Source organism: Natrix helvetica, assembly GCF_964273705.1.
Source record: "Natrix helvetica genome assembly, chromosome: 6".
Lineage (NCBI taxonomy): Eukaryota > Metazoa > Chordata > Lepidosauria > Squamata > Natricidae > Natrix > Natrix helvetica.
The window spans coordinates 18,252,543-18,396,721 of NC_138553.1; the positions used below are offsets into that span (position 1 = coordinate 18,252,543).

Consider the following 144,179-nt stretch of genomic DNA (forward strand, 5'->3'; position numbering starts at 1 on the left):
AGTTAGTTAGAGGATTCTTCATTTCTCTCTTGGTAGTAATTGCTATAATGCAGACCATACAAGCTATAACAAACAGTTACCCTCCTTTCACCATTAAAGTTCAAGAAGTCATGTCCAAGATACTCTAATTCAAGAAAAATAGTCAACTTTATCCACTTGTAATCCTAGAAAGAATGTAGATTTTCCTTTGTAAGTTGAAAGGAATCTTTGAAACATCTCTTTCATCAGACCAAAATATTGCTCAGTGTGCCTCTTTTTAGCAAGAGTTTACCATGTACTTTGGAAAGATTTTTTGCTAATGGAACTCCCTCTCTCCTTCCCCATTGCCAATCCTTTGCAGAATATGTGTTTTAAATTAGAAGTTACCAAATACGGTGAGAGGGAGGGGAGGGGGAAAGCCATCAACATTTAAAAGACTATCATTTAGCGTGTATAATGTGTTCAATGATACTTGCCGTGACATTAATATTAGTGTCACGTTAGTGAATTGCTGACTTCACCAAATAGTTTTGTCTTAACATAATGAAGAGGCTTTTTTTAAAAAAGAAAGAAACAACCAAGAAGATAAAATGTCACCCTGAGATTGCAGGATTGCATTTGGTCTCTACATTAAAAAGAACTACCAAATCACTTCACAGTCTGTGGTTGAAATGAAGTTTTAGTTTGGGGATCTTCTACGCGCTCTGATCTGCTGTAGAGCTTAAGTTCAAAACTGCATAGATGAAAGCAGTTCAGTTGTATTTCTTAGCCTAATGAAACTCCTGCACAGTAAACAGAGTGGTTCACTTACTAGTCAGTTTAGTTATAAAGCTCTATACCAGTGTTTCTCAACCTTGGCAAGTTGAAGATGTCTGGACTTCAACTCGCAGAATTCCCCAGCCAGCGAATGCTGGCTGGGGAATTCTGGGAGTTGAAGTCCAGACATCTTCAACTTGCCAAGGTTGAGAAACACTGCCCTATACCCATGATGGTGAACCTATGGCATTCATGACACAGGTGGCACACAGAGCCCTCTCTGCAGGCACACGAGCCATCTCCCCAGGTCAGCTCCAACGCACATGCGCCCGGACATCTCCTGCCAGCCAGCTGATTTGGGGCTCTGCTGTGCATGCACGGGGGACAGGTTGCATGTGGGGGCGAGTGGGGGGAGCACGGGGGTGCATCCCCCATGGCCCGTTTTTGGTCCCAGGAGGCTGCAGGGAGCCCTACTAGGCCCAAAGTGGGATGTGGGGAGGTCGCGCGCACATGAGGGGGATGGGGAAGCATGGGGGTCACACGTGCATGCTCGGGGCGCGGTGAACACACAGGGATCATGCATGCATGCGCAGAGGGGAAGGGCATGGTGTGTGTGTGTGCGTGTGTGTGTGTGTGTGCGTGTGACACGCACATTGCATTATGCATTATATCCTTGATGGGCTCTTATTCCTTCTCAGAATTTTTCCCCTATGTAATTTTTTGTGCAGTTAACAGGGTTGGGCAGGGAAGTTTTATAACCACCTATCACCCTTTCTGCTCCACTGGTAACAGGGGATCAGACTGTAATGTTTCTTTCTCGTTGTAAGCCTAGCTGAACTGAGTTGAGCTAATTTTTCATGATCTGAATTTAGGCAAGATTGCCTGGTATGTTCATTTATTAACTAGTGATTCAGTGCTGAAATGTCCATATCAGATATGTCGACTATGTCATTTACAAAAAAAAATTCCTTTTCATTTCTTCTTTTACCATTTCCTCTATTTCCTTGCCTCCGAATTATAACAATGACATAAAAATAAACAACTGTGTCTAGAAACCCTCCGAAGACTATAAACCTCATGTAGTAAGTTTTTGGTCTGGGTTGATTTGCTGCTGAAAATTCATAGCAGTTCTTTATTTAGTGTTATTCTCCTAGGAATTTTGTGTCTGTCTCCTAAAGCAATTGTTCTTGTTCTCACTTGTTTTCCAATTCCTCTTGGCTTTCTATTTCCCACAATGCTTACAAATAACCCTCAACTTACAAGCATTTGTTCAGTGACCATTAAAGGTTCCGATGGCATTGAAAGAAGTTACATATGACTGGTCCTTACAGCTACAACCAACACAGCATTCCCATGTTCATGTGATCAAAATTCAAGTACTTGGCAACCAGCATGTATTTCTGACAGTTGCAACATCTTGGGGGGGGGGGGGGTCATATGATTGCCAATTGTGACATTATCTGGCTTATGACAAGTAGGGTCAATGGGAGAAGCCAGGTTCTCTTAACAACTCTGTGATTCACTTAATAACAGTAGTATTTGATTAACAACAACCATGACAAAAAAAGTCATACAATCAGGAACCTCCCTCCCTCCCCCCTTCTCTCAAGATTTTGTTGATTTTCTATTGTTTACATTTTGTTAGTGCTTAATAAACATCATGTTGTCTGGGTTATTCAATTTGCCTAACAATACAGGTTACATTTTTAATCTCCATCTCTTTTTTCCAACCACTGGAACAGCTCTCTTTATTACTGAACAGTTTCTAATGTTGGATTTTCCCCTTTATCAGAGGGAGCCCCCTTGTGGAGTACTGTGAAGTTATTACCATGGCAACTCCACAGCACTGTACAGTAGAAGCCATTTTAAGGCAGTACCGTAGAATCCGTTTAAGGGACAACAGGCTGTATCTTAACAGAATAGACGCAGAGAAGGGTGCTAGGGGTTTCTCCCCCCCCCCCAGTGTTTTTTTCCAGAGAGTAAGTAATCTGTGTACCAGGTTTGGTTGAAATTGCTTGAGGTGTTCCAGAGTTATGCTGGAAAACACACACACACAGAGCCATAGATAGATATATAGCTATAGCTATAGCTATAGCTATAGCTATAGCTATAGAGATAGATAGATAGATAGATAGATAGATAGATAGATAGATAGATAGATAGATAGATAGATAGATAGATAGATAAATAGATGATAGATAGATAGATAGATAGATAGATAGATAGATAGATAGATAGATGATAGATAGATAGATAATAGATAGATAGATAGATAGATAGATAGATAGATAGATAGATAGATAGATAGAGTAGATAGATTGCTTGATTCACAATGGATGGAAAGAGGGGAGGTAAAAAGTAAGATGTTATTTTATTTTTGTACTATTTGATGTTTCTTCTTTTACTGTACATGGCCCCCAATCAATAAAAGTGTGGCAGGTTACAAATATTTAAAATAAATAAATTGTGTTAACCTTTAAAAAATAGTAGACTAAACAATTGGATATGATTTAGAGAAATAACAGCAGCAGGCAGAAATGATAAATCTAAATCTGCTACTGTCATTAAAAAGGAGGAGATGGGTAGACTATCAAACAGGACTTGGTCACTCAGAGAAGTTTTCGAAACCAATTCAGCTAAAGGCGCATTACAACTAAAGAACTTTATAGTTGGAAAGTGTTGGCTTCAAAGCATCATAAGCTGTTCAATGCCTTTGTGATTGACAAATAGAATGAAGGAACCTGTTGGCAGTAATTCTGCAATAGCTGGCAATACTATAAATTTATGTTCCTAGGTATGATGGCTACTCAAATAGGCATTTCAGGAGCACACAATTAATATTTTTAACTGAAGAACCAAGTGATACTTGCAGGTCAGTCTAATCTCATAGGAGAGGGATGCAATGATGAGGGTTTTCTTTTCTGTCTAATTAACCTTTCGACTAAGGTGGAATGACTTACAATTCTGGTTCACTTCTTTTCATTATATAAAGTATCAGTGGTGGGATCCAAATTTTTTACTACCAGTTCTTTGGGCAAGACTTGGTGGGTGTGGCAGCGAAAGGATACTGCAAAATCCCCATTCCCTCCCCACTCCAGGGAAAGGATTCTGTGAAATTTCCATTTGCACACCATTCCAGGGAAAGGACTCTGTAAAATTTCCATTTCTACCCCATTCCAGGGAAAGGATTCTGTGAAATTTCAATTTGCACACCATTCCAGGGGAAGGATACTATAAAATTTCCATTTCCACCCCACTCCAGGGCGGAATCCTCATTCCTTCCCCACCCCACTAACCTGCTTTCCAGCTCTGTTCTCCTGAGTAGAGCAATAGAAGAAGACCCAGCCAATGAGCTGGGACTCCAATCAGCTGGTACTCGGGAGGCAGGGAATAGATGGGGGTGGGGCCAGCCAGAGGTGGTATTTGCCAGTTCTCCAAACTACTCAAAATTTCCGCTACCAGTTCGCAAGAACTGGCTGAATACCACCTCTGTAAAGTATGTATATTAGCTGAAGAAAGATTTTATTATATAAATAATGCTCTGGTTTTCTCTCATATGCATCCCAATATGCTTCTTTTTATCCTAAGATATCATAGGAGAAATAAATGTGTTTATTTTTTAAAAATAAATACACTATAATGTGCTAGTTGGACTGGCATAGTATACTCATACAAATCGCTGTTGAAGAACAGATTTAACATACGATGATGGAATCACATGTAAGAAACTGAAGTGTAGTGGCAACTGGTCAGTCAGTTGAAGAACCTCCAATGCTTGTCCCAAATTTTATTTCTAAACAAGGATTCCCATTCTACCAGGGGTGGGATTCAGCTGGTTCGGACCGGTTTGGGTGAACGGGTAGTTCTGGTGAGCATTTGGCCCCGCCCCCTGCCCCTGTGCTTTCCTGTCCTATATTTCCCTGGTTTTTAACTCACCTGATTCACGCAGCATAGTGGATTGCTGCATGTCAGCTGTTTTACTCACAGGCGTGATCATAGAAGGTAAGTTTTGAAGCTTAAAAAGGTTGGGTTTTTTAATGCTGCAGTTGCGTTGCACGTGCAAAGTACATGCATGCGCAAAGCGTGCACTCACCAAACCGGTTGTTAAACCAGTTGCATCCTATCACTCCTTTCTACATTAGGCACGTTTACACATTTATATGTCTCATTTTCCCTTCTATATTAGTCATAATTCCATCAAAGAATACTGAAAATTGGATCCTGAAAACTATGAGATAGTATGTACAGTAGTCCTCAACTTACAATTATTCATTTAGTGACCATTCAGAGTTTCAACCGTGCTGAAACAGTGATTTACAACCTCACATTTACGACTCTCATTGTTTCCCAATGATCACGTGATCAAAATTCGGGAACTTGGCAACTGGCATGTTTTTATGATGATAGCAGCATCCTGGGATCATGTGATCACCATTTTCAACCTTCCCAGCAAGTTGCTAACAGCAGGAAATTTTATATTAAAGAGAAACTGGAAAGTATTAACAACTGGCTACTTCTCATTTGAAAAAAAAGAGGAACTTTTACATTTGAAAAAAAGATGTATTAGAGAAATTTAAAAGCATGCATAGCAGAGAAAGTCCCAATTAAGAACCAAAAGTAGATTTTTAAACGCCATTAACTTCCTCCTCAAAGCTACATTTTATTCCTACTTTTAAAAAAAGAATCAGAATAATGCATTATATACGTAGAGTTTTGAAAATTCTGAGAAATACGTTCTCAAGACAAAAATACCAACTGACTGCTTGTTAATGTGTTCAGAAGCACTAAACTATTACTCTTTAAAATGCTAGTGAACATTTTTTGACATTTTAAAATAATCAACCAAATAATATTTATTTAATGTACTAACTTGCCTCAATCTCAGAGATTCTAGACCGCATACAAGAGCCATGCAGGGACAGCCAATGCAATCTTCAAATAAATGCAATAAAGTCAAAAAGATAACCTTATATAATAATGATAAAAATATTTCCACGGTTTGGAAGATAATCAGAATGTCCATGGTTATGAAGTTAATTTTATCAGCCTTAACATTTCTATTTCTTCATTTCATTATAATTTTAGCCTTTTGGGGCAAGCATGGATTTCTTTCCCAACTTCTTCAGAAGATTGTTCTATGAATAAATTATAGGAATAAATTCAGATCTTTCTGAGAAAACGTATTTATAGCTAGCTTCAGTTCCTTCCAGGAAATAAACCAAATGTACAGAAGTGCAATAATAGGTACATTTGCTCTTGTTTACGCAGCTCGAAGGCAATATATACAAAAGATCCATAGTTCAGGGTTCATGAATTGATTTTATGAAGCTCTTCTTGCTTCGTTTTTTTCAGGCTGAGTTGAACTGCTTATTGTATATTTTTAAGATTGTGTAGAATATGCAGAACATTTTCTTCCAAAAAATTCAGATTGTTAGATTCAGGCAATACTGATTTATTGTTCTAAATTTCCTGACAGTTAGAACATACAGGAAATCAGTGTAACTTGGTTTGTTTTCAGACGTTGTGGATATTCCATCACTGGAGTTTTGGTCACCACATTATAAAAAAGTTAAGTTTAAGTTTAAGTTTATTTGATTTATAGACCGCCTCTCCCCGAAGGGACTCGGGGCGGTGTACAGGAACCACATTAAAAAACCATATACATAATAAATACCCTTAAAACCAGATTAAACCTAAAGCCCTGTACAAATTGTTAAAAATTAAAACACGCCTAAAACCAACCCATCGAATTAAAAATACAGGCCTGGGGTGGGAAGCTGGAATTAGGCCAGGCCAGCTAAATTGAACAGGTGTGTTTTTAGCTTCGTTTGGAAGGAGCGGAGATCTGTAGTTGTTCTGATATCAGGGGGAAGGTCATTCCAGAGGGTCAGGCCCATCACAGAGAAGGCCCTTCCCCTGGGCGTCGCCCGTTGGCATTGCTTGGTGGACGGCGCTCGGAGAAGTCCCTCTCTGTGTGAGTGGATCGGCCGAAGGGATGTATGAGGCAGGATGCGATCCCGCAAATACCTAGGTCCTGTGCCATGGAGCGCTTTAAAGATGATAATCAACACCTTGAAAAGCACCCTAAAAGCCACAGGTAGCCAGTGCAGCCCGCGCAGGAGAGGTGTTATATGGGAGTACCTAGCGGCTCCCAAAACTGCCCGCGCGGCCGCATTCTGGACCAACTGGAGCCTTCGAGTGCATCTCAAGGGGAGCCCCATGTAGAGAGCGTTACAGTAGTCTAGCCGGGACGTCACAAGCGCATGGGTGACTGTGCGAAGGGCAGCCCGGTCCAGTAGGGGACGCAGTTGGCGCACCAGGCGAACCCCCTAGCCACGGCTGTCACATGGTCGTCCATTGACAGCCTGGCATCTAGGAGGACGCCCAAATTGCGCACCCGATCCACGGAGGCCAGATGTTCGCCCCCAATGGCCAGTGATGGAATCAACTGGATGAACCAGGGTGCCGGTAGCCACAGCCACTCCGTCTTGGACGGGTTGAGCTTGAGTCTGTTCCTTCCCATCCAGATCCGTACGGCTTCCAGACACTGGGACATCACTTCGACGGCATCGTTGGAGTGGTTCTGGGTAGAGATGTACAGCTGGGTGTCATCCGCGTACAGATGGTAATCTACCCCGAACCCACGAATGATCTCGCCCAGTGGCTTCATGTATGTGTTGAACAGGAGAGGCGAGAAGACCGACCCCTGCGGCACCCCACAAGTGAGCGGCCTCAAGGTCGACCTCTGCCCCCCTGCCAACACAAATTGCGCTCGGCCAGAGAGGTAGGAGGAGAACCACCGCAGGACGGTGCCCCTCACCCCCAGCCCCTCCAGTCGATGCAACAGGATACCATGGTCGATGGTATCAAAAGCCGCCGAGAGGTCTAATAGGACCAAGATGGAGGAACAACCCCCATCTCTGGCCCTCCAGAGATCATCTACCAACGTGACCAAAGCCGTCTCCGTGCTATGGCCCGGCCGGAAACCGGACTGGCACGGGTCCAGATAATCAATCTCCTCCAAGTGGTGTGGGAACTGTTGTGCCACCACACTCTCCACAACCTTCACCAGAAAGCAAAGATTGGAGACAGGACGATAGTTTGCTAACATAGCTGGGTCCAGGGAAGGCTTCTTGAGTAGGGGCCTCACCACCGCCTCTTTCAGGGCAGTCGGCAAGAGCCCCTCTCTCAAGGAAGCGTTGGCTAACTCCTGGAGCCAGCCTCGTGTGACCTCCCAGGATGCCAGTATAAGCCAGGAGGGACACGGGTCCAATAAACATGTGGTGTCTCGCAGTCGCCCGTGCAACCTGTCCATATCATCGGAAGTAACAGAGTCAAACTCCTCCCAGAATGGAACCTCAAGACCCACCTCTGATGTCTCTTCTAGACCACTGGAGGAGACCCACTCGCTGCGAATCTGAGCGATTTTGTCCTGCAGATACTCCCCAAATTCCTCTGCTCTACCCTGCAGAGGGGCATCCCGCGGCCTCTGTTGAAGGAGGGAGTGGGTAACCCTAAACAGGGCGGCAGGGCGGTTATCTGCGGACGCAATAAGAGTGGCACAATACTGACGCTTGGCCACTCTTGAGGCCACAAGGTAAGTCCGCAAATAGGCTGTCACCTGTGTTCGGTCAGATTCAGAGCGTGACGATCTCCACCTGCTCTCTAGGCGTCTCTTGTGGCTCTTCATCACCCTCAGCTCCTCAGTGAACCAGGGGGCCTGGGTGGATCGCTGCCGCAAGAGAGGCCGCAAGAGCGCAACCCGGTCCAAGGCCCCGGTGGCCGCATTGTTCCATGCAGCCACTAGGTCCTCCATCCGGGTGCGGGTCAGGGCTACAGGAAATGGCCCAAGCTCCGTCTGGAACCTATCAGGGGCGGAACCATCTAAGGCATTCCGGTTCCGCCTCCCCACGATGGGGAGTAGCGGCTGGGAAGTCGAGCCGGAGAAGTGAGTGGTCTGACCATGACAGGGGTGTAATGACTAAATCCCCTATTCCTAGATCACTCCTCCACTGCCCAGAGACAAAGATAAGATCCAGTGTGTGACCACCCTCGTGTGTGGGGCCCTGAATTACTTGGGTCAGGTCCATGGCTGTCATGGAAGCCATGAACTCCCGGGCTACCTCGGATGTTTCCCCTACCGATGGCAAGTTAAAGTCCCCCATGACCAACATCCTGGGGGTCTCAACTGCCATCTCGGCGATCACCTCGAGGAGCTCGGGCAGGGCTGCTGATGCATAGCGAGGAGCCAAGTGTACAATCAGCAAGCCCAACTGTCTCCCTGGGCCCCACTTCACGCATAGGGACTCACAACCGGTTATCTGTGGTAAAAAGATGTTGAGACTCTAGAAAAAGTGTAGAGAAGAGCAACTAGGATGATTAGGAGACTGCAGACTAAAACATGAAGAACAGTTACAGGAACTTGCCATGGCTAGTCTAGTGAAGAGAAGGACCAGGGGAGACATGATAGCATGTTCCAATATTTAAGGGGCTGCCACAGAGAGGAGGGGCTCAAGCTATTTTCCAAAGCACCCGAACGACAGACAAGGAAAAATGGATAGAAACTGAACAAGGAGAGATTCAACCTGGAAATAAGGAGAAATTTTCTGACAGTGAGAACAATCAACCAATGGAACAGCTGGCCTTCAGAAGTTGTGGGAGCTTCATCACTGGAGGCTTTCAAAAAGAGATTGGACTGCCATTTGTCAGAAATGGTGTAGGGACTCCTGCTTGGGTGGGGATGGGGGTTGGACTAGATAACCTACAAAGTCCCTTGTTAATCTGAATCTGGAGATTTTAAAGAAGACATCGGACAGTCACTTTTCAGAAATGAAATAGGGTCCCCTGCTTGAGCAGTGGGTTGGACTAAAAGACCTCCAAGAACCTTTCCAACTCAGTTATTTTATTATTCTCTTAGGTGGTCTTAAAGGTTCTTTGAAAATATTCTTAGTGATACCATTTTGCACTGTTATTCAAAGCTTTCCATATCCCTGTTTCACAGCTTTATTTAACAACCTCCCGAACAATTTTCTACTTTTCTAAGTGAGCATGTTACCTTAATTTGAAAATCAAGACCATGCTGACCATGAGAAAATTTCAAGTTCACACCATGATTAAGCTACAGTGTAGAAAAAAGTAGAACTTAGACAAGATCTCCAAATCAGACATTGTAAAGCACAAGCAATGGTGCAAGGGGAAAAACCAGACTAATTTGAAAGTTATGAGAGGCTGAACTTGATAGGTGTTGGAGGAGAGATGATGTAAAACATAAAATTGTAAAAATCTGGAGAAATGGGTCATAAAAGACCAGTAATTCTTTTCCATCCACTTATTTCACAAAAAATAGCTGAGAATGTTTCCTGCCTTCATTCTAAGTGGACCACCATGACGCCAGACCATTTTATATTGTAAAATCAAAAGAAATGTAGGCCCATATTTGTTCACTGGTCTTGCTTATAGAAGTTAGTAAAAGTAAGCAGGAATAATGATAGCTTTGGTGAAAAGCTCCCTCTCCTTTGGCACAGCATTAATCATCCACAAATATTAGGTTTATAGAACTTTATTTCTTTGGAGACACACAGCTCTTGAATCTCTATGCTTTGTTGTCTACCCTGGGTAAAATCATCCCTTTAAATTACTTTCTTTTGATGTGATAAACAATAACCAGAGAAGGTTGCAACAGGATGTAGCAAAGTGAACTGGTTCTGGTTCTTTGGAGAGATTAAGCAGTAGCGAAAGATGTTTTTAAAGCACAATCATGCAATGGTTGGCACAAGTCAAACAAATCAGAAGACAGATAATCCTGAAATCTATTTTAAAGAAAAGCTTCATGCTTTGAGAAGATTCAAGTATTGTTACATAGGACAATCACCACCACTTTTCAGTAATTGAAGCCATTCGTGATATGAAATTTTGGGAATTACAGTCCCAAAACTTTTGGTGGACATTTCTTTGACTCTAGGAAAGTCAAAGAAAGATGAACAGCTTACTTCTGGCTAGTACTGAAATGTGATCGAAGTCATGTTTTGAGTTAATTTGGAATCTTTCATTTGGATTAAATATTAGGAATGTAATCGTGGCGATCTCAGAAGATAAAAAGAAACCAGCCCTAAAGAATGATGTCAGTGAAACAACCAGACTGATTTTTTCACCATGCTTTAATTTTAAAACAGATCTGCAGTGAGCAAAGATTGTGACTAAATATTGCAGCAGTTTTTGTCAGACACTGTATATGATTATTTTCGCTTATTCTTAAAAAACATTAGCAAATAGATTTTTTTTTGCTGTAAAGGTTTCTGACAAATTGAAGGATTACACAATATCTTGAATGTGATTCAATACCAATTTATTGAGTGCAGCCTCAAGCTTCTGTATGTCTTGAGAATGAGATTTGAGACAGCAAATGATTGTAAGAGATGAGTGTTTACATCTGAAACCTGAAATTGTTTTCAGAGTAGGCAAGGGGTCAGTTATTCATATATCAGATGTTCATATCTTCTGAGCTACTTTTCTTCATCCCCCATCTGCAAAGAAACATCGGTAATCAGGTATTATTCGATCAAATTCATATTGTCTAATGCCATCATTTAATATAATCTTTTTTACTCTGTCTTTTATATTTTTTTAAAGTAGTGATTTCCCTTTGCAAGAAATGAGTTGGCCTTGTTGTCCAGCATACACCCTCCAACCTCTGCTTTATCTGAAAGTAAGCAGAGTATTTTGAGAGAAAGCTTTGCTGTCCTCTCAGCATCTGCTCCATAACGATAAGTAGGAAATTATACCTCTCACGAGTTGAGGCTTAATAGATTGAACAGGAACATGGGAGGCTGAAGAGAAGAACAGAACTTTCTGTTTCTACTTTAGAAGAGCAGTACTTTGACTAATAATGATAATGATTGTTTTCTGAAAAAAAAATTTATGGAAAGATTTTAAAAAAGTTTACTGTACTTTACGGATGTAAGACACACTCCTCCCCCCAAAAAAGTGGGTGGAAATGTCTGTGTCTTATAGAGCGAATGTTGCTGAAGCTCCACCCACTTGCAAGCCCCCACCCTTTGTCCTCTGCCTCCCGGCAATTTGCCTCCTTGCAGCAAACAGCAAACAGCAAGGTCAGCTTCAGCACAGCCTAATTTAGCACGAACAGCTGATTGGCGGTTGGATCTGCCTCCCGGAATACCACTGATCAGCTGTTCCAGGCTGCAGGGATTGGTATCACCTATCGGCGCCGGCTCTGCCCATTGCCACTGCGACCTATTGCTGCCTCTGCACACCCCATTTTCAGCTTCCGCGCATCCCGTTTTCAGCCTCCACGTGCCCCATTTTTGGCCCGTTCTGCCGCTGCCTATCCCCACTGCCTGGAACGGGCCAAAAATGGGACATGCCCATTTGTCCAGCCCCCTGCTAAAAACACATAAGAAGAATTGAGTTCTTCTGGAACTGATAATGATGCCTTTTATCACAAACTCCAAGAGTGGCAAATATTTAATAAACATTTGGATCATACAGTCACTAGAGAATATAATGTAGTATTTTTATTTTACTAATCAGAGTTCCGAGAAATTCATTTTCGGAGTTAACATTCTGTTATTCTTGCCATGCTGCATTGAGCATCTGAACAATTTCTCTCAATTCAAACCGAATAAACTACTTAAGCCACGTAAATTTCTAGCCACATATTATCTAGTTAACACATACTATCTAGTTACATAGAGCAGCAGGCTATACTAGCCTCATAAAGGAAGACTTAAAAGAGATAGCCATAGCCATAGCACTTAGACATATATCACTTCATGGTGCTTTACAGCTCTCTCTAAGTCAGCAGATTGCCCCCAACAATCTGGGTCCTCATTTTACTGACCTTGGAAAGATGGAAGGCTGAGTCAACCTTGAGTCTTGAACGTAACAAAAGTGGTGGTCAGGAGTGGTTTCTGGCTGCTGCTACTTCTGGTTCACTCGGGACGTGCTTGATGCGTGCTACATGCGCATGCACAGTACTAAAACAATGCTTCTGTGCATGTGCAGAAGCAAAAAACAAGACGGGGGTGCCCACCGCACTACCAAGAGAACTGGCTCAGGGGCGTGGCAGGCCTAGTTACTACCTACTCAGTTGAACTGGTCTGAACCGGTAGGAACCCACCTCTGGTGGTGGTCACATCTTTAACTAGGGTTTCTGCTGGCATTACTTCCAGTTCGTTGTGTGTGCTCCAGCGTGTGCACAGTTGCCTATAAATAGGTCTGCGCATGCGCAGAACATTTAGAAAGGTCAAAAAAGGATGTCACGGCGATGGGGGGAACCCGTTCGGGGGCATGCCGAGCAGGCCATCCCTACCGATTCAGACACCCAGTTATCATTTCCACTACCAGTTCCACTAAGCCGGTGCGAACCAGTAGGAACCCACCTCTGTCTTTAACCGTAATTGCTTACTTTAAATTATACATGCTGGCAGGGAAGAAACCAAGTTCTTTAAATGTGGTCTCCAGAGTCCTTATTGGATATCATTTTTTAAAAATCCAATATTGATTTTCCTGATTCTGTTGGTTCCTCTTCTTATATTTCAGAATCCAAACTATTTCTCCTGATTGGAATCCTAGAAAATCTAAGGAACCACCAAGAGACGGCCAGCTCTGCAAATGTTCCTTCCCATTTCCTCTAATATTTATCTAGGAATCCTGATTTGAGATCCATTATTCACTTCCCTGATGAGCCAGCCTCACTTTCATCTGCACTATCAGATTAATTGTAGCAGCATATCCAACTTTACTTGCCATGTCATTGCTTTATCAAGGGTCATGTTGTCCAGAAAGTCAGAATAATTGGCCTCTCTCCCTCCATCACAAGAAAAGCTGATTGCTTCCTTTGTTTACAGAAAATTGAGGGTGGCAGAAACAATGATTCACAGCCAAGAAATCCACTTGGGCAGCAAATGATAGCTATCCAGCTCAATCAAACCTACTGCAGGAGTATCGGTCGCTGGGAAAGATGTTTGAGGGGAAAAAATCCATACAGAGACTTCATCTCATATCAGACCATTTTGGTTTTACCTTCTGGAAATAATTTCTTTTGATGTAACCTAGAGCAGCAGCTGTGACAGTTAAACCCTTCAATTTTTCTAACTGGGATGCTTAAACGTTAAATGAAAACGGTTACTTCCCCATCTCCTCCCAGCCATGACAAACGTCCAACTGAAGAACTTTTATAGTTCAACTTCAAATCTCAACCAACAAAAGCTCTGTCTTACACATCGCCCCCCCCCCAAAAAAATCAAAACACAAAATATAAGGTGGCCAGATACGACCTCCTAGATGACTCCCAGTCTGTCAAGGACTTCGGAGGACTCATCTCTAATGATCTAAGCCCCAGAGCCCACTGTAACAACATTGCCAAAAAGGCACTAAGAGTTGTTAACCTAATCCTGCACAGCTTCTTCTCTGGTAACACTGAACTACTAACCAGAGCATACAAAACATTTGCTAGACCAGTTCTCGAATACAGCTCATCCAGTGGTGGGTTCCTCCCTGATCGCACCGGATCGCGCGCGCTCCCTTTCAGCGCTCCACCTGGCTTGCGCGCTCCCTTTCAGCGCTCCACCTGGCTTGCGTGCTCCCTTTCAGCGCTCCACCTGGCTTGCGCGCTCCCTTTCAGCGCTCCACCTGGCTCTCGCGCTCCCTTCCGGCGCTGAAACCGGAAGTACAGTTTTGCCCGGCCCTTGCGAAGCAACGACGCCTGTCTGCGCTCCACCAGCTCGGCTGGGAACGGAGATGTTTCCTCAGCGGAGCGGAGCGCCTGAAAAGTCTTTTCAGGCGCTCCGCTCCGCTGAGGAAACATCTCCGTTCCCAGCCGAGCTGGTGGAGCGCAGGCAGGTATCGTTGCTTCGCCAGGGGCGGGGCAAGACTGTACTTCCGGTTTCAGCGCCGGAAGGGAGCGCGAGAGCCAAGTGGAGCGCTGAAAGGGAGCGCGCAAGCCAGGTGGAGCGCTGAAAGGGAGCGCGCAAGCCAGGTGGAGCGCTGAAAGGGAGCGCGCGCGATCCGGTGCGATCCAGCAGGAACCCACCACTGAGCTCATCTGTCTGGAACCCACACTGCATATCAGACATTAATACAATTGGGCAAGTCCAGAGATATTTCACGAGAAGAGCCCTCCAATCCTCTTCTCGCAACAAAATCCCTTATGCTACTAGGCTTGACATTTTGGGCTTAGACAACTTAGAACTACGCCGCCTTCGGTCTGACCTAAGCATAGTACATAAAATTATCTACTGCAATGTTCTACCTGCCAATGACTACTTCAGCTTCAACCACAACAATACACGAGTACACAATAGATGCAAACTTAAGGTAAACCGCTCCAAACTCCATTGCAGAAAATACGACTTCAGCAACAGAGTGGTCAATGCCTGGAATGCCCTACCTGACTCAGTGGTTTCTTCCCCAAACCCCCAAAACTTTAACCTTATGCTGTCTACTGTTGAACTCACCCCATTCCTAAGTGGTCCATAAAGGGGGCGTGCATAAGCGCAGCAACATGCCTACCGTCCCTGTCTTAACAACCGCATTTATTTGTATCTATTTTATGTATTCATAATCTTGTATGTATTTATATCTGTGCTCTTATACACACATGACAACAACATGACCCCAGGATGCTTCAACTGGCATAAATATGAAGCAGTTGCCAAGTGTCAAATTTTGATCACATGCCCATGGGGATGCTGCAACAGTCATAAGTGTTAAAAACACTTTTTTTCTGTGCCATGTTAACTTTGAAAGATCACTAAACAAATTACAATTACAATTACAATTTATTTGTGCTTCTAGACCGCCCCCTCTCCCAGAAGGGACTCGGGGCGGTGTACAGTCCATAGAGAATATCACAAAAATACAATAAAAAATTAAATATGTACAGTTTGGAGGAGGTTAAAATGCAATTAAAAGAACTGTACAAAGCTGATAAATATAATTTTTTTAAAATCCCTAAAACAGACACAACAGATTAAAAAACCCTAAAATAACCAGATAATAATACATTTGCCAGGAGGGACAGTTGTAATTATGCCAGGCCTGCTAATCGGAACAGGTGAGTCTTCAATTTTTGCCGGAAGGAGCGGAGGTCAGAAGTGGTTCTAATGTCGGGGGGGAGGTCATTCCAGAGGGTTGGGCCCATCACAGAGAAGGCCCTACTCCTTGGTGTCGCCCGTTGGCATTGCCTAGTGGACGGCACCAGGAGAAGTCCCTCCCTGTGTGAGCGAATTGGCTGCAGGGATGTATGTGGGAGGATGCGATCCCGAATGGTCGTAACTGAAGGACTGTCTGTCATCCACATTTTTATTCTTTGCATGAATGCTCCCTTTTAACACCTGGACCTCTAAATAGGATTTTGGACCATAATACTGTATGGGTTTATTTGAAGCATCTTCTATTATTAACGAAATGGAGGAAAATAACCTGCTCATATTTATGATAGGGATTTTTCTGAATAAAAATTACAGCAAATGCAATTTGTTAGGTGTAAATACAATGCACTGAATCCAAATTCTACTCCAAATTCTCTAACTTCATACAGTTAAATCTTAATTCAGTTCTTACCTGGATTGGCAAAAAGGTCCCAGATATGACTTGGTTGATTAGAATCTTTACTGCAGACAACTGTAGCCTCAAAAACCACTGCAGTCTAGAAAAATCAGAGATTTTATAGATCGGCCACGTGTTCCAGAGCTTCAGTTGGAAGTTTCTTTTTCCTGATACTCTATTTAACATTAATGGATATTTGATGGAATCAGAGTTGGTATTCAGCAGGTTCTGACCAGTTCTGGAGAACCAGTAGCAGAAAAATTTGAGTAGTTTGGAGAACCGGTAGATAGCACCTCTGATTGGCACTGCCCCCATATATTCTCTGCCTCCCCAGGGCCAGCTGATCGGGAGGAATGGGGATTTTGCAGTAACCTTCCCCTGCCATGCCCTCAAATCCATGCTCACAGAACCGATAGTAAAAAATTTTGAATCCCACTACTGGATGAAATGATTGGTAACTCTGAGATGGCTATTTTCTCATCCCCCAGAGGTTTAAACGCACCAGAAACTACTCTCTTATGTGTCCACAAAAGAGGAACTTCTTGTCCCGAGTTGTTGGCCTTTAGCAGAGACAATTTCAGTTCACCATTTCTTCCCTGAAAGTTTAGAGGACATACAATTTTTTAATAATAATAATAACAGCACTGGAGGGAGAAACTGCAGATAGGGATAAACATTGAAATCTGTAGGTGTGTTCCTTTTTTTAAAAAAAATGTGTAAATCACAGATGGGTTTAGATAGAAATTTCAAACACAGGTTTACATTGGGATTCTGTGACACTCTGAAATAGGATTGCATTTGTCATTTTTGCTTTAATAACTTTCAGAATGCAGGTGATATACTGAAATCTCACCAGTTAGAAGGTTAGAGTATTCTAACATTCTTAACTGCTGAGAAACTTCTTTCAGCAATGTCTAATATATTGTTATCTACATGACTATTTTTTAAAAATGAAAGCGAGTGAAATTGCTGTCAAAAGAGCAGGCCATGCAAATGTAATAAACATTTTGCTCAAGTATTTTTTGAAAAGGGGATCTTAATTCTTGGCAAGTGCTTCTATTTTCTTCATTACAGACAAAAGCATTTTCTCGGTAACTATGTGCTAGTTGACTGATTATACTTATCCTTTTAAGCTCTGAAAAAGTTGATGTGCTTTACCTAGCCTTCCCTTGATATTTCTATTAAAACTCCATTATGTAAATATTAATAAATAAAACCGATGAGTGCTCTTATAGGGGATCATTTGTCATGGATTCAGTGTTTTCAAAGATTTGTCTCAGTGCAGGAATTAATATCAAGCAAGTTCTCAAACGAAATACAGATTTGGATCTTTCTTATGATTCTTCGATGGCTTGGCTTCTGCTGGTATTATGGTCTAAATCAAGATAAATTCTTCTAAAGTGGAAGCAGAGGGGGAGGAGAGCTGACGTTGCAATGGCACGACGTGCAAATTCCCCTCCCCTTTCGCTTCTCTTTATTCCTTATGGGAGGAACCATTCACTGACCATCTGTGCCTTTACTCCCGAGTCGGCCCTTTTTCCTTAACTGCTCCCTTCTCATGCGCAGGCTCCAGCTGTTCGTCTGCCTCACTGATCTCTAACTCCGAAGGTAGCTGATAACTGTCATATGGCCCTGGCCCCATCTGTGCCTCTGATGCAGAGCGCTCATCAGAGTTTTTCCAGGACTGGCCCATGTTCCGCCCCAACCTCCTCACTGGCAGGCCACAACAATCCCCTTCCTCCATTAATAACCCTGGATGATGATTTGGATTGGCCTGAAGACTCCAAGCTACGTTCTGTGGCTGACGCTGAACTTCAACCCAAGTCTTGCTTGGGTCAAGCCAACCTCTTAAGCACTACAATGTACTGGCTGTCTAAATTCCCATTAATCTCAGTGAGCTTCTGTAGGGCAGATAAATGAGTTTCTATAGGGCAGAAAAATGTAGGGCAGGTATTTCTGGTGAGAAAGTAGTAGTAGTTCAATGAGTACCGATGTTACTAGGGTGTAGTTGGCCAACCTTGGAAGCCAAATTCAGGCAGTTACATTAGTAGGGTGTTAGGAAGTCTAAGTGGGCAAACATAGCATTCTCGGAAGTATTCTATAACTCTGTGCAGAATCGTCTAGACAAGCAGAACTAAGGCATAGATGAGATATTGGTGCCCAAAGGAATGTTTAGATTGATAGACACTAGGGATTTTTTTGGGATAAACTGAACCTACAGTATAGAAAGGGACAACAGTAACAGAGCCAAGATGCCTGTGTGTCAGCGTTCCAAATATCATGCAGAATTAAATCATTGTCCAAGGCAAAGTTATCCTTAAAACTCCAATTTAATAAGACAGACATTTTGGCATTATGCTGTGAAATTTCAACTCTAACGTACATCCTGTGAGTTCACCCAGTTAAAAATTCATCATCTAACCCCACACCCCATAATTCATCATATGGTCCAATCTTCATCTTCCACGCTGGCATGTACACCCCTCTTCTTCCGGCCAGGTGTCGAGGTGCAGAGACAAAAGACGACCTTGAGCTTCTAAGAAAATCCATAACAATACATTCCACAATCCTACTCCTTTCTATTCCCCCCTCCCAACTACTAGACTAATGAAACAGCATAGAAAATTATAAGAAAGTGTGGCAGGCCAAAGATCCTAAAAAGAATATAACTACAGGCCTGACACTGTGTGGTAACATTTAAAAAGTAGCAGGACAATTTTTGAAATTGATCCTTGGGGCAGTGCCAGCAGGCGCTGGGTTTGATGGACTGTAGACATTTCCGAAAATGATATAAGAGATAAGGCTAATGTTCAAAGCAGGTTAATGGAGGAATGTGGCAGAATGAAAGGCTATGGAAAAAGTTCGTGCCAAAGGAACTTGATATTTCCACGACAATATCTATGGAGATTCTTGGTCATCCAGCTCATGCTTGTCCCAAAGGTACTGACAATGCTAACCACTGAGCAAAAGTGGAAGGAATTGCAGTGACTGATTATTGCAACGAAGATACAATCAAGAGAACAAAACTGTGAAGGACAGAAAACCTCAGTGAAACCCATCATTTCTGGATATAGGCCAGTGAGGGTGAACCTTTTCGGCACCGAGTGCCCAAACCAGAACGCACATGCATGTCTGTGCATGTGTGTGCCCCGGCACTGGAAACTCGAAGACCAGCTGGCCGGAGTGTGCATGCCTGGTTTTTTGGGGCATTTTTCAAGCTGTTTTCAGACTGTTTTTCAGGCTGTTTTTCAATGCCATTTCAGGCTGTTTTTAGGCCCTTTCCAGGCCCTTTTTGGTGCCATTTTTCAGGCCCTTTTCAGGCTGTTTTCTGGTGCTTCAGTGCCCGCAAAGACCAGCTGCCAGTGCCATGCACACAATGGAAGGGCAGCTGGCAATGGTGCACGTGTCCACAGAGAGGGCTCTGCATGCCTCTCACATGGATGCCATAGGATCACCATCCCAGGTCTAGACTCTTCTTAAAAATCTCCAGTGATGGAGTGCCAATAGATTGACTTCCCCTTCTTTGTGACAGACCCTTAGATATTGGAATACTGCTATCATGTTACCCCCAGTCCTTCTTTTCATTAAACTACCATGTTTCCCCGAAAATAAGACGGGGTCTTATTTTCTTTTGACCCACGAAATAAGCACTTGGCCTTATTTTCACGGAGGTCTTATTATTTTTGAGGTGCAGGAGGCGGCGAGCATGGTCACTTCATAGCTGCTGCTGTGTTGCAATATTATTGGGGAGGGCTTATTTTCGGGGAAAGGATTATTTTAGCACATGCACTCAAAAGCCCGGTTGGGCTTATTATCCGGGGAGGGCTTATTTTCAGGGAAACAGGGTAGACATACCCAATTCCAGCAACTGTTCTTTACATGTTTTAGCCTCCAGTCCCCTAATCATCTTTGTTGTTCTTTTCTGCATTCTTCGTGATGGACAAGTCTGATTTGAAAATAAAAACAATGTGGTAGGATTAAGGATCCAAATATGATGGAGAGAAATAAGATCTCCAGGGTTTTGTATATGGTTTTAATTCCACCTGGACATGTTCCTGGAACAGTCACAATATTTGAACAGTATTTCTGCTGAGCACCAACAAAAACCTGGGGGAATAAGGATCAAGATGATTAAAATCACACTCTTTCCCTTCCCAACCCTTGTGGGAAATTAATAACTTTGGAAGTAAGCATTGCATTGCATATTTCTGAACGGATCAATCAAATACATGTCCTTTCCACATCCATCTTTTGACGCTGCATTAAAATGTTAAGGTAGTCTTTTGTTAATTTAAAACTGTGAGTACTGGTTGACTTCCTGCCACTATTGTAGATTCAAGTGACCTCAGGTAAGGAGACAAGTGGAATCATGGTACAAGAGAAAGAATTAATTCCTGTACTACAGAGGCAGAGAACGGTGGCCCTTTTATGATTCATGGACTTTAACTCCCAGAATTGAATTGAAAATTGGGAGTTGAAGTCCACAAGTCATAAAGGGCCCATCGATCCCCACCTCCACTACACCAGATCCTTTAATTGTAAGATTTAATTTGCAATAGCAATAGCACTTTGACTTATATACCGCCTCACAGTGCTTTTTACAGCCCTTTCTAAGCAGTTTACAGAGTCAGCCTATTGCCCCCAACAATCTAGCTTTTCATTTTACCTACCTTGGAAGGATGGAAGGCTGAGTCCACATTGAGCCTGTGGGAATTGAACTGCCGAACTGCTGGCAATCAGCAGAAGTAGCCTGCAGTACTGCATTCTAACCACTCCACCACTGTGTCTCTAGAACTAGAAAGGTTTTTAAATCATCACAATAAAATCTGACCAAATTATTAATTTTGAAGGATAAATTATCCATAAAAAATAACATCAGAGGTGCATTCCTACTGATTCGGACCGGTTCAGCCAAGTAGGTAAAGTAGGTCCCCCAAACCAGTTCTATCGGCAGTGCCATAGGCACTGCCATCTTGTTTTTTGCTTCTGTGCATGCGCAGAAGCAATTTTTTTTTACTACTGCAGTGCATCCCTGAGCAAACCGGCAGTAACAGAAGGTGGAACCCACCCCTGAATAACATGATAATAAAACTCCAGTGCAGTGTTGTGTTAGGGAGCTTATCAAGTTCTATAGAGACCCTGGTTCAAGTCCACCTTCAGCCACAGAAACTCAACAGAAGTCTTTGAGACAGTCATTTTATCTCCACCCAGAGTAACTCATGGAGTTGCTATTGGGAACCTTCCATGTGATCTTACAAATTTAAACAAAAACAAAACCATTTTAGAGCTGTTGGCTATGTGAGAAACATTCAAATGTCTGTTATTCTTGGGAGGGCATTAAATTGAATCTACAACAATTATATGAAAGTCTGGAGCCTCTTTGGGTGCACACACTTCTAAAGCTGAAAAATCAGCATAGATGTAGTTCTGATGCTATGTCTTTCCTTCCCAATACTATTGGTGCATGGAAGGTTGCCAACAGAGGTGTGATGCTACTGGTTCGCACTGGGCGAACCAGTAGTGGAAATTGAGACTGGGTCACCGAACCGGTAGTGACGGCAGTCTGGTCATGCCCCCGAACTGGTTCCCCAGTTCCCCATGCCATTGCCACCATGGCTTCTAGTCGTTTTTTAATGTTATGCGCATACACAGAACAATTTACCGGCAACTGCGCATGTGCATGCAGCAAACTGGCAGCTGGTTGACAAGCTGGAGCGATGAAAGACACAAGATTCATACACGTCTCTTGGCTTACTTGTAACTTTAGACTCCACCATTAGCAATTTCTAATTCTAATTCTTCTGTACTTTGAGGGGAACAAAACCACAATAACAACAACTTTCACCCCGTTGAATAAGATAGATCCTTCCAGGGGAGGAGAGGGTTCAAGGTGAGCAAATGAAAGCAGCAGCAAAGCCATGCAGTGTAAGGGCCTCCCGTGTGATGCAAGCATTATGACATTGGACAAACATAGAAAGGAGGTAGAGTTTGCAAGGCGAATATTGCTTCTTACACAATAACCAAAATATAATAAAGAGGAATATTTTCTTAAATGCAATGCTTTTACGGGTAGTCATAATAACAGAATAACAAAGTTGGAAGGGATCTTGGTGGTCTTCTAGTCAACTCCCTGCTCAAGGAAGAGAGCTTATAGCTATCCTCAGCTCTTCTCTTCTTTTTCTTACGACTTGGACAGTGATTTCTAAACTACCCCCTAACCTAAAGGCTCTTTATTTCTTAGGACTTGAGGTTTTCGTGTAATTTTTTCCATTTAATTTTTCAAATTTTCTTTCACAAAATACAATAGAGAACAAAAAAGACTCCTGTTGCTTTGTTTATAAATGTGGTATGAGTGGATTGGCCTAATTTTGCAGCAATCCTGCTGGCTTTGTAATTACTGTTTTTAAGCATGATTATATTTTATCCCTTCTTCACTTAAAATATTAGCAGTAGTACAGGTTGTTATGTAAATGCTTTGTCTGATGGGTCTGTTCAAAGTTCATTCTCTCCTTTAGAGAGAGAGCTTCATCCTTCAGCTAGTTTATGGACTAGCTTGGCCTGACTGAAATGTCATCTTTGGATGTAAGTAAGGTAGCAAATTATGATGATAATGAAAAGCTGCAGCCTGTTGCTACGTTACCAACCACTCAGGACAGAGATGGGAGGACAAACAAGAATAAAGGGGATTCTGATTTGAGAGTTTTCTATCCTTGATCGAGCATCTCCCACTACAGAAGCTAATAAAGCAAATAAAATCCTTCTATGTGCTGATGACCTTTGATTGTTATAGATTAGAATAATCAGATCGAATAGTTCCCAAACTAATGGCTTTAAAAGAAACTTTGTGAAAGATTTCATGTTAGGGTTAACAACATCTATAGCTACATCTTAGGAACTCTTCTCATTTACTTTATGGTCTGGGCAAGATTTTCTATCTAATCCCTGGCATATATTAAACATCTTATTTGGGAGTTTTAATTTACTGAAGAGTTTCTCAGTTGAGTCAGGCAATTTATTCATTTATTTGATTTGCATTTTAATATTGTGTTAAGGTAGCAATAGCAATGGCACGTACACTTATATACCGCTTCACAGTGCTTTACATCCCTCTCTAAGCAGTTTACAGAGCCCCCAACAATCTGGGTCCTCATTTTACCCCCCTCGGAAGGATGGAAGGCTGAGTCAACCTTGAGCCTGGTGAGACTTGAACTGCCAAATTGCAGCTAGCAGTTAGTTGAAATAGTCTGCAGTACTGCACTCTAACCACTGCGTCAGCTCGGCTCATATCAGATGATGTAAGTCAAGTGGAAATAATGTTGGTCAATGCAGTTGGGAAGCTAGGCACTTGTGACTGTCTATAAGAGCTTTCTGATCCAGAGAGGTGGACAACTGGAAACTAAATCGCAGAATATAAAATAATAATAGTTGGAAGGGACTTTGGAGGTTATCTAATCCAATCAGGACACACAATGCCAATTCACTAGGCAAAGGCTTCTTTGGGCACAGCAGCTAAGCAGGAGCTGTGAGTCCAAGGACTCCCCCAGATAGATTATTCTTGAATGGGGAAGTGCAACCCTATCAAAAATAAAAGATGGAAAATTCCTGGATCTGGAGAGTCCTAACATTCCCAACCACTCAGTCTTTGCAGGATTAAGTCAAAATTGTTTTTTCACCATCCAGATCACTCCGCCTCCAGGAATTGGGACACAACATTGAAAGCATAACTTTTTTTTAAAAAAAAAAGAATGAATTTCTGGACTTCATCTCATCCTCCATCCATCCATCCATCCATCCACATTTAATTATTAGATTTATATTCATCCTTTTGTTCAAAAGTTCACATGGCATATATAGCACTCCTATTTTTTTTTACCCACAACAATTTTTTTAAGGTAAGATGGGCTGGGAGATAGTGGCTAAGATAGGACTAGAGCAGGGGTGTCCAAACTTGGCAACTTTGAGACTTGTGGACTTCAACTCCCAGAATTCCCCAGCCAGCTCTGGCTGGGGAATTCTGGGAGTTGAAGTCCACAAGTCTTAAAGTTGCCAAGTTTGGACACCCCTGGACTAGAGTCTTTCTGCTCCTAGCTTAATACTGGACATATTTTTACATATACATATGTACATATACATATTTTTATGGGAAAAAATGAATATTAAAACTGGGATTGAAATAAATGTATTGAATCTTGGTCCTATAACCGTGATGGCGAACCTATGACATGTGTGCCACAGATGGCACGCAGAGCCATTTGTTAGGGCATGCGAGGTGTTGCGCGAGCTGGCCAGCTGATTTTGGTCTTCTTTTAAGGCTGTTTTTCACTCTCTGGAGGCTTCCTTGAAGCCTCCACAGCACGAAAAACGGGCCCTATGGGCAAACCGGAAGTTTGGGAATGGACTTCCAGTTTGTCCGTAGGGCTGTTTTTTTGCTCTCCAGAGCCTTCAGGAGGCTTCCTTGAAGGCTCCGGAGGGCAAAAAACAGCCCAAATGGACAAAATGGAAGTCACCATTCCCAAACTTCCAGGTTGCCCATAGGGCTGTTTTGACCAAAAAAAGCTTTTTTTTGCCCTGCCCAGGCTCCTAGAAAGACTCTGGAGCCTGGGGAGGGTGAAGAAAGCATGCCAAAAGCAAGCCAGGGGGGTGGGTTGTCACATATACATAGCATTATGTGCGTGGGCACACCCATGCATGACCCTCCCCCCGCTCTCCGCCCGCTTTTTGGCATGCGATCCAAAAAAGGTTAGCCATCACTATCCTATAACAATGCTACCTGTCAGGTATTAAAAGGAAGCATTTTAACAGATCTGAGAATCTTAGAAATGAATTGGCTTTTTCAAAAACAGCATTGTGGCAATCAAAAGACTGTATCACGGAACTGTTTAGGCAAATGCTCTGGCAGGCAGTTTGTAAAACCACTAAAATAATTCTCTTGAGCCCTTCATATGCGTGTATGGAACATGAGGCAAAACATCAACTTTAGATGAGCTTTGTGTCAAGCGGGCATCCAAGCAAGAGATTCAGTTGCAGGAACACATGGGGAAAATATTTTTGAAATTGCAAATAAACATCTTTGGACATGAATGGAATTTATCAATACATGTTTCACCTATTCCAAAACCTGTGGCTCACATTTCCCTCATTTCCCACTTGCTTTACCAAGTTCCATTTAGGCTTCCAATTTGTTGGTACTCACCACTAGCAAATAATGAAAATTCTAGCAGTATCATTATCTGAAATAACCTGAATTGGTGTGGTTAAATCCAGCTATTTGATGTTGCTTTCAGCATCCTATTCAATGATGGGAATCAGCTAGAAGAAATTGTATCTTCAAAGTCCCTTCATGATGATCAAATACACAACTAGTTTTATTTTGATTGAAGACCTTGAAGAACTGAGCTATGGATGAAGAAGTGAGCTATGGTATTCAAAGTTAAGTGGGAGAAGCAAGAACAAATCTGAATTTTGACAAAGCACTTCAGTTCTCTGGGAAGCTCACTGCAAAAGAACCACATTTATTCTACGACCTTCCTATCATCAACTGATCTCTAAAGAAAGCTGATACGACCAAGTGACCCATTCTCCTTCCAGGTTATTGACTCCAAAGATCGAAAAACATTTTGGCGGCTGAGAAACTGCAGATGTTTTGGAAAGATCAGATAATGGGAGAACTAAATCTTCAGCTTGACACTGGATAGAAGATAGCATAGAAGGAAATGTTAAAGGTCCCTTAGGATTCAAGTAATCTTCAGAGGCTTGCTTGGATCCTGATTTTTGGCTTACAACTCTGGTTAGGCTAGAGTCTAGTTAAGAAAAAGATCAGTACTGCATTCAAAACCCATTTAAGATTATTTTATATTCTGTCCAAATGCACAAACAATTTATTTGACACATTGCACTGCTTTGCCTATCACCCGTCTCTCTTTTTCTTCTCTCTATGCCTTCAAACCAGTCTTGAGTCCTTGAGACTACCTGGACAATATATATATATATATATTTGTGTTACAACCCCTGGTATGCCCAAATATGGAAGGGAGCTCACTACTCCCCCTTTCCGTCCTTCGGCTTATTACAGAGGGCCATCCAGGCAGAAAACCATATTTTTATTTTTAATGTTGCCTTTTTATATTTGTGTTGTATTTGTGCTGATAAATAAATAAAGGGAGACTAATATAGATCTATTTCAAGCTATTTAGCTCTCCTCAGCTAGCCATACCCTTACTGGGATTTGAACCTGGCTTAGTGGCTAACAAATCTGCCTAATGTGTAACACAGCCCAGATTCAAATCCCAGTAAGGGTATGGCTAGCTGATGAGAGCTAAATAGCTTGAAATAGATCTGTACTAGTCTCCCTTTATTTATTTATCAGCACAAATACAACACACACACACACACACACACACACATAATTGACAAGCTCAGCGTCTTAGCCACTGAGCAACTGTGCCCCCCATACATAGGCTATATATCGGCTATATATGGGGGACACAGTGGCTTAGTAGCTAAGACGCTGAGCTTGTCAATCAGAAAAAATCAGCAGTTTGGCGGTTCGAATCCCTAGCGCCATGTAATGGAACGAGCTCCTGTTACTTGTCCCAGCTTCTGCCAACCTAGCAGTTTGAAAGCATGTAAAAATGCAAGTAGAAAAATAGGAACCACTTTGGTGGGAAGGTAACAGTATTCCATGCATCTTCAGCATTTAATCATGTCGGTCACATGACCAAGGAGACGTCTTCAGACAGCGCTGGCTCTTCGGCTTTGAAACAGAGATGGGTATCGCCTCCTAGAGTCAGGAATGACTAGCACATATGTGCAAGGGGAACCTTTACCCATAGCCTATATCCAATCAGATGTGCGTAGGATGTTTTTTGACCTGATTTATTATGAAAGGGCTGAGAGAATGACTTGCCCAAAATCACCCAGCTGGCTTCATGACTAAGTCAGGACTAGAACTCACTCTTTCCTAGCTTCAGACTTGGTGTCTTAAACCACTAAATCAAATTTGCTCAACAAGTTTTGTTCTGAGGTATGATCATTGCATTGCAGATTTCCTAAAAAATAAAGCATGTGGTAGCACTTCACCCATCAGGCTGCCTTAAAAACAACTAATATTTCCCAGTCAGAGAACAGATATGTATTAAAATTATGCCTGATGCTGTTTTTATTACTGGCCTAGAATCATTATTACAGATTTTGATCTCACCAGTCTTCCTTAATGACATTTTAACCACAATTTAAAGATTTCAGGGGAACAATCTCTGAAACAAGAGATTGACACAGATTTGCATGAGAAACCTATAAGGTACCATTAAGAAGTGTTGTCATTCTTGCTGATGTACTTGAAGGTTGCCTCAAACCCCTTGGATAATTTGTTATCAAGGCCATTCTTTTTTAAAAGTGAGTCCAATGATTTGACTTCCTTATTGAATGTCAGGTTTTGAGGTAACTGCATGAAGGATAGGCCTCTTTTTGTTGCTGTTCTTGTTCAAGCACCATATTTAGTCTTATCTGGTGCCTATGATGATGATGATGTTATCCAGTCAGTCATGTCCAACTCTTGATGATTCTATGGGCTAGGTCTCTCCACATCTATATGTTGTATACTGCATGATATATACTACATACTGTACGCTATACTGCATGAGTCAAAAAGAGGGAATGTGAAAATATCTTCAGAGTGCAGACCTCTCATGTCCTGGACATAAATTGTTTCAACGTCTGCCCTCAAGATGCTATAGGGCACTGCACACCAGAACAACTAGACACAAGGACAGTTCCCCCCCCCCCATGCCATCACTCTGCTAAACAACTAATCCCCACAACACTGTCAAATTATCTACTAAGACTGTATTACTATTAGTCTTCTCATCCTTCCTATTACCTATCTCCTCCCATGTATGACTATAACCTTGTTGCTTGTATCTCTATGATTTATATTGTTTTATTTGTTTCCTAGTAAGATTTTATTGCTTTTTAGTAACCTATGACTATCACTAAGTGTTGTATCTTATGATTCTCGATGAATGTATTTTTTTTCTTTTTATGTACACTGAGAGCATATGCACCAAAGACAAATTCCTTGTGTGTCCAATCACACTTGGCCAATAAAGAATTCTCTTCTCTTCTCTTCTCTTCTCTTCTCTTCTCTTCTCTTCTCTTCTCTTCTCTTCTCTTCTCTTCTATTCTATTCTATTCTATTCTATTCTATTCTATTCTATTCTAACTTTCAACTTTGCATTGCTTCTTTGAGCTTTTCTATACTCTGGCTGACGTCAGCTTTGAAGATATCCAGCCACCAAGTTTCAAGGCCTTTCCTGTGTTTCATAGGCAGGCATGCACAAAAGACTTTGGCAAAACATTTTATACTAAAGTGAAATCCTAAAGTAAAATGAAGTAAAGTTCTAAACTACTAAGACTTTCCAAAAATCCTAGTAGCAACATCTGAACTCAGAGGAAGGAAAAACATTTTGAAGTCAAGTTGTTCTCCGGATGTCAGAATAGTCTGTTTTGAGATTTGGATCTCTTCTGGTGCATTTGGAATGACACATTGGCAAATGAGTCAACATTTTGACTTAGAAATGTTTTTCACACTTATATTCAAAATGAGTAATAGAAATTTTAATGCACATACATATATGCTCAAGCAGTGCCTGCTTCAAAAAGTATTTAGAAAAAATACTTCAGAAGGCACATGTGTTCTTTACCACTAAATAATACAACCATCTATTTTTTTTCAGGTGTTTTCATGAACCTACAAAAATGATAAGGCTGCTTTAAAGAGTCATTGCATTGCACACAAACACTGCCCACAGCCTGGAGTTCGATCCTGATGGGGCTCAAGGTTGACTCAGCCTTCCATCCTTCAGTAAAATGAAAACCTAGTTTGTTGGGGCCACTATGCAAATAATACGGCTCAGAGAGGGCTGCAAAGCATTATGGGGCAGTATATAAGCCTAAAATTCCATTTTTTTTTATTTTTCACTTTAGCATTTTGGAAAAAAACGACATTTTTCCTTTAGCAGCCAATGCACAAAATAAATTTGACTATATCAATTTTGCCTTTTTTATTGTAGGGGGGGAAATATGAAATTACTGTAAGCTTGAAAGTTAGAAATGCCAGTTGCAAGCTAAGATTTATAATACAGACCTTCTAAGAGTTGTGGTTGGTGTTCAGTCTTTTACACAAAAAAATGGGGCAGGGGCAATTATGTGTATACACACAAGCAGACCGACACATATGTGTGTGTCTGCTTGTGTGTATACACATAATTGCCCGTACCCTGTGTGTGTGTGCATTCACCTAGACATGATTTTAATGTATATCCTAGCTTATTTTGAGATGCAGCCAGGATAAACAGGAAAAACAATTTGCATCTTGTTTATTTCAGTGCTTTTTAAACTATTCCTTTTCGTATAATGGCTGTTTTAATTTAGAATTCTCGGGATGTGGTGGCTCAGTGGCTAAGAAGCTGAATTTGTCAATCAGAAAGGTAAGCAGTTCGGAGGTTTGGATACCTAGCACCGCGTAACAGAGTGAGCACTCGTTACTTGTCCCAGCTTCTGGCAACCTAGCAGTTCGAAAGCACATAAAAATGCAAGTAGAAAAATAGGAACCACCTTTGGTAGGAAGGTAACAGCGTTCCGTGCATCTTCAGGGTTTAGTCATGCCAGCCACATGACCACGGAGACGTCTTCGAACAGCGCTGGCTCTTCGGTTTTGAAACGGAGATGAGCACCGCCTCCTAGAGTCTGGAACAGCTAGCACATATGTGTGAGGGGAACCTTTACCTAGTTTAGAATTCTTACACACACAATAGAAATATACGTTTGAACAAATGGATTCCATCCAAAGGTGACTTTTTACTTAAATCAGTCTCTCTCTCCCTCCCTCCCCTCCTCTCTCTCAAAGATAGAGAAAGATACATTAACATTTAAACTTGCTATCACATATCCCAGCCAGATGTTACTCTTTCACGCATGACACTAGCATTGTAAAATGATGAAAGCCTCCAAATATAACATTTTTATAAAGATTTCACACTGAGTGGGTGGATCTGTGGTAGGCAGCTGTTCTGGCTTCTGGACTGCAGCTTTTAACAGAAAACCCATATTAGTTATAGTAAGTGGTGGGTTCCGGATCTCGTTCCAACCGGTACGGAACGGGCCCGGCGTCGCCCACATGACCACATGTGGCATGCGTGTGCATGCGTTGTAGCTGCAAATGATGCTTCCGCAAGCCTCCGTGATGCTCCAGCTGCTCGGCGGAGCGTCACGCAGGTGCTGTATGCACCATGCATGTGCGCGGAAGCGCCAAAAGCTTTAAAACACGATAAGGAGCTCAAGTGGGTGTGCGGTTATCCGGTGCTCCAGGCAGGCTGCGGTACCCCTATACCGCCTGCAACCCACCACTGGTTACATTGCATATAAAGTCTCTTCAAGAAAGTCCCACTGAGTTCAGTGGGGATTATTTCCCAGGCACTCAAGGTAGGATTTCAGTTTATAATCATATTTACATATTAGGGATTATTTCTATATAACATGCAAAGAGCATGCTACTTAAGTACTGAGAAAAAAGATTTTACAATTGTGAGTTAGAAGTTTTTATTGCTGTGTGTGAGATCATGATTTGCTTTCTTTCTTTATAACTTGTGCTATATACTTTTAGCAGAAGTAAAATATTCAATAATCACCTGGCTTTCTGCAGAATACATCTAAATGAGATATTAGTCATTAAATATTACAAAACTTGTGCTATATAATTTTAGCAGAAACAAAATATTCAATAATTATCTGGCTTTCTGCAGAATGAGATATTAGTCAGCATGCTAATCCATAAATCATTAGCAAGCTGTTGAGTCATCATCATAACACAGAGAAGCAAAATATAACAAAAACATTAGGACGTATGCTGCAGTTTGGCAGTTTAATTCTCACCAGGCTCAAGGTTGACTCAGCCTTCCATCCTTCTGAGGTAGGTAAAATGAGGACCCAGATTGTTGGGGGCAATAGGCTGACTCTGTAAACCGCTTAGAGAGGGCTGTAAAGCACTGTGAAGTGGTATATAAGTCTAAGAGCTATTGCTATGATATGTTGTTGATGTCTAATACTAAATGATTAATTATTTAGGGAATTCAAATCATTCTACTAGATGAAAAGTGATTCTTCTATTGGGAATTGGTCACCTTATTATTAAGCTACTACTCTACTGCCAGGTATGAAATCATATTGAGTCCTATCAGTTGTTCCCTGACCTAAGCAGTAAACAGTAACAGAGTTGAAAGGGACCTTGGCAGTCATCTAGTACAACCCTCTGCTCATACAGGAGACCTGTACTAGAGATTCGAACTGCCGACCTTTCTGATCGACAAGCTCATTGTCTTAGCCACTGAGCCACAAGTCAATTAGTCAGTTAGCCACTGAGTGAGTTAGCACTCTGAACCACCTTTTCTAATAGCCACTTTATTGTACCCGGGGCAACTCGCCACAGCAAACTCACTGCATCCAATTCGTCACAGCTAATTCCCCACAGACTTCATACCTGGCTGTGTCCCCACAGGTATTATGCCTGCTTCCCGCCCTACCAGGTCCCACATCTTGTGCCTCCTACCCTTCCGATCATGCTGCCCTTCACTTACCTTTTTCAAAGAATACCTTCCGAAAGGAGAACTGGCTATACAGAGGCACATGGTGCTGATCAGGAATTGGGAACAGTTGCAATACTCAGATTTCTCCCCCGTTCAATGACTGCCATCCTCTGACAAGTTTCTTAAGGTTTAGACAAGTCCATAACAAAAGCAGAATCTTCTCCGAAAATTAGGCACTGAGTTATTTGAAGTTATTTAAGCCAACATTTTAAAATGAGCCCTGAAATAAATTAGTGAGCACAAAATTTTCAGGGGACAAGGTGATGTGACCCCCTTAGTCCAATATGCAGCTACACCGGAGTGTTAATGTTGTGGTTTTTGAGAAAGGAAGTAAAAAAAAAGAGAAACGAGGCAAAAAAGAATAATTAAAAGGCATGAATAACAACGGATTTTACAAGCATCACAGAATTAAATACTATAAGACTAAATGTATTATATAAAGATTATCATGTTTCATTAACTAGGCTTGTGTAGTTGAATATCTTATGTTCTTAAAAGCTGCACATTGTGCTTAAAATCCAATTTAGCAATAGCAATAGTCAATACACTATAAATAAAACATTAACAAATATGATAATTTCTCATCAATCATGTGAAACAGGTTTATATTTAACAGATTGCTTAGAATGATCTTAGAATAGGTTTTATGTTAAGAGAAACTCAAATTTTGATTGTGGTACAAACTTTTGTAAGTAGAATCAATGGGACTTACTCTCTGGACTATGTTCATAGAACCAAATCTTAATGACAGTTCTATTAGATTTAGTAATTCATATTAGAGTAGGAGGGGATGAAGGTAACCAATTATGCTAAAATTAAGACCTATTATCAATTAAGATACAAATCTATTTACAGTAACAATTGTTAGGTATTATAGCAACAATTTATATCAGTTTGGACAAAATTGGATTCATTAAATCACTGATTCAGTGCAGAAAGCTAAAATATTACACTCAAAAACGTATTTAAGGAATTATTATGACTCTTATCTTATTGGAGGCCTCCCAAGCATATGCTGAAATTGTTCCTTTATGAAATAATTAGCACATAAGCAACATAAGGAGGATACTTTTTATGTATTGCATTAATTATGCAAATATTATGTGATAAAAATCTAAGTTACTATGTGATTATGGGAGACACTGGGATTTCTGTTATGAAGAATCATGAAACAATTAAGATATCCCCATTCTCTTCCTTGCTTGGAGACAAAAAATGGTTGGGATTTTCAAAACTATAGAGAACTTAGATGGAAACCTGAAGAACTGAGCTTGAAAGAAGCGTGAGGTTTACCATCTCCTCAGCACCCTATAATTGAGGTGCAATCATCCCCAAATGCTGGAAGAAATCTATTAAATGGCGTAGACGAGATATTTGTTTCTGGAATCTTCCAATTCTGTTGCTGTCTAGCCAGAAATACTGCTCTAGGTTTGATTTGTTTTCTATGTGATTCTGAAGTCTCATTGTCTCATGTTATTATTTCCCTGTCCAAGTTAGGACATTGCTTTTATTTCACACAGTACTTCGGGCTGTTCTTGAAGATCTCACATCTTTGTAAAATCTTCCTGTAATTGGCCATATCCACTTGGAACTCTCTGTCTCATCTTATTTATGGAGCAAAACAGCACCGTTTTCTTTGATTTATGTTTTCAATGTTTTATCTTTTAAATCATCGATAAGAAGTTCATTACAACTAGGCAGCTAGGTAATCTTTTTTTCAAGCACTGAATGGGTTTTATTCAGGGGTGAGCTGCTGGGGATTAGCAGGGGTTTGGGAGAACCTCCAGTTAAGATTCTGTGCAGTTCGAAGAACTCCCAAATCCCACTCCTGGCTGGCCCTGCCCATCCCACCCCGACTCTCCCAGGAGTCTCTACGCATCCTGTTTTGGGTTCAGGTAAGTGCAAGGTGCATGTGGAGGGCGAAAAACGGAACTACCGGAAGTTTGGGAAGACAGGAAACAGGCCCGTTTCCAGCCATCATGAACTTCCGGTGGGCCTGCTTTTCACCTTCCACGCACGCCCTGCACTGCATCCAAAATGGACGTGTTTCCAACCTCCAGAGGACCTCTGGAGCACGGGGAGGCCATTTTTGCCTTCCTAGAGGCTCAAGAAAAGCCTCCGGAGCCTGGGGAGGGCAAAAATGCCCCCCCTTCCATGGTGTAGGAGGCCAACTAGGCCACAGCCACCATGGCCACACCCAACCAGCAACTGGGCAGAGAACCCCTTGCTAAAATTTTTGAAGCCCAGGTAAAGTATGTAGGTAAAGTAGGGTTCTTGTTCATCACTTTTGAGAGTCGTCTATTTCCCAAGGAGAGATAGAAGGTGTGATACCTTGCCAAGCTGTGATATAATTGACATTATTTCAGTTTCTGTTCTTTGGCTTCTAACGGCAAAGAAAGGCATCATGAGTAGTGGAGAATCCAATGTCACTTACACACTAGGGCAGTGTTTCTCAAACTTGGCGACTTTAAGTCCTGTGGACTTCAACTCCCAGAATCCCCCAGCCAGCATAGCTGGCTGGGGAATTCTGGGAGTTGAAGTCCACAGGACTTAAAGTCGCCAAGTTTGAGAAACACTGCACTAGGGTTAAGAATGAGGTGCCAGGTGAGACACTCCGTGGCAGCCAAAATTATTAACCATGTCAAAGCAGGAAGTAAGGCCAGTCTGAATCCCCACAGAGTTTTGGTGAGAAAGATGTCTAGCCTTTCATCATGTGGGCTCATTCATTTGCTATACCAGGGGTATCAAACTCACACCTGTGGGTGGATTCGGCCCATGGGGTGTATGGAACTGGCCCATAGGCCCACCCTGAAAACAGCAAAGGACTGACCCACGGCGCCTCTGCCAGAAAAATGGAGCTCGGGAGGGCAGCTCAGTTTTTGGCCACAATGGCATCCTGCAACTATCTTCCAGTGAAAACGGAGCTCGGGGAGGTTGCATGCGGCCTGCCCAGGCTTCGTTTTTGGCTGCGACAGTCTTCTGTAGCCCTCTGCAAGCGAAAATGGAGCCCAGAGTGGCCGCACATGGCCTCCCCGGGCTCTATTTTTGCTGGCAAAGAACTCCAGGAGGCCATTGGAATCGAAAAGGAAGCCTTGATGACTGCTGTCAAGCTGGCCATCCCCCACCCTGGCCATGCTCCCCTGCCTCCCCCCCCCCCCGAGGTCAAACACAACCCTGTTGCGGCCCTGAATGAAATAGAGTTTGACACCCTGGGCTACACCAATGTTTTGTTTATATAGATTCTTCATGTTTTTATTTTAAAAAATAGCAGTTTGAATTAATTCTTTTTATAATGGCCTTGGGACAAATAAACAAATTATTTAAGCCTCAAGCTGTAAGAAATAATTCAGCTACTGGAACTCTTATTCTCCTCTGCAGCTCATCTCTTCAGACCAGTGTTTCTTAACCTTAACAACTTTAACATGTGTGAACTTCAACTCCGGTTATTCTGGCTGGGGAATTCTGGGAATTGAAGTCGACACATCTTCAAATTGCCAAGTTTGAAAAATACTGCATTGGTTGAGTCATGCGGTCCTATCCAATCTATAATTTTTTCCTAAAATACATCTTTCTGTGCATTAAAATGTTCGAAGTGAAAATGGAATGGAATTACAATCCAAAAAAAATATATGTGTTTGTTATCAAGAATTTTGATGTAGTTTGCTCAGGCAATTGACAAATATTATGTGTTGGATGTATAGGTCAGTTAACAAAATCAGGTGATTCTCAGCTTTGGAATTAACTCTTTATTGGCAAAGAGAACATTAATCACACATGATTTTACGTGATTAAAGTTTAACTTTTATAACCTGTGAATGCCCAGAGTCACCTTATATGGGAGATGGGCAGCTTAAAATTTTAAACAATAAATACATTTAATAAATAAACTTTGTTAAGAATTAAGTTGTTATTACAATTTGTAAAGATCTGTAATAGTTACAGAGGCATTGTAATAATGTGAAATTATTTTTTTCCTCTTTACAACTACATTAGTTAATTTATTAGGATTGCTACATTTTATTTTATCCATGTTTTGAAAGGTATTCATATCTGTTTTCTACATTTATTTTTGTAATTGTATCATTGCACACTTATTTTCTGCAAATGTTTATTTAAGTAGTAATTTTTCCATAGAGAGTTAGTTAACTTACAATAACTTGTAAGCATGTAAAGTAAATAGTGGTTTTTTTTTTTCAAATGTTAAAGAATTATAATAAAGAAATTCTGGGCTGGAAAGTAGTTCAGAAGTTTTAGAAGAAGGATCCAGAGGAACATTTTCCGGAGGACTTTGCATAGTTTAAAATACTTTAGTGATCAAAGTAACTGTTGACTTTTTGTCCTCCTAAGTTAAAACAAAAGAGATATTCTTTCTTTCTGAGGTAAGCTGTCATAAAAAAGAAAAGGCTTTTCTTAAACTGTGACTAAATTCTTAATTGGATTATAAAGACACACAAAATTCCGAATTTAAAAGAACTACAAATGTTCTTACTGTAGTTTAGAAAAGCTGTTTAGCTAGTTTAAGAAGAAAAATAGCGCCATCTAATGTCTTTTATCCAAAATATCAGCATATAACTTGTTTTAAGAAAGTTTTGTACTTCTTGAGGAAAGTGTTGAGATGTACTTTATGTATGGTATACACTATATATTTCTAATATAGGTTAGAAATTGGCATCTTTATGCAGTGCACTGCATGAATTATGCAGTGGCTACTCCGGAACACAATGGCTTGAATTCATGCAGTACACTTTCCAAGTAGTTAATTGAGAAGCTCAGTGGATTGGACTCCAAGGACACTTTCAGAATCTATTTACAGAATTACTACAACAAAAATAAGGATAAAAACATTGGATAAAACTTGGAAACCTCAATGCCTGCTATTTGGGGAATGTTTTCTTTTATAAAAATTAACTATGATGAATGGTTTTTCCAGTTGCAATGAATGGCTGGACCATCCATTCAAATTTGGACCATAAGAAAGGCTGAGCACCAAAGAATTGAGGCCTTTGAACTATGGTGCTGGAGTTCAAGGCGATCTAACCGGTCAGTCCTAGAGGAGATCAACCCTGACTGCTCTTTAGAAGGCCAGGTCCTGAAGATGAAACTCAAATACTTTGGCTACCTAATGAGAAGGAAGAACTCCCTGGAGAAGAGCCTAATGCTGGGAAAGACTGAGGGCAAAAGAAGAAGGGGATGACAGAGAATGAGGTGGCTGGATGGAGTCACCGAAGCAGTAGGAGTGAGCTTAAATGGACTCCAGAGGATGGTAGAAAACAGGAAGGCCTGGAGGAACGTTGTCCATGGGGTCACAATGGGTTGGACATGACTTTCAACTAACAATAACAATAACAACAATGATGAATTACCCAAGAATGGAACTGGGATCAGTAATGGACTGTTTGAAAGCACTTCTTTAGTTTTCTTTTCTTTTTTAAAGTTCAATGTGTGTGTGGTTTTTTTTACAGATTTGCAGTTTTCAAACAGTTTCTCTTTATCCCTATCAACCTACTAAATAAAAGAAACTCTTGAGTGGAAAAAAAATCAAGTAATGTGGATGTGAGGTGCCATCTTGTGTTCATTTCATAGAATGCCATTTATACAGAGTATACAAAATCCATGTATTTTCTATTGCTACACTAGAATTATTTCTCATTTTCTTTGACTGGCTAGATCAATTATACATGTATAAATAGCCTGTGTAATTAAAGTGTAATTAATTATTAAACTCTTATTTTTTCTTAATGTTTACTTGAAATAAAATGCAGCCTAATATGCATTTTATTTCAAGTAAAATTAATTTTAAGATTAAGAAAGAATGTAATGATGATAAAGCGGAACAAATGACTGGACTTTTTTCTTTTCTTAACAGAATTGGCATTATTTTCCTCAACATTCAAGACTGATGTAACATATTTCGGAATCTCAATAACTTTAAATTTCTTTCATTTTATAGTCCTCGGGTTTTATTTTTGCTTATTCAGAGATATGCTTCTTGGAAGGGCTGCAATCCGCACCCTACAGGAAGCTGCAATTTCTTGATGTGTTTTATAAAATTCTTGGACTTGATACCAAGTGCCCCAATGACAATGGGTATCACTGTTTCTGACAATGGGTATCACCGTTTTTTAAAAATATATTATTTTATTATACTTTATTCATTAAACATGAAACTCAGTTAACTGAACATTAAAAAATGTATCACAAATAATATTATATTATATTATAATTATAATTATAATTATAATTGGTTAATCTTTGGTGAGATTCACAGCCTTTGGGGCTAGTTGGTAGCTCAAGAGCTCGAGTCCTAACCAAGGACCTAGGAACTGTTAAGGTAACATCAGAGGATAAAAGCTGTTCCAAGGGTGGTTTTTATCATCATCATCATCATCATCATCATCATCATTATTATTGCATCAACAGAATTGTATCACAGCGGCCAGTTGTTTCGCCGGATTTGGCATTGATTACTAGTCGGGCCCCACGTATTTTCGTAATATACGTGCAGATCCAAGCAGTGCAGCTTTTTGCATTTGACTGATGGTGATTTTGTCAAGTTTTAACTGTTTTAAATGTAATTCCAGTGCTTTTGGAATAGCATCCAGTATGCCGATTACCACTGGAATTACCACTGCTGGTTTGTGCCATAATCATTGAATTTCAATTTTTAGGTCCTGGTATTTCGCATTTTTTCATGTTCCTTCTCATCGACCCTGCTATCACCTGGTATTGTGATGTCTATGATTGTAACCTTATTTTTCTCAACCAGTGTGATGTCTGGTGTGTTATGCACCAGTATTTTTTCCGTTTGTATACGAAAATCCCATAGGTTCTTGACCATCTGATTTTCAGTGACTTTTTCAGGCTTATGTTCCCACCAGTTTGTTGTTGTTGTTTTAATATTATAATTTTTGCACAAATTCCAGTGGATCATTTGTGCTACTGAATTGTGCCACAATTTATAATCAGTCTACGTGATTTTTTTTACAGCAGCTGAGTATGTGGTCAACAGTTTCATCAACTTCTTTGCAGAGTCTGCATTTGGCATCATCAGAGGATTTTTAGATTTTGGCCTTAATGGCATTTGTTCGGATAGCTTGTTCTTGCGCAGCCAGGATTAGTGACTGTTTCTTTCTTTAATGTACCTGTTGTTAACCATAACCAAGTTTTTTCACTGTCCACTTTATCTTTTATTTTTTCCAGAAATTGAACATGCAATGCTTTATTCTGCCAACTCCCCATTCTTGATTTCATCACATCTTTTCTGTATTCTTGTTTCGTCTGTTGGGCCTTCAGGAGATTTTTGTTCTTTACTTCGATTAATAGATGTTCTTGACTTTCTTTTAAATAATCAGCCAGTGCATGTTTTTCTTCTTCAACTATTTGCTTCACTTGTAATAATCCTCTGCCACCTGATTTTCGGGGCAGGTATAGTCTATCAGTGTCACCGCGTGGATGTAAACTGTAGTGCATTGTCATTACTTTCCTGGTTTTTCAGTCCAAAATGTCCAAATCAGCTTGTGTCCAGTTAACTATACCAGCTGTGTAACTTATAACTGGTATTGCCCAGGTATTTATGGCCTTGATTGTATTTCCACCATTTAATTTAGATTTCAAAATTTTCCTTACTCTGTTGGTGTACTCTCTCCTGACAATAGTTTTTACTTCTCCATGTTTGATGTTATCCAACGTCAAATTATTATTATTATTAGGCTGGTGGACAGATCAATGTGCTTATTCTGTTATTATTCCTATATATTTGACTAATCTTCAGGATTTCAATCAAACGTATAAGCACTGCTATATTCAACAGGGCTTTCCTCTGAGTAGGAACACAGTTCCTAGCACAGTAAGCCTCCCTTTAGGTCAGTGTTTTTCAACCTTGTCAACTTGAAGATGTCTGGACTTCAACTCCCAGAATTCCCCTGCTGGGGAATTCTGGGAGTTGAAGTCCAGACATCTTCAAGTTGACAAGGTTGAGAAACACTGCTTTAGCTGTTTTATTTCCCCACTGAAATGAGGGGGAATCAAACACGCCTTGATTCCCCCTCGCCTTGAGTGACATCACGCTCTGGTTCTTCTCTATTTCCCAAAGCGATTTTCTGCTCAGTTTTTGCACCGTGAGCAATTCTCTATCAATCGCTCCGAATCAATTGCAATATAGCCCCCCCCCCCCCTTCAAAGGCAACAGCGTCTTTAGCTTGCCCTTGGAAGGGAGGGTACCTGAAGCGAGGCCAAAAAAAAAGAGGAAGGGAAGGAAATAGGGATTGGAGAAGGGAGGAGCCCATCAAGCCACTCGACCAATGCGAGAGGCGAACGCAGTAAGGAAGGCGGGTATCCGGAAGAGGGAAAAAAGTAATCCGCTGTAAATCTTCCCTTCCGCTCGGAAGGGACGGGGAGTGACAGCTGGCAACCATGTTTCAGTTTTTGGTAAGAATTTTGCAAAGGGGGGGACGGCCCGGCTGAGAGGAGCCCTGCAAAAAAAGAGAATTTTTAGATGGCGATGCCCGACCGACTTTGGGTGGTTTGGAAAGCGACGCAGGGTCGAGTCTCGTTAGCGCTTGAACGGGAATGCTGCAGGGACTGGAACTTTTATAAAAAGCACAAAAACTTTCCGGGAAAAAAAGGCTTTGTTGGGGGTTGGGGGATCTGTCCAGCAAAAAACAAAAAAAGCACCCTGGAGAGTCGGGGCAATTTATTTACATATAGCCTCCCACCTTCCAGCGTTAGATCAGAAAGATCGGCAGTTCGGAGGTTCGAATCCCTGGTGCAGGTCTCCTGCGTGAGCAGGGGGTTGGACTGGATGACCTCCAAGGTCCCTTCCAACTCTCTTACTGTTAACTACGGAGAGTTGCTCGCGTTACTAGTCCTTGTCAGATGTAATTAAGCCAACCTCCTGAAAATTGATGCACTTGAGGGATGGTGAACTTTTAAATCCTATAAGCTTTACGGTGATTCTTGAGCTTAACTTCCATGCGAATCTTAATTGTGCAGCTTCTTTCCAAGGGTAGGTTGTAAGCTTGGGTTGTAAGCATTCCTGCCCATGAAAATAATTTTTCTCCTTCCCCCCTAACCACACCTTCAATTCCTCTATAGTCCGTATGTGCTCCTACTTTTTGAAGAAAAAGGTATGTATACAAACTTTTCCCAAACTTTTCTTGGAAATCTCCAGTGATGGAGTAACCATATTTTCAGGAAGTGGCTCTTCCACTGCTTAATAGCTTGCACAATTGGGAAATTCATCCTTATTTCAAATTTGGGTCTCTTTTGTTAAGCTTCCATCCATTGGTTCTTGTCTTAGTCTTGGAGTAGAAATCCACACTTTCTATTCTGTGACGTCCCTTCAGATATTAGAAGGTTACTGTTATGTTTCTCAGCCTTCTCTTCTCTAGACTAAACTAATCATTCATTGTAGAATTTAGTCTCCAACCTCTTTACTTTGTTTGTTGCTCTTGTCTACACTCTAAAAAGTTCTTCAGCATCCTTGTATTATAGTGACCATAACTAGACATAGTGGTTTAGGTGTGGCTTGACCAGTATAACACAGAACGGTATATAGTCACTTTCTGTCATCATAACACTGTTTTTGTGGATTCAGCCCAAAACTTTGTTGACTTTTTTGGGCAGCTGCGACACATTACTGGTTCATTTTCATCTCAGATCCTTTTTGGTAGTACTAGTGCTAAACCCAGATACCACTTATTCATGCATCTGTTTTTTCCTGCTCAAGTTTAGAATAACTTAGAGGCCTGGGCAGGAAAATGGCTACTACCATTATCCTGCATAATCGTTGGTTCTGGATGTTTTATTAAAAAAAAAAAGATATTTGCAGTATTTTAAAGGCTTTTGATTCTATAGAACTACAGATTCTGAGACTACAGATTCTATGAAATTTAATATGCTAAACTAAGGTTTGTTTAAAGAACAATGAGTCTACCTGTAGTAGTAAATCATTGTAGTTGCTTATATTTTAACAATATTGATAATAATACTACATTTTCCAAAAGATCATAATCCGATCAGATTCCTGTATATATTATTGAGATCTACATATAAGGTTAATGTAAACAAGTATTGCAATAGTAATAGTAGTATTTTATTTTTAACCTGCCTTTTTAATATGAATTCTTATTTTAAGAAATGTGGAGTTAATCAGGATCGTGACTAATATTTCTTTTCTCTATTTCCCTGGGGGTGATATAATTAAGACTAGGTTTTGAAATAAATGCTAGACAATTCTGTTGGATTTATTTTTTAATAATACCTATATACGATATTAACTGGGGATAAAATCCACATCAAAATACAATTAGAATTAGAATACACAATGCCAACTGCCCTGCAATTCTCCTGGGGCAAAGTCTAGATATGTGAACTTTAGTTCCCAGAATTCCTCAGCTGGCCTGGACATGGCTGAGAATTTTTAAAATTGAATTTCATGCATCTGGAAAATATCCGTGTTGTAAAACACAGGGATGGAGCATTTTACTTTTATAATTTTTATAGAAGAAATTGAACAACTATTTGTCTGAAATCGTATAGAGTCTCCTGCTTAAACAGAAGGTTAGACTAGAAGACCTCCAAGGTCCCTCCCAACTCTGTTATTCTGTTGTCATCAGTGCCAGTAATTTTTTGCAGACTCTTGTCTATAATCAAATTTCTCAGCTAGTTTTTAGGAATTTTAGCCTTGAGAATCGTTTGTCTTTCCCATTCCCAAGAAGCCAGCCAAACTGGGACAAACTTTGAGGAGCCGAAAGAAGCTGAACTATTTTCATGATAAATTAATAGAAAGAGGGAGTGTGAAATTATATGGCAGAATAATAGAAATAAATAGGAAGTAGGAATACAGATCAGAGAGAAAGAAAATTCTTGTATCTTTGGAGTACAATGGATGTCAATTAAATAGAAGGACCTGTTGTTCTCATATGGAATTTTGAGGTCTGTCTTGCATATTTGTGTAAAAACTGATCCCATTGCAAAATTCCAGAAAGCATGTCAAAAAAATATGAGTGCATTCAAGTTTTCCATCTGCCACTTGATGGAACAATTTCAGTGTATATTTTATACTTTCAACCTGAAACAAGAGGGCCAAGTTTGCTGTAACAGGAACAAATTGGACTTATTAGAGAAGTAAAATATTTACCCCCTACAAAAGTAAATGTTTCAGTATCCATCCTGAAAACACTAGTATGGCACAAGTGATGTTGATGAATGGTCAAATGTTGAGATTCAGAGAGAAATATGAGAAATCTCAGAATCAAGCATGATTTTTCAGAATTAAAAGATGCTGTAACTGCAAATCTCTGTTTGCATGTTCTTTGCATGTCCAAAAAAGGCAGAAAAACGATTCTCATTTCATTGGTCTATAAATTATCCAGAGTGTATCCCTCCCCCCACTCCCCCCCCCCCTGCTGGAAGAAGATGGTGATGCTATCTGATTGCCTGGGATTCTGCTTGGACGTTCCCATTAATATGAATATTTCCATGAGTGAGCCTTATGCATATTGCCTTCCTCAATATGGTTGTATCAACACATGAATGGGAAGTACAGCATCATCGGAATCCGTGCTCCATGGCAGAGTTTCCTGTTAGCTTCCATAGTCAGTTTTTGGAACAAGTGATTGGGGAATAAAGTGTTCTTAAGTTTCTGGAAAACTTAAGTTTCATTAGCATAGTAAGTAATGCTTTATCAGAGAAGAGTGTGTGTGTGTGTGTATAGATATGTTATTTTATTCTTATCCTTCCTTTAAAATCCTAATAAGTAACTCAAGCCAGCAAACATGCATAATACTGCTTCCTCCTCCTTTCCCCCCACAATAATAACCCTGTGAGATAGGTTAGGCTGAGAGAGAGAGTGACGGGCCCAGTCAAGTAGCATAGCAGTCCCCAACCTTTATGGCCTAGTGGGGGGAGTGGGGGGAGAGGGGAACCGGCCAGCATAAGCAAGTCAAGCTCTGTGTGTGTGCATGCCAACCCACCACTCGTACAAGTCAAGCAGCATGCATGCATCCACGCTGGCCAGCCACTCGTACAACTTGTGCTGCATGTATATATGCTGCTGGCCTGCCAGTTGTGCAACTTGAATTGCACTCATGCGCGCTTGCACCAGCCAGCCACTTATGCGTCCCGGTTCTGAAAGTGTCATGGCTGGTAGTAGGCCGCAGCCTGGGAATTAGGAAACCCTGACCTAGCAGGCTTTTGGGCCAGGGGTAGGTTCTGGCCAGCTTTACTGCTGGTTTGCTCATGTGCGTGCTTTGCGTACTGGATGTGCGCCATGCGTGCATGTTCAGTTCAACTAAATTTGTTCTGCGCATGCGCAGAATTTAAAAGCAAGATGGTGGCGCTGACTGGAGAACCGGTTCAGGGGCATGGCAGACCAGGCTTGGGTCTCTGCTGGTTCCAGCGACCCACACCACCATACCACTACCGGTTCGGCTGAACTGGGCCGAACCGGTAGGAACCCACCTCTGTTTCGTGCCCTCTCTATCTTTCATATACTATAGCTTCTTATGTTTAGATATCTTGTTATATGCCATATAGGCATATAGTTTTCTATATTATGTGGAAGACTTGGAGCCCAGTTATTTTGCTTCATAGATTATTAATGTTCAAAGGCACTTTGAACAATTTGTGAGAAATGTTCCTTGGGGAATCATACAGATGCAAAATACAAATTGTGACAGATGTTGTAAAATTAATTTAATAAACTCAAATTAAGTGTATCTACCCTGCCCAAATTAATTCAGATATAGTGAACTTTGCTATTATTTCAAGGAGATGTCTAGATGAAAAATGTGTCCATTGCAGATCTGTCAAAATGGGATTTGTTAGATCAAGATTTTACTGTCATAGCAAGCTCACAGCTAGTCAAATTGGACCAGACTTAGGGTGCCCGGGGAGAAAATGGTGATTTTTAAATCTTTCCCATTTCCAAGAAAGTAAAGCAAACTTCAAAGCAGCTTTCCTCAACCTAGAATCAACTAGAGACATGGGAGTTGCAGTCCAGCATGTCTAGAAGGGCATATTGTTGGGGAAAGTTAAATTAAATGAAGAACAAAAATTCAGAGTTACTGCTTCTCCAGATGAGGTTATGAAAATTAATATTGAACTGTACATTATTTTAAATGGCTTTTCTTCACTTTTTTTCAGCACCACATCTACTCTATTGTACAGGAAATGAGATGCGAATGGCATACAATGGCAGACTTTTGAAAACAATCATAATTTTAAATGCTCACATTTTAAATAGCTCTTTCTATTCTTGGTTGTCAGTAAAACCTGCAGTTCATTCATGGTTGAAGCGGAGCTTCTCAAGTGCTAAAAGCAATTAACCTCCAGGCATCGGAATGTTATATTAATGTTTCATTACTCTTTCAGTGTTATGAGATTTGAAGACTTCATTACCCAGATGGAAACCATTTAAGAAGTGCACATCTAAATTAGTCCAAAACTCTTGTTTTTGGAAAATAGATGAATAAAATTGGATAAATCTGCATGCACAGGAATAAGCCACCACAAATCGACTGCAGTATGTCGTACTGGACTGCACTGTGGAGCTATGTTAAGCAAAGTTTTTTATGTGATTCAGAGTTTAGTATGGATGATCATACACCAACATTTAATCTGTTAGTTTGACTACCATTTGGTTTTCCATGGAAGCATCTTTGAAATGCCCATGAAGGTACTTAGTGGAACTCCTGCTCTGTTTCTTTGGACATAATTCTTGTGATTATTATTTTTTTCTATCTAGGGATTTAGTTATCTGTGTATTAATTTTCTGGGGTTTATATGCTGCTCCAATTAGAGTGGCCCAGTATGCATCAATATAAAAGGACATATATATACTTTGGAAGTAATTGATCTCTTTCTAATGCCCCCTTGATCATGCTATGGCATGATTTTTTTATACAGAATCATGGAATCATGGAGGTGGAAAAGACTGGAGGTCTTTTAGTCCCCCTGTGGTGACCCACTAGGACACTTAGCGCCCTCTCATACTACTGTTGAGCCAGACGACCTGCCCATTTGCAGATATTACTTTTCTTATCACTGAACTGCATCTTTTGGATAGGACCCAATGCTCAAGTCTGTCAAGATCCTTTTGACTCTTGATGCGCTCTTACAAAGTGTTAGCATCCTCCACCCCCACCCCCAGTTTGGTGTCATCTGCAAATTTGATGAGTGCCACTTCAGTCCTCTCATCTAGGTCATTTATGAAGATGTTGAAGAGCGTTGGGCCCAAGACAAAACCTCGAGGTACCCAGCTGCATGCTTCCCTCAACATAGAAGTATTTTGACAGGAGCGGGGCAAAACGAAGGTGCAAAACAGATATACTGCCTCTGCAGCGAGGGTGGGTTGCTGCCGGTTTTACCACCTGTTCGCAACCCGCACGCCCCAGACTGTGGCTGTGCGCGCATGCACTACTCAATGTAAATTGTCCTTCGCGCATGTGCAAAACAATTTACAGTGAACTGCGCACGCGCAGTCACTAAAATCCAAAATGGCGGCAGCCCAGTGGTGGCGAGGGAACAGGTTTGTGGGCGTGTCAGGCCTGAGTCGCTGCCGGTTCTGTGACCCAGGTCTGAATTCCACTACCGGTTTGGCTGAACCGGGCCGAACTGGCAGCAACCTACCTCTGCTCTGCAATATAGGGGTTTTTTTGCTCTTAAAATCTTACAGATTTTCTCCCCAGTGCCCTGCCCCCCCTCTCCCTCCCCCACGGGCCATTGACATTCCTTCTGTAGTTCTGAAAGGTCCCAGTGTCTTTTAAAGCAGGGGTCCCTAACCCACTCCTGGGCCGTGGCCTATTCAGAACTGAGCTGTGTGAGAGGCGGGCTGATGGGCATGTGCACACTCAGTTGAAACTTGTGCGAGAAGTGGTCCAGCAAGCATTCGTGTGCAGGTATGTGCATTCTCTTGCATGTCAGCCCACCGCTTGCACAAGTTCACCTGTTCACACATGTGTGTTCACCTCCCCACTGTTCGTGTGGCCATGTTCCCCTCCTTCTCCCCCAGCCGGGCCACCAAGCCTCAAAGGTTGGGGGCCGTGTTTGAAAGAAGTGTATGTTCTAGCCACAAAAAACTTACCCACTTACCAATGGTTTGTCATTTTGATATTATCAAATAGAGAAGCAGGAACAGCCATGATAAAATGCTGACAGCTAAATAAGTGGCAATTATGTCAGTGGAAAAGGAAGCTCCCCTATTGTGTTTTTCTCTCTCACACCGGCTACTAGGAATATACTATCTGAGGCAAGGGTGGGTTCCTGCCAGTTCTAACCTCTTCTATAGAAGAGGTTCCATAAATATACAGTGCCGTTTTGAACCGGTTCCAGCTCCCTCCCCCCGCCCATCCGCACATCATCAAGATGAAGAGCGAGAGGAGGAATTCTGGGAGTTGAAGTCCACAAGTCTTAAAGCTGTCACGTTTGAACACCCCTGGGGGGGGGATTTTCTAAAGGGTTGGGGTGCAAGGGTCTTGTAACTTGACCGTATTATGACTTGCACACTTCAATGCCAGAGTTCCTGGCCAACATGACTGGAGGAGGAATTCTGGGAGTTGAAGTTCACAAGTCTTAAAGCTGTCAAGTTTGAACACCCCTGGGTTTTTTTTCCTAAAGGTTTAGGGGTGCAAGGATCTTGTAACTTGACAGCTTTAAGACTTGCGTGCTTCAAATGCCAGAGTTTCTGAGCCAACATTTTGGTTGCTAAGCAAGAGCGTTGTTAAGTGAATTTCACATTTTACAAGTTGGCCATGCCCACCCGGTCACATGGCTGGCAAGCCACTCCCACCCAGTCACATGGCAGGCAAGCCACTCCCACAAAGCAGGCCACACCTACAGAAGAGGTTCTAAAATAATTGAAACCCACCACTGATCTGAGGCCTTCCAAAATCCTGGCCTCACTGTTTGCACAACCCCAATGTTTAAATTGCAAATGGTGAATAGAGGAATTATTTGTGTGTAGTTTACATGAAATTCAGCCAAATGTTGGAAACCATTTGGCAAAAACATTAGCTAAAAACATGGTAAACACTTTAATGAAAATCAGGTTTCGGCCTGAAATTGGCAAAACATTTGTTTCGAAAGATAGAATGGAAAACTAATTGTATTTCTACATTTCATGTGCGGCAAGAGAGAGAGAGAAGTAAAATCCTCAACGTTATCCTTTTTGTTCTTCCTCCAGCTCGGTTTTGCAGTTGGCAATGTAGTTGGAATGTATTTGGCCCAGAACTATGATGTAAGTATTTTTGCTGCTTTTGAAATTATGTTAAGATTTGGAATTTGTGAGCATTGTAAAGCCTGTCAAACACCAGATGATTCTGAACTCCAGTTCCCATTTTTTTCTGGAATGCAGTGATCAAAAATATCAAAGATGATGAGACTTGTTGACCTAGAACAGGGGTGTCCAAACTTGGCAACTTTAAGACTTGTGGACTTCAACTCCCAGAATTCCCCAGCCAGCTCTGCTGAACCAGTTCCGGCTCCCGCCCGTCCTCACATCATCAAGATGAAGAGTGAGAGGAGGAATTCTGGGAGTTGAAGTCCACAAGTCTTAAAGTTGCCAAGTTTGGACACCCCTGACCTAGAATATCTGAAAGGCTATTGATTTCATATTTTTCTATGTAACCACAATCCAGCAGCTTTTGATTTGTGTAATAAAGAGAGTCCAGATCAATTTTACTTTCCTTCACCCATTCGTTCATTTCATTCTGTTTCCACATTAGCCTCCTCTTATATGCACAAGCTATTTGTGATATATTTTGACACTTTTCCATTGAAACCTGCATAACAAGTTTTAGAATAAGAGCCGAGGTGGCGCAGTGGTTAGAGTGCAGTACTGCAGGCTGCGACTGCTGACTTCTGTCTGCCTGTAATTTGACAGTTCAAATTTCACCAGGCTCAATGTTGACTCAGCCTTCAATCCTTCCGAGGTGGATAAAATAAGGACCCAGATTATTTGGGACAATATGCTGACTCTGTAAACTGCTTAGAGCTGCAAAGCACTGTGAAGCAGTATATAAGTCTAAGTGCTATTGCTAGAATGCTAGTTTTTTCTGAAGTGTTTGTGCCAGAAGGCACCAAAATCCGCCTACTTTTCCACAGCTACTAATTCCAACAGCAAAGGTTCAAATACAGAAATTAAATAAATCCATTTGTGGTCAGTCTTGCAAAGACACTAGAGTATGGTGCAGACTAGAGTATGGAAAAAGATCCATCCCTGTACATATCATGGATCCAGAGATGACCTTGAATTGACTCTGTAAACTGCAGTGATTCTGATGTTCCTTTATATGTTTATAGGTTCCAAACATTGCAAAGAAGATTGAAGACATCAAGAGAGATGTTGAAGCGAAGAAGAAGCCTCCAAATGATAAATGATGCTGACTATTCAACATAGATGGTGTACTTTAACCATCCAGGTGTCAAAACTTTATTGGCTTTAATGAATGATGCCAGGCCTGACCTCAGAAGCCTTAAAAAGCATTCAGGCTTAGCGTTATTATATCCATGTGGCCTCCTTGCACTTGACTTTTTCCCAAAGAAAAAAACATCCCATATATATATATATATGCACACACAAACTGGACTTTTGTTCTTGTTGTATTGCTTCAGTAATACTTTATATTTAGTAATAACAAGAGTCAGGAACAGAATGAAGATATGCCAGTAATTATTTCAATCTTAAAAAAATCTAACTCTACAAATATTGGTATCTATTTGTAAGATACCAAACGTCTGATAAAAATCTTGTTGCTAAAATATGACCTTTCTATTTTATTTTTGGGCATTCCTGCAACATATATAGACTGCACATAGTCAGTAAATTGAACGTCAAAATGTTGAGCAGTTCATAGAGGTATGATGCCAATATGCTTCATTCATTGTTTGTAAAAATTGTAAAAAAAATAATAATTAAAATTTGAACACCTTAAATAAATTGTTGTAATGTATCAACAACAATGTACTCATCTTCCAATTCTTAGCTGGTATTTTTGTCAATAATGTTTTTAAGGGTTTACCATTCTGGTATAACTAGGAATTGATGGAGTCCTGTACTTGCATTCCGATGATGAAAACATGAACCAAACTATGCAAAGTTACTGGCTTGTATCTGTTGAAGCCCTTTGGTGAAACAAAGAAAGATGAATGTATTTAAATATGGTAACTCTCATTGGAAACATTTAAGAAGAGGCTGGACAATCATTGCAGACATTGCCAATAGCATACCTATTGCCCCCTCTAAACATTTTTGTACCCTTCTCTGACTGATCACTCTATTAAATGTTGTTAATGGAAATGCTGACAATTGGCAACAGGGTTAGTCTGATTTTAAAATAATCTACCCCAAATGCAAATCTCCTTCTCTACCGAAACCCTTCCTTACCACAAATATCAAAAGTTTTGGCTTCCTAAGGTTGAATAATGGACTAGATAATATGCTTGTGGCCAGATGAACATGGAACCTAGAATGCTAGTTTTGTATCATATGCTAAATGGATTACCTATATATTTACACGAGAATTGCTTGAATTTATTGTTTTCTTCATTTGTTAAACAGTGTTTTGGTAATCGTAGGCGTGGGGTTTTAATAATGCTCCTATACTATGTTGAGTATGGCTTTATGGATTACCATGTGCATTTAAAATGTGGGTATTATAACAAAAAATAAATAAATATTAAAATATTGTAGGAAATGTCAGCTTTTAAAAGGTGTCCAATTGACAGTGATGTCATTGAGAATCTTTTCCCCTTGACTTAACTTTTAGTTCTCTGTGTGGAATTATATTCATCATATCAAACTTGATGGGACTTTTAGGATCATAACAACAAAGGTTCTCTTTGTATCATCATTTGTGAGACCTTGACCATCAGATATAGATATAGTGTTAGGGCATCATTATCAATTGCCTTTTCTACAGAATACAAGTATTTGGGTAAAATTGCTTGATTTCCCGACCAATCTAATTTTATCAGAATTTTCTTTCTTTCTCTCTTTCAGAGTCTTGTCTATATGAGTAGAGGAAAAGTGGACTGTTGTCTCAATTAATGTAAATTTTCAGAAAGGAAGATTTTGAGAAAATGCTAATTTTACATGAAACAGCATGAAATTGTTTCTCTAGATTGCATATTTGTTACCATTAAATCAATGGAACTATTGCTTTATGTCATGGTCTGCAGAGTTCAGTTTTATAATTCTGGCCATCTTCTGAAATTTACACATGGGATTTTGAAGAATTACAAAATTCTTTCTCATGTCTGCAAAATATGAAGGTTCAAACAGTACAAAATAAAATCTGGTTATTCACTTCCACTGAGAGTTGCCAGTTTCTCTTTGAATTACATTCTTTCAATTCTACTTAGCCAACACTATTTCTAGGACAGTTTTCTTGTGCAACTTACGGAAGAGATAACAACAGATTTGAATACTAGGAGTTTTAGAATAAAAGTATGGGTTGTACATGAAATATTTTAACAAATTAGTGTGTTACCTTTTGGTATACTTCGTGAATTGTACACAGATTATATTATAAGAAAAGATGAAGTAGATCAATGTTTTTCAACCTCAGCAATCTTTAAGACATGTGGATTTCAACTTCCAGAATTCCTCACACAGCATGTGAGGTTGAGTAAATAAACAGAAGTCATTGTCTTATGCTGGGAAGTAATCATGGTGCATATTTTATATCCATCTGATGATCTACCTGTCCATCCAGGGATAAGCATATGCAAACTATGTAAATATATGTGGAGTTTGTGAAATAAAGGGATTCAACTTAGAGTAACAGTTGGTAAATGTCATACCTCTTAAACCATCATTTTTGTGTCTTTGAATTATAAATTTGACGGTAAGAATTAAGGAACAAGAATTCAGCTGTTCTGGACTATATGCAGCCTTATTGTTCATTTGATGTAAATGTCTTGAATTAGAAAACTCACAAATTTCGGGCATGTGATACAAGAAGATAAATACGTTTAGGAATGTTGAGGGAAGGGGAAGAAAGAGAAGGCAACAAATAACACAGATTGATATTAAAATTACTGCTATGTCGTTAGAAAAACAGAATTCTCACTGGACAAAAGTCAAAATGGCAATTCATGCTATCAAAGTAGTTGAACCTCAGCTGATCACATCAAAATAATTTTATATTCATAGCCCCTTAAAACAGTCAAATACCATAGCATGAATTGATAGTCCTTTTTAATAGGAAAAAAAAGTTTTTTCTTATAAAAGTTAATACGTTTGGATAGAAATATTGTCATTTGTGTATGCATCTGTTGCTAGACTTGTGTACCAAATTTTAATTTGGGAAATTTAAACTGGTAACTACCCATATAATTTTTCAATAATCAAATCAAGTGTCCTAATTATGCAGGGAAGTTTTATTTTGTTCTTTTATTTGCAAATTGTTTCCATTATGAAACTTATTTATTTCTAATCACTTATTTTAATAACCATAAAGTATTTATTTTTTTCTTCTCTATTATTTCCAAGTAATATGCAATACAGCTTTCGCTGTGTATTATGGCTGGGTTTATACAATATACTGAATTATATTCTGCTTAATTGTATTTTGTTAAATTGGCTGGGTCTATGCATCATTTATTTATTATTTCAATTTATGATGCATAATAAAGGAAATACTAACCAAGTCAATATTGAAAACATGTGTTGAAAATGACACACCACTGGTTTCCATATCACGCAGCAGGAGTGTTGTTTTGTTGCTGTTGTTTAACTATTGTTATTCTGATTAGTTCTCATTTTGGGATAAAGGACAGGCCAAATAATGTTACCAGTAATATTATTTTTCTCAGCCCTGACCCATTTTTATATATAGTCAAGGGAATTCTAAATCTCTCTATATAAAAGCCAAATACCACTCACTCATCATGAAATCCCTAGAACCGTAAAGCCTACAAACTTGAAATTTGGCACGTATGTTCCTCTTGGCTTCACTTCTTTCGAAATGACCATCAGACCATTAGTATTTCATATACAGTATTATATTCACACCCTCTGATGCTAAGGAGTTACACATTCTATTCCCCCTCCCCACCTGAAAGAAACTCTGTTCCAACTGCCAGTTGCCTCACATTCTGTTACCTCAGTTCAAACTGGCAGATGTTCCGCTTCTTCACTCAAGGAGCGGTCTGGGATTCCTTACAGTACCAAATGTTGGTACCCTACCAAAATGTCTACACCTTCCACCGATGAAACTGCTTCTGGACTCAAGGCATCAGGAGTGATATTCCCTTAGGTGTTTCAATCACTTTCCACCACTGAGCCAATGGATTGAACTGGAGTAAACCAGATTTCTCCTGCATTGCCCAATCACACAGTTTCATCGTGAAGCACGGGTATCCAGCTAGTAGGATATAAGTTTGCAGTTAAAAGACATTAGTGATATTCTTTGCCTACATTCAAGTCTTCAGTAAGATTAGCATTTTATTTCTTTTAATTTCTTATTATTAGAGAACGAACAGCCTTTTCATGTTAGAGAATGTTGTGGAAACTCTACAGCCCAACAACATACATCTACTTTAGATTAATTCCTAAATTAGATTTGATGGGAGTCGTTTGCTCATGATTTTTTCAAGTTCTTTCCTATATCAAGCAAATCAAATACATAACCAGGATGTAAGGGATGGGCAAAGTTTGACAAATTTACTTGTACCTGCTGTCATTGGAAAGATTGTAGTTGAAGAAAGAATGTGCCAGACACACAAATCCTCTCCAGAGCAGGCCTGCCATTAGTTCACACCCTGCTGATGAAAGCCCAGACACGCTGGGCAGGCCATGTTGCAAGGATGCCAGACCATCGCATCCCCAAACAGCACCTCTATGGTGAGCTGTCTCAAGGAAAGCAATCACACTGCGGGGGGGGGGGGGGATGGACAGAAGAAGAACCACAGCACAAGAGAAGCATGCACTCCGCAAAGCCAGAGCTGCAAATGCTGTAACCATGGTGCCCACACATGTCTGCCAGACATGTGGCAGAACATTCTGTGCCTGTATAGGCCTTACCAGCCACCTGCGGACACATCATGGACAGCCCACAACCCATTAGATGTCAAGGTCCTCTTTGAACACAATGAAAGAACCTCATCATCAAGTTGAAGAAAGAATGGATCCTGGATTGTATCTAGCCATGTCCTGTTATGTGTGATGCAGATTTATTACTTGCCTGTTCCTCCGTTTCCTTCAAATAGCCAAATCCTTCTAAGAAACGATCTTGAAAAGTAGGGGCTTGCACAATTCATCTAAAGAAATGCGTGGCTGATGGGGATTTGAATGTGTATCTTACCAATATTTGGCCAATATTCCAAACATTGTAGCAGATGGTCAGGTTGTTGGAGTTGCATGAGAAGCAATTACAGATACTAATGGAGCTATTGCAGAAAAGATTCAAATATATTTTCGTGAGTTGCAATGAGCCCCTCAGCTCTATACCTGGAAGATACTGGTATAAATTTAATTAATATAATAAATAATGGCTATTGTTCAGCAGAAGCCACTGAAGTCCACACTGAAGGTTCTATCAGAAAAGCACAACTGGCAATCAACTTTTTTTGTGGGAGGGAGGGACAGGATACTTTTTATAGTTGTAGATTTCACCCTTGAAGGTTGCAGGAGATTTGTATGATGACAACATCACCAGAGAGAAAGGGATGAATAATTGTCTTTTTTTTCACGGTGAGAGGAAATTTATTTTTAAGGGCAAAATGGATGTTTTAGTCCAGACAAAGCCTTCTCACATGAGTTTTGTACCTTTATAGTGCAAAATAAAAGCAGAGTATAGGGAGCTTGTCCTACTCCTGGTGGAAACACCTAGAAGTGTAAGAGGACATTTGCTTAGCTAGCCAAATTAAACCCATCAGTCAGAGGGCCAACAGCTGTTGTAACCAGATAACCCTCATATCCCTAGAGAAAAAAAAAACCTTTTGCCATTCTGATCCTAATAGGAAGAGTGGATACCTTACAAAAACAAGCAGACAAAAAAAGAGAGAGAAAAGGGAAAACGTGTTTGGACATCCCCACTACAATTTCTATGCACCACAAGAATATTAACATTTTTAGACTTTGCTTTATTACAAGCAATTTCTGCAACAGAAACATTTGCAATAGGAACAAAAGATGGTTATTACTTTTCTTCATGGAAAAACAATAACAAAGGCAATTGGGATATAATTATTGCAGGTTATGTATCATCTCTAATAGGATAAGAATACAGAAGCATTATGAAAATAATAAGTCTATTGTGAAGGCACATAGTTGCAGAATAAATCTTAGGAATTCCAGCTGTCCCGTCACAGGATCTTTCAAAGGGAACATGCCTGATTCTTCCGGAACTCAGCAAAGTCACACTGGCATATTTGTGTGAATCTTATCCATAGTCTGCAATTCCAGCAAGTAAAAACAATGCTTCCAGCAAAAACATTTCCAGGAGGCAGCCAAAAATCTGCCTTAAATCTTGTTACCCTGAAAGGTTTCTTCCTGGGGCATCATTTAGATTTAGAATGACTGAGCTGGAAGGGACCTTGGAGGTCTCCTAGTCCAGCCTCCTGCTCAACCAGAAAAACCTATGCTATTTCAAATCAGTGACTGTCTAGACTCTTCTTGAAAACATCCAGTGATGGAGTGCCCACAATTTCTGGAGGAAAGCTGTTCCACTAGTGAATAGTCCTCATTGTTAGGAAGTTTCTCCTTAATTCCAGGTTGCTTCGCTCTTTGATTAGTTTCCAACCATTGTTCCTTGTCCTGCTCTCTGGTGCTTTGGAGAAAAATTTTCCCCTGTTCTTGTGCTAAACTGTATGCAGAATTTCACGGAAAAGTAAAACTGCAGGACATCTGTGTTTATGAAGAGTTCTCTGAAAGTTATTAAAAGATTCTTAGCAGAGGCCATTGCTAACAATGCCTCCTTCTCTTCGAGGTATTTCTCAGAGCTAAATGAGGATTAAGGAGCTTACGTGCTTGTATTTACAGCTAACCATAAATGCAGATGCTTTTAAATCCTTCTTAGACTTGTCAGTGGCATATTTCAGCACAGGAAAGATTCCTATTCCCCCCTCCCCCAAATTGCATTTCAGAAGCAGGTTTATCATTGCAAAGGTCGAAACCAAGCAAATATTTTCAGTAAGAGAAAAAAAAAATCATTAAAGTGAGTTAGTCTATTTTATGAAATGTTTAATTGTGTTTGATAATAATAGTGCAATACAAAAACACATCATCAAACACAGGGGTGTCAAACTCAAGGCCCGCAGGCCGGATTCGGCCCACAGAGTGCTTAGATCTGGCCCACGGGCTGCCCTGGAAACAGTGAAGGACCGGCCTGCGGTGCCTCTGCCAGCAAAAATGGAGTTCGGGAGGGCAGGGCTCCGTTTTCGGCCATGATGGTCTCCTGCAGCCTTCTGCCAGCAAAAATGGAGCTTGGGGAACTTATGTTCAGCCTCCCGGGCCTGTTTTTGCTAGCAGAGGGCTTCAAGAGGCCATCACAGCCAAAAATGGATCCTCAATGAGTGATATCAAGATGGCTACACACACCCATCCTGGCCATGCCCCCTGGCTATGCCCAAGGGGCCCCAGCCACCCAGCCGCCCAAGGTCAAACACAACCCTGATGCGGCCCTCAATGAAATCGAATTTGACACCCTGATCAAACAGAAAGGACATCTATCCAGCAGTTTTTGTGATGTTTTCTTCAAGTAGGATGTTATGTCGAACACTTTCAAGTCAGTCTTGATTATTGGCAATTGCCTGAACAAGTTTCTTGGCCAGATTTTGGAAACAATGGTTTGGAAACAACATTGCTTGTTTCCTAAGGTTCAGCGGGAATAAATGACCTAAGGCACCCAGTTGGCTTTGCATTGTAAGGGTTAGGGTTAGGGCTAGAACTCACAGTCTCCTGGTTTCTATCCTGAGGCCTAAACCACTACACCAAACTGGCGTTCTTAATCAAAATTAGCAAAGGAAAATAAATAAGGGAGCGAGATGGGGGAGGAAACGGTGGAAAAGCAATATGAGCAAGGCAGCATTTACTGAACAGTAGAACATTCACTTTAAACATTTAAAAAGAAAAGTTTAGAGACTCAAGAGACTGTGTGTATAGGATGGCTTTATGCTATGAATATGAATAGAACCCACATTTCCACTGAGACTACCAAAAGAATGTTAAGGATGCTTTATAACCATGATAGCGAACCTATGGCACGCGTGCCAGAGGTGGCACACAGAGCCCTCTCTGTGGGCATACATGCCGGCCAGTTGGTCATCAGGTTTCCAAGGCACTCATGTGCACCGGCCAGCTGGTCATTGGGGTTCTGAGGTGTGCATGCCAGCTAGTCATCAGGATTCTGGTGCTTTGGCGCGTGCATGCGCCTTCTGGTTTGCACTCTCTGTGCCTAAAAGGTTCACCATCACTGCTTTATAAGAATCCTTATAAAGTAGCTTCTATATACAGCTTTCTGCACAAACATTTGCAAAGTTAACCCTTCAACTTTAAATTGACACTAAAGTACCGTGAGTTACATACATGAAAATGGGGGGGGGAAAAGACATGTTTCAGTATTCAGTTAACAGTAGAAAATAAAAATGCTAGATGGTAGATGTAATATTTGGGATAACTTCAATTAAGTTACATCTTATTTTATTCCTGCTCCTGGTATAATATATAGTCAAGTCTCCTTGTTTAATATATACGTACAATCATGTTTGTCCACTTTCTGGGATTTGGCAATTGTTTCCAATGTTGTCTATGATGGGGCAGTAATGTTATTACTGGCTTGGGCCCAATCAGGAAATATGTCCAGTTGGAAGAGTTTAATTCCCCAAGTATTTATGGCCAATGTAACAATCACTAGTCCAATGATATTAACACCAAAGCCAGCTTTGATCTGCAAATAAAAAGAAAAAGCACAATAATGAGTATCAATTTGAATAAGGGCTTACAGTTCAAACACACCAGGTCCAGATAGATTTTGACATTTTTTTTTCATAGACCAAATCCCGAGTGCCTTTAGATCAGCTACAGTACTTAATTGGATTAAATCATTTCCTTCTATTTCCAGATGTGTCCTCATGTTCACTTTGCCAAACTACAGCCAACAAGGCACTAACTGGGTTGAAATAACCCTAGCTCTATCTCTAATCTATCTATGTCAGCTTTTCTCAGCCTTGCCATTTTAAAGATGGATGGACACATAAACTCTGAAAGTTGTCAAGGTTGAGAAACGCTAATCTATATTTTCTGTCTGAGATTTCCTTAATTCTAACCAAGACTTTTCCTTAACTATTTTTTGCCTTTATAGCATTTTTGACACCATTCGTTGAGAGTTGGGGATGGTAGTGACAATAATAGTGGTGGTGGAAACCATAATTTCAAAGCTATCATAAATGTAATTTGTACACTTACAAATAATGTAAATCTATTATCACTGCATCACAGCATTGGTTGAACTGCTTCATTGTTTTTGAACTGTACTTGATTTAGTTGTGGGTGCTTAGTACATACCATATCTTTGATTTGACAGTGCCCATAAGTGAAGACAATGGCATTTGGAGGGTTGCCCACTGGTAGCATTACCGCAAAAGAGATGCACATAGTGACAGGGACCAGGGTATACAGTGGGTTGATTTGGAGGCTTTCGGACTATAAAGAGAACGAGGAAGACTAATTCTTTTGGTCATATGCATAATGAAACTGGAAAAACAATATTATTACATCTAGGGCCATGGCTTAGTATTAGACTAACGCACAGGTTATCTGGATTCACATTTTTCTTTCAACCATAGAGGTACAGTGCAAGTTATTGGAGAAATAAACTAACAAACAAACAATAAACAAACAAACAAACAAATAAATAACAATTAAGCTCAGAGAGCACCAAGGACCTTTCATTTCAACTCTGAACTACAAATATTCTCTATTGCAGAGGCAGGTTGCTTCCGGTTTGGCCCGGATCGGGCAAACTGGTAGTAGTGGTGGTGGGAGGCTCCGCCCACCTGCCCGGACATTTCTGTGCATGTGCAAAAATGTTGCGCATGCACGCGAGTGCGTAGGGGAGCGTGCCCAAACAGGTGGTAAAAGCATTGGCAACCCACCACTGTTCTAATGATATTACTTTCTGATGTCTATGTATCTTGTGACTAGTCCATGTAAAAAAGGAAAACTGCCCTCTCCAGCTCTAAATGTGCCCCTTATCTTAAATGAGTGCCTAACCTTGTTTTAACAAATCCTAATCTGTACTCACCATACCACATAGAATTGGGAGGAAGATTGTTATGGTTGCAGGATTGCTAACAAACTCCGTTACTACAGACACCAGGAGGCAGGCCAGGAGACTGACTGCCCAGGATGGAAGGCTACTCAGGGACAACATTTGCCTCCCAATCAATGTTGAAAGTCCAGAGGTCTGAGGAGCAAAGAAAAGGAAAAACAAACAGATTGTAGTTCTTGCAGTAGCTGTTCCAAGCATTTAACCCCCAATTCTGAAGGAATAAAAAACTGGTTTTAATGCTTCCACATATTGGCAGTTAAGTTATTCATGCGATGTGTGAATTCCCCTCAGATCTACTCTCCTTTATTGACTTCCCTTGAGATTCTGTTAAAAAGAAGTCTGGGAAAGACTTTATGAGGAAGTGAATCAAGCATGTCTCTATCTGTTTATCCCTTTTCTGAAGAGCCATAGTGGCACAGTGGTGAGTATGCAGTATTGCAGGCTAACTCTGTCCATTGCAAGGAGTTCGATCCTGACTGGCTCAAGGTTGATTCAGCCTTCCATCCTTCTGATAAAATGAGGATGGTAAAATGAGGACCACGTTTGCTGGGGGAAATATGCTGACTTTGTAAACGACTTAGAGAGTGCTATAAAGCACTATGAAGTGGTATATAAGTCTAAGTGTTAATTCGTCCCTAACACTGGCAGCATTGGAGTCCCTTCTGGGAGAGGGTGCGGTTTAGAAATCAAATAAAAAAGTTAAAAGTTGTAGGCAGTGTAGTACTTCATCACACAGAGCAGTGTTTCTTAACCCTGGCAGCTTGAAGACGTGTGGCCTTTAACCCCCAGAATTCTGGTTGGCTGGGGAATTCTGGGACTTGAAGTCCACACATCTTCAAGCTGCCAAGGTTGAGAAACACTGACATAGATATAACAATGGGTGAATATCCTGAAGTTAATTATCTTACCTTGCATCCAGCTGCTAAAGCATAACCTCCTCCAACCAAAACTACTATCTCCCATGGCATTGTTTTCTCAAAGTCCTTCCAGGTGATTATGGACTCTCCTGAGTTAACATCCATAGACTTATTAACATGGCCTACGACAAAATAAAATATACTTGCTTTGTTTCTAGACTCTTTTGCAGGTAGGAACTGCACGGTCTAAGAAGAAATATCCCAAAGGTGATTTTTTTTCCAGGAGGCAACTGGATTTTCTTGGGGTTTTTTTCTGTGAAGATGTTTTGCTTTTTATCCTATCAGAACTAAAGAAGCTTCTTGGTCTTCAAAAGAAAAAGAAGAAGAAAGTCCAGTTGCCTCCTGAAAAAGTATCCTTGGGACAACAATGACCTGGATGACTGAGAATCTCTACAGAGTTGTACAAAGAAATACTTTCTCAGCAGAATGTGGAAAGCAGTAATGTCTAAGATAAAATCTGGCGCCTATCCGACATATTAGATGAATACAAGCTGAGACTCTAGAAAGACTGCAGAGAAGAGCAACAAAGATGATTAGGGGACTGGAGGCTAAAACATATAAAGTACAGTTGGTGGAATTGGGTATGTTTAGTTTAATGAAAAGAAGAACTAGGGGAGACACGATAGCAGTGTTCCAATATCTCAGGGGCTGCCACAACAAAGAGGGAGTCAAACTATTCCCCAAAGCACCTGAGGGCAGGACAAGAAGCAATGGGTGGAAACTAATCAAGGAGAGAAGCAACTTGGAGCTAAGGAGAAATTTCCTGACAGTTAGTGCAATTAATCAGTGGAACAAGTTGCCTCCAGAAGTTGTGAATGCTCCAACACTGGAAATTTTAAAGAGATTGGACAACCATTTGTCTGAAATTGTATAGGGTTTCCTGCCTAGGCAGGGGGTTGGACTAGAAGACCTCCAAGGTTCCTTCCAACTCTGTTATTCTATTCTATTCTAAAACCAATGTAACTGGAAGGTATCAGGTTAAACAAATGTAGTCTAAAGTAATGGACAGGAAAAAAGAAGAGGTTTCTGTCAAAGAAGGCTATGATGTTTGGGGAGCTGACTGCTAATATTTATATCTGGCAATTCAATTCAATTTATTGAAGTCATAGAGCAGTAGGTCAGAATTAAAGTAGCTATCTGAAAGCTGCAGTTTCCTCATCCTTCTTTTTACCCTTGGCATTCACAAGCTAAGATTAATCAGAATATCTGTCATTCCTGGCCTGTGGCAAATTTTTAATTTGGTCTGTTGTCCCGCTAAACATCTACCCCAAGGAGACTATCTATTTGGGAAGTAACAGTATCATTGTCACCAACAATTGTGATGTGAATATGCAAAGTCAGTTTTGGATACTGACACCGACTGAAATAAAACAATGTCAAACATTGCTCCGTATATAAGCCTTCATACCTTTCGTCTTTTTCCAAAAACGTGGCTTTTTTGCTGGAATCAAAAAGAGGAGAAAACCAAGGAAAACAGAGACGGTGGCATCTGTCCGATAACCTTTCCTAGGAAAACCATGAAACAGTTTTATAACAGATGCTGGCTGTAATCAGCAGATAGATGCATTTTCTGATGCATGTCCTCTTTTCCCTTACTGGCTCCATGCACACACCATTTATTTGACGAATCATGGCTTGTTAAACAAGCCATGGCATCCTGGTTTTCACACAATTCCATGCTATAATGCCTGGATCCTCATTGTACCACAACTGAGTCAAGCTATGTTTTAGCACGGAGTGCAAAGATTTGCAAGAACATTCTGTAATACTCACGCAATTTTATCTTGCATGGTACAGAAATTGTTTAAGGAACAAGAAAGCAGATCAGATAAGTGGAGGAATTATGATATTGTTCTGTATTATTTCCTCCACAACCAATGAGAAAGTGTGGATGGTGGCTTCCAGAAGCAGACTACAGATGTTCAAAGAATATGTAGTAGTAGAGATGGTAATCAAGGGACGTGGTGGCTCAGTGGCTAAAACGCTGAGCTTGTCGATCAGGAAGGTCAGCAGTTCGGCGGTTCGAATCCCTAGCGCCACGTAACCGAGTGAGCTCCCGTTACTTGTCCCAGCTTCTGCCAACCTAGCAGTTCGAAAGCATGTAAAAATGCAAGTAGAAAAATAGGGACCTTTGGTGGGAAGGTAATAGCATTCCGTGCACCTTCGGCATTTAGTGATGCTGACCACATGACCACAGAGACGTCTTCGCACAGCACTGCCTCTTGGGCTTTGAAAGGGAAATGAGCATCGCCCCCTAGAATCAGGAACGACTAGCACATATGTGCAAGGGGAACCTTTACCTTTAGAGATTGTCATTTAATTACCCTCAAAATCTGGTGGAAGACACATTCAGCTTAGTATGATTCTTCCAGGAAATTCCTAATTTGTGCTGCTGTTGATTTTCTCATTCAAAAAGAGGAGAAATGAACAAGAAGATCCAAGGTTTATAACAGTACAGCTGGTCCTTGATGTACGACCACAATTGATCCCAACATTTTTGTTGGTAAGTGACACAATTGTTAGGTGAATTTTACCCCATTTTACGACCTTTCTTGCCACAGCTGTCAAGTTTATCACTGCAGTGTGCTAAGTTAATAACATGATTGTTAATTGAATCTGGCTTCCCCATTGACTTTGCTTGTGAGAAAGTCACAAAAGGTGATTAAATTTCTCGGGACACGGCAACCATCATAAATATGAATCAATTCCCAAATTTTAATTTACGTAACCATGGGGATGCTGCAACGGTCATAAGTGTGAAAAATGGTCATGAGTTATTTTTTTTCCAGTGGTTGTAACTGTGAATGGTCACTAAAGGTTACCTATGTTAACCTTACAGGAGAAATTCAGCTGAGAAATGGGAGCATCAGAAATATTTGGGATTATAATTACTGTTTATTTTATTGTTATGTGATCTTGTAATGGAGGAGTTCTGAATCTGAATTTAAACACGCCATCATGCACACATCCTCACGCACACCTCAGAGCAAGGATGAATAGGATTGCTCTAAGTTTATTATTCTACATGGTTCACAACTACTATGTCAGGATAAGTTAAACAAGAAAAAAGATTTCAAACCTAGAATTCCTAAAAAAACGTAGACTTAAAAATGTTTTAATAAGGAAAGAAATGAAAAACAGTAGAAGACATTATTCCAGTTACAGGGAAAAAAAACTTTGAAAATCTAAACACACAGAAGGACACGTACAGAATGTGAAAAGAAAGAGAGGTTATCAAACATCTGGAATCATCCTTTCCACGCTCTACTCTGTGATGGATGATCCTAAAAATTATTTTGCTAGCATATGAAATGATGTGATATGATATGTGAAATGATGTGAATGATAGCTTTAGTCCAACAGGACTGGAAAGATAAGGTTTTTGCTTGTCAGTAGTACACTGAAAAATATATAAATATGAGAAAGTTACTGGCTATGTGCTGTTTTGGAGAAAATACATGATAAATAAGGAGAAATTTCCTGACAGCTAGAACAACTAATCAGTGGAACAACTTGCCTCCAGAAGTTGTGAATGCTCCAACACTGGAAGTTTTTAAGAAGATGTTGGATATCCATTTGTCTGAAGTGGTGTAGGGTTTCCTGCCTGAGCAGGGGGTTGGACTAGAAGACCTCCAAGGTCCCTTCCAACTCTGTTATTCAAATTCTATTCTAAATAGGCCTCAGTTATGTCATTTCGTATAAATACAGAATTGAAGATAGTTGATGAATACAATTAAAGTTGTAGTATATGGTGGAAATGAAACATATGGTGGAAATGAAACATGAGAATAAATAGGATGATTCAGCACTGAGCAAGAAGTAAGACAAAAATGTATGGTGACCCAATGTCATTTAATCTATTTATGTATGGATGCGTAAAGATTGCTACATACATTTATGTTGGTTAGCAACATGAAGTTACCTTTATTTTTATATTTAGGTGAATTCACGTCAGCAAACATACCTAACAGTCATTTTCTCCTTTTTTTTCCCCTCAGCAATAACCTGCTAAGGTGGGGGTGTGCTGAGAGAGAGAGTGACTGGCCCGCTTTCATGCCTAAAATAGAACTAGAAATCACAGACTTCTGGTTTCCATCCTGGTGCCTTAACATATTTAATTTTTGGCTTACCATTTCATATTTATAGAGAGCCAATTTGGTTGCCATGGGTAAGACCACTTCATTTCAGCCCTAAGAAGGAGTCAATGGCAAAGCCATTTCTGGATCCACTTGACAAGAACATTACAGGCAAATGCCAGGAGTCAAGACTGATTAAAACAGACCCCCCCCCCAACACCCACCCATCCCACATCCATTCATATTCATTTGTTATGCTTTGTATAACATTGTGTACCCTGCTGTTTGGCAGTGAAGGACAAAAAAATGGGCTGCAATTATAGGATAATTAAATTGGTTATATTTAAATTGATTTAAACTGATTAAATTTTGAAAACAAAAACTCCATTATGGTAGGGACCAGTGGTGGAATTTAAATTTTTTTATTACCGGTTCTGTGGCTGTGGTTTGGTGGGCAAGGTGTGGCTTGGTGGGCATCGCTTGGTGGGTGTGGCAGGGGAAGGCTATTGTAAAACCTCCGTTCTCTCCCCACTCCATGGGAAGGTTATTGCAAAATTTGCATTTCCACCCCACTCCAGGGGAGGGATACTGTAAAATGTGCTTGTACCATTATTGCAGTGGTGGGATTCAAAAATGTTTACTATCGGTTCTGTGGACGTGACTTGGTAGGTATGGCATGGTTGGTGGGCGTGGCTTAGTAGGCATGGCAGGGGAAGGATACTGCAAAATCCCCATTCCCTCCCGATCAGCTGGGACTCGGGAGGCAGAGAATAGATGTCAGCGGGGCCAGTCAGAGGTGGTATTTACCAGTTCTCCAAACTACTCAAAATTTCCACTACCTGTTCTCCAGAACTGGTCAGAATCTGCTGAATACCACGTCTGGTAGGGACAGTCAGATACTGGTTTAATCTAGCTAAGAATCTTCTTTTAAGTCTAGCTAACGGTCCAACTAAGCCATTATATAATGAGTTCTCTGATTTACAGTTGAGTTTTGGTCAGGAAGCTTGACCTTGTGCTTCTAAGTACTGTAGATACTTACTGTCCAAAGAAGGAAGACCAGCCTGGAACAAATCCAGGCTCTCTTGTAAACCAGAGCAAAGCCATCAAGATGAAGAAGAATGCAGTCATCATCTCAGGGTAGCTAGAAAGGAAATATATATGTATATTTTAAAAGAAGCGTTTAAGATAGAATCCCACAACCCAATACTTCGTTGATTAGTTCCATTCAGAATGTAGAAGGTAGTTCCTGCATGTTGACTTCATCTATGCTGTTTCTCAGATCTTGGTCGACGGATAGATAATTTCTCAATCTGGCACTTCCAAAAGTACTGAAACAGCAGTAGATGGAACTTCCATCCATGTGTGGAAATCATAGAAGTTCTAATATGTCTGGAAAGTGACAGATTGGTTCAGTGTAATACCGTAAGTGTATTACGCTGTTCTTGTTTTATACTTGTTTTTTTACTTCATTCTCATTCCCTTTAGAATTACTGTATTGTACTTTTGATTCTGTTTGGTTTTGTTGCACACTGTCCAGAAATGGTTCAGAGTTGGGTGGTGCCTAATTTGAACACATTTAAATTAAATTAAATTAAATTAAATTAATACAGATTGCAGGAATGGTGTAGCGGGCTCAATGGCAAGATTTTAGGCAGACATATCAGCTTTACTTGCAAAGTAAACTGCTTATATTGCTGTTTAAAGGTGATCATTTGTAAGCCAATTAAACTTATAATTTACAATTACTTAATTCTACTACTGGCTATGATAATTCTCAGCTACTATCACTCAGTGCAAGAAACCTGTTACAAATAAACTTGCATGTGGACTATGAACATAAAGTGAGGTAATTATTTTCAATAGCAAGAAAGCTACTTTCCAAAGGAATAAGGTGTCAGGTTTCCAAAAGATGCCCTAATTGATTCATGAGCCTCGAGCCAAGTTTCAAAAGAAAACCAGTCATTTATTAGGAGCACCGTTTCGGCAATACCTATTGCAGTCAGATCTAAGCCTCATTTCAATTATAGTTGAACTTCATCCCTGTTCCTTCCCTCCCCTCAGTTTGTGTCATAAATCACATTCTCCAACTAGGTGCACCCCTCACAAGCCTGCTGTAGTAATCTGAGATATGACTCTAGCCAAAGGTATGCCTGGAATGCGCTTCCCTACTTTTCTCACCATGGCAACTTTATGAGTTGATGTAAGGGTTTCATAATGTCTAGAAGTGGAATGGGTACTATTTTTCTTACCTAATACCTCCCAGCTTCTCGTATTCTTCTTGGATTCTCTTCTCAGACATTTCTTCCCTCTTGGTCTTCTTCTTCTTGCTTATTGAGCAAGTTTCTCTGAAACTGAAAATAAATAGGAGATGGGAAAAGAGAATGCAGTTAGAGTATGGAACTCCAGCAAGATTTGCAGCAAATCTATATTGGCTTTGACATCCACACCCCGGGGAGAGTTGAATTAATGCCAGAAAAAAGTATTCAGTTTACCAACTGGGTTTGTTCCTCAGTACTTATAAAAAGGAACAGAAGGAGGTCCTTCTGTGTACATTTAGTTCATAAAGTACTTAAAATCGTTTGTGGATTTTTTCCTGAAATGAAATAGATTCATACCATAATTCATTTTGGAATTGGTGTTTCTAAGCACAACAACACAAGAAGAGTTTTTTTCTGAATCAGATCACAGGAGTATATAAGTCAACATATAAGCCAGCATTTGCACCCAGGGGTGCAATTCAGAAGCTTCTGACAAGTTCTGGAGAACTGGTTAATGGAAATTTTGAGTAGTTCAGAGAACCGGCAAATACCACCTCTGGCTGGCCCCAGAGTGGGGAGGGAATGGAGATGCTGCAGTATCCTTCCCCTGCCACACCCACCAAACCACACCTACAGAATTGGTAATTTAAAAAATGAATTTCACCACTGGTCTGACCCACATTACCTACCATCAGCACAAGTAAACAATGTATACATATTTTAAGTCTATTTCAATTTCACCGAAGTGTGAAGGTCAAAACGAAACTATGATTTGCATCTCAGTTTGAACTTGTATCCGATCAAGCTTTTTTGATGCAAGATTAAACATTCTGATTTAACTGAAGTGGTTTCAAAATTTTACTTTGCTTTCCAATTGTTTTTGCTTTGAGTTTGCATTTTACATCATATCAAAAGATATGAGCAATGGCACTTACAGCTCTAATGATCCAATTCTCAAAACTTCTGAAGCACGGGAAAGGAAATTCTATTGACTTGGGATACTCTCCTTTAATAAGAATTGGGTTTTTGCTTAACTTCTGTTCTTTGGGCCATCTTATCCCCTCCTTTTCAGCTTCTGGCTTCCTACTGCCATATTTTTCCCATTACTTGGAACAGACAAGATAGCTTTAGGCTTCTTTAAAACTCCAACTTTTGGATTATTGCTATGTCCCATTTTCAATATAATACATTCTTGAATACATTGCAGTAAACAGAATTACAGATTAATAAACCCCAAAATGTACATTTTGTAATTAAAAAAAAACATTTGAAGTTGGCAGTGCCAACATAATGTAACTGTTAATTGTGCAAAAATCATGTTCAGACCTGTTGCAAGAGTATATATTATTTCTGATTTACTATATCTTATTTTTATTAGGAAACAAAATGTCTCAAGAGATTGATTGGAGCCCTTCCAGATAAGGCCAATGGCAGCTTGAGGTCATTGCCAGCTTCCAGCTATTTGTGTAGTGGCATGAAAACAATTTCTTTCTTTATAATAATCCTCAGGGTTGCAAAACAGGCTCCTTTTAAAAAGATTAACTAAAACAAATGATACAAAATCTAAAACCGTTGAAAGCAAAACCTGCTATTAGAAACAGAAGAATACAAGAATCATTCAGGTTACCGGAACTGGGCTACACAAATCCCAGCCACTAAATTGTTTCTATATTCTGTGCCCTGATCTACTGGTTATCTGGATGTTTGCAGCCCAGTTCTTGTAACTGTAACTGTAAATATATTGTTTGTTACTTGCTGATGCTAGTCCTTGGCCTCCATTTCATAGCTTTGATATTCCATAGTGAACACTGGGACATTTTTGGTGTAATACCAGCATGATTTAGTGCTCTTACTCAGAGATGGGCATCACGTTCTGTAACAACCGGTTCGCTCAGAACCAAAAATGTGAGCATGCAGGCAGTGAAAAAACAACGATTATATAGGACGGGATAGCTCCAGGGCGGGTCGAAACTACCAGAGCAGCCCACTTCTGCTCTTACTATAGATTGGGAATGTCGATAGATAGGGCAGGTTTCTGTTGGACCCAAAAACCAAGAATAACGTGGTGATTCTTCCAAGCCAAATTATTTATTGTTTCCATACCTGTAGACAGAATCTTGCCAGGGTAAGCACTTTATTTTCTGCTGTTCCCATATACTCTGGGAACTATTAGGGAAGGGCTGTCTCTTTCTGCTACACATAATATCTGGACTTAGTTGTCTCTTATTCCTCTGGACTGCCCTCTCCCTCTCCTGCCTGGGAATCCAGCCTAGTATATTCCATCACAGTTTCACTTACTTGCAGCCAAGGAAAAGCCAATGCATCCAGAACCAGGTTAACACCAGCATAATGAGCGAGATAGGTAAACTGAATAAGAACCAGGTTCCAAAATTCACTACATCCGAATTTGGGTAATGGCTGTAAACAAGTCAAAAGAAATGTGTTCACAATTTATTTAAAGCTTGCTTCAGCATCACCAATTCACCACCACTCTTAGTGTGGAAGAATGTACGGTTTTAGAGTTACATTATTTTAAACTTGTTTCATCAATCCAAGGGAAGATCAAACCGGAGGGGGGGGGGGGGGAAGACAAGAAAGAAAAAGGTTGAATTCATTGAAAAGGAAAAAAAAATCTTAGCAGTCAGATTAGCAACTAAGTATGAAAACACCAGGAAATACCTTCCCTCTGATGTAATCATCCTCTTAGCTACCATGGGAGAATTTTTGATGAAGTCCTGCAGGGTTGCAAGACTGCACCTATCCAGAGTGTCTGCTACATCTTTCCAACCAAATGTGTTTGAAAGTTACCCATTCCAGATAAATCTTATTTGAATAGAATAAATATTGTGATACTGATGGAATGTTTATGAAATATAATATCTACTAGCTTTAGGAGAAGCATATCTTTCCCCTACCCCAGTGATGGCGAACCTATGGCACGCGTGCCACAGGTGGCACGCGGAGCCATTTGTCAGGGCATGCGCGCTGGCCAGCTGAGTTCACCGTTTTTAAAAGCCATTTTTTCGCCCTCCCCAGGCTCCAGAGGCTTTATAGGAGCCTGGGGAGGGCGAAAAGAGCCTCCCCCCCTGGAGGCCCTCCGGAGGCTTCAGGGACCATCCGGAGGCTTCCCTGAAGCCTTCGGAACGCTTAAAATGACCCTCCGAGCAAACCGGAAGTGACTTCCGGTTTGCTCGGAGGGTCGTTTTAAACGCTCTGAAGGCTTCAGGGAAGCCTCCGGATGGTCCCTGAAGCCTCCGGAGGGCCTCCGGGATGGTGGGGGAGGCCCTTTTCGCCCTCCCCAGGCTCCTATAAAGCCTCTGGAGCCTGGGGAGGGCAAAAAAAAATGCAAAAAATGAGGGGGGGGGTTCGTGCCTGTTGTGCGCACATGTGCATTGGGGGGTCGTGCATTGCATTATGGGTGCGGCACGCCCACACACGACCCCCCTGCGCTCCCCCCACTTCTGGCACGCGAGCCAAAAAAGGTTTGCCATCGCTGCCCTACCCCATTTTTCGGTGTAAAAGATTGAAAACCAGCCACAGACCTTACACTAGGAAGAGAACCCAAATCTTTGGTTCACAGGTTTCTTGACTCCTCAAGTGCTTTCTAATCTTCCATCAAACTCATGGTCTTTGATGTGAACTTTTCTATGTAGATGAGCTTCGTTTGGTACCTTCTCACCATTTGCAGAAAAGAATTGGAAGCGATTGTATGGAATCCAACTTTTTGCTCAATGCAAGACTCCAGATTAAAGCATTGGCAGTCAGCGACTGTCTTATCTCTCTCTGAACATATCCAGCCACATAGAGCTTGCCAATTCTCTTATCATTGGTTCCACTTCCAGGCTGTTATCTTTAGGATGTTTTCCCTATCGTTCAGATGGCATATGCCATTTTGTAACTTATAGCTATTGTTTTGTCTCCTGTACTTTAGGATAATACGCACTAAGGAAAAAAAAACCAATCACAGACATTTCTATGCAGCCTTTTTTCAAGTGTGAATGGAGTGGTGCAGTGGCCTAGAGATGGAGCTCTTGCCTCACAATCAGGAGGCTGTGAGTTCGATCCTAGGTAGAGGCAGATATTTCTCTCTCTGGGCACAATGAGAATATATCTGCTGAACAAAATTCCGCATTGGTGACAGGAAGGGCATCCAGCCATTAAAACACTCTGGCTCCATTCAGTTGCCCAGACTCCACCCTGCAAGGGGTCGTTATGGGGGCCATTAAATTATGATGATGATTCTTTCAAGTGTGAATATATGCTCTTCAATTTTCCCTTCTTGAGACTAAACAATTCTTCTTTTAGCAATAGTTTCCAGATCATTATGGGAATGAAATCTCTTTAGCCATGGTGGAAAGAACATCATGCCCGCCTGCTTCCTTAGTTTTCAGGGGTCAGGATAAACACACATGTTTTCACATCAGTTTCAGCCAGAGTTTATTAATACTTACTTGTTGAAATATTCTAGGAAGATGAGGTTGGTGGAAGTGCCGATGATGGTTGTGAGTCCACCGATAGTTGCTGCATAGGAAATGCTCAGTGAGAGGCATTTGCAGATCATATGATCATGCTTGGACGGATATTGGTGTTTGCTATCTTGGTCCAAATTTTGAGGTTGGGATGGCAAAACAAGTATTTGAGCCTGGGAGGGGGGGAAAGCACATCATTTGTGTTTGTCCATGTGTTTGCTTTAAACAAACATGGGAGTCAATCTTCATTCTTCTAGACCAACATTCTCCAACCCAGGGTCGTGAAGAAATGTTGAGAATGCACTTCTCAGAATTCCTGCTCAGCCTGGAAATGTTACTCTTGCTGTCTTAATATTCTGACAGCTGAAGCTCCTGCAAATTTGCTGAAGGCTGAGTTGGAACAAATTATCAGGAAAAACCTTCAAACTGAAATCACACAACTGCCCTCCCCAGCCCCCAGGAGCACTCTGGAAGCCTCCTAAAGGCTATGCACAGCCATTTTGGCGAAGGGGGCAGGGATTTGGGAAGCCAGAAATGCTGTATTCAGTGTATGAGACGCACCCAGATTTTCACCCTCTTTTTTGAGGGAGAAAGGTGCGTCTTGTACTCAGACTTCAGAATGGGACAACTCACTGCCATCACATCTTCTACACCATCTGACTGCAATCACCTTGTCACGGGACACCTAACCCCAGCCAACTCTCTGCAGGGGCAATTCACCACCACAAATCTGTCTTCCAGTCTGGTTTCCAAAACTGTCCCCTCTCAAGAAACCTTAGCAACTACAGTACTCATTGATTCTCTTATTGGAATCCATTTGAACATTTCTTCAAAGAAGAATGTGGAATTTGTAGCCCACTAAGTATTGGTAAACTATAAATTTAAACCAAAAGTTCATCAGAGCATGATCAATTGAGAGAGATGCTGGGAATTGTAGTTCATCAATATCTGGAAGGCCACACCGATACATACATGGATTCTACCCATGAGCAGGAAATTGAATATCCTATATAACCTGTCAATTGTCTTCACTTGTATTTACTACTTCAATGTGTCCTGTTTGAACTTTTAATGTTTATGCTCTTTCGTTGTTCAAGTTGATTTTTTAAAACTCAGTGAGTGCCGTTTCTTTCTTTGTATATTTTTGTGTTATTTATTACATATTTAAAAGAGAGACAAGCAACTTCTCTAACAGAGAGACAGAAGAGATGAATACCCTGTTTCCCCCAAAATAAGACCTCCCCGGATAATAAGCAGAATCAGGCTTTTGAGCGCATGCCCTAAAATAAGCCCTCCCTGAAAATATTGCAGCCATGAGGTGACCATGCTCACTGCCTCCTGCACCCCGAAAATAATAAGATCTCCCCCAAAATAAGGCCAAGCACTTATTTCGGGGTTCAAAAGAAAATAAGACCCTGTCTTATTTTCGAGGAAACATGATATATATATATATATATATATATATATATATATATATATATATATATATATATATATATATATATATACATACACACACACACATATATATATACACACACATATATATATACACACACACATATATATATGATTGCAGTTGTTCTGCAAAAGAAAAGGGTTGATTTTTTCCCCTTCTTTATGAAGATAATCTTTAAATACAAAGTTGAAAGCTGAAACTATATCTTGTTCTGGCCTTGCAAACTGGCTAACGGCTCATTGAATATCACTCCAATTAGAAACTTTAAAAAACGTGTTTATCTTCAGTAAGTCTATTTCTTCTTCAAGCCACTGAGTTTCTTGCTCCATTTTCTTCTTATAAAACAGTTAATCTAGAGCTACACTGCCTAGTCAACAGACAGCACAGTAGTCAACTGCAGTGAAACAAGAAATCTACTTTGCTATAAGAATTAACATCTGGAGATGATTGCCTTACCATGCATAGGAAATTATTGTGGTTAACCATGAAATTGCAGCATGGTTGAATCTGATCCTTTTCCTGGAGCAGTCCAAGTTTAATTACATTTTTAGCTAACTGGGGCCATAGTATACCAAAAATAAGCTACGGTGTGACTAGCTAATTTCTGAAACTAAATCTTATTGGGTGAAGAGTAAAGGAACCTGGACTTAATGTTTGTCTCCGCACAAAATAATGTTCTCACCTGGGGTAGATGTTGCCCATTGGTTCTGGAATTCATTGATCCAATTGTGTTGGCTATCATGTGTACCCCATTCATATTCTGAGGGAACAGAAATATTTTATTAGAAAACATCACTTTTTATCTTCTCCAATCACTCCCCCACCCCACAAAATCCTATTTCCACAAGTTGAATTGTTTGGCAACAACTGCCTAATCTACTATGAGTAAGTTTTAATCTAAAGAAGGTATTTTCCTGGAAAATCAGCAAGTGCATCATGACGGTTACCCTTTGTCACTTTATTCTGAGTAATAAAATTTAGAACGGAGATTGCATTAATAGTATCCATGAGGGGGATTCCTTTTTCCTATCGATTCCCATTTTAGTAAGAAAGATTTTGATTCCAAAAATATTTTGCAAAGAAGAAGAAATTCCCTATGAAATCAGAATAAGCCTGGTCTTGTTTATTGGGGGGGGGGGGAGGGGGGAGGTGGTTTTATAAATATCTGGGAGTCAAGCCACATGAACTGAAATTGGCAGCCAGTGCAGTGATCATATACTGGTGTTAAATCTACTGTCACTGATTAGCAGGTGACTAATCTAGACAACTGAAGCTTACAGGTGACCTTCAAAGACAGCCCCATGTAGAATGAGATGGACTTGTCTCGATGTGAAGTGATGAGAATCACTTCTATGAGGACTTCACAATTCAGGCAGGCTTGTAATTGTTACACCAGCCAAAGTTAACCACAGCTTCTATCTGTTGTTCCAGCAAAAATGATGAGTTTAGGACAGGGGTGTCAAATTTGCATCATCATGGCATTGTCACTTGATGTATCACAACTTTTCCCCCCTTGCTAAACTGGGCGTGGGCATGGTCAGCGCATGGCACATCCAGCCCACAGGCCACAGGTTTGACAGCCCTGGTCTAGGAGGCCCCTCAAAGTGAAAACATGCTCCTTTAAGGGGAGTATAAACCCCAACCCCAGAGCAAAAAGTGGAACCATGGCAGAGTTAAGTGTATCACTAACACATAGAATTTCATCAAAGGGCATTCTTCTCTGCCTTTTGGGCTGCTGCATATAACTCTCAGGTAGTCTTAAAGCTTTCTGTCCAGTTTCTGGATGCTTTGTTTTGGACAGCAAAGGAGGTGGGGAAGATTGTTCCATCATTGTTTTACTACAGTACCCTAGGATAGTCCTTGTGAAAGATATAGAGGGTTATTGAAGCATACGTTCATGCTCTAAAAATACCTTGGAGTGCATCAGAGAGCTGAAATCAGCAGTTGTAGCACTACAGATAACAAGGGGGAATAAAAAAAAAGGATAAACATTAATAATGAATTATAGGTGTGCCATAGCATATATTCCCAGGAAATCATGCATCCAATTCTGTTATCCCAGCACTCCTGCAACAAATGATAAGCTAATGCTCAAATTCATGCAAGTGATGTAAGAAGGGTCAAACAGGTGTTTTGTATGCCTGCCTGGGAGAACAAAAGGTGAGACCAGAGCAGTTTTGTTTACAGCTTCTTCTTGTGTCCTTGTTTTCTCCAGCTCACAAAAAGTGGAAGACTGGCTTGGAGAATAGCTGTGCTATTTCCACCTGTCCAATAAGCAGCCGTTACTTCCCACATCATTGCAGTGCTGGGAGAGAACACTTGGGCTTTACAGAAATCTCTTTGTAAATTCACTTTTTAAAAATGCATCTTAGCTTTGACTCATTTTACAGGGAGGTCATTGGAGATTGGCATCCCAATGCAATTCTGCTTTGCTCTAGTTCTAGGTTTAGTTCTGAGCTATGCAGACGGAATTCAAGATGGTGGAAGCATGCCAGGGACACAGAAAGAAGGGATAATTTCCCTTGGGGTGGGAAATTATCAAGTTGATTCTCTTTTGTATTGGTGATAATTCTAGTGAAAACTGGAGGGGAAGGAGCATCTGAATATTAAATTGAATATTAAAAACCAAGTATATGCAATATAATTGGGACACGGTGACTCAGTGGCTAAGATGCTGTGCTTGTCGATCAGAAAGGTCAGCAGTTCGGCGGTTCGAATCCCTAGCGCTGCATAATCGAGTGAGCTCCCATTATTTGTCCCAGTTTCTGCCAACCTAGCAGTTTGAAAGCATGTAAAAATGTAAGAAGAAAAATAGGGACCACTTTGGTGGGAAGGTAACTGTTCCATGCACCTTTGGTGTTTAATCATGCCGGCCACATGACCACAGAGATATCTTCAGACAGTGCTGACTTCTCGGCTTTGAAACAGAGATGAGCACTGCCCCTTAGAGTTGGGAACGAGTAGCACATATGCACATGGGGAACCTTTACCTTTATATATAATATAACAAAATATGCCTGCTTTTATCCTTATCCCTTGGGGAAAAGTTCCTTCCTTCCTTCCTTCCTTCCTTCCTTCCTTCCTTCCTTCCTTCCTTCCTTCCTTCCTTCCTTCCTTCCTTCCTTCCACATTAATACAACACATTTAATTCTTTTCTCTCTTAAATCTTTTCAATCTCTACATCTCTCTTGATATAATATCTCATTTTCTGCTCCTGGTATGTTATCTCATTGTGACCTTAAAGGGTTCAAATGTCCATTAGAGCTGGACAGGCTTCGTTCTTACTCCTCGTTGATGAAAATGAGCTCCAGGGAGCCTTGACCATGTTTGTCACCGAGACCTAAAATAAAAGAGACAAGAAAAGGAGGCAGGATTAGGGCTGGTCTCAAGCATTGCTCGATTATCCCACAGAGCCTCTGGGCCCCACATGGACCTCAGAGATGTTCTCTAAAAAATAAAGTGATGGTTGAAAATCACTGTTATAAAGGGCCCATAACAGTGTTGGCAAACCTTTGGCATGCGTGCCAAAGGTGGCATTCAGACCCCTCTCTATGGGCACGTGCACCATCACCCCAGCCCAGCTCCATTGCATTTCTCCCACAGGGGGGAAGAGAAAGGGTGGAGGGAAAGAGAGAGAAAGAGAGAGGGAGGGAAAGAGAGAGAAAGAGAGGTGGGAAGAGAGAGGGTGGAGGGTGGAGAGAAAGAGAGAGGGTGGAGGGAAAGAGGGAAAGAGAGAGGGAGGGATGGAAAGAGAGAGATAAATGGGGGAAGAGAGAGGGTGGAGGGAAAAAGAGAGAAAGAGAGAGAGAGGGCGGGAAAGAGAGAGAGAAAGAGAGGGGGAAGAGAGAGGGTGGAGGGAAAGAGAGAGGGAGGGAGGGAAAGAGAGAGAGAAAGAGAGGGGAAGAGAGAGGGTGGAGGGAAAAAGAGAGAAAGAGGGCGGGAAAGAGAGAGAGAAAGAGAGGGGGAAGAGAGAGGGTGGAGGGAAAGAGAGAGGGAGGGAGGGAAAGAGAGAGAGAAAGAGAGGGGGAAGAGAGAGGGTGGAGGGAAAGAGAGAGAAAGAGAGGGGGAAGAGAGAGGGTGGAGGGAAAGAGAGAGGGAGGGAAAGAGAGAGAGAAAGAGAGGGGGAAGAGAGAGGGTGGAGGGAAAGAGAGAGAAAGAGAGGGGGAAGAGAGAGGGTGGAGGGAAAGAGAGAGGGAGGGAGGGAAAGAGAGAGAAAGAGAGGGGGAAGAGAGAGGGTGGAGGGAAAGAGAGAGAAAGGGGGGAAGAGAGGGTGGAGAGAAAAAGAGAGAAAGAGAGAAAGAGAGAGGGAGGGAGGGAAAGAGAGAGAGAAAGAGAGGGGGAAGAGAGAGGGTGGAGGGAAAGAGAGAGAAAGAGAGGGGGAAGAGAGAGGGTGGAGGGAAAGAGAGAGGGAGGGAAAGAGAGAGAGAAAGAGAGGGGGAAGAGAGAGGGTGGAGGGAAAGAGAGAGAAAGAGAGGGGGAAGAGAGAGGGTGGAGGGAAAGAGAGAGGGAGGGAGGGAAAGAGAGAGAAAGAGAGGGGGAAGAGAGAGGGTGGAGGGAAAGAGAGAGGGAGGGAAAGAGAGAGAGAAAGAGAGGGGGAAGAGAGAGGGTGGAGGGAAAGAGAGAGAAAGAGAGGGGGAAGAGAGAGGGTGGAGGGAAAGAGAGAGGGAGGGAGGGAAAGAGAGAGAAAGAGAGGGGGAAGAGAGAGGGTGGAGGGAAAGAGAGAGGGAGGGAAAGAGAGAGAGAAAGAGAGGGGGAAGAGAGAGGGTGGAGGGAAAGAGAGAGAAAGAGAGGGGGAAGAGAGAGGGTGGAGGGAAAGAGAGAGGGAGGGAGGGAAAGAGAGAGAAAGAGAGGGGGAAGAGAGAGGGTGGAGGGAAAGAGAGAGAAAGGGGGGAAGAGAGGGTGGAGAGAAAAAGAGAGAAAGAGAGAAAGAGAGAGGGAGGGAGGGAGGGAAAGAGAGAGAGAAAGAGAGGGAGGGAAAGAGAAGGAGGGAAAGAGAAAATTTTATTACAAAAGTTTTTCTTTTTTATTGTTGCTAAATGTAATATTTAAAAAGCAGAAAAAAATGAAGGCGCATAAAAGTGCATTTATCACGTTTTTCTTAGAACAATTAGCTGAACTCTGCCTTGTTTATCATTATTTCATTATCATTAATCATAGTATCATTAATAATGAGGTAAAACCTCAGTATTTAGGTTAAATTGCCGCGTTGGCACTTTGCGACAAATAAGTGGGTTTGGGGTTGGCGTTTGGGCCCTTGGTCTCTAAAAGGTTCGCCACCACTGGCCTATAACATGCTTCCAAAATTCCAAATGTGTCCACTGATCTCCACACGTTGATTAAAGCTACTGATAAGCTATTAATAACCTTGTCTTCCCTGATAATTAAGGAGGATCATGAAAGATCTTTGTAATTGTGGAGCATTGATTTGTTTTCTTCCAATCTGTTACTAATTTGTGAAACAACCGAAATCAGCTGCTCATCAGATATGCTTCATTTATCTGATTTGCTTCCTCTTATTTGGGTCCTGAGTTCAGCTAGGACTGGACAAAACAACCTCTTCCAGCCAGTTTAGTCCTGTTTATGTATTCAGCTGTGAATTAAAATTGGGCATGTAGGTTGACTGTGTTATTTGGCCAATGTCCATGTTTTCTGCTGGAAAGCCGAAGAGAAGCTGAGCTTTCCTTTCTTGGAATGCAAGTCCAGGTCTTTGCACATTCTGGAATTTGGGTTGCTAGGCCTCTAGATCAAATTCAAGCCACCTTCATCACTGGAGATTTTCAAGAATAGGCTGCACAACCTTTTGACTGGCACGGTATAAGGCTTCTGCCTTGAGCAATGGATTGGACTAGAAGACCTCTGAGTCCCTTCTAGCCCTATGATTCTAAGAAAACTCCCTTTCAAGTTTTTAGGCAAAGGCAGGGGGAATGTGTAGATACGATTTCCCATAGCAACTTGGACTATGCTCATCTGTCTCTCCAAAAGAATGAAACGAAGCAATGAGGATGATCACATACTTATGGTCTCTTTCTCTTCCCGGATGGTGCTTCCTGCAGTGCCATTCATCTCAGGATCTTCCTCAGACTTCACCAGCTCCTGAAGAACTGCCTCTACAATGGGCATCACCATAGCTGTGGTGGATGTGTTGGAAAGCCACATGGATAAGATAGTGGTGGAACACATAAAGCAAAGAAGCAGCCTAGAGGTCAAGAAAGAAGAATCAATTGGGAGGCAGTTAAAAACTCATGGGCCATGTCTTTATCATCTGACTCTTTTTTTTTTTGGTTTAATTAATATTTTCTACTTCTTGCCATTTAAAAAGATGCCACAGTGGAGATTCACGTTGCATTGTCTAAATAATGTGCTGAAGATGAAGGGGATTTCCATATGTACATTACTTATAATAAAATCAACAAACTTTGGTAGCCTCTGCAAAGGTAAAACAGAAGCATCAGAGTAAACAGACAAGAGTCATTAAGAGAATAGGCAGGAAGGGAAATAAGATGAGAATGATTTCTAAACTTATTTGACTGTAATGTACTTATTCCTACAGATAGTCCTTGACTTACAACAGTTTGTTTAGTGACGGTTCAAAGTTACAACACCACTGGAAAAAAGTGACGTAGGATCTTATTTCACACTTACAGCCATTTTAGCAGGGGTGGGCTTTAACAATTTCAGCAACAGGCTCCCTGCCCGGTTTCTGGGTGGGCATGACCATAGTGGGTGTGGCCTAGTCAGCCTCCTGCACCAAGGTGGGGTGTGTGTGGCATTTTCACCTTCCCCAGGCTCCGGAGGCTTTCCTTGTGCCTCGGGGAGGGTGAAAACTGCTTCTCCCGGGATCCGGAAGCCTTTTGGAGGCCGGAAATGGACCCATTTCTGGTCTTCCAGAACTTCGGGGAGGTCTGTTTTTTCCTCCTCACCGAGCCCACGTGTGGGCCTGGCACTTACCTCGCATCCAAAACGGACCACATGGAGACTCCTGGGAGGGGCCGTGTAGGATGGGAGGGGTGGGGTGGGGTGGGAGGTGCCAGCTAGGGTTGGGATTTGGACGTTCTCCAAACTGGCCATAACGTTAGCTACGGGTTCTCCTGAACTCGGGCGAACCTGTAGCAGCAGCAGCCCCCCCCCTCCGCATTTTAACATTCCTATAGTCACATGATCAAAACTCAACTACGATGGTTGCAGTGTCCCAGGGTTATGTGATCCCCTGTTGTGACCTTCTGACGAGCAAAGTCAATGGGGAAGCCAGATTCGCTTACCAACCCCCGTGACATCAGAACGGGGAATGACCTCCCCCGTGACATCAGAACAACCACTGATCTCCGCTCCTTCCGTAAGATGCTCAAGACCCACCTGTTTAGTTTAGCGGGCCTGGCCTAATCCCGATCTAGTCCCTCAATTCTGTACTTTTAAATTTTGGGGGTTGTTTTAAGCCGATTTTTAACTTTTATTACCCTGTACAGCCTTATTGTTTAATTGGTTTTTAAGTGTATCTATTTTATATTCGGTTTTAATGTGGTGTCTGTACAACGCCCCGAGTCCCTTCGGGGAGAGGGGGCGGTCTATAAATTTAATAAAATAAAATAAATAAATAAAAAATAAAAACCGTGTTACTAACTTAACAACTGCAGTGATTCACTGAACAACTGTGCCAAGAAAGTTCATAAAGTGGAGCGAAACTTGCTTAACAAATACCTCGCCTTGCAAGAGACACTTTGAGCTCAATTGTGGTCGTAAGTCGAGGACTGCCTGTATCTTTAAAACGTCTCTATTATACACTTGTCAAATGTTTATTGCACACTGTATCGGTTGGTTATTCTCTTGTTGCAGACCACTGACTGGCTAAAGACAATCATCGGAGAAAGCTGATTCACTCACATGCCTGGTTTTGCTCCAGCCATCATAACCATGCGCAAGGCAATCCGTTTGTGCAAATTCCACTTTTCAACAGAAGCTGCCACACAGATAACCCCAATGAGAAGCAAAGTGGTGTTCTTGACATACTCAGCAGCTACCTATGGACAATTGAAGTCGGTGGTTAGATGGAGTAAATGAGGTACATATTATTTACAGTCACCTAGGAATTGGTTCTATTTAATAGCCCCCACCTTTGTCAATGGGCCATTAAAAAAGCCTATTCTACATAACAAAGATCCCCCTTCAGGTCCAGGGTGATGGGATTAAGGCATAATAGTATTAGCCCTTTACCCATCTCACCACAGGGCACCTGGGAAGAAGCAACGCTCAACCAAACTTGGACTCAAAGCACAGACTAGAGAGATGCCCCTGCATGGCCCCAGAGGAGTCTGACAACCAATCAGAATACAAGCTCAAGATCAAAGCCCAGAGAGAGCATAAAACCAGGGACTTTCAGCATCCCTGTCTCTTTTCTTCTTCACCCAACATCTTGAAGCATGCGATCACCTTTTCCCCCAGGACCTCAAACCATGTGGTCCTGTCCACCATTAAAACCATCTTTCCAAGCAGCCTCCATGTCTCCAGTGTCTTTTTCCCCACTTGGAACTGAACCCAGAAGGACATTTCTTCCAACAAAAATAAATAAGGCAAGTTTCCTTATTTGCTAAATAACCCCCAATGGATGTTTCCAAAGTGCCATGATGTAACTATCCTGGTTAAACTTTTTTTTTACTTATTTCCATTAGTCTTTTCTCCTTTCTCCTTGCCCTGCACTTCACAGTAATCCATGCAGATTTTTTTTTAAGTGGAAGAATTCAATTTAAGAATAGAAAAGAATCCCTTAACAACACAAAACCTTGCTTATTCCATTTTATCCCTTTCACCCCCTTGCTTGCAGGGTAGCTGAAACAAAGGCTCATATTCTTAAAAGCCAAAGACCCCGAGGAAGTGTCAGCCGAGTTTGCTCTACTGGGGAGAAAAAATTAAAGTATAGTTCCTAAGAAGATTTAGAAAGCACTTTTAAAAGATCTGAAGATTTGTTTTGCAGGCTGCAGGGTTAGCTAGATGAGGTTACTTGGACTGTTTTTACTTGGCCTTGATTATAAACTGCCTGGGGTCCTTTGTTAAAGTGGACAGTCTATAAATAATTGCATAAATAAATGTGGCAGAGTAACTTAACTCTGTTCCTCTAAACCAGGAACATCCTAGGGTTACTAATTTGTTTTGGGAAGAGTTAGTACAAAGATAAATATATACTCAAGCTAAAGGCTAATTTATATTTCACCGGCAGTGACATGAGGAGTTGCAGTACTATAATGTGACAGTTCCTATATCATTTTAGATGATTTCCCTACTCCCTAAAGCAATGCCTGCATTTCATTCCAAGAAATATGAGAAGCAACGTTGGAGGTGTCATGAGGCAGTATTTCTTACACCATTGCTGGTAATGGGTGAACTATCTCTACTGCAGCCATTCAAATACATCTATGTTGAGGGAATTTGAAAGGCGTGTTATTCTGTCAGACTGCTATCAATTGTCAAGCTGGTTTCCTCACAGTATTTTCTCTTTTTCCTGTCAGGCTGCTTGCTCAATAGTATCCAGCTGGTCAGGGTATAAGAACCACCATTTTAACGGTGATTTTTTTCCCTTTAAAAGACAACTGGAATGTTTTTTCCCCCCCTTTGATGAAGAAGAAGAAAATGCTTTGTTTCTCATTTGGTTGCCACCATGTAAAAAGGATGTTGAGATTCTAGAAAGACTGCAGAGAAGATCAACAAAGATGATTAGGGGACTCAAGGATAAAACATAAAGAACGGTTCCTGGAAATGGGTATGTTTAGTCTTATGAAAAGAAGGACTAGGGGAGACATGATAGCAGTGTTCCAATATCTCAGGGGCTGCCAAAAAGAAGAGGAAGTCAAGCTATTCTCCAAAGCACCTGAGGGTAGGACAAGAAGCAATGGGTGGAAACTAATCAAAAATGAAATCTGCATGATGTTATCCAATATTATGATGGCTGATATAATCCCACTTTAAAGGTAGCTCAGTTTTCACAAATGGTGCCAGGTCTCAGTGAGTCCTCTTCGCCTGGACTACTGCAATGCTCTCTACATGGGGCTGCCCTTGAAGAGCACCCAGAGGCTTCAGCTGGTCCAGAATGCGGCCACGCGGGTTGTCATGGGGGTACCTAGGTGCTCCCATGTTACACCCCTTTTAGGCGGCCTGCACTGGTTGCCGGTTGTTTTCCAGGTGCGATTCAAGGTATTAATTATGACCTTTAAAGCGCTCCATGGCTTAGGCCCAAGGTACCTGCGAGACCACCTACTGCCACCAGTAGCCTCCCACCGTCCAGTACGATCCCACAGAGTTGGCCTCCTCAGGGTGCCGTTGGCCAGACAGTGTCGGCTGGTGACCCCCAGGGGGAGAGCCTTCTCTGTGGGAGCACCTTCCCTCTGGAATGAGCTGCCCCCAGAGCTTTGTATAATCCCTGACCTCCGGTCCTTCCGACGCGCCCTAAAAAGTTGGCTTTTCCAGCAAGCCGGCCTGGCCTGTTAATTTTAACTTATTTTAAATGTATTGTCTTTTAAATTCGGTTTGTTTTTTTGGATATGGATTTAATTTCTTTTTTAACTTTTGGGATGTGTGTTTTTTTAATGTTGTACGCCGCCCTGAGTCCTTTTGGAGATGGGTGGCATATAAATCCAAACAAACAAACAAACAAACAAACAAATTAGATAGCTGCAGGTTCCAAAACCTAACAGAATAAAAAGGAAAAAGAGCTTGCCTCTATACCAGGGGTGCCAAACTCAATTTCATTGCGGGCCACATTGGGGTTGTGTTTGACCTTGGGGGCCCGGGCTCAGCGTGGCCAGAGTGGGCATAGCCAGCTCAACATTACTCGTGTCAGGGTTACCTGTGGTGGCCCAAGCGAAAACAGGGCCCTGAACTCCATTTTTGGCGGTGACAGCCTCCTGCAACCCTCTGCCAGCGAAAACAGAGCTCAGGGTGGGCTGCATGTGTCCCTTGCGAGCTTCATTTTCCCTGGCTTAAGCACTGCAGGCTGGTCCTTTGCTGTTTCCAGGGTGGCTCTATGGGCCGGATTCATCCCCCGGGTCTTGAGTTTGCCAGCCCGGAATGGTACCTGGTGTTCCCAGCAGGCACCGGTACGCCCGTACCGGGGTGTACCGATCGTAACCCACTACTGAAACCAACCCTAAGAAACATTGCTTGTGTTTTAAAAAAAGATTGAAATGAGGGTATCTCAGCAGGTCGTAAGTTGGTTGTTTATTTTTAAAAGTTCAAAGCTGGCCACCAATCATGAACTATAAATTCATGAAATGATGTGTATCTGTTGGGGTGGATTAATTTAGCCAACTGTGTCTGATTCCAAAAAGCTAAGCAGGGTCAGGCCTGATTCATAGTTAAGTGGGAGAAATCACTGGGATCGAACACCAAACTAGGAAGTTGGGGGAAAAAAAATATCCCAAAGGAAAGTATGGCAAGTTTCAACTGGTAAGAAAATGACATGGTGGCTCAAGAGTCAAGTGTCGTTCTTGGATACTTGATGCTATCACTGGATTGAAGGAAGGAAAAGGACACAGTTCTGACCTCACTGGACTTCATCACACCAAAGAGTGGATAGAGGAAAGCAGGAACAAGGGCTGCCGCTCCAAGGGGCACTGCTTCGGATACCCAATATATCGCCGTGACGATCAACACGTAGGCACATGAGGCTTCCTAGGAAAGAAATACAGGAATAATTTGGGTCACGTCAACCTTCTGAGCTGATGAAGTGATACAACTGAGATGTCTTAAATATTATGGATTGCTTCTTCATTTGTGCAGATGGGTCACGTTCAAGAGACACAATGTACACTGATGGGATTTGACCCCAAACGGATAAATGACATCACTCAGGGGTTTCCTATAGATTAGTGATGACAAACCTTTTTCACCTCCGGTGCCAAAAGCATGCATTCATGCGCTATTGCTCACACTTGTGTGCCCGCTTGCATGCCCCCATATTTTAATGTCCTCTGTATCCTGTCCCCTGCACATCTGTGTGATCCCCCCACTGCCCCATGCATGCACATATAGCTTTCTTGGAGCCTGGGGAGGGTGAAAACGGCTTCCCCTGCCCCCCCCCCCCCGAGGCCCTCTGGAGGCCAGAAATGGCCTGTTTTCCAACTTCCGGTAGGCTCGGTAGTTCTGTTTCTTTGTCCTCTCCAGGCTCCAGAGGCTTTCTTAGAGCTTGGGGCGGGTGAAAGCGGCCTCCTCTGCTCTCCCAGAGGCCCTCCGGAGGCCAGAAATGGCCCATTTTCTGACTTCCGGTGGGCCCAGTAGGTCCGTTTTTTACATGGCTGCCAAGCCACTCCCACAAAGCAGGCCACACCTACAGAAGAGGTTCTAAAAAAATTTGAAACCCACCACTGCTATAGATGTTAAACAAGAGTTTTAAGCCTGTGGCACTCCACACTGTTTGACTCTGGATATAACATCTCTCCCTGTCAACCCCAATGAAAACTGGCCTCAGGGAAAGGAGGATAATAATTACCACAAAATGGTGCCTCCCATTTCCAACCCCTGAAGCTGGTCCAAAAGGCTGCTGTGATCAAAAATATTGAAACTGGCTGAGAGATCAAAGAACACCAGGATGAACTCACCACTTAATCTCAGAGGTCTGCCAGAGGTCATTAATTGATGGAACCATTTTAATGTTTTAACACTTAACATCTGATGATTTTCCTAACATAACATCTATTTATAAACAAAAAATAATAATAATCAGATAACATTTTATTTTCCTACCAGTGAGAACAATTAACCAGTGGAACAGCTTGCCTCCAGAAGTTGTGGGTGCTCCATTAACCACAACTGGAGGCTTTTGAGAAGAGTCTGAACCGCCTGAAATGGTATCGGATCTCCTGCTTGAACAGAGATGGTTGGACTAGAATACCTTGAAGACCCCTTCCAATCCTGTTATTCTCTTATTCTGTTATTTTTTAATGCTTTAATCCTGTAATTATTTTAATCTGTTATTTATGGTATTGTAAGATGCCGAGAGTAACGTGGTAGGGAGGTGGGTGGCATACAAATTTAATTAATAAATAAACCAATCTTATCTCTAAAATGAACCCCAAAATGACATTGATATTTGGTTTCTTCCAAGGAAGCCTAACCATCCCCTCCAGTACCTTCTCTAGAAAGGTGAGTTTGGAGACCGGACAGAAATTTTCCAGGATGGTTAGGTTGAGTAGGTTAATACTAACTAGGGGTAAGTTAAGACTGAGAGCACCATCCTTCACACCAAGAAGTAAATATACTGTTTGGATCCACTGTAGGACACTTTCTGGGTGGCTTTGACCAAGCAAGAAGGACCTGCACTTAATAGAGAAATGGCTGAGATCACCGATTGGAAGACTTTATCCATTTCCTCAAGAGTCACAAAATCAAACTTGCTCCAGATAACACTATCCGTTAGAGCCTAGGAATAAATCCCAGTTTTTAATGAAATGACCCGTTTCTCAGTTCCACTCTGTAAATCTTACTTTATCAGCAGTTTGAACTACATTGCATATATATTGTATCTTTTCGCACACTGTTCTGAAGTCTTTTCCTATTGGGGCTTTATGCTGCTGTAAAGTAGCTTATCTCTTACACCTTGGATAAATCTTAATGTACTAAAATACATAGTACAAAATAAAGTGCCTTCCAGAGGTTCATCATCTTTATTTACACTGAGGCAAGAGAATGGTAAAGAGAAATCAAAATCATGATGGAGACTAAAACAATATGAAGACTAAAACACATGAAGAATGGTTGCAGGAACTGGGTATGTCTAGTTTAATAGAAAGAAGGACTAGGGGGATATGGTAGCAGTGTTTCAATATCTCAGAGGCTGCCACAAAGAAGAGGGAGTCAAACTATTTTCCAAGGCACCTGAGGGTAGAACAAGAAGCAATGGGTGGAAGCTAATCAAGGAGAGAAGCAACAGAACTGAGGATAAATTTCCTGACATTTAGAACAATTAATCAATGGAACAGCTTGCCTCCAGAAGTTGTGAATTCCCCAACACTGGTCGTCTTTAAGAAAATGTTGGATAGCCATTTGTCTGAAATGGTATAGGGCTTCCTGTCTAGGTAGGGGGTTGGACTAGAAGACCTCCAAGGTCCCTTTCAACTCTGCTATTGTATTGTATTGTATTGTATTGCATTGCATTGCATTGCATTGCATTGCATTGCATTGCATTGCATTGCATTGCATTGCATTGCATTGCATTGCATTGCATTGCATTGCATTGATGGTGCAATTGAAACTCCAACTAGCGTTTATGTTTTACAGTATAGGACTTATAGAATAACCATACGTTTTTCACCATAAGTTCCAGCCATAGTTACCTACTTTTGACCAGATCCCTTTTGTCGGGAGCCTTCCCTATCTCATCAGTTTTACCAGGGGTAGGCTTCAAAAATTGCAGCAACGGGTTCGCTGCCCTGTTGCTGGGTGGGTGTGGCCATGGTGGGCGTGGCCTAGTCAGCCTCCTGCACCACTTGGGTGGGGCTGGGGGTGGGGGAATGGTTCACACTCCCCAGGCTCCAGAGGATTTCCTCGAGCCTCTGGGAGTGCGAAAACTGCTTCCCCCAGGCTCTGGAGGCCTTCCAGAGGCCGGAAACAGGTCCATTTCTGGACTTCTGGAACTTCCAGTAGGCCTGTTTTTCACCCTTCCCAGACTCTGGAGGTTTTACCTGAGCCTCCAGGAGGGCAAAAACTGCTCCTCCGGGCTGCTGAGGCCCCCCCCCGGAGGCTGGAAACAGGCCCATTTCTAGACTTCCAGAACCTCTAGTAGGCCTGTTTCCCCCCCCCCCCCAAGCCTCCACACTTACCTGGCATGATGAATGGGCCGTGAGAAAACTCCTGGGAGGAGTGGGGTGGGAGGGGTGAGATGGGTGTGGCCAGCTAGGGGTGTATTTGAGGGTTCGCTGAACCCAGCAGAATCCTAGCTAGAGGATTGAACCCGTGTGAACCCCCAGCAGCCCACCCATTTTACACACCAATACATACTTGAGAATAAGAGTGGGAAAGTCCTAGGCAAAGAAAGTACTTTACGTGCTGGCTCTTAGAAGGTTTCTTTTGAAATGAAACAGTCCAAGGACAACATGACTTCTGAAATCTGGATTTGGCTCAACCAATAGATGCTACTATACATGTTTGTCAGCCTTGACACCTTTAAGATCCACAAAGAAGAAGAAATTCTGGGAGTTGAAGTCCACAGACTTTAAAATTGTTAGGGTTGAAAAACACTCCTCTAGTATCTCAATAGACACACACACAAAACACACACACACAGACCCACACAGATACAAGCACACACACACAGTGCCAATACCATTAGTTATTCAAGAATACAATTTCAACAGCTAGACTCAGACAAGTGGCAGCTGCATGCTAAATCTGGATTTGACGGAATGAATGATGCAGATCTTTCTATCAGTGTGAATACCGCTCTTAGAAAGCAGTGAACAATAAGAAGATTGCAAAAAAGACACTTTTATTTTCATATTTCAGAAACGGACGAGGTAGTCAAAGACCTTGAAATGCCCACTGTCTCCCCACTTTTTATCTTGATGGAATCCAACATTGCTACTCATCCACCACAAAGTGACTTCTTCTAAGTAAGGGTCTATGTCAGAAAGAGAGGCTCTACTTTTCATTATTAATCTACTCCAACCCTTGCTTCTCCCTGGACTGAAAATCCTGGCATAAGGTGCTTGGTGCAAAAACAGAGTAGGTCACTCTGGGTTGCTTTAAATCATTGTTTCTCAACCTTGGCAACTTTAAGAGCTGTGGATTTCAATTCCCAAAATTCCATGTGGTAATTCTTCCAAACATCCCATCCAGAGAAAACCTCTTTGGAATGTGGTTTGGTATCACTATGTATCCCATCGTCTTTAAGCTTGAGAAAAATAGTATTAAGAAACAGGCTCTCAAGCATGGGATGTAAAGAGACAAGGTGTTGTAGTCCCAAACTACAACTTTCAGATGCATACACAGATATGCAACACATGTTCATTCAATTCTGCATGAAAAGCATAGTCCGTTCCAGTGGTGGAATTCAATTTTGTTTTACTACCGGTTCTGTAAGCATGGCTTGGTGGGTGTGGCAGGGGAAGGATACTGCAAAATCTCATTCCCACCACACTCCAGGGGAAGGATATTGCAAAATCTTTATTTCCACCACTCTCTGGGGCCAGCCAGAGGTGGCATTTGCCAGTTCTCCGAACTACTCAAAAGTTCAAAATGCAGGGTTGACTAATGGCTCAAAAGACCTTCGAAACAAAAATGGAGCTGAACTGGAGATAGAAATCTGCAGATTTTTGCAGGGTAGACAGTTAAATAAAAGGCAGACCGTTTGTGCTATCCAGAACGGCTGAATACCAGCAGGGTCAAAATATTCAATTAGGAAACCTCAAAAGAGGTGCATTTTGCCTTAAGCAAGCCTGATTGGCCTATTTTATATAGCTAGCTAAATAAATCGCTTGGTTATCAAAAGGTAGCTGGAAATAACTGATCTGTACCCTGCTTTTGATCAGACTATGACCCAGATTCTAACTGGAAGGGGAAAAGGAATGAAAGAATACCTCAGACTTTTAAATGCTAACTCATTCTCTTCCCAAATAGTTTAATGAATAGTTTTCCCAGGTTAACGTAATTCCAGATTCAATATGTGCATCCTATTACTGCCAAGAAAGCACATCTGCAATTCTATGCATAATTAAATAAGAAAAAAAAATCTCTCCTACACTTAATTGGATTTATTCCTAGTATATTGCGGAGCACAGAACTATTGATTAGAACCCTTTGACTCCCAGATTTTTCTTTCTGAGTTACTACACGGAATATCACAATGAAAGGAGCGACTCACTTTATTGTGATAAGATTCATGCTGAATATAACAATTATATAATAGTAATTATAATAATTATATTCAAAATCCACAAGCACCAAATTATTTTCATATAATTTGTGGCTATTTTCCCTTCAAACTGCATATGTGTTCAAATTACATATAAGAAAAGAACAGCTTTAGTCAACATCTTAAGCCAAATAGTTCAAAGTTTGTGTGAATGAAAGCCCATGGAGCAGAGGTGGGTTCCTACAGGTTTGGACCAGTTCGGCCGAGTAGGTAGCAAATGGAATGCACAACTACAGTATAGATGATACCTTGCTCAGTAGTAGTAACTGTGAAAGGGATCTTGGAGTCCTAGTGGACAACCATTTAAATATGAGCCAGCAGTGTGCAGCAGCTGCCAAAAAAGCCAACACAGTTCTAGGCTGTATCAACAGAGGGATAGAATCAAGATCACGTGAAGTGTTAATACCACTTTATAATGCCTTGGTAAGGCCACACTTGGAATACTGCATTCAGTTCTGGTCGCCACGATGTAAAAAAGATGTGGAGACTCTAGAAAGAGTGCAGAGAAGAGCAACAAAGATGATTAGGGGACTGGAGACTAAAACATATGAAGAACGGTTCCAGAAACTGGGTATGTCTAGTTTAATAGAAAGAAGGACTAGGGGAGACATGATAGCAGTGTTCCAATATCTCAGGGGCTGCCACAAAGAAGAGGGAGTCAAGCTATTCTCCAAGGCACCTGAGGGTAGAACAAGAAGCAATGGGTGGAAACTAATCAAGGAGAGAAGCAACTTAGAACTGAGGAGAAACTTCCTTACAGTGAGAACAATTAATCAGTGGAACAGCTTGCCTCCAGAAGTTGTGAATGCCCCAACACTGGAAGTCTTTAAGAAGATGTTGGATAGCTATTTGTCTGAAACGGTATAGGGTTTCCTGCCTAGGCAGGGGGTTGGACTAGAAGGCCTCCAAGGTCCCTTCCAACTCTACTATTGTATTGTAACTCGGCCTGCCAGGCCCTCAAACCAGTTCTCTCCTCAGTGCCATAGGCGCCACCATTTTTTTTTTAGTACTTACCCATCTATAACAACTCCTCCCATGATTCAGGTTTTTAAAAAGTAGAATAAAAAAATGCTTTGAATCCTTCCTACCCAAAGATGAGAAATACATAATTTTACAAAATGTTGTGAATGTCTTTTTGCAATTCTTCTAATGAGGTATGTTTTACTGAGAAATTCCCTTATTGCCCGCCATGTGAATATTTGTCACACATTAAGATACTATATAGAAGAATATAATTAGAATTAGAATTGGAAATAGAAATAGAATAGAATAACAGAGTTGAAAGGGCCTTGGAGGTCTTCTAGTCCAATTCCCTACTCAGGCAGGAAACCCTATACCAGTGATGGCGAACCTTTTTTGGCTCGCGTGCCACAAGTGGGGGGAGCGCAGGGGGGTTGCATGCGGGTGTGGTGTACCCATAATGCAACGCGTGACCCCCCCAGTGTGCATGCATGCACAACGCGCGACCCCCCCATTTTTACATGCTTTTTTCGCCCTCCCCAGGCTCCAGGGGCTTTATAGGAGCCTGGGGGGGGGCGAAAAGAGCCTCCCCCGACCCCCTGGAGGCTTCAGGGACCGTCCCTGAAGCCTTCGGAGCGCTTAAAACCACCTTCCTCGCGTGCCCTGACAAATGGCTCCGTGTGCCATAGGTTCGCCATCACTGCCCTATACTATTTCAGTATAGTATAGCATAGCCTTTATTGTCATTGTACATCATGTATACAATAAAATTGGTTTGGCGAATGGTTGTCCAATCGCTTCTTAAAAACTTCCAGTGTTGGAGAATTTACAACTTCTGGAGGCAATTTGTTCCCCTGGTTAATTATTTTAACCGTTAGGATTTTTTTTCTTAGTTCTTCGCTCCTTGATTGATATGAACCAGGCCATGTGGTTAATCAAACTAAAATTTAACTCAGTGTGTGAACCTAATCTTAGAGTATATCCAGTTGATTACATTTATTTTGTAATTATTACATTGTTTTTTAAGCTATCCAATCCAGAAATCCACTTGCTCTGCATCTATCTTTTGCATTTCAATTCTGGTATAGGTTTACTACCCATTCTAGAGTTTGTATTTCTGAAGAGGGTTATTTTCTAGCAGACTCTTTCATTACTCAAACTAGGTAGTGGCACTGCTAGCTCTGATGATGTTACCTAGTTTGGATAATGAAATACCTGCAAGAAAACAACCAGGTTCAGAGAGCACCAAGGACCCTTCATCTCATTCAGTCGTGAAATTCAAATGTTTTTACTACCGGTTTTGTGGGCATGGCTTGGTGGACATGGCAGGGGAAGGATACTGCAAAATCTCCATTCCCACCTCACTCTGGGGCCAGCCAGAGGTGCCATTTGCCAGTTCTCTGAACTACTCAAAATTTCCGCTACCAGTTCTCCAGAACCTGTCAGAACCTGCTGAATTTCACCCCTGAGTTTCGAATATTCACCTTTACTGAAGAGGGGTAAGCAATCTGGCTAGCTCTGCATATGGAAATTCTTACAAATGACCAGGATACTTGTGATTAATTGGATTTGAAGACTAAAAAAAAATCTCAGGGGCATTAAGCTGCCTAGGCATTTTCTAGTGGCACTTGGTAACAATTTAGCAATTTACAGCATATTTAGTTTTTGAGTGCTTTTGTTCGTAGCAGATAGAATGTTGGACTAGAATTGCACCAATCCACAATCAAACTCCTATTCAGACAGGAAATTCACTAGTCATAATATCTTGGCCTGTTCTTATTCAGAGTCATTATTTTTGGTGAAGATAAATAAAAGGGGAAATCAAATGAATGACCTTGAGCTCTTACAGAGAAGTCAAAACATAAATATAATATAAACAGGGAATTACAGGAAACATAATAACTGTTAAAATGCCAACATAATGGATATTTTTTATAAGCAAATTCTGAAGTTCAACAGTTCCTTATTTTTTTTTTTACTGTGTGAGTTGGAGAGGAAAAGAAGAAAGCAACAATAAGGACAAAATAATTCAGAGTGTACTTAAACTGTCACACCGTGTCATATAATTTAGCTAAATGGCTAAACTATTGGTCACTAAATACATTCCTTCAAGCTGAGCTCAGCTCCTGGTGACTACTTACAAATATTCTTTTTAAATCCTAATTTAGCCTAAAGCCTTGGAATTTCTTTACGAAATGTGCTGCAGAGTAGTACTTTGAAAGTTAGCAATGCAGGTCTTGGAAAAGATACTCAGCGGTTACAAAGCTCAGAATCATGCAGACAACATTTTTTCCCCCTATGACACTCTGTGGAAGTTAGTCTTCGCAGAAGCAGGATAAAAGCTGTATTGATCTTCCGTAACTTTTATGATGGGGAAAGTTCTTGAGAATACCAAGGGTAGCCAAGAAAACAGGGGAAAAAAATTTTTTGAACTAATCAACCCAGAATTCTCATTCAAGAGACTCAAATTATTCTCTTTCAGGCACAATGTGTGAATCTCTAGCTCTTGGGAGAAGAATTGGATGCTGGGAAAGGTGGAAAGAAAGAGAAGAATGCAACCAGCAGCAAGGTGGAAGTTACAATGGTGATGGGTGCACTTTTAGAAGACCTGAAGAACTAGATTGGGGACAGAGCCTTCTCAAGATGATTTCTTTATGTGGTTACTAAGAGTTGACACTCACTCTTGTATATAATCCATCCTTCCATTCATTCATCCATTCATCCATCTCATGGTAGCTTAGGCTTGTTCAATATCAGCAAAAGCCAACTATATAGAGGCAGAAATTAAAAAGTCTTGGGATATCACTTTCCTCTATTTAAATTTGATATGTCAATGTACTTCAAAGGACAAGATAAAACATATACGAGACCTTCAGAATATGCTGAAGAACGGTATTCCCCAACATGCTAGTATGAGCATTTCAGCTGGATTCTTGGTTTTAAGATTTTCCATCCATTCCTTCATTCTTCTGCTAAATAACTATAATTAAGCTTATCATAAAATAGTTCTTGTTATTAGGTGATGAAGTATTAATTCTAGCACTTTGGATAAAGAGAACTAGATGTTTTTGGAATCCTTGAAATCTTGTACATATATACACAAAATCAATCTATCTCTCTCTCTCTCTCTCTTTCTCTCCCCTCCCTCCCTCCCTCCCTCCCTCCCTCTCTCTCATCTTGGTCATCAATAAATCTTTGAGAAGGCTTTATTGTTATTTGCACTTTGCAAATTTATGTGTTCAGGATGTTGGATAAAACATTATTTGCTAATAAAGATTATCCCCAAACCCCAGAGGATTTGACATCAAAATAACTTATTGCAAATATTTCCAGTACTTGGTGTTGTTAAGAGTTAATAAATATAGAAGGCATGCTTCTGAAAAGCACATGGCTAAATCTGAGTCTGCTGCTGTGGGTTGTGTTTATTTTCCAAACAACCCATTCTCATTGTGTTACATCACAAGAAAATCTTGAGATTGGAAGGATTTCTAAAGCATTGGGGCCTGTGGAGTTGAAGAGGCTAAGATGCAGTAGAAGCTGTTTGGAAAGCCAAAAAAAAAAAAAAGGGGTGGGGGTGGGGGAGAAGGGAGCCAAGAAAAAGGAACCTGAAATTAAAGGCAAAGGGTGTTGAAGATTTTATTAAAAGATGTGCTAAGAATTCATCCAACTTATTTATGCCTATTTATAAGCTACCTTGTACCATTAAGCCTTTATGTATTACTCTATATAATCAAATACAGAAATAAATGCTATCAATAAGTATTGTTTATTACATCAAAAGCAGTTATAGGCCACCGGCTTGCCAAGTAGAAGGAAATTATAAAAAAAAAAGAACACAAAGACTGTACAAAAATCGAATGAATTCTGCTACTCTTTACTACAGAAGATACATAGTAGAAGTTGGGAAAGAGTAGAAGTTCTATTTCTCTGTCTCCTTAAGTCTAAGACTGAAGGGTTATAATGAAGGACTAGACTGGGGACAGATATTGATGGTTGCTAATAGTTGATACTGACTTTATGGCCCAAAATCAAACAATCCATCAAATGATTTTGCTGGAGGGTTTCTTAGCTTAGAGGTGTTCAATATCAATCAAAATCAACTATAAAATGCATTGGGGTTTGAACCAAGTTTACTGCTGTACATTCATCATAGAGACAGCGACCACTTCAGCTTCCATTGTCAATTCAGCTTCCATTATCAGTCACCTTAATGTGGGTTTCTTGGCTGGTTTAATGAGTTGTATAACACATACAACACATTATGGGTGGTAGTGAGTTGTTAGGGCTTACTGGCCCATGTAAACCCAGATAAAGTGGCTTCATTAAGAAACTATAGTTCAGCAAATCGTGGCTTAGCGTGTGCAAAGAAAGGTCTTTTTTGATAGAAAAGTAGCTTATAAGCAATGAAAAAGAATGGAATAAAATAAAAAGTTAATCCAAATTTAAAGTATACAATCAGGATATAACCTATTGGTGTAAGACTTCCTCAATATTTGGCCCTCAAAATGAGTTAGACTACATTTTCCATCACCCCCCTCCCCATTTAGGGACCCTTCCAGATGTTGAATGGCTATGCATCAAATTCCTACGCAAGCATGGCTCCTGCTATGCTACATATCTGGAAGGTACCACAGTGCTTGATCAGATGCTCCTAAGAGGCTACAGCCCTTCTCTCCTTATTCATTCATATCCATTCTATTTGTGACCTTGGGAATTCCAGGTGGCATGCTGACTAATTTCATGTGGCAAAATGGTAAACAGAGTAACCCATCAATCACCTTTGCCAGTTTATTAATCTCAGTTAAAATGTAATTGGTTTCTGTTGGGTTATTTAATGGTCAATAACTATTTAACCAGAGCAGTTGAATAATGAAGGCATTTAATTATGAAGTATTTAAAAACCAACCTGCCTGGAATCTCTTTCGATTTATCTTGATTGGATGTAAAATTGCCCAAAATAAAGAGTGGAGTACAGTAGTTTTGCTGTGCTATATAATGTTTAATTACTAGCTGCCCTTTCATTTTTGACATAGAATTCAAGGTTAATGAGATTAGTCAAGCTGACCTGGCAATTTAAATTCCTCCAAAAAGTAAATGGAGCCCTAAACTGATTTTCTGTTCAGCCAATTAAATCAAACATTTTAAGGAATGATGTAGCATCTATGGGGCCTATGTGAATTTTGATGCAATTTTACCTGTGGAATCACAAATCTGATATGGGAAGTCAAACTGATTCAACTGGGAAACGAAATCAATTTGGACATGTTATCTTCTGTACCATTTGGATTTCCAAACTGAATAACTGATTCAACCTCAGATAATTTATCTGACTTGGATTGTTGATTCAATCCAGAAAAGTGATTTTTAGGCCATATTCAAAATCTGATGCAATCATCAAATCAATTCAGTAACACCTATTTTTACACCACTGAATTGATAGCTGGCTTCCTGCACTCCCCACATGTCAAATTTTGCCAGGCCACAAGAAACAAGAAAAACAAGTGGAAATACTTCTGACCAGTTTAATTTTCCTCTCCTACAGACAGAATCTTGCCAAACTAAAGCAACTATTTGCATCGCCGTAGATATATTCTGAGAATTTCTAGGAAGGATCCTGCTTAATTCTCTTTCTCCTGACAAAATTATTCAAGCTTCACTCCCTCTTTGCCATAGTGGCACAGTGATTAGAATGCAGTATTGAAGGCTACGTCTGCTGACTGCCAGCTGCCTGCAATTCAGCAGATCGAATCTCACCAAACTCAAGGTTTGACTCAGCCTTCCATCCTTCCAAGGTCAGTAAAATGAGGAGCCAGATTTTGGAGGGCAATATTGTGACTGTGTAAACCACTTAGATAGGGCTGTAAAGCACTGTGAAGCGGTATATAAGTGCTATTACTATATAGCATCTATGGGACCTATGGTGTGCAGCCCCTCCCTTATGGGTGCAGACTAAATCTGGTATGAAGCCCCTCCCTTCTGGGAATTCAGACTACATTCCACTTCAGGTTTGGAAAAACAATTAATATTTAAACTGAATATTTCTACTTTGCTAAGCATTTATTTGAAATGAAGATTATCTTTTTTTCCAAATAATTTACTTTTAAGAGTAAACTTAGTTTTGGATTTTATTGAGAGGAAAGACTAGATGAAAATATCTGCACAAAAGTTTCATCAATATATTCAATGGCATGGGATTTCTGATTTAAGATACATGACTAATTCTTAATTCTAAAGCAGCAGTCCCCAACCTTTCTGGGTTGGTGGCCTGGCTGGAAGGAGGACAGGAGAACGGGGCCACGTGAGTGGTGGCCAGTGTGCATGTGTGCAAGGAATTCAACTTGCATGAGCGGCTGACCACCACACATGCCATGCACACGCAGCTCATATTGTACAAGTGGAGCTCCATGCATGTGTTCATATGCCCTGGGTCGCTGCTCATGCAAGTCGAGTTGTGTGCCCGTGCATGTCAACTTGCCTCTCATGTGGCAAGTCCATGAGTAGTCCATGGTCAAATTGGGGACCACATTCTAAAGTTCTCATCTTCTACTGATTTGTCTGCATAAACAAGGAAGCAAAGGCCATTCATAATTAGGAATTCCATGACACAGAGTGGAATGAGTCGCTTTCTTGTCATTTTGAGGAAATGCTATGAGGAAATCTAGACAGCAGACTAAAAAAACAGAGATTACCCTACCAACAAAAGTGCGTATAGTCAAGGCTATGGTTTTCCCAGTTGCAATGTATGGCTGTGAAAGTTGGACCATAAGAAAGGCGAATTGAGGCCTTTGAACTATGGTGCTGGAGAAGACTCCTGCAGGAGATCAACCCTGACTGCTCTTTAGAAGGCCAGATCTTGAAGATGAAACTCAAATACTTTGGCCACCTAATGAGAAGGAAAGACTCACTGGAGAAGAACCCCATGCTGGGAAAGACTGAGGGCAAAAGAACAAAAGGATGGCAGAGAATGAGGTGGCTGGATGTAGTCACTGAAGCAGTCGGCATGAGCTTAAATGGATCAGAGGGTGGTAGAGGACAGGAAGGCCTGGAGGAACATTGTCCATGGGGTCGCGATGGATTGGATATGACTTTGCAACTAACAACAACAAAGCACCTGAAACCAATATGTTTACAGATCCTATTAATCTGTTCAATATTTGTTTTACTTTTTGTAAAACACATCATACTTTGACAATAACAATTTTATAAGTAACATTTTATGGGTTTTATTGTGGGTTTTGTCTCTAGTTTCACATCTTTTCTTTCTGTTTTTGATCTGGTCTATGATTGTAATAAAAATCTAGTTTTGTATATCATTTAGGTAAGAACCACCAAAGTGGCATAAATGGCCAGCTTTCAACCGATGCAGCAGAATGATGGTGAAAACTACGTAGAGAATAAAGTTGATCTGTGCTGTGAATCTCATAAGACTTTGGGATTCTTCGGTTTGTTACTTCTATGCTGCTTTTCGAGGGTGCAATAAAATCAAGAAAGCAAGCCAACAATGAAGAAAGAAAAACAATAAGGGCAGTATTTAAACATAGAAGCAAGTATACAACAAATTGAATGGCACTAGAAACAATGAAAAAGCTCATTAAAGGCAATATTTTAGAAACAATGCTTGCAGTTTTTTGCTAGTCATCAGGAAATATGCAATGACTGAGCCAGAGACCTTTCAGCCAAAATTCTTTTCCATATCTCTGTATTAAAGACATTCTGACATTTGTTGCTAAACTTGGCACACAGAGAAGTCTCATGGACAAATTCTCATTTTTTTTCAGCAGAAAGCAAAAAAATAAAAATAAAATAAAAAATAAATGCCTGTAATCATTTCCTAAAAGCAGAGCTTCCCTTTAGCAATTTAAATGCTTCTGGAAAAGTTTAATCCTAATAGAACATGCGTTGGGTCTCTCATAGATCTCTTCTAGATCTCCACCCAGGGCTGGGCTTCAAAAATTTCAGCAATGGGTTCTCTGCCTGGTTTCTGGGTGGGCGTGGACATGGTGGGCGTGGACATGGTGGGCGTGGCCTAGTCCTGCACCATAGCAGTGGGGAGGGGCATTTTCACCTTCCCCAGGCTCCTTTCCTCGAGCCTCTTGGAAGGTGAAAACTCTGCAAGGGCCCTGCACTTACCTCACATCCAAAACGGGCCATGTGGAGACTCCTGGCAGGGGGTTGGACAGGGTGGGCAGGGCCAGCCAGGGGTGGGATATGGAGGTTCTCTGAACCAGCCATAATGTTAGCGATGGGTTCTCCGAAACCCAGACGAACCCATAGCAGCCCTGTCTCCACCCATGAATATCTGAAGTCTTTTTTTTTCTCCTCTGAAAGATTTCTAAAGCTCCAAGTGAATGAAAACAAGTAGGAATAAGTTGAAGAATTTCTCTCTGCCCTATAGTAAAGCTGTGATAATACTGTACAACCAAATATTTCTGATTGCCTGAGCAGCCATGACAGGCAACAAACCCCAGGATTCCTCACTATTGGCCATAAGAACTGAGGATTTTGGAACCTAAAGTTTCATGAATTCCTCAAATCTATTCCACTGTTGCAGCCTCAGATATTACAGGACATTCTCTTGCAGTTCAGACATTGCTTAGCAAAATACTTTAACTTTTCAGGCTGACTAAGGGCTGAAAACCCAAACACCAGGCCCTTGAATTAAAGTTGGAGACAAGCTGGTAACATATTGTTTGAGAAAAAAAATCTGCGGCAATATAAACTGTTCCATGTTTATCAGCAAAGCTTCAACAGCTTTCAAAACAAATGCACATTGAAATAATTTACAGTCGAAAAGGATTCCTTTTTCTTTTGTAAAAGAAAGATTAAGCAAATAGAATTACGGGTAAATATACAATGTTACAGACATTTTAACAGCATTTTATACTAATTTACTATTTGCTGATTGTTAATGTTCATGTGAGTTTCCGTCCATTGTGTCTTAATTCTGTCTTCATTATCTTATTTTATCTGTAGCAAAAAAAGAATCTCATTACCTTTCTTTGCTTCCCTTGTTTAAATTAGTTTTAGCTGACTTCTGCTTTGTTTAATTTGCCTACTTGTTCACTATAACCTTGATAGACAAGAGGATACTGTTAATTAGCATCTCAGGTTTGTCTTCCTTATAACATAAGTTCTTAAAACACTGGGCATTGTCTGATTAGTCATATAATTAAGACAGACTGTCCCAGATGAGTTAGAAATTCGTGTTAAGTTTTATTGATAGATTGACTATTGTTCTTTTGACTGACTTTATGAATTTTTGGCTTCAGTTGTACAGTACTGTTTAAAGTGGCATATTGAGATATTATCTTTATATTGCATTAATTTAATGTTGCAAGTAGAATAATGGGGATGTTTTTCTAGTTTCTAATATATTTCGTAAACACTCATTTAATTTTTATGGCTTATCAGTCCCTTCTCTATGTTTTCTTCCTTTTTCTTTTTTCTTTTCTTCAGTTTGTTAATTATTATTATTTTTTTAAATAAAAGAAAATAACAAGCAAAACAGAATTAAAGAGGTTTCAAATATATTTATGAAAAAAGTATATTTTGAGTTCATTAAAGCTAGCAAGTTGAAGGGAACAATACTATTTCCTTGGATGACTTTGGACAAGTGCATATTACTCTCAAAAAGGAAGTTATTTCTGGGTTGATGAAGGAAGATTGGAAAAAGTTCAAAGAGTATATATATATAATTGCAGAGCTTAACATAGAATTCAAGGCTATAAAGTGGGCTTAGCAATTTGGTCTTGTTGGAATGCAATATCTTCATCACTGAATAACCTCTGTCAGTTCCTACGTAAGAAAAGAACTGGTCTTAAAATTGAAGGACATGGCTTTCAGCTTGCATAGCCCTTCTATGCCTCTCTTTTAATTTTTTTCTCAGCATGCAGTTACAGCTTCTGCCTATAAAATGGTGGTAACAACCAATTGGATGGTTAATGAAGACTAAGCCCAGGATCACTTCTATATCTGTAGGGTTTCATTGAGACAATTAAATGACAGAGGCTCTAACATGATGTGGCTATTGCATTATGCAATGCAACCCATGTTTTCTTAGTCCTAGCTGTACAGTCTTCTTACTTGAGGCAATTTTTCTTCTCTCCAATTCATTTTTTTAAATAATTGCCAGTAGCATCCCTAAAGATGCCAGATCTGTCACTTTTTACCCTTTATCTTTTTGTCTCTGTGTCTGGTATTTACTGTCTTTGGACACCAATCTTCAATTTAGCTGCTACATCTAATAGCCAAATCAGATTGAAAAGCTAGAAAGCAATAAGGCAAATGTTGGAGAAAGCTCAATCATAGTGTCCAATAACACCCTTCCCTTCCCAGTGGTGCTAGTTTCATTTCACTGTGTGAGAAAAAAAACCATTCAAGAAGACGTCTGCTTCTCCTTGTTTCTTTCTACTCCTGTTCCAGGTTCCCTAAATCTAGTGCTTTGAAGATAGCAGAATAGCAGAGTTGGAAGGCACCTTAGAGGTCTTTTGGCCCAACCCTTTGTTCAAGTAGGAGACCCTATACTATTTCAAACAAAATTCTGGAGGCAAGCCATTCCACTGATTAATTGTTCTAAATTGTCAGGAAATTTGTCCTTATTTTTAAGTTGGATCTTTCCTTGATAAGCTTCAAACAGATGAGATGTTATATTCAATTCCTGTCATCCCAGCTAAAATGTCTGTGGGATTCAAGATAATATTCTCCATGATTTTTCATCTACTGAAGTAATTAGTACAGTGAAAGGGAATTTGTGCCCAAATCCTGATTCCTGGAATAACTTTTGGAATTATATTTAAATTACTTTTACTTCCTGAACATTTTCATCTATCAGATCATTTCACGTGGTTCATTTCTCACTTTGGGAGCTGAAAAAGACATTTTGAATGTTCCTCATTCCCTGAAAAAAAGACTTTGAATAGATACTATTTTTTCCTCTCCAAGCCAGGAAAGTTGTCTCTTTTCCTGTATCTATCTTGAAATATAGGTATGCTAAGATTTAGTTATTCATTTAACTTAATTGATCAATAGCTCATTTACTCATTCTTCCATGGTTCATCTCAGTCCCCAATTAAAATTGCAACAAAGAACTTATTAAAATACTTACACTTGTTCGGTATAAGAGCGGCAATGGAAGCAGCAAAAGTGGAATTAAAACAACCAGTAGTAGGTTTCTGGCCTGGAGAAATTCCTTGGCTAGTGTCGTTCCACACTGCATGTTGTTAACTTGTTGATTTCCTGATGAATATTCCCCAATAGACTCTTCCAGTCAATGGTTTCTTCTTTTCCACTGAAGAATTTCCTTCCTTCAAAGATACCTCATTCAATGCATTAAGAGGTCTGTGATTTTTAGATAGAGCCGACTTAATGGTTCTTCACAACCATCACACTGTAAGTATCTGAAGAACATAGTGCTCTTTGGCTTTTTGGCGATCAGGAAAATCTCCATGCTACTTCCATGATGCAGAACATCTTTCCACCTTCCATTACTGTTTTAAAGGAATGCAAATTGCACCTACAAAGATACAACTGCTTTGTTCCCCAATCACACACTGTCAGGGTTATCCCAACTGGGTTTTCACCGTGCTAATTAAAACTTTGAAGAAAACTCAGTTTTTCAGATTTACTTCTTCCTCTTTCTTCCTTTGTGCACTCTTGTGGTTTTTCCTTTCTTAACTGCTTAGGGATTAGCTTCCTCTTACTTTCTTTTTCACCCCCACTGCTAGGAATTTCACAGCAATTCTTGCAAAGATTACCTTGATAAAAACACTCAGCCTACCACAGCTCACCAACACGCAAGGTGGAAGAGTCTTTTCTCCTTTAGGCAAAACCTAAGCAGCTTTCTGGGGAAGAAATCAACATCCTTCCATAGAACAGGCTATTCCCACCCAACCACCCCTGCGGCTTCCCTAGCTCCAACTCCAGATGCTGGACAGTGTGGCAATGTCAAGGTCAGAGAGCTGTTGTGAAAATATGAATCCCTGTTGTGAGTACAAACTAATTCATTGATTTCCTTCACTTTCCACGCCAGCAGCTTTGTTTCTGAAGAATGAGAATATTTGCGGCATGAATGGTAGAAGTTATTCACACGAGATGGATGCATCCAATGCTGGGTTCCAGCAGGATAGAATAGGATAGGATAGGATAGGAGAGCAGATCAGATCAGATCAGATCAGATCAGAGCAAAGCAGAGCTTTATTTGGCCAAGTGTGATTGGACACACAAGGAATTAATCTCCGATGCAGAAGCTCTCAGTGTACATATGAACAACAAAGCAATATAATTATAAGATACCAATTGGGAAAGGAAGATGAAAAGGGTAATAGTAGTGCAGCCATACAACATGGGTAGCATACTACATCCTTAGGCATAAGAGAGTGCTCTGGGAATTAGGTGTGGTGTACATGCAAAGCAACAGAGTAATAATAATCATAATGCTACCAGTAAGAGGGGAGTAGTAGAGAAGATCAGGATAATAATAATAATACTATAGCCATACAACGTAGGTGCTAGATATTAACACAAGCTACTGTGGTTTCCACTCCAGTCCTCTGTTTAGGCAGAAACAGAGGTTTAATCTGATTGGTTGAGAGGTCTCACAGCCCCCTATAAAAGGAGAGCTATCAGACCTAACTGCTGCTGGATTGTACAGACTTGACTGTTGTAATAAAGAGCTGTTGTTGCGTTAAACCTGAGTCTGCCTTCTCATTGCACTGTCTAACATTGGCGAGAAAGGTGGGATTGAGAGGCAGATAAAGCAAAGAACGAACAACGAGTCAATCCAGAAAGTGAATCCAGCCCGGAGCATCGGCGCGGCATCGAGCAACCATTTTGAGCAGCAAACTCGAATCGCCTAAATGAAAATGGCTATGCATGCCCCACCAACTCCGTATGACCCAGTGGCCGAACACTGGGAACCCTACATGCTGAGGTTCGAATGCTTCCTCGAGGCAAACGACCTCATGGGAGTTCCAGACTCCCGCAAGAAAAACCTCTTCCTAGACAACTGCGGCCGAGAGGTCTTCAAAATGGCAAAAGACCTATCGGAGCCAACTCCGATTCAAGCAGTTACACGGGCGGCATTGCAACAGACTTTAAAAACGCATTACATGCCCAAGCCTTCAAGGCACATTCGCCGCCACGAATTCAATGTGCGGAATCAGAAGGAAGGAGAATCCATCAATCAGTATGTTGCGGCCCTGCGAAAGGCAGCAACATACTGTGACATCCGTGACCTGGACAACCAAATCCTAGACCTCCTGATCTGCAGAGTGCGAGACATCAACCTGCAGAGATGGCTGCTAGCAAAATAGAACATTTCTCTGCAGATCGCATTTGATGAAGCCAGGGCGTCCGAATCGGCCGACAAGTCCATGGAAGCCTTGCAGCACCAGCACAATGCACCACAAACCACACAGAAACAGGCACACATTCACCACGAGGCCGCAGATCAAGAAACTTCTAACAGCGAAGACAATGACAGCTACCGCATGCGCAGTAGCCGCACAAAGCTGGCGCAAAAATTCAACTCGCGTTTGCCGCCCTGCGCAAGCTGCGGAGGAGACCATGCCGATTCCAGGACACAACCTGTCAGCATTGTGACAAAAAAGAGCACATCGCAAAAGTGTGCTGGAGTGAAGTCCCTGCCACCACTTGGCAGCCAAAATCAAACTGCCAACAGAGGCCCAACCCAGGGGCCTGGCGGAAATACCAAGGGCGCCAGAGAGAGAACCCAGAGAGAGAGCCCAGAGAGAGTACCCAGAGAGAGAACCAAGAGTAACCTATCAAACCACGATAGGGCAAGTCCACACAAGGCAGCCAAAAAATCTGAAAAACACGGTCCTCATTGAGGACGCTCCCTGCGAGCTGGAAGTCAACACTGGATGGTCCCTCACAATCATCTCCTGGTCGACCCTGAAGCAAGCCATTCCGAGCCTGAAAAAAGGCAGCTTCGCATGCCAGACATCATGCTGCGCAACTACTAGGGGAACCGAGTCCCCATCGTGGGCCAAGGCACCTTCCAGGTCCAGTTCAAGGGCATCAACACCAAGCTTCCCGTGACTGTGGCCAGCTGTAGCACCGCTACAGAGCCTCCTGGGGCTAGACTGATTCTAAGCCCTGGGCTTGGAAGTCACCGTGATCAACGCCATAGTGGATGGCGCCGCCGAGGCGATTTTTAAGGACTTCGGGGACGTCTTCATCTCCAGTCTCGGTAAGTATGTGGGGATGCCAATTTCTTTTAATTTGGACCCCAACGTCATGCCTATCAGGCTAAAACCCAGGAGAGTGCCTTACACTATCCGCCCTAAAATCGATAGGGAAATTGAGAAACTGGTGAACCAGGGGATCCTAGAACCAGTTGACCATGCTCGCTGGGAGACCCCTATAGTGACCCTGGTCAGGCCGGATGGGTCAGTCTGCATCTGCGCGGACTATAAATGCACAATTAATAACACGCTGCAACAAAGCGCCTACCCTGTGCCCTTTGTACAGCACCTACTACATTCGCTAGGGCCAGGAATTTTTTTTGCTAAATTAGATATGGTGCAGGCATACCAGCAGTTGCCTGTAGATGGCACCACAGCGGAGGCTCAAACCATTGTGACGCACAGGGGTGCATTCAAATGCAACCACCTGCAATTCGGAGTTAGTATTGCTCCGGGACTGCTCCAAAGTGTCATGGAATGGCTTTTGCAGGGGATACCAGGAGTCGTCCCCTATTTCGACGACATTTTGGTATCGGCTGCAAACGAGGCACAACTTTTAAAAAGAGTTAGGGCTGTTTTGACCAGAATTTGCGAAAAAGGCCTCCGACTTAAAAAAGAAAAATGCAAAATTAATGTGCCCAGGGTAGAATTCCTAGGGTACATGATTGATGGCTCTGAGATCCACCCGACATCCTAAAAAGTAAAAGCAATCCAGGACGCCCCTACACCTCGTAATCAGGCCAAGCTGCAAGCTTTCCTCGGTCTTCCTAACCTCTACAGTGTCTTTCTCAAACAGAAAGCTACCGTCGCTGAGCCCTTGCATCGCCTCCTGTCTAAAAATGCCAAATGGTCCTGGGCCGAGCCGAGGCCACCGCATTCGCCAGGGTGAAACCCCTGCTCACTGCTGACTCCCTGCTGGTCCAGTACAGCCAAACCCTGCCACTGGTTCTAACATGCGACACTTCTCCTTTTGGCGTCGGCGCTGTCCTCAGCCACCGCATGCCTAACGGCGCGGAAGCCCCCATTGCCTTCTACTCGCGAACCTTGTCTCCCACTGAATGGAACTATAGCCAACTGGACAGAGAGGCTTTGGCTGCAATAGCGGGAGTCAAGCGGTTTCACGAGTACCTCTACGGCTGCGATTTCGAACTTGTGATGGACCACAAACCATTGTTGGGGCTACTGGCTGGGGACCGACCTACCCCAGTTTCCTTGTCTCTCTGCATGACCAGGTGGACTGTTTTCCTGACTGCCTACTCCTACAAGCTCATCCACCGCCCTGGCTTCATGTTGGGACATGCCGACGTGTTAAGCCGCTTTTCCACCAAAGACGCTGTTATTAAGCAGGTTCTTAACTGGGTATGGAGGGGATGGCCCAAGGAGCCTGTTTGCTAAACGCGATGAGCTGTCAGTAATCAAAGGTTGCTTACTGTGGGGGGACTGGGTGGTTGTTCCAAGCAAACTGCGAAAGGTAGTATTGGAGGCATTACATGTGGGACATCCTGGCATCGTCAGGATGAAGTCCTTGGCTAGGAGCTACGTCTGGTGGCCTAACATGGGCAGGGAGATAGAAGAGTGGGTGGCTACCAGCGCTCCATGTCAGGAATCCAGACCAGCTCCCCCAGAGGCGCCCGCTAAGGAGTGGGATCGTCCTCAGGCACCCTGGTCTAGGGTGCACATTGACTTTGCAGGCCTCGTTCATGGCCAAACTTTCCTCATAGTTGTGGACACATATTCGAAATGGCTAGAAGTAGCCCTGATGACCTCTACCACGGCAGAGGCGGTCATCAAGGTGCTACGGAGACTTTTCTCCATGCACGGCCTGCCCGACGTCTTGGTCTCTGACAATGGGCCCCAATTCACAGCCATGCAATTCGAGACCTACTTAGCTAGCCAGGGAATTCGGCATGCCCTGGTTGCGCCATTCCATCTGGCTTCCAATGGTCAGGTGGAGAGAATGGTGCGATCTGCTAAAGAGGCCCTCGCCAGAATGGGCCAGGGTGATTGGCAAACATGGGTTGATCACTATCTACTAATCCAACATATTACGACAAGCGCCACTACTGGGAAAAGCCCCTCTGAGCTTCTCATGGGTCGCCGTCTAAGGTCCCACTTAGAGCGGCTACACCCAAACTACTCTGCCACATCGCCCCCAGACTCCACAAGCAAGATTCAGAATTTTAGCATAGGGGATTCAGTAGACGCCCACAACTATGCTGGGGGAACTCTGTGGATTCCTGCTACGGTGATAGGCATCACCGGGCCTCGCTCTTACTTACTAGAGCTAGAGGATGGTAGAAATTGGAGGAGGCACATTGACCAACTCCGTGGTCGCCTCTCCCACTCCAACCTTAGGGTACCAGACGAAACTCTGAAACCAAACAACCAAGGCCCTACCCAAAAGGAGCAAACATTCACTCCTTTCATAGGCAACTCAAACCCGAAATGTCCGGTAGACTTATCTGAATTTGTTGCAGGCCCACAGCGAGCTCCATGCGAGCAAACCCAAGGAACTTCAGCCATGGTCTGGGGTATGTTCCAGCAGGTTCCACAGAGAGAGCAGACAGGTCCGTCGGACCTGCCTGAAGAGCCGGTTCCAAGTGAACTGCACAGGTCTGGTAGGGCAAAACAAAGACCCACCTACCTCAAGGACTATGTAACCAATTGGAACATCCCGACCAAGAGGAGAGGGGTGTTAGATATTAACACAAGCTACTGTGGTTTCCACTCCAGTTCTCTGTTTAGGCGGAAACAGAGATTTAATCTGATTGGTTGAGAGGTCTGACAGCTCCCTATAAAAGGAGAGCTGTTAGACCTAACTGCTGCTGGATTGTACAGACTTGACTGTTGTAATGAAGAGCTGTTGTTGCGTTAAACCTGAGTCTGCCTTTTCATTGCCCTATCTAACAATAGGTGAATATACTTAGATATAAGACAGTACTGTAAGGATTAGATGTTCAGCAGAGTGATGACCCAAGGGGGAAAAACTGTCCCTATATCTAGTTGTTTTGGCATTTAATGCCTTATAGAGGCATTCTGAAAGGAGGAGTTGAAATAGTTTATGTCCAGTATGTGTGTGTAGTTGTTTTCTTAGCCCTCCTTCTGACCTGTGCAATATACAGGTCTTCCTATGGAAGGCAGACTGATTGCAAATGTTTTTTCTGCAGTTCTATCCATTGGAGCCTGTACTTGTCCTGTTCAGGACTTAAAATGGACACCTAACATCAAAAACATCATTAAAAAAGCACAACATAGGATTTTCTTTCTGTGCCAACTGAGAAAGCTCAAACTGCAAACTGCAAAGAGCTGCTGATTCAGTTCTACAGAGGAATTATTGTCATCTGCATTTCTATAACTGTCTGATTTGGCCCTGCAACCAAACAAGACAGACACTGACTTCAACGGATAATTAGAACTGCAGAAAAATCAATTGCTACCAATCTACCTTCCACTGAGGACCTGTACACTGCACGAGTCAAAAAGAGGGCTGTGAAAATATCTACAGACCCCCTCACATCCTGGACATATATTGTTTCAACTTCGGCCCTCAAGATGCTATAGGGCATTGCACACCAGAACAACTAGACACAAGGACAGTTTCTTCCTGAATGCCATCACTCTGCTTTACAACTAATTCTCGCAACACTGTCAAATAAAATAACAAGACTGTATTACTATTCTTCTTCTCTTCTTTCCTAGTATCTATCTCTTCTCACTTATGACTATAACCATGTTGCTTGTATCTTTTATTTGATAGCTTATTAGTAACCTTGACTATCACTAAGTGTTGTATCTTTTTATTCTTGGTGTATCTTTTTATTCTTGATAAATGTATTTTATTCTCCTTATGTACCCTGAGAGCATATGCACCAAAGACAAATTCCTTGCATGCCCAATCACACTTGGCCAATAAAGAATTCTATTATATTCAGTTGTGGTACCACACCAGACAGTTATAGATGTAAAAATGACAGATTTAATAATTCCTCTGTAGAACTGTATCAACAGCTCCTCAGTCATCCAGTGCTCGACTTCACAGTATATGGCTGGATGCACTTGCAGCTTCTCACAATGTTACACAATTCCAGGAATTTCTCACCACTCTGATCCGGTTGGAGGAAAAGTAGGACCAGACACAGCTTGACTTTGCATTAAGTTCTGCTGATGTGCTCACATTTCCAAATCGTGGTATATTTTTCTTGGTGGGTCTCCAACTCTGAGTTTAGCTGTATGATATGAAGAGAAGCATTCATTAACTATCACCGGGCTGGGGAAATTAGCTAATCTGCTATGCTGCTTCTCTGCTTTCATTATGGGGTAAAATAGAAATCCAGTTTGCTTTCGTAATATTGAGAATGATGATTTCATGAGGATTTTCCAGGATACATATAGACTTCTGGTTATAGGTTTTGCCACTTAGCCATTGTAGGAAACTGACTAGATAGGGTTTTTTGGCCTGACCCTGTATGTATCATCCAAAACCCTCATTAAGTCATTTGCTAGTCTTGATGTTTTTCAGGGTTGTCCACAGAGTGCATAGCAAAAAGTCAAAATGATAGCCATGACAGTTTTTGATAACACTGTCTTTACTTTTCATTCAAGCATACCTGAAATGTTTATTATTTCAAATTATCTTTAATGGAATCCTTCACAAAGAACATCAGCTTTCACCCTCTAAAGCAGGCATGTCCAAAGTCCAGCCTGGGGACCAATTGCAGCCTTTTTCAAATTTTGAGCGGCCCTCAGCCTCTTATCCCTGTCAGCTCAGCCGGTCACTCATCCCCGCCACCGGCGTTTTTTCCTTCACCGCAGAGCGGTTCCTGCAGCTGTCCCCTGTTGCCCATCCACAGCTGGCTGAGCGCCGCCTTCAAGGCTGGTGATTATATTTCACCAGAAGATGGCAGTAGACCAGTAGCACTCTCATCGCGTGATCCCTTGTGGTGCAAGGCTTGTGTGCCCATTTCTAAAATGGCGAGTGTAACTTGAAAAAAGGAAAGTTGACAGTGAGGGAAAGTTGTCAGTGCCCCTTCCAGGACAAGTGGAAATTGGAGTATTTTTTCACTGAAATATGAAACAATTGTGTCTGCCTAATTTGCCAAGAAACTGTGGCTGTTTTCAAGGAATTCAATATCAAGAGGCACTACCAGATGAAACATGCTAACTACCACAAGTTAACTGGGAATGAATATGGCAAAAAAATAGACCTGGCCTATATAATCCAGTCGAGGTCTCAGTATCCCCTTCATGTCAGTGCAGTTAAGTTATTTGTTTAGTCTTTCATAAAATAGTTCATTTGCATTTAATGTTAATGGTTCAAAGAATGTCAGACTGAATGGTCGGCCCCACACATTTTCACCTCACCAAATTTGGCCCTCCTTGCAAAAAGCTTGGACACCCCTGCCCTAAGGGATTACTATCCCTTGGTTCCTGGTTTAATTATTTGGAAGGATTTATTTTTCCGGTAAAAACAACCACCAGTTTTGATCTAATGTAAAGGTTTACAATTAAGCTAATTCTCTTTCCTTTCTTTCTCCCCCCCACACCCCCATTTGTTAGGCTTTAAACACATTTCCTCTAATAAATGAACCCCCAAACCCAAATATATCTTGGAATATGTCTGCTTTATTACTTTATTTTGAAATAGTTTATTAAATAAAATAGAATGATTGGGACGCCATCGTTATATTTTGTATCTACTGACAGTATCCACCATAAAAGAGGTGGATGAAAAACCCAAAAGCTGGAAAGACTTTAGTTTACAAGCTGGAAGTTCTGGACCGTAAAGAGTCATTCCTAAGTTCATTGCTCTACAGGGAGTTGCATAGTATTTTATACTTTGTTTGTATATGTATTATTCAGAGAGCAAGCCAAGGCTCGCTGTTAAATCAACCATACTTCATTCTGACTATGAGAGAAGTCACAAAGTGCTGTAAAATGTGGCTTAAAGTTTAGCTAAGGTCTTGCTAAAAGGCTGCCTTGTGAAAGATTCACCGGCTGTGTTGAGATGATATGATTAAGTCTAAAATCTTGAGGCAGTAGTCTGCCACCATCATCTCAGGGCATACATATTCTCTAAACCAGTGTTTTTCAACCTTGGCAACCTGAAGATGTCCGGACTTCAACTCCCAGAATTCCCCAGCCAGCATTCGCTTGCTGGGGAATTCTGGGAGTTGAAGTCCGGACATCTTCAAGTTGCCAAGGTTGAAAAACACTGCTCTAAACTCCAAAGTTACCATCATTTTAGATTTTAGATTTTCCCACTGCAAGCAAATGTAAGGTGCTCTCCGCTTTCAAATTGCACAAGGTAAGTCTAAATAAACCCACCATCCTGGGCCCAACGTTTGGGAAGCCAGGCTCTGCCTGTCACAAGCCAGGACAAAGGGTGAGTGATGGAGGAGTGACACCACCTTAAAAAAACCTTGGTCCAGCTGGCTTGGCTGGTAGCACCTCGTAAGGGTCCCTTTCCAGGGTTACAGGAGAAGATGGTCAACGGTTTTGAAGGCTGAAAAGGGCTCTACGCCCCAACGGCAGATAAAGAGGCAGAACCATCTTCTCGGAGAAGGGAAACTCTGATTACAAACCTCCACTGCCTTGTGGCTATATCCACTACTGGAAAAGGCATCAGGAGTCAACCCCGAGGCAAAATCCGGAGCCGGAATCCCGGAAGCAGTTCTTGACTTTATACAACCACGTTCTGGTATCTCCTGCGATGCAGCCAGAACCAACCGTATCGGCTCTGCCATTCCGTTGGACTATTTCAGCAACATGGAGAAGGGAGATCTGCTGCTTGGGTAACAGTCTATCCTCCATATTAATCTACCCAGGCCTTGTGCTCTGGAGAGGACACTCCAGCTTTGCCTCTTTCCAAAGCACGATACCATAGTCTTTTGAGACTGAAGGATGCCTGTGCAAAAGTCTAAAACTCAATTAAAAAGTTGTACATAATCAAATCAAAGATTGCAGTGTGCATGTGCTTTTTAGCTTCCAGTGTCATGCAAAGCAACTGAGCCGGAGAAGAGATCAGTGTTAAATCTGGTCAACGTAGAATTTTTTGAAATTTTGAAAAGTCCTATCTTTTTTTTTGTACACTCATTGTTGTTTGTTCAGCATTTTGCACATTCAAGAACTAATGGGAGTGATGAATGAATGTTGGCGAACATGTGACAAGTGAAAGGGTGTGATCATCATATTACTGAAGAAGTGTGAATACTACCAATTGTAATGATTGGATAGCCAATATTCTCCTTTCAAAGACCTCTGGCAAGGTCTTACACATCATCCTAACTGGGCAACTGCTGGACTCAATGAACAAGCAATTATGATAGATGCTCACATAATGAACAAATCTTCATACTACAAAACAATATTGAACACAACATTGGTTTCCAATGGCGACTTCCAATAAACTACATCAATTTAGAAGAAAAGTTTTAAACAGACAGAATAACAGAGTTGGAAATGAACTTGGAGGTCTTCTAGTCGAGCCCTCTGCTCAAGCAGGAGACTCTATACCATTTCAGACAAATGGCTGTCGAATTACTTTTTAAAAACCTCCAGTGATGGAGCACCCATGATTTCTGGAGGCAAACCATTTCACTGATTGTTTTCACTATCAGGAAATTTCTCCTTAGTAGGTTGGATCTTTGATAGGGTGCATAATGAGAAATGGCACAATCATATCTCTCAATGCTTTGTTAATGTTTTTCCAAACTTCATTTCTGAATATCAGTTGCTCCATGAAAACTGATCATGGTATCATAGATGTCTTCACTCTCATCTCTGGAGCATGGCAAGACTGCGTTCTTTCTGCCTACAGACTTTATAAGGAAAATAAGAAGGATTTTAGGTGTATGGATTTGGAATTCACAAATGATATAGCATTGCTAGCTGCATATCGACAGGATGTGAGTAGTAATCTGGAAATAGAAGCAAAATAAAGCCAAGCAGTGATAAAATGAAAGCTGCGCAAGTGAGTAATGCTTAAAGGTATGCATTCATGGTTGTTGGATTAAGACACCCATTTATTATTCACACTTTTTCTTTGCTTGGATTATATATGTAGTATTGCATCCAAATTTCCATAAAGGTTTAGGCTAAGGACCTCAGTTCCTCCTTGAACAAATGAAGATTTCTAAAAAGAAAGAGAAAGAAAAGAAAAGGAAGAATGAATGAATGAATGAATGAATGAAGGAAGGAAGGAAGGAAGGAAGGAAGGAAGGAAGGAAGGAAGGAAGGAAGGAAGGAAGGAATGAATAACAGAATTGGAAGGGCGGGAAAATTTCCTGCTCCGGCAGGAAACCCTATACCATTCCAGACAAATAGCTGTCCAGTCTCTTCTTAAAAGCCTCCAGTGATGGAGCATCCACCACTTCTAAAGGCAAGCAGTTCCACTGGTTAATTGTTCTCACTGTTAGGAAATGTCTCCTTAGTTCTAGGTTGCTTTTCTCCTTGATTAATTTCCATCCATTATTTCTTGTCTTGCCTTCTGTTGTTTTAGGAAATATTTTTGTGGTAGTCCCTCAAATATTGGAACACCACTATCATGTATCAGTAAGGAAAGAAGGAAGGAAAGAAGGAAGGAAGGAAGGAAGGAAGGAAGGAAGGAAGGAAGGAAGGAAGGAAGGAAGGAAGGAACTTTGAAGCTATTGGTGGGTAGTTAGTTTGTCCCAACAGTAATGGCTGAATCTACTCAGAAGATCCCATTGCCTTCCTCCCTAGGTAAAGCATAACCTGCTTAACTGTGGAGGTCACCGTACATTCAGGATAATAGAACAGCTGTTCCACAAGAAAGAAATTGCTATAGCAATAAATAGGATCCAACCTAATTTTATAAATAAAGTTTTTGTTCCACCTTTCCTGGTTTCTCAACAGTAAGACTCAGTTATGTAATGTATTACTAGCCTCAGCATTGGGTCTCTAATTATACTTCTTGATACAGTAGCATTTTTCCTGACTAACACATTTTCTTTAAAAGCATAAGCTTTTGTGAGCAGCAGCTCACTTGACCAGATGCATAGAATGGGTAGACAGTCACAGGACTTAAACTGGAGTGAGGTGGGAGGGAAAGAAGGGAGGACAAGAGGGGTTATGCAGATATAGGTTTCATGTGAGACAATTTGCAATTACCTTCTTAATTAACAATTGCATAGAATTAACTAATTACCTTACTAATTAATACAATTGCACTAACTAAACAATTGCATTGTGACTTAAAATAGAATATGGGGTTAAAATAGAATGGAAACCTGAAAATTTAAAATTAGGAATAATGTCTGCAAAATACAAAAAAGAAATCCAGTATTTAATACTACATATAATTACGGTGGCAAGGATTGCCTTTGCTCAGAAATGGAAAAACAAACTAACTCCAAGCGAAGATGAAATAATAAGAAAGGTTATGGATTGTACTGAAATGGACAAACTAGCTAAAGAAATTCAGGGAAAAGAAGAATCAGAATTCTATCAGATATGGGATAAATGATATAGGTGGATAGAAGAAAGAAACAAGAATCAATGAAAGAATATAACAAAATTCAAAAATGATAGTTATGAGTAAAATAAGAGAGTTAAGAATGGTGAAATCCAAATGAAATACAGTAGAAGGGGAAATAATATAAGGTGAGTGGTATCGATTGATAATTGCTATTAGAAAGAACAGGAAGCTCCTGTTTGTATTGCATTGTGTAAATGTGTTGTACGTCTAAGTTTTGCGTGTGTGTATCTTACATGTTTGTTAATAAAATTGAAAAAAAGGGGAAAAAAACCAATTGCATATACTGCCATGTCTATGGAGATTCTCAGTCATCCAAGTCATGGTTGCTCCAAAGATGCTTTTTCAAGAGACAACTGGACTTTTTTTTTGAAGACATTGCACTTCTCATCCAAGAAGCTTCTTCAGCTCCGACTGGATGGTGGAGAATGGAAGGATTTATACTCCTTTCAGACAGCTGGGAATTTGCATTCTTTTATCAAACCGTTAAGGCCAATTGGAGGCTTATCTGTGTCCTCAGGGTCACTTGAGTGATGCAAATGAGTGTGGAGCCTTCTTAGAACTGTTGAAAGGACTATGTTGTAGATTGTGTTGTACATTGGAGAGAGATAATGTGGAAACAAAACAACCACTTCCTAAGTGCATGGCATAACACAGGAGAACAAACCCATCAGGACTAGAGTCAGCAGTCCATCTGCATTTAAATCACAAAGGCCCCTCTTTTGAATAAAGACCACCTTCTCGACAGAGAGGACCACTGGTTTGAAAGAGGGGTTAAAGAGGCCATCTATTGAACAGCCCTCTCTCAACAGAGGGGGAGGGATACAACATCATTTATCTCCAATCTACAACACAACCCTTTCAACAGTTCCAAGAAGGGTCTACAGCCATTTGCACCACTGAGTGAGTGGCAAATACTGTCATCTTTCTTCATGAGATTTTGAAGTTGATTTTAAATGGAGAGATGGGGCTGGCCAAATAATTTTGGCACCTCCAGTACTATAATAATCTTGATTGGGGCATTTCAGTAAATTGAGGTATGCTAAAGGATTAAAAACTTCCCCTGATTCTTTGTTACAGCATGAGGGAATAAGATCAAATTGTCATCTCATTTAGCTTTGGTTGGTCCTACTGGAAAAATGAGAAAGGAGAGATCCCAATGCAAGTGGTCCTCAACTTATGATCTAAATTGGTGCAGCATCTTCCATTGCTAAGCAAGGCAGTTAATAAGTGAGTCGCCCCCAATTTTATGACATTTTGCCATAATTGTTAAATGAATTATCCAAGTTATTAATGGTAGGGTTATTAAGTGAATCTGAAAGCCAGCTGGGAAGATCATAAATGGAGATTTCATGACCTGAGGGACACTGTAATGGTTGCAAGTGTGAGGATTGTCCATGTCCCTTTTTTCCACTGCCATGATAACTTCAACCAGTCACTAAACAAATGGTTGCAAGTTGTACAACTCTTTTAAGTACCGTATTTTTCGAAATATAAGACACACCAGAGTATAAAATGCACCAAGATTTTGAAGAGGTAAACAAAAAAAAGTTTTTAAACTCTGCAGGCTGCCCAAATCCTCTGCATGTCTCATTTTTTTGTGAAAAACGGGGCATGTAGAGAGTTTGAGAGGCCTGCAAAGTGCTCCTGGGGGCTGGGGGGCAAAAACGAGCAAAAAACAGCCCTTTTTCCCCCACAAAAATGAGCCCGGGTTTTGCAAAAAACAGAGCATGCATATGCTTTGGGAGGCTTGTAAAGTGCTCCTGGGAGCTAGGGGGGCAAAAGTGAGCAAGAAGGACCCATTTTTTGCTTGTTTTTGCCCTCCACAGCCCCCAGGAGCACTTTGCAGGCCTCCCAAACCCTCTGAATGTCCATTTTTGTGAAGGGGGCCGGGTTTCAGGAGGCCAAAATGCTGTATTCAGTGTATAAGACACACCCAGATTTTCACCCTCTTTTTTGGGGGGGAAAGGTGCATCTTATATTCTGAAAAATACGGTATCTATCTCTTAAACCATGCCTCCCAGTTTGCATATAAGGACTTTTTAAATCTTTCTTATATCCTGGAAAAAGATTAGATAGCTCCTTCTCCCTCACTACCTTCCCTTATTCTGACTATTGACAACCACTGACAATTTCTGTTCAGTGAGGCTGCCTCATAAACTTTGAAAAATCTTCACCTAACCTTCACCTGTAAGATAAATTAAAGAATGCTGAGATTCTTCTCTATAAAGCTGCCACGGCTTAATGACTCTCCCACTAAGTCTTCCTCTTCCTTCATATTATTAGACAGATCCCTGAAACAATTGGCACGCACGAACAGATGGTTTCACTTCTACACTAAAATCTGTAGACGAAGACCCAGTCCAAGACCCAGTCAGAATATATGGTTTAGTGACGGCGGCAGTGGTGGGTTCCGGCCAGTATGGCCCAGTACAGCTGTACCGATAGTAGTGGGGAGGTGCAGCCACCGTACCGGTACGGTGGCTCGCTTGGCCACCCCTACCGCCCCGCCGGGCCTTGCGTTTCTTACCTGTTTTTAAGGCAACTGGGCTGGTTGCACATGGAGCACTGCATGAAGCACCTGTGCAACCTCCGACACATCCAATGAGCAGCTGGACGTCGCAGGGGTGGTGGAGTGCGCATGCGTATCCAGTGCACGTAAGGCGTGCCCAAAGCGCACATCTGGCACATGCACGAACGGACCACGAATAGTGTACTGGTAGCAAAGGTAAGAGCAACCTACCACTGGACAGCGGCCTTTGTAAGTGCCAGTAACTAGTGGTTGAGGTACTCTTATAACTGTGCACAGTATTGGAGAAATATTCTTACAAAGAACATTAATGAAAATAGGCTGTTATACTAAAAGTGTCTCATGTAGTCTCCTTCCTCTTTCTGTTCTTTGTGGTCACTTTCCTCTTCCTATAGAGCTCTGTAAATGGCTATCCTGAGAAAAACCAATTTAAAGCCACTTGATCCAAGGAAGATATTTTGGCTTAGTGGCTAAGCCACTTGCTTCGAAGGAAGAAGACTATGACTCTTTGCCCTGCCTTTAACATGGATGCCAACTGGATGAGTTCTGGCTTGTTATTTGCTCTCATTTCTAGGAAGAAATTATACTGGCAAGTTGCTTCTGAAAATGTTACCAAGAAACTTCAAGGACTTATTTTTGTAGTTACTAGGAGTAAGGATGGTTTTGATGGACCATAACAATCCTAGTGAAAGTTTCTACCTTAACTATCAATGGGAAAAGATACCTCCTCAGGGATGGGCTTCAAACATTTCAGCAACAGGTTCTCTGCCCGGTTGCTGGGTGGGCATGGCCATGGTGGGTATGGCCTAGTCGGCCTCCTGCACAATGATGGGAAGGGGAATTTTTGCCTTCGCCAGGCTCCAGAGGCTTTCCTCAAGCCTCTGGGAGGGCAAAAACTGCCTCCCTGGGCTCTGGAGTCGCTCCGGAGACCAGAAATGGACCTGTTTCCAGCCTTCCAGAACTTCTGGGAAGCCTTTTTCCCTCTCCCGGAGCTCAGAGGTGGGTTGCCAATTTCTTTACTACTGGTTTGTGTGCAAAGAAGCTTCTGAGCGGGCGGGCAGAGCCTCCTGCCACTGCTATTACTGGTTCGGCCAATTAAGCTGAACTGGCAGCAACTCACCTCTGCCTGAGCCTCTGCCTGGGCCCTGCACTTACCTGACATCCAAAACTGGCCATGTGGAAACTCCTGGGAGGGGTGTGGCAGGATGGGAGGGGAGGGGCACGGTGGGTGGGGCCAGCCAGGGGTGGGATTTGGAGGTTCTCCAAACTGGTCATAATGTTAGCTACCGGTTTTCCCGAACCCGGGCGAACCCGTAGCAGCCCACCCTTGTACCTCCTACTTCCAAAGATTGTCACTTTTGTCATCCCAACAGTGATTTTGATCCAGTAGCAATAGATCTTGAGTTTCTTTCTTTTTTCTTTTTTTCCCTCTCAGCCAAACAGATCAGCTGCCATTAGCTGGTTCTTTGATGGACCTGAAAAAAACCCTCTAGACTAATCTATGAGCCACACAGGAAACTCATCAGGAACCAAGTCATGCCTTATTGAATCACGAGATTCACAGAGGGGGAAGAGTGCCATTTCACAGCCAGTGGAGACTTTGATCTACCATTGTTTTGCAGATGTCTGAGCCCACGTAGAGTCAATGCTAGGCTTGACACCATACCAAGATCCTGGCTCAGCTTGATGCATTGTTTTGGAAATATTTATAAATATTAGCTCTAGGACTTCCAGATGATTTTAAAAAAGAAAAGAAAATAAGAGCTGACTCGCCACGATTTGTGGAAAACCAGGGCTGTCCCAAGTTATTTTATTATTTGGCTTCCACATGACTAAGAATTCAGTCTTAAATCAACATTGATAACTGGATAAGGTTCATAGGGCACCTCAGAGATAAAGGCTACTAAAAAGTAGAAGATACAAAGTGCTTTGTCTTTATTGGCATTCCCTCCCTCAGCACCTGCCTAATGGTAGGATTAGCCTTAAAAAATTGTTTAGAAAAGTCCCAGTTGTGAAGATGGATTTTTTTTCTTTTAATAATATCTGATCTCTAATCACGGTGAAGTGCAACTCAGGGTTTTTTCCCCCCATTGTAACAGTAATTACGTTCTTATCTTCTGAACAGATTACACGAAATGTAAATAGATGAATTGATCAGATAATCAGTCTGGAATGATTCTCATTCTGATTTCTCATTTGAGATTGCAGAGAAAATTAAATCAAGAACTAACACAGTTTAATTGAGGTTGCAAACCTTTAACGTAACTTAGTTGGAATAAGGCCTTGCTGACTTGATTTGAAATGAGGAGAATCTTTCTGCAAGGCTGGGATCAATCTGGCAAGTTCTTATCTCAAGGCTTTTTATCATTGATGTATCTATATACTGCTAAAATTTTCATTGTCATAACCTTTAACTAGACAAAACAGGCACCAACTTTTGGACCGAAGTACTTCAAATGGACTAACTTACAGAATGCCTCCAAAATCCAGAACCCATGACTCCTGAGGGAATGAAATTTGGGGAGATTATAGTTAGTTTATTACTACTGGCTGCTGCTGTAGTTTTGTGATCTTCTTTTTCAATGTCCCATGTAAGTTTTTTTAGCCAGTCTCCCAGTCCCTCACTCCCTTCCTTAGCCAGCAGCAGTCAGTACCTGCCAGAAGGGAAGGGAAGGAGAGGGGAGAGGACAAGAAGGGAGGGAAGATTTCTGATGCTTCCCGCCAGATTTCCACAAGGTAATTCAATGGGGAAGTCAGTTGGAAGTTGGAAATTGACTAGTTGGGACTATTTTCCCAGAAAAGGAGAACTGCAGCACTAGAGCTTCTAATGCAGCAAAGCTCCCCCACAAACACAGTCTAGTTTGTATCTAAACAGCTATCCTGCTCTGGATGTAGCAGTAATCTACTTTGCAATTTTATACATTTTTTTCCTTCAGTATATTCTGTATTGCACTCTCCCAGAGGCTTGGGGGGGAGGGGGAGACGGGGGACATCCAGCATTTTATTGTTTTTGTAGAAATATGAAACAGACATTCTGTTTTAAACAACATGAGATACTAATAGCTTAATCAGAATATGGTTATACAGTAAACCTTTCCCAATGCTGTGGCAGCAAACTTTGGAAGAATCACTTTTTTAATGTTTACTTAAGCTTTGTTTCCACTGTGCTGTTGCTACTAATATATCATCTCCAAGAGAAGAAAAAGAATAAAGGAAAGAGAGACGGAGGGAGAGAGAAAGAAAGGAAAAGAGAGGGAGAAGGAGAGGGAGGGATATATATATATATATATATATATATATATATATATATATATATATATATATGTGTGTGTGTGTGTGTGTGTGTGTGTGTGTGTGTGTGTGTGTATGTATACGTATACGTATACGTACACGTATACACACACACACACACACACACACACACACACACATGTATGTCTTATCCTTTCTCTTAAATTAACCCATTGCTTCAACTCTTAACTAATGCTTCCTGACAGAAGAGGGGAGAAAGAATGTATTTTTGTGGGGAGGGGTAAATAACAAGATGGAATTTCCAAAAGGATTGAGATCAGCATTTTTTCCCTCAGCTTTTAAAAGAGGCCAGAAAAAAAATGCAAATTTTCTGAGTCCCCCTTATCCATCAAGAATGAGCACAGCTTAATTGTGGCATTTAAAGGATGGGGTAAAGTTTGTGTAGCTATAATCTATACAGACACGGGAAAGACACCAACGGAAATAAAATAGAAAAATACATGATTTGCTGTCCATTGGTTACACTTAAAAAGAAAAGGCTAGATAATTTGGAAAACGTTTTTTAAACGGATATATTAATTCAATCTGTAATGCAATACAGAAGATTTTACAACAGATTCTCTCTAGGAGGAGCTGGAGATTAAGCAATATCTCCAAGCCTGCCGTTTGTTTCCTTTATTAGTTATCAAAATGAAGAAGCAGATATATCCTTCTTATAATCAGAGTTTGCTTCTGGTGCGTCACGTTCTCCGAGAAGTTGGAGTTTGGCTGGATAGCAACTTCAAGTCATGCATCACAAGCTTGTAAAGGTTTACAAAGGATTCTGCCCAGGTCTCTTTCTGATGTGCTTGGGACTGAGCTGTCCTGTATGCTGTGTAGACCATCGTCAATACCGTCCTTTCAAAATCTTCTTTCTTTAACATGCCTGGGTAACCTGCCAGTCTGGAGCTTAATCTGCGTATTTCTGTAATACTTTTTGGGATAACATCATTACACAGGGTGTCAAACGTTATCGCCTTCCTGGTTGAAGCGAGTTCCTCGTCTCTGACAGTGATTTTTAGGTCATCATCAATTTCCAGCTCACCTAAAAGAAACTGGGATGAAAGCACAGGAAAAAATAGTTTTAAACTGGTTCTGGTTAAGTACTTACAAATCAATTCATGCTAAATGCTAAAATGATGTCTGGATTAATGCAGACCAAGGGTCCTCAACTCTACACAAATAGGCACTCATTTACCTTTCCATGAAGTTTCAGATTGTTCACCAATACCCAAACATTTATTGTATGAAAATAATTGAATAAATACTACTTTAATTGATAGGAGTACAAATAATAACAACAGCAACCCCCTTGGATAGTCCCATTGACTCTTGGCAGTTAGTGGAACCATTTTGAAAAACCCTTGGAAAATCATCCGATGCAGTGCTTTCTCCAATGAAGAAAATATAAGTACATAGAAAACTATATTTCATAGACCATCTATTAGATGCCCGTAGAGTTGGAGTCTACCTATTTAGAATGCTGCTTTCTGTTGAATCAGTTCTATCTATACTAATTACTCTAGCAATGGATTCTTTGTTTTTGCCTGACTTTCCAGACTGAGAATTTCACTTTTTAAATGGAAGGGTCTCAACTTCTTAGGTAACTATGTGGCACTCCCTAAAACTTATAGAAGCAGAATTAAATATTGGGGAAGCTGGGACTTTCTCTTCCTGTTCCAAGTGACTTTCAGATTCATCTATTCCAGCAGATTTTCCTGAACCTCTGATCACCTTTTAGATATCATTGTTCCATTTACTCTTCACTAATGTATGCTATGGTATTTTGTTAAAATCATTTCTGTATTGTTCAAAATGCATTCTATTAAGAATAGTTTATTATTCTGTATATTACATGTGCATTGCAGGTATGATCTAAACAATGAAATGAATAAGTAAAATAAAATATAAGCAACAAATAAAATTGTGTTACTTTCTTGCTTTGCTTACCATACCTAGAATGCAGAATGAAGATATTTTTAATAATTATAATAGAATATGGCTCATTGATTTTTTTATAAGCCACCTTGATAATATAACTGAAGGCTAAAGCATATATCTAATGTATTGATTTTTTTTAATACAACACTGGAATCAGAATAAAGAGGGGCATGGAGATTTTGCTTCAGACAAGTCCAAAACTATCATATCTCTGAAACTGTTTTAGAATAACATCAGAAACCTGCACAATGACTTCAGAAGGTTGCCGCATCTGTGATTTTCCTCGTGATTTTTGGCTGCCATGAAGTTGTGTCATCTTCTTGATCCATTGCTAGAGTTCCTTCCCTAAAAGGCTGAATTTTGAACTGTACTTTGGCTCATACTAAACCTCAAATAGAAGATCCACATCTTCCTGAGACTTCTGAAGCACTGGGTTGAGAAGAACTGCTGAGGACCTCTTCACACGGAGAGCAGATGGGAAAAACATAGCTGAGGAAGAAAGGAGAGAGAATAGGTAAGAAGCTGTTAATGGATAGAGTTAATTAATTAACCTAGATGAAATGTTAATATATATATTGCTAGTCCATCTATGATATGCCATACCCTACATAAATAAACAAACAAACAAATAAATACCCTACATAAGGAAGGCTGAGTACCAAAGAATTGAGGCCTTTGAACTATGGTGCTGGAGAAGACTCCTGTGAGTCCCTTGGACTGCAAGGTGATCAAACCGGTCAATCCTAGAGGAGATCAACCCTGACTGCTCTTTAGAAGGCCAGGTCCTGAAGAGGAAACTCAAATACTTTGGCCACCTAATGAGAAGGAAGAACTCCCTGGAGAAGAGCCTAATGCTGGGAACGATTGAGGGCCAAAAAAGAAGGGATGACAGAGAAGAAGGTGGCTGGCTGGAGTCACTGAAGCAGTAGACGTGAGCTTAAGTGGACTCTGGGGGATGGTAGAGGACCGGAAGGCCTGGGGGAATGTGGTCCATAGGGTCGCGATGGGTCGGACATGACTTCGTGACTAACAACAACAACAAACAAACAAACAAACAAACAAATAAAGGATGCAGTTTAGTAAAAACTTTCTTCCTTCCCTATTTTGCCTGGTAGAAGCTCTGTGCTTTTCAAAACATAACATGGGGAGAGGGAAGAGGCTATTTTGACCCTGTATTTATTTTCTTGTGTTTAAAATCCAGCACTTAGGTTCTGCTTAGCCTTAGTTCCAAGATACAGCCTGCCTATCTCTTAAAATTATTTTTCCAGTTTCCTGCAGGGTAACGTAGATTTGCAACCCAGTCTTCAGAGACACACCCCCTTTCCTATATATCTTCCAACACCTCTTTCATCTTTGCCTATGTTCCTGCTGGTCTGTGACAACTTTCTACATTGCAAATCAACACAGGAGACACACTGAAATCACCAAGTGCTAATTGCTTGACAATTAAAACTTCAATCACCCAGCAGTTACAGTGTTTACTTATTAAACAATTGTTGGCAGTAACCCAGACGGCAGTGATCAGATTAATAATTTTTCAAGCACCGTTTCATGCAACTCTATGGCTGAGCCTAGCAACCATTTGGGCATTCCCTTTTGTAGACATCGGACAAAATCTGCACTTGGAATTTATGTGTTAGTCTTTACCATTTGACGTACAGTAATTCTTCACTGCCTTGAAAGGGAATGTTGTGGTGAGAACTTTTCCTTGTGCTGACCACAGAACATACACTCCCCTAGCATTTTAACTAGAAGAGTATGCAAAGTTGGAAGTGTCCAGTTGGAATTCTTCCTTAAGTATGATAAGTGCTTGGAAATTCAAAAGTCTGCATGCTCTTTTGTAACCTTCAACGAATCTAGTAAACACAATGTCTTAATAGAAATGTGGGAAAATTCCAACTCTTGCCTGGCTGGCTGGCTGGCTGCTTCTGCTCACTTGGTTTAAACTGGATGGTTCTACTGACACTTACAGAGAGTAGTTTCTCCCTTCTAACTTGCCTTCAAGCCAAATCATCTTTCTTGTATTAAAGTCAGCATTGTTCCAGTATATGTCCCAAGTTAACACCTGCAAGGCTAAAGGGGATGGTTTAGATTAAGAAAATAATGTCAGAAAAAGAGTTGATGTCCCCTTTCTCTTCAGTAGGACTACTTGTACTACTTCTGCTGTTACTTTGAACTAAAGCCAAGCCAAGCCAGTATCACAGTTTTGTTTGTCTAAAGTTGGCTTTTAAATAATAACCTTTGGTTTTAGGTCTCAGTTCTAAAACTCCATCAACTTCATGAAGTACATACCCTGTTTCCCTGAAAACAAGACCTCCCTGGATAATAAGCCCAATTGGGCTTTTGAGCCCATGCACTAAAATAAGCCCTCGCCCAAAAATAAATATTGCAACACAGCAGCAGCCATGAGGTGACCACGCTCATCGCCCCCTGCACCTCAAAAATAATAAGATCTCCACCGAAAATAAGACCATTACTTATTTCAGGGGGTCAAAAGAAAATAAGACCCTGTCTTATTTTTGAGGAAACACAGTAGACTGAAAGGGAAAAATATGGGATGGGGTGTATACCCCAGGCTAAGCCAAAACAGACAATTCACATTACAGTGTTACATTTTGTGTGAACCTAGCTTTGACTCTTCGTTTTCAGCCTAACCTGCTAAATCATGCATATTAAATTATGCTTCCATTTTTTAAAAAAGTTTTGGTTTAGCATGTGCTATGTAAACCCACCAACCCACGATTTATGTTGTTGTTTTTGTATATTGAGCTCAAGCGGCTTATTCAAGAACTCTCAAAGCTTGGCTAGATGCATTGTACAAATATAGCTGTTGTCTCCTTGAGCTACTTCCAGCACTTTAGGCCCCACTGAGTCTCCAATAATTTACTCATACTTCTTTATATTTCAGTGTTATTCAAAACCAGTCTTTGAAAGATTTTACAATACAATACAATACAATACAATAGTAGAGTTGGAAGGGACCTTGGAGGTCTTCTAGTCCAACCCCCTGCCTAGGCAGGAAACCCTATACCGTTTCAGACAGATGGCTATCCAACATCTTCTTAAAGACTTCCAGTGTTGGGGCATTCACAACTTCTGGAGGCAGCTTCTGTTCCACTGATTAATTGTTCTAACTGTCAGGAAATTTCTCCTCAGTTCTAAGTTGCTTCTCTCCTTGATTAGTTTCCACCCATTGCTTCTTGTTCTACCCTCAGGTGCTTTGGAGAATAGTTTGACTCCCTCTTCTTTGTGGCAACCTCTGAGATATTGGAACAATGCTATCATGTCTCCCCTAGTCCTTCTTTCTCTTAAGCTAAACATACCCAGTTCCTGCAACCGTTCTTAATATGTTTTAGTCTCCAGTCCCCTAATCATCTTTGTTGCTCTTCTCTGCACTCTTTCTAGAGTCTCCACATCTTTTCTACATCATGGTGACCAAAACAGAATGCAGTATTCCAAGTGTGGCCTTACCAAGGCATTATAAAGTGGTATTAACACTTCACATGATTTTGATTCTATCCCTCTGTTGATGCAGCCTAGAACTGTGTTGGCTTTTTTGGCAGCTGCTGCACACTGCTGGCTCATATTTAAATGGTTGTCCACTAGGACTCCAAGATCCCTCACACAGTTACTGCCATTGAGCCAGGTACCACCTATACTGTACCTGTGCATTCCATTTTTGTTGCCTAAATGTAGAACCTTACTCTTTTCACCATTGAATTTCATTTTATTAGATAGTGCCCAATGTTCAAGTTTGTCAAGATCCTTCTGTATCTTAAGCCTATCTTCTGGAGTGTTGGCTATTCCTGCCAGCTTGGTATCATCTGCAAATTTGATGAGTTCCCCATTTATTCCCTCATCCAAATCATTGATGAAGATGTTGAAGAGTACTGGGCCTAAAACAGAGCCTTGGGGTACTCCACTGCATACTTCCCTCCATGTAGATGCAGTTCCATTGAGGATTACATGTTGAGTGCGGTTGGTCAGCCAGTTACGAATCCATCTGGTGGTGATGCTGTCTAACCCACATTCTTCTACTTTATCTAGTAGTAGGTTATGGTCTACCTTATCAAAAGCCTTACTGAAGTCCAAGTAAACTATATCAACGGCATTCCTCTGGTCCACTAATTTTGTCACATTATCAAAGAATGCAATAAGATTAGTCTGGCATGATCTGTTTTTGACAAATCCATGTTGGCTTTTGGCTATTACTTTGTTTGCTTCTAGGTGTTCGCAAATTCGTTGCTTGATTATTTTTTCCAGAATCTTTCCTGGTATTGAGGTTAGGCTGATAGGTCTGTAGTTTCCTGGATCTAATTTTTTCCCTTTTTTGAAGATGGGAACCACATCAGCTCTTTTCCAGTCCTCTGGTAGTTCCCCGGTGTTCCAGGATTTTGCTCATCTATTCTAAGTCATGCAGGACTCTAATATGGCTATCTCTGCCCTGAATTTTGTTCCCAGTGCAAAAGCTTTTTTGGTTGACTTTGCGGCTTGCTTTTTGCTCAACATCTTACTTTTCAATGTATTAAGGCAAAAAACCCAAAAGCCAAAAATAAAACCAAACCCTGAAATGGAAAGAAATGTGTAACCAATACTCAACCAAGTATTTATAAATCCATGCACAAAATTTTCTTCTGATGTGGCTCTCTCCTACACTGCGACATGAAATGTTATTCTATATCAAAGAAGGATATGTGGCTGTATTAATGGCATCTGCTATCTTCTTTTTTCTTCCTCTGGAAAACTTTATATGAAATAATTATTTAATCTCAATGTGTGCTAATTCATTTTAATGATGCATTTGATTTCTATTTTGTACAGTCATTATGACTGCTTGGAAAGAGAAGATTCCAGATCTATTATAAGGCTGGATTTCATATAGAGTGAGTTCCTAAATTTAAACTTGCATTCCTTCCTCTTCAGATCAATGGAGGTTTCTGAGGAGCCATAGAATAGAATAGAGTAGGAAGGGACCTTGGAGGTCTTCTAGTCCAACCCCCGGCTTAGGCAGGAAATTATTCACCACTTCGGACAAATGGTTATCCAACATCTTCTTAAAGACTTCCAGTGTTGGGGCATTCACAACTTCTGGAGGCAAACTGTTCCACTGATTAATTGTTCTAACTGTCAGGAAATTTCTCCTTAGTTCTAAGTTGCTTCTCTCCTTGATTAGTTTCCACTATTGCTTCTTGTCCTACCTTCAGGTGCTTTAGAGACTAGTTTGGCTCCTTCTTTATGGCAGCCCCTGAGATATTGGGACACTGCTATCATGTCTCCCCTAGTCCTTCTTTTCATTAAACTAGACATACCCAGTTCCTGCAGCCGTTCTTCATATGTTTTAGCCTCCAGTCCCCTAATCATTTTTATTGCTCTTCTCCGCACTCTTTTCTAGAGTCTCAACATCTTTTTTACATCATGGCGACCAAAACTGAATGCAGTATTCCAAGTGTGGCCTTACCAAGGCGTTATAAACTGGTATTAACACTTCATGTGATCTTGATTCTATCCCTCTGCTAACGCAGCCTAGAACTGTGTTGGCTTTCTTGGCAGCTGCTGCACACTGCTGGCTCATATTTAAATGGTTGTCCACTAGGACTCCAAGATCCCTCTCACAGTTGCTACTACTGAGCAAGGTATCACCTATACTGTACCTGTGCATTTTGTTTTTCTTGCCTAAATATAGAACTTTATTTTTTTCACCATTGAATTTCATTTTGTTTGTTCAAAATGCTCAGACCATTTTGAATGGTGGCTTTTCCAGACTCTCAGGCAGAATTCATTAAGGCTCCAGACCCCTTCATATAAATCTTTTTTAAAAAATTTTTTTAAAAGACAGAGGCAGAATTTCAGTCCTTCTAAAGATAAAGCGTGTGCTCTGGCAAATGAATGATAATGCTACTCCTTGATGTTTTATCCTGTACTCCTGCAATATGCTAATTATTTTGTAATTTTTGTTAGTGCTTTGAAGAAATAATGCCTTGCTTTTCCCCCATTTGGTATAAAGCCTAATCTTCGCACGTTCTAAGGCAATCTTGCATTTACTGTAAGTCTAGCCAAAAGGTGGAGAAACTTACAGGATTGAGCAGGAATTTGTCATTTAAGAAATTTAAAACAATTAATTATTTTTAATAATTTAAACAATACAGTCAAAAGACGAACAGAGGTAGATGCAAGCAATCCCATTTTTTTCCCATTGCTTGCCATTCTGTTGGTTAAAAAGGGATTCACTTTCTCAACTTTTTTTTGTCAAAGAAAAATAATTCAGTGGTCGAATATGTAATTGAATGAATGATTGAATTCATCAAGCCAAACACCAAAAATGAATCAGAACAGAAAACTGAAATTGATTGCCCCTATTCTGTAAAGCATGCTCTAATACTATTTATGTATTTATTGAGAAAATGTCTACAGCCTCCTTCTTGCCCACAGAAACTCTCAGCAGCTTACAAGCAATTGCCATAGTGACAGTAATTTTAGCAGGGTTTTCATTGAACCAGACTCTAACCAAAGGTGGCATTCAGCCAGTTCTTTCAAGTTCGGGGGGAACCGGTAGCGGCAGCTGCGGGAGGCTCTGCCCACCCGCCCCAACGTAATGCGTGGACACTGTGCATGTGCAAACAAGGCACAGATGTGAGCACGCTCACATCTGCAAACTGGTAGGGAAGGGAACCTCACCTCTGACTCTAACCCTAACCTAACTTCATTTCAGTTGCAGTCGAAATAGGGTTATTATCATTTATTTCTTATTATTAAATAGATAACCTTAACCTAATTCTTAAGAAAAAAATAACAGAACAAAAAAAAAAGGGAAAGGGGGGAAAGGAGCAGATGGAAAAAGAAACAACCACGAAGGGGAAAGAAAGAGATGAATGAAGCATAACTGTCTTTCCTTGCACTCCATCTTTTCTTTTTTGAAGTATTTGCAATATTATAGTGAGTTATTTCATTACAGAGTTTTCAGCCCACATTGATGGATAGAAGTGGCTCAGATCCTTCGTTAACTAAAGGAAGTAAATATTTTAAAATGATAATACAATACAATACAATACAATACAATAGCAGAGTTGGAAGGGACCTTGGAGGTCTTCTAGTCCAACCCCCTGCCTAGGCAGGAAACCCTATACCGTTTCAGACAAATGGCTATCCAACATCTTCTTAAAGACTTTCAGTGTTGGGGCATTCACAACTTCTGGAGGCAAGCTGTTCCACTGATTAATTGTTCTAACTGTCAGGAAATTTCCCCTCAGTTCTAAGTTGCTTCTCTCCTTGATTAGTTTCCACCCATTGCTTCTTGTTCTACCCTCAGGTGCCTTGGAAAATAGTTTGACTCCCTCTTCTTTGTGGCAACCCCTGAGATATTGGAACAGTGCTATCATGTCTCCCCTAGTCCTTCTTTCTCTTAAGCTAGACATACCCAGTTCCTGCAACCGTTCTTCATATGTTTTAGTCTCCAGTCCCCTAATCATCTTTGTTGTGATTTTTGTCAAATGATTTTGACACAGTGATTTTGGACACTGTGCTTGCTTTATTTCCCTGATAGCATTAGGATCTATGAGCCAAGGAGATCTGGTTAGACTATAAGCAAATGATCATTTCTTGACTAAAAGCCATATTTAACTTTTGTGAACATCTGAGAGACAATGTGTGAATGAGAAGAACCCCAAAAATGTATTTTGAGAACTTTTTGCTTGTTTTAACGTGTCTATGCTTGTCTTAAGGGTGTTATCTCTCTTTTTATGTGTTTTATACTTTTAAAAAAGTAAACAATTGTATCCTTAGGCTTCAGAGAGGGTTCTGGGGCCCCCAGGAGAGAAGCCTGAGGGCTGCAATTGGAGGTGGTGATGCCTGTAATGGAAAGACTAATAATGATGAAAAGTTTTGAGGTAATAAGACAGGCAAAGCTCTTGATGGTTGGTTTTTTATAGTAGTCAGTTTATAATATAAACTGTGCATATGTAGACTAGGTGGAGCTCTATTCATATTTATACTGGAAAATTGCCAGGAAACACAGAAATAGAGCCTATATTTTTAGTGCAGTGCTGTGCTGTGTGTGTCTTTGTTTCCTTCAGACTTCAGGTTGCATATCCCAAAAGATTCCAGATCAAAAAGAGGAGCTTGTTAAAAGTCTTATAAATGGGAAACGATATCCAATAATAATAATAATAATAATAATAATAATAATAATAATAATAATAATGTGGAAAAAGTTATCGAAAATGAGAAGGTGAAGATCTTGTGGGACTTTCGAATATAAACAGATTGTTATTTGTAGCACAACACGCCAGATATCACGGTTGTAGAGGGCCGAAGTGTACAGTTTATTGATATCACTGTTCCTGGAGATGCCAGAGTCGAAAAAAAAGAACTAGAAAAAATAATGAAATATCGCTACCTGGCCATCGAAACTACATGACTATGGATGAAGCATGTAACAATGATACCCACTGTCATCGGGGCACTTGGCACCATGTCCAAGAATTTTACAAGATACATCCACAAATTGCAGCTTCCTGCAATAATACCAGCAGAACTGCAAAAAAATTGTGCTACTCGGAACATCTTATATTAAAAGAAGGTACTTGGTTGATACCTAGGACGCCAGCAAACCGTATCAACCATTGGCACCAGTCAATGGTATTTTTGATGCATTTTTGAATGTTCAGTTGGCTGAGTTTCATGTTTAATGAATAAAGTAATAATAATAATAATAATAATAATAATAATAATAATAATAATAATAATGCTGCAAAAATTCAAGAGGAACAAAGGACCAACTGCTGATTGACAAGCTAATTCTAAAGAATTCAAAGAAAAGACGAGCCAACCTGTTCATGGCTTGGATAGACTATAAGAAAGTGTTTGATTCAGTTCACCACAGCTGGATCAAGAAATGCCTGAAAATCTTTGGCATCACCATCAACATACAAAAATTCATGGAAACTTCAATGAAGCTCTGGAAAACGAAACTTATGACTAATGGAGAAGAACTGGGTGAAGTTGAAATTAAATGAGGCATTTTCCAGGGTGATTCCCTTTCACCCCTACTTTTTATACTCTCAATGCTACCACTGACAACCATTTTGAAGAAGGTGAACTGTGGATACGAATTTGCAAAGAAAGGACTGAAAATTTCACACTTGGTGTACATGGATGATTTGAAGCTGTTTGGTAAAACAAAAGCTGATAAAGGCAGTAAAACCAGAAGAAGGCTACAAGTACTTGGGGATTTTAGAGGCCTCTGACTTAATGCATAATATTTATTTTATTTATTTATTTATTATTCGTATTTATAGACCGCCCCCTCTCCCGAAAGGGACTCGGGGCGGTGTACAGTCACTAAAATGCGTTATAAAATACATACATAAAACAGTTAAATAATTAAATACGTAGGTGGAGGAGGTTGCAAGACTGTATATAGAATAATAAATATAGTATATTAAAAGCTCTAATAACCCAGGAGTTAAAATATTACCCAAAATTACCCATTAAAATATATCCACCGGGAGGTAAAAACTAAGAATGTGCCAGGCCAGCTAATCGAAACAGGTGAGTCAAGGAATTAACCTCAGCCAATTATATTCGACGAATTTGCAAGATATTAAAGTCCAAACTGAGTGGAGGAAACATTATAAAAGCCATAAATACCTGGGCTATACCTGTGATTTGATACTCTGCAGGGATAATTGACTGGACCCAAATGGAGTTGGACAATTTGGACAGAAAAACAAGGAAGCTTATGACAATGAATCATGCTTTGCACCCTAAAAGTGATGTTGACCAATTATATCTACCAAGAGCAGAAGGTGGTTGAGGACTCCTACAAGTAAAGCAGACTGTGGAAGAAGAAAGACACAGCTTGAATGATTACATCCAGAAAAGCAAAGAACCAATGATTAAGGAAGTAAATAAAGGAGGCCTTTTGAAGACAACGAGAAGTGAGCTGAAAATTGGAAAAGCAAGGCTATGCATGGCCAATATTTGAAAAGTATTGAAGGCAAAGTTGACCAAAAACTAACTTGGAACAGGTTAAGATCAGGAGTACTGAAAAAAGAAACAGAAGGCTTTATTTTGGCAGCTCAAGAACAAACCTTAGCCACAAACTGCACAAAGGCAAAAATTCAACATGTTACCACCAACAGCAAATGTCGCCTCTGTAATGAGAAAGATGAGACAGTTGACCACTTGATCAGTGGGTGCAGCAAAATTTCACAAACTGACTACCTACAACGCCATGATCGTGTTGCTAAGATTATTCACTGGAAATTGTGCCAAAAGTTTGGATTTGAGTACAGCAAAAACCACTGGGACCATCAGGTTGAGAAGGTTTTAGAGAATGAGAAAGTCAAGATCTTGTGGGACTTCAGAATCCAGACTGACAGGTACTTGGCCTACAACACTCCTGACATAACAATAATTGAAAAGAAAAAAGTACGGTTCATTGACATTGCAATACCTGGTGATGCACGAATTGAAGATAAACAGCAGGAAAAAATCACAAAATACCGAGACTTGCAAATTGAAGCTGAGTGACTGTGGAAAAAGAAATTATGTGTTGTCCCAATTGTAATTGGAGCCCTTGGAGCAATACCTAAAGGGCTACCTCGCTATTTGGAAATTCTAAATTTACCTGACTTGAACATTCTGACTCTACAAAAAACCACCCTACTTGGAAAAATGTATATTCTCCGACGTTACCTTAACAGTTTGTAGGTCTTTGGTTAGGATTCGAGCTGTTGAGCTACCAACCAGCTCCAAAGGCTGTGAATCTCACCAGATGATGATGATGATGATGATGATGATGATGATGATGATGATGATGATGATGATGATCATCATCATCATCATCATCATCATCATCATCATCATCATCATCATCATCATATTGTGACTACTATTTTGAGACAACCCAGGAGCAAAATACAACACACAGAGGTTTTGTCTTTTAAACAGTGGTTTATCTACAAGACATATATATATATATATATATACATACATACATACATACATACATACATACATACATACATACATACACACACACACATACTAGGCAAAACCAGGCAATCACTCATCTTAAACTATAACACCGAAGCACACACGGAGAACTACAATGGAGATAGAACAGGAGGAGAGAGATACACCCTCACATGGCCTCCCTTATATAGACAGCTTCTTAAAGAGGCAGTAGCCCTGCTGACTCATTCTCATTTCATTATCTCGATTTACAGCCTTACAGCAGCTGGTCAGCTATTAAATCATTACCTTTAACATTTTGTTCCACCCAATCTCCTCTTCTGCTTTGAGTTTTCAGAAGGAGAATTGTTGGCAGGCAAAAAGTTTAGTCTGATTCAAGTAGAATCAACCCTATTTCTCCCCATATAAAGAGAGATGAATTAAACAAAGTGAAGAAGCACATAGTATCAGTGTTGTAAGTAAGCTGCTAAATAATATTTATGAGAATTCAGCATCCTCATAGTTTTATAGTGTCTAATATTAAACATGTATCTCAATAATAGCACTTTCCTGAAGCTCGTCCCAAAAGTGCTTTTTCAGGAGGCAACTGGACATTTTTGTTTTTTTCTTTAAAGATGTTTCACTTCTCATCCAAAAAGCTTCTTCAGCTCTGACAGGATAGTGGGGAATGAAAGGATTTATACTCCTTGCAGACATTTGCATCCTTTTAGAGGGTCCTTGAAGTACTTGGAGGCTTATCTGTGTCCTCAGGGTCACCTGAGTAGTGCTTCTGGTTCCTGTAGTCTGTATCCCCCCCCACCGGAAATCCATTCCTACTCCCACACCATTCAAAGGGTGTTAATCCCAAATTCTTTAGCTAAAGGTCTGTAGAGATTCTCAGTCATCCAGCTCCTTGGATGAGAAATGAAACGTCTTCAAAGAAAAAAAAAATAGAATGTCCAGTTGCCTCCTGAAAAAGCACCTTTGCGACAACTATAACCTGGATGACTGAGAATCTCTACAGACTTTTCCTGAAGCTCAAATTTGGCTAGCTGTTGTGGTTCGAATTCATTTTTTTTATTCCTGTCTTGGACAAGCAACTGCATCTGTAATTGTACACATCAGGTCTCTGTTCTGAGGGTCTTCTGGGAGTTGAGGTCCTTGAGCTTGGGAGTTGCCAAGGTTGAGCACTCCTTCATATAGATGTAGGTTGATGAGCATCTGTAAAATATGGTTAATCTCCTGCTTGGCTAGGGGAAGAGGGTCTGCAATTTTTTCATAATAAAATTTGAAAGCTGGGGGGGGGAGAACAGGTCAAAGAAGGTATGATAAAGTGGGCTAAGAATTTTGGCTGCAATACCCAAATGGATCAATGGAAAAATATGTGGTTAAATGGGCTGAAATTTACATTATGAGCATAAAAGTAAGATTTATCAAATTTATCAAATATGATACCAGAAGAATTATCTAGAATTTATGAAGGCCATTCAAATACGGGTAACCCCCAATTTATGATTATAATAGAACCTGCCCATCATAGTTGTGATGGTTGTTAAATAAGTTGGTCACATGATTGACAAGACTTTATTACTTTTTTGCAGAAGTCTGGTTATAAGACAAGGACATAAGACTGGTCATAAAATGATGAGTGAAAGGACTCCTGCCTTGGGCAGAGGTTGGACTAGAAGACTTCTAATGTCTCTTCCAACCCTAGGATTCCATGATTCCATGATTTCAGACATATTGAAAAGAAGGCTTAGAAAAGCCAATAGTGTGACTCAATAGCCAACACTCTTCTGTAAGGATATGATATATCATATTTTTCAGTGTATGCAGCTGTTAATCACAATGAATTTCCATTAATATAAATTATTAAAAGTTCTCAACATTTCCCAGTGATTTCAGTGAGATCTTAGTAGAAATAAAAATAAGATAAATACAATTGGAGTAAGTGTATTAGTTTTATTTAGACATCCTTGAAATTGTTGTTTGACGCCAAAGCTTACATAAAACTTGCCATGTTTTGTCATTCTTCATTCCCAAGTGTTTTTTTTCCCCTGCATCTGAATGCTGAGTGCAAAGCACCCAAGTTGTCATTCCAATGCAGTGATTGCTACTATAAAACTTGGAAGTAAAATTTACTTCCCAGTCTTGTTGATACAGTGTTCTCTTTTCCCCTTTTCCAAAGAACTTTATCTGTAATCAATTCTGAAAAGCTACTTGGAAAATGTTGGTGAAGGAAGTTCTGATAATACCCCAGGAGAATAAAAGAAACCCAACTTCCTATTACTGAAACGGACCATTACCTCAGAAATCCCATGAACAAAAAGTAAGAATAGTATTAACCCCAATTTATCATATTGTGCTAAACAGCAAGATTTTAGTGATATTAATTGCCCATCAAGATTAAAGCTCCCTGCAGTCATGATGATTAGTAACTATGGATAATATTAAAAAACCCCTCATATTTGTTTAATATAATTCTTACATTATTTAAAACTGGTTACTATCAAAATAGCATCAGAAAATCCAGTTCATTGTGGACTTTACTGCTTTCTGAATTGTTTAGCAATCCATTTCATATGATGACCCTAAACCAGGGGGGTCAAATTTGTGGCCTGCGGGCCGGATACGTCATGTGCTGGCCACACCCATGCCTGGTTTAGCAAAGGGGAAAAAAGTCACGATACATCACGTGATGATGCCATGATGATGCAAGTTTGACACCCCTGCCCTAAACTATAGTATCTTGAGAGATTAAACTTGCTGCTCTTTTCTCTATTGCATAGCAAAATCCATGCATTGCTCATAAGGTGCCATGAGGACAGGTGAAAAGGTAAGTTAATATTTAGATGGCCTAAGAAAGATAATGGAATAAGGTCCTGAGGCTTATATCTGGAGAATGACACTCAAGAGTTCAGAGAGATCCTATTTGATAGGGAATATAAGGAATCAAAAACGCCTAAGATATCCCTTGACAAGAAGTCGACTCTGATAGATATGGCTGAATGAACAGCAATAGTTCAAACCAGGATGCGTTTATGAAACTCTAGTACCTTTGTTTAATCTCCTACTTGATCCAATATTATTGCCTCAGTTATCACACCCAGAATTGTATTATTTTACTTTTCTTTCAGAGTAATAGTAAAAATCCCTTGAAGCAAATGTGAAACAGTATTTTTTTGTTCAATTATAATGTATACCCAGAAAATATTTAGCCATTCCACACCATTTCTTGTTATATCGTTGCTGTGAAATGTAAAAAAGATGTTGAGACTCTAGAACGGGGGTGTCGAACTCATGGCCTCATGGCGGCATCATGTGACATGTCACAATTTTTTTCCAATTTGCTAAACTGGGCATGGGCATGGCCAGCAGGGTTTGACAGCCCTGCTCTAGAAGGTATGCAGAGAAGAGCAGCAAAGATGGTTAGGGGACTGGAGGCTAAAACATATAAAGAACAGTTGCTGGAATTGGGTATGTCTAGTTTAATGAAAAGGAGTAGGGGGCACTGACAGCAGTGTTCCAATATCTAAGAGGCTGCCACTAAGTGAGGTCAACCTATTTTCTAAAGCACCAGAAGGATAGACAAGAAGCAATGAATGGAAACTGGTGGAGGCAGTGTAGTGTGTAATATGTATATACCATGATATAAGATCATACATCAGAGTAATATACACACTGCACAGAATATGACATACATATGGAAATGTTTGGCTAGTTTCCACCCCCGCCCCCAACTATTTGTATAAGGATTATTCTTTATATTATTCATGTTGTCTTGTATGGACTGCACCAGTAGAGGCTAAACCAATTTCGTTGTATACATGATAATAATAATAATAATAATAATAATAATAATAATAATAATAATAATAATAATAATAATAATAATAATAATAATAATAATAATAATAATAATAATAATAAAAATATTTATTTCTTAGCCGCACCCTCTCCCGAAGGACTCGGGGCGGCGTACAACAAAACATAGGAAATAAATATATCGACATACATATAACAAAACATATACCAAGACATATATACGACATATGATGTACAATGACAATAAAGGCTTTAAATTGAAACCAAGGAGAGAAGCAATCTAGAACTAAGGACAGATTTCCTGACAGTTAGAACAATTAATCAGTGAAACACCTTGCCTCCAGAGGTTGTGAATGCTCCAACACTGGAAGTTTTAAATAAGAGATTGGACAACCATTTGTCTGAAGTGGTGTAGGGTTTCCTGCCTGAGCAGGGGGTTGGACTAGAAGACCTTCAAGGTCCCTTCCAACTCTTTCATTCTGTTAGTTATTTTCTGCTGCCAACACCTGCATGAAAGAAAGCTAAATTAACACATTAAGAATGTGCATGTGTGTGTGAGAGAGTGAGTTGTAGAATATTTTGGATTCACTTTGTATATTCAATCTTCAGATTTAACGATTGGCTGATTTGCTGCATTCAAATGATCTGTATTTTTTTTCTTTACAAAAAATGTCTCTGTCACTTGTCATTGGACAAAGAATGATTTATGCTGATCATTACTGACATCTGTCCTTAATTTAAATTATTGATTCACCCAATTTACTTTAAAAATGCTGTTACAAGTGCTGCATCTGATATTTAGCACTGAAAAAGTGTGGTTTCCTATAATATACCACAGGCTAAAAGAAGAGAGGCCAATTAAGATGACCAGCTGGAAGATTTTAAGAAGACTTAAAACTTGAAGGAGTTTCGTATGTTTAGCCTTACAGAAGGAAAAGTCGGAGAGAAACATCACAGTAATTTCCAAGGCAGATACTAAAGTAGTTGTTCAACTGCCCTCATAATCATGTTCCTACAGTCTGAGGAATTGAACCAGTTCAGGGAATAATATAATTGAATTGCTATTCTCACAGGGACTGACTGACTTCACATGTGCCATGGTTGGTATAAAAATGGGTTTGTGATGACCTGGAGCATAGCACAAAGGCAACACAGCCAGAGAACCAGCATGAGTCCCTTTATTAACACAAACTGTGCCCCCAACGTCCTTTTTCACTCTCCGGCCTGGAGAAAAGCTTTTTCAGAAACCTGCAAATACTCCAGTCCAAATGCTGTAAGCAGAATGACTGCAATCAATCACTCCAGCAAGGCAAGATAGGGAGTCCCAGGAGCGAAGGGTAATTCCAGCAGGACAGTAATGCAGGCCACAACTCTACACTAGGTGAACTCAGTGTTTGTTCCTGACAAACACCCCTCCCAACTGCCTCTCCTTTAAACTCCATCCCCAGGTGTGCCTTGTGAAGGGAATTGGGGGCCTTTCCATCCTAGTAAGCCATGCAACCCCCGTTGCTCTCTTCTGTGTTCTTCCCTGCGCTCCCTAGGATGAGGAGGGGGTGGGTCTTGATCTTCATCTGAACCCCCCTATCCCTTGTCCTACCTCTCCCCTGCTCTGCTCAGCCTCCCCAGTTTCCTCCACAGCCAATGGAGCCACTCTTCTGCTCTCTGTCAGGTGTTTGTCTTCCATCTCAGAGTCAAACTCCGATGGGGGCATGACAGGAGAAACAAATCTCAACTGGCTGGTTTCATAAGTAACGCTAGGCAACCGTCATTAAACTTGTCTTGCTGGGTGGGAAATTCTGGTTACTGAAGTTAGGTGATGTGAACATTGCTCACATTGGATGAAGTTATACTAAATCAGAAGCCCTGGCTTGTTTCATACATTGCATGTAGCTAAACATGAACAAAAAGCTCATATTCAAGCGATATGATATATGATGCCTTGGGCCAGATGTCTCATAAATCCCCTTTAATTCTGAAATTCTCTGAGTAGCTTGTCTTCAGAGTTTCAAGCCAAGCAAAAGGGGCTTATAAAAAAAAGATGAACAAATATAGGTTTTACCGTATGCCAACATTCCCTTGAAAATGCTGTGGATTTAGGATGAGTCATTCTGCTAAAAAAATGTTTTCCGTCTTCATTGTAGGAAGTTTTGCAACAGCAAATGCAGAGCCAAGGTAACAGGAAGAGGTGAGATTATGCCAGGACCTTATGCAAAACTGGGAGGGTTGGTTCAACCAAAGGAACCTCAAACTCATCAACATCCCCAATGTATGAAGTAGATTTTCCTATTAATAATCAGCAAGGACTACCCTTTTCAATACCATATATTTAACATTATAAGACAGATGGTTTGATTTTATCGTGCAGCTGAATCTCTCTAGAATTTTTTTTAAAAAATAAATGCCTAATTTAATTTCTCCATGGGAGATCATGAACATGGAAATATTGTGATTCTCAAAGAGTGCAGAGAAGAGCAACAAAGATGACTAGGGGACTGGAGGCTAAAACATATGAAGAACGGTTGCAGGAACTGGGTCTGCCTAGTTTAATGAAAAGAAGGACTAGGGGAGACATGATAGCAGTGTTCCAATATCTCAAGGGTTGCCACAAAGAAGAGGGAGTCAAGCTATTCTCCAAGGCACCTGAGGGTAGAACAAGAAGCAATGGGTGGAAACTAATCAAGGAGAGAAGCAACTGAGAACTAAGGAGAAATTTCCTGACAGTTAGAACAATTAATCAGTGGAACAGCTTGCCTCCAGAAGTTGTGAATGCTCCAACACAGGAAGTCTTTAAGAAAATGTTGGTTAGCCATTTGTCTGACGTGGTGTAGGGTTTCCTCTCTAAGCAGGGGGTTGGACTAGAAGACCTCCAAGGTCCCTTCCAACTCTGCTATTGTATTAACCAAGGACCTAAATGACTCTTCTAGTGAAGAGGAAAATGTACATTTCCCACAAGTTCCAGTTTTTGCAATCTAAGAAAGAAACTGCATCAAATGTTACCTAATTTGGTGTATTATTTTATTAGGTCTGTATTTTTATGCCACTGACAAAATTCACAAATTCACACCTCCTCAACTAATGAGCAGATGAAAATGCAATTATCTTTCAGGTTGTGAACTTGTGATTTGTAATGCAGTACTATATTTAAAAAATTGCAGAGTGGTGAAAGTTATTGCCTAATGGCTGTACATTAGAGGAAAACACATACAAAAGCATAACCAGTAAAAGTTGTTGAAAAACTATTAGTTTTACAGCCCTCATACAGTTGAGTCAGTAGTCAAGCAGGTCACCAGTTTATATCTATCTATCTATCTATCTATCTATCTATCTATCTATCTATCTATCTATCTATCTATCTATCTATCATCTATCTATCTATCATCTATCTATCTATCTACAAGACAACCGAATATTACTCATTGCAATCAAGGCAGAGCAGGAAGGTTCTGGGAAATTCTTTTTTATATACAATAGCAGAGTTGGAAAGGACCTTGGAGGTCTTCTAGTCCAACCCCCTGCCTAGGCAGGAAACCCTATAACGTTTCAGACAAATGGCTATCCAACATCTTCTTAAAGACTTCCAGTGTTGGGGCATTCGCAACTTCTGGAGGCAATTCTGTTCCACTGATCTAGATAGATAGATGGATGGATGGATGGATGGATGGATGGATGGATGGATGGATGGATGGATAGATAGATAATAGATAGATAGATAGAGGTAGAGGTAGGTAGGTAGGTAGTTAGCTACACACACACACACAAACAAACACACACACACACACAATAAAAGTTGATAACACATATACTTTGCTATAAGTTTATAGAATTATAGGGTTGGAAGGGATTTTGGAGACATGATCTGATCATCGCCCAATGGACCAGTGCTACTGGAATTTCAGTATAAGAAATATGATTGTCAATAGATAAGGGAATGCCACTATGTGGTTTTGTGTTGGAATTGTTTGTTATAAATTTTGGAATGTTTGTTATAAAGGGACGTTAAAACAACTATAGTCACATGAAGGATGAGGTATGATGATATATATATATATATATATATATATATATATATATATATATATATATGTGTGTGTGTGTGTGTGTGTGTGTGTGTGTGTGTGTGTGTGTGTGTGTGTATGTTGTGGCCCAGCCGGTGCCGGTGCCGCTGCCACCAGACTCCGACAGCGAGGTGTCCTCTGAGTCGGCTCAAGAGGAGGTGGGGGACCCTGGACAGGGTTCCGACGCTGAGCAGGGCGCAGAGAGGTTGGTTGGCCACCAGGGGGCGCCTGAGGCATGGAGCAGTGGTGAAAGCCAAAGGAAGGGGGCTCCTGATGTCATGCCTTGGAGCAGTGGGGAGGAGTCACAGGACAGTGAGTCAGACAGCAGTGAGCTATTAGATGCTCGTTACCGACATGCTACCCGGCGTAAGGAGCAATTGAGCAATTACCGGAGGTAATGGCTCTCAGCTGCTGATCATTAGACTCCTCTCCAGACTATAAAGGGACTGCTTGTGGACACACCCTTTGCAGGAATCAACTGATCATTGGAGTTGGAGAAGCTCAGATCTGTGTCGTACTTTGGCAGGCTGGATTGCTGCCAAGGTGGAACCTGTATGTCAATAAACATCTTTGAAGAGACTTTGTGTCGGAGTGTCTTGGTATACAAGAGGAGGGGGTCAGAACAGATTGATTCCTGCCCCAAACAAAACTCCATTAAGTTGCAATGGAGCACCTACAAGCTGAGACGGCCCAGTTGGCTCAACTGATTGCTTTGCTGGCTGGTCAGGTCTCTCAGCTCCAGGGGCTTGCAAACCCCCTCCAGCCAAGGAGGAAATGTCCAGTGGCTACACCAGACAAGTTTGATGGCAAACAAGCAATGTTTGCAGCATTCCTGGGCCAATGCCAGCTGTTTATCAGCTTGAGAGCGGAGGACTTTCCCACTGACCGGACGAAGGTGGGATTTATCATCAGCTTGCTCTCAGGCACAGCAGCGAGGTGGGCCACTCCATTGCTCTCCCAACCAAGCCCCCTGCTGGACGATTTCCAGGGTTTTTGTAACCATCTCCGGCTGATGTTTGAAGATCCCATTAAGGGGGAAACAGCCACCAGACTCCTGAAAGAGTTGCACCAAGGGCGTGGTTCTTTGCAGGATTATGTCAGCGAATTCCGGCTGCTTAGTCAGGACTCTGCTTGGAATGAGCCAGCCCTTATGGACACTTTCCAGGACGGCCTATCAGATGGCCTGCAGGACGAGCTTGTGAGGGTGGACAGGCCTCCAACGTTCGACGCGTTGGTTCATTTGTGCCTCCGGATAGACGCCCGGCTGCAGAGGCGGAGGCCTCGCCGCGTGTCCCAGGAGACCAGTAGGGTGCCGGTCCCTCACGAGACTGCAGTTGCACGGGAGGAGCCCATGGAGTTAGGTGCCACCAAACCCCGCTTGTTGCGCACGGAGATGGACAGACGGCGTGCCGGGGGGTTGTGTTTCTACTGTGGGGATTTTGGACACTTGGCTTTGGTTTGCCCCAAAAAGGGTAGGGGGGCTGTGAGGACTGCGGCCTCCCCTCAGCAACGTGTCGGGAAACGGGCGGGGCCCAATCTGAGGGAGACTTCGGGTCGGGCACAGGCCGGAACAGAGGCGGAGGGGCCTCCACGACATCTGATTCTTGCAGCGCACATTCTCTTGTCGGGTAGTCCGCAGGGAATTCCAGCCCATGCCTTGGTCGATTCCGGGGCTACCACGAATTTTATGGATGCAGCGTTTGTCACGAAATATCATGTCCCTCTGTGCCCGGTAGACCCTCCGATGCGAGTGGAGACCATTGACGGCCGGGTGCTTCTGTCTGGGCCCATCAAGAACGCCACGCAGCCTTTTTGCCTGATCCTCGGGGAGCATGAGGAGGCCATTCAATTTTACGTGGCTTCGGGTCTGCATTTCCCTGTGGTGTTGGGCTTGGCTTGGCTGCGGGCGCACGATCCCCAGATCCACTGGTCGCAGAACCGCATTTCGTTCCCGTCCTTGCAATGCGTGGACCATACCCGTCATGTTTGCGCGGCTCAGGTGCCCAGTTCGGCCGAGGTGACAGTGCCGCCGGATTTAGCGGAGTTCGCGGACGTGTTTAGCGAGCAGGAGGCGGATCAACTGCCACCGCACCGGCCTTACGACTGTCCCATTGACCTGGTACCTGATGCGAAACTCCCAACGGGCTGCCTATACTCCATGTCTGAACCGGAGTTGGCCGCATTGCGGGACTTCCTGGACAAGAACCTGGCCCGGGGTTTTATCCGGCCTTCGTCTTCGCCCTTGTCTGCCCCGGTTTTGTTCGTCAAAAAGAAGACCGGGGATCTAAGACTTTGTTGCGATTACCGGCGCTTGAACGCCATCACGATCCGTAATCGCTACCCGTTGCCTCTGATTCCCGAGTTGTTGGAGCGGCTCCGGGAGGCCGTAGTGTTTACAAAACTGGACTTACGTGGAGCTTACAATCTGGTTCGAGTCAGGGCGGGGGACGAATGGAAGACAGCTTTTGGCACCCGATACGGACATTTTGAGTATACGGTCATGCCGTTCGGGTTGACCAATGCCCCAGCTGTCTTCCAACATTTTATGAACGATATCTTTCGGGACCTTTTGTATCAGTTTGTCGTCATCTACCTGAACGACATCTTGATCTACTCTACGTCTCGGAAGGATCATCAACAGCACTTGCGTCAGGTCTTGCAGCGCCTTCGAAAGCATCGCTTGTTTGCCAAGCTGGAGAAGTGTCAGTTCTGGCAGACCACCATCGAGTTCCTGGGGCACCGTATATCCCCTGAAGGAATTGCGATGGAGCCAGGCAAGGTGGAGGCATTACGAAGTTGGCAATCTCCTCGATGGATGAAAGACGTTCAGAGACTCCTCGGGTTTGCCAACTACTACCGGTCCTTCATCCCTGGCTTTGCTTTCTTGACCGTGCCCCTCACTCGGCTCCTGCAAAAGAAAGTGCCGTTTCACTGGGGGTCCACGGAGCAACAAGCGTTCGTGGCCTTGAAGCGCGCTTTTACAAAGGAGCCGATCTTGAAACACCCTGATCCCCATCGCCCCTTTGTAGTCAAGGCGGATGCGTCCGACATCGCGGTGGGGGCGGTGTTATTGTAGGCTCACGCCCCTGATGGCACCCTTTTCCCTTGCGCCTATTACTCTCGGAAACTCAATCCTTCCGAGCGCAATTATACCATCTGGGAGAAGGAGTTGCTGGCTATCAAGGCGGCGTTCGAAGCCTGGCGACATCACCTGGAGGGGGCCAGGCATCAGGTCGAAGTCCGGACAGACCATCGGAATCTGGAGTTTTTGACAACAGCGCGGAAGCTCAATCAGCGCCAGATCCGGTGGTCTCTGTTTTTTGCCCGGTTCCACTTCAAGGTCACGTATATCCCGAGTGCCTTGAACCAGAGGGCGGATGCCCTATCTAGAAAGCCGGAGTACTCAGACCCTGCTGACTCACTGCCCCCCCGGACGGTCCTACCCATTGAGTCCTTTGCTGCAATCCAGGAACCCGTGGATTTACGGTCGTTGATACGGAATGCGCAGCGAAACGACGAGTGGGTGGAACAACGGCGGGCAGAGGTAGGGCCGACATCCCCGTGGACCTTTGACGAGGACCTTTTGAGGTATCGGGATCGGCTCTACGTGCCTGCAGGACCGCTCCGTGGATTGATTGTCTC

The 144,179-nt window shown here is 41.3% G+C and overlaps 3 protein-coding genes across 6 annotated transcripts in view; 1 reads left to right on the plus strand and 2 right to left on the minus strand.

The window, feature by feature from the left end:
• Nucleotides 1–40,267: 40,267 nt before the first annotated feature.
• Nucleotides 40,268–51,107, plus strand: STMP1 (short transmembrane mitochondrial protein 1). Of its 4 annotated transcripts, none has more exons than XM_081956796.1 (4): nt 40,277–40,370; nt 45,318–45,500; nt 48,127–48,180; nt 49,245–51,107. In XM_081956796.1, the coding sequence occupies exons 2-4, from the start codon at nt 45,435–45,437 to the stop codon at nt 49,320–49,322; spliced, it is 198 nt and encodes a 65-aa protein (XP_081812922.1). In that variant the 5' UTR covers nt 40,277–40,370; nt 45,318–45,434; the 3' UTR covers nt 49,323–51,107. The 4 variants fall into 4 exon arrangements, with proteins under 4 accessions (XP_081812923.1, XP_081812922.1, XP_081812924.1 ...); XM_081956798.1 differs by having other exon boundaries at nt 40,294–40,370; nt 45,090–45,621; XM_081956795.1 differs by having other exon boundaries at nt 40,294–40,370; nt 45,090–45,500.
• A 6,521-nt stretch (nt 51,108–57,628) lies between these two features.
• Nucleotides 57,629–101,463, minus strand: SLC13A4 (solute carrier family 13 member 4; the record flags this gene model as incomplete). Its single annotated transcript, XM_081958702.1, has 16 exons — nt 57,629–57,835; nt 58,453–58,590; nt 59,192–59,353; nt 60,127–60,257; nt 61,544–61,641; nt 65,251–65,352; nt 66,461–66,562; nt 68,768–68,887; nt 70,921–71,111; nt 73,080–73,157; nt 74,310–74,349; nt 75,683–75,737; nt 78,412–78,593; nt 80,276–80,412; nt 83,924–84,052; nt 101,353–101,463. 16 exons carry the CDS (start codon nt 101,461–101,463, stop codon nt 57,695–57,697), a joined length of 1,917 nt encoding a protein of 638 aa, XP_081814828.1. The 3' UTR covers nt 57,629–57,694.
• Nucleotides 101,464–119,926: 18,463 nt separating this feature from the next.
• The window catches only part of FAM180A (family with sequence similarity 180 member A), a 32,429-nt gene continuing 8,176 nt past the window's right edge, over nt 119,927–144,179 (minus strand). The window contains exons 2-3 of the mRNA XM_081956794.1: nt 122,093–122,193; nt 119,927–120,818 (exon numbers count right to left, since the gene is read on the minus strand). Of these exons, the coding sequence (XP_081812920.1) occupies nt 120,465–120,818; nt 122,093–122,193 (455 nt within the window). The 3' untranslated portion in view covers nt 119,927–120,464. The remainder of the gene's footprint in view (nt 120,819–122,092; nt 122,194–144,179) is intronic.

Coding starts and splice junctions, on each gene's coding strand:
- STMP1 (XM_081956796.1), top strand. CDS start 45,435: ATGCACAGGAATAAGCCACCACAAATCGACTGCAGTATGTCGTACTGG. Junction 45,501..48,126: donor GGACTGCACTGTGGAGCTAT/GTTAAGCAAAGT, acceptor TTCTTCCTCCAG/CTCGGTTTTGCAGTTGGCAA. Junction 48,181..49,244: donor ATTTGGCCCAGAACTATGAT/GTAAGTATTTTT, acceptor ATATGTTTATAG/GTTCCAAACATTGCAAAGAA.